The sequence below is a fragment of the Melospiza melodia genome, chromosome 2 (genome assembly GCF_035770615.1).
Source record: "Melospiza melodia melodia isolate bMelMel2 chromosome 2, bMelMel2.pri, whole genome shotgun sequence".
Classification (NCBI taxonomy): Eukaryota; Metazoa; Chordata; class Aves; order Passeriformes; family Passerellidae; genus Melospiza; species Melospiza melodia.
This window is the reverse complement of record NC_086195.1, coordinates 28,697,448-28,810,097: the sequence shown is the minus strand read 5'-3', so window position 1 is coordinate 28,810,097 and position 112,650 is coordinate 28,697,448. Positions and strand designations below refer to the sequence as shown.

The window sequence follows — 112,650 nt, the reverse complement described above, 5'->3', positions numbered from 1 at the left end:
ACTGCAGGATCCAGTAGGAATCTTTGAATTGGTGGAACTTATTGGCAATGGTGCCTATTGGTAGCAGTGTTTCTTCCAGTCAGAGAAGAGGAGGAAGTGAGGACATGTGAGAGAAAAAAACATGGCAGCACTAAGGTCAGTGGAAAAAAGATGGGGAGGAAGCCGAGATTCTTCTACAGGATGTGGCGAGGACTATGGTGAAACAAACTGTCCCCCTGCAGCCCGTGGGGTCCACCATGGATGCAGAGATCCACTCGCAGCCCGTGGGAGGAGTGCTCACGCTGGAGCGGTTGGATGCTAGAGGAAGCTGTGATCCAGTGGGAACCTGAATGGAGAGAGAGAGCACTTGTTTCCAGAGATAGAGAAAGAGGGCTCTTGTTGCCAAACTAGAGCAGCCTATCCTTAGAGTACGGCGTCCTGTGGGTGAGTGATTCACACCACAGCAGTTTTGGGAGGACTGTCCAGTGGAAAACACCAATCACTTGTTTTTAAAATTTTAAAAGTTTAATAGTAATAAAATGGTTATAAAAATAGTAATATAATTAGAGTAATAAAAATTTGGACAATTAGGATTTACGACAATATGAGACAATAAAAACAAAGAGTTACAGACAGTCTGGGTACCTCTTTCTGGGCAAAATAAAACCGAAAAAAGACACACATTAACAGAGGATTAACCCTTAAAGGCAATCGCCTGTTGCATATTCATACATCTCATACAGGATGCATAAATTCCATTCAAATAAAGGATTCTGTTTGGTCAGTGTCAGCTTCTTCCTCTGAATCCTAACAGCATCTTCAGGGCTGAGCAAGGCAGGAAGAACTTGATAAGAACTCGATAAATTCTTTTTCTCTGAAAGATTTAGGTGTCCTGTGGCTGCTATCTTGGTGTGAGTACTCTCTTTAAAAAGTATCTTACATAGCATAGTTTCTATTTTAACATTATGTTATAACCTAAAACTATATTTAACACACTACTTAAGAAAATTACAGCATTACTTTCTAACATAACACATATAATACTCATTTTAGTATTTGCAAAAAGCCAATCATAAAATAGACATTTTTCACAGTCCTTCCTGTGGGAAGGACTCACATTGCAGCAGTTTTGGCTGGGCTTCTGCTTGTGAGATTGCAGCCATGATGGAGAAATTCCCAGAGAACTGTCCCCCATGGGAGAGATTCCATGGGATAGATCTCCCTGAGCAAACAGAAAAAGAGCTTAGATGACAAACCAAAACTCCCATGACCCTGTTTCCCTGTGCTGTCAGTGGGAAAGAGGGAGGGGCTGGAGGGGAAAAAGGTAGGCTTTTACAAAGGCTTATTTTACTTCTCATTATCCTTCTCTGACTCTGTTAATAATAAATTTACCTTATACTTTTTAACTTGAACCTGTTTTCTCCCAGTCCTTATCTTGACTCATGGGACCTTTGTTAATTTTTTTCCCTCACCTTTGCCCAATTGTAGCATGAGATGATAAGCCTGGCATTTGGCAAGTGTCAAACCACAACAGGTTCCCAGTTACAGCACGGGAGCACCACAAGCTTACACGGAAAACAGGGAACATACGGGAGGTCAGAGCAGAGTGTCTAGTGGGAGAGATTCCTCTTTGTGACCAATTACTTGTTTTGTCTGTGGATGCCAGCAGCCCTCTGAAGCACCTTTGAGTCTGCACCAGGAGGAGGGCAGGGCAGACCCTTGTGAGGAAACTTCTGTGTGAAGCTGCTCTTTACAGCACCTGAGCTCTGTAGGGCTCCCTGGCCTTGTCCAGAAGGGACATCTCAACTGTCCTCCTGGACATTTCCAGTGCCTCTTCCATGCCTTTGCACCTAAATAACTTTGACTAACTTTTCTGCTGCACCCTCCAGGACAGCAGTGCAAAACATTAGGCAGTTTTTCCTGATCGTTGCTAGAGGGACACATGGGACACATGTTGTGTCATCCACCCAGTGTGGCTGTCCCATGCAGCAAAAACACGACAGGACAGAGACCCCTAATGGAGGATGTGAATAATCACTAGAAGCCTTGGGTGTTTGTGTTACCTCCTTTGGGTAAGGAATGTGTGGGTCTTTTGATGTGTGCAGGCTCAGAGAGGCTCTCTCACCTAGGTCTTGCTGTAAGCCTGTCTTTCCAGGAGTTCTGGGTGTACCGTGTGTCTTCTGCCTGGGAAAAAAAAAAACCACACCATCAATTAGTCACAGGATGCCTAGTATACCCCTTGTCATTTAGAGTGAATTGTGCTATTTTAAAGATGCTGTTACTAGTTGGGTGGGTTTCCAGAAGAGATATATAAAAATACCAAGAAGAAAGAGAAAGGCAAATTGCAAGGTGAACAGAGGCAAGGCACTTCATTTGCAAGAAAAGGGAAACTATTATTACTTGTTCCTTCTGCAGTTATTTAGTCTCGTGACACAATATATCAAGATCGGTAAGAACAACACAGCTGTTAATATCAATGTGATGATGACTGTTCTTCTGAACATCTACAAAAAGAAATCAGTAAGTTCACACAGAACATGAAGTGATGCCAGTATGGACATGAAGTGGTCCTCTTCCAGGATCTTGGACCAAGACTGCAGCATTCAGAATTTTGTGCTCATTTATTCTTTGAAGGAGAGAAAGGAACGGTGTAGCAGTATAACTGTACCAAAGATGAAGGATTATTTAATGATTTTAAATAAATACTGATAATGTCTCATGCTTCTCTGGTATCAGGTTGTGTCAAAACGCAGAACTTTTGATCTATTTGTGTTTCTTTTTCTGAAATATGGTTTATCACAAGAGAGGTGTCCCAATCTTCCTGACACATATGCTCCAGTGAGATATTCTATGTGAAACGTTTTTCTGCAGCATTTGTCTGCCAGGAGCCTGCTCTGTTTGGTATCCCCCAGATGTGTGTACTGCTGCTCTACATAAATTGTTCTGTAGAAGTGTAGACATACTGTGTATGCACAAATGTAGATATTTATTCCATCTATATATGCACGCATATTCCATCTATATATCCCCCCCATACACACAAAGGCACCACAGGGAAGAATCTTCTGGAAGGTTTCAAATCCTGAAATCTTCATCCAGCATGAGATCTGACCTCACAGAATGTTGTCTAGCAAGACCTGTGTAAGTACAAACTGCCCTCTCACAATTTTACATGCTTCCCTAAGAGCTCCTCACATGTTACACATCTCCACACAACTGCAGCCCACCCTCCCTTCCTTTTTACAGGTGGAGTGCCTTTGTTTTTCTTCTTGTGGGTGGTCGAGGAGGCAGAACAAGGCATGGAGGTGGCTGGCAGAGAAGGTAAGTCTGCTCGCCACTGTTACTGTTCCGTTGATGTTCTGGATGTGGTGTATTTGAGGCCTCTCCTCCAGGGCTCTGTCATCCAGCCATGTGATGCTGGGGGCAGGCTTTCCTGTTGCTGAGCACACTGCTGTGAGGAGACTTTCAACGGGCAAGAGGGAACAAAATTCCACTCTGAGCTCAGAGATTGCTGGTAGCAAAAAGAGAAGATGCTTTTTGTACTCTGGTGAGTTTACAGTCAAAGCTGGGTGGGTTTCTCTCTCTGTACAAGGCTTTCACTTCCCCCGAGGAAAGTGATGCCTAGAAAATAGAAAGGATCTTCCAAAAAAAAGTTGAAGTGAATATAAAAGCCAATCTTTATTTGAAAGCCTTCAGGTACACAATATGGTGAAAACCACACACAGTACAGTAATTCTACAGTTTTTATAAGGTCAATTGATAAATATTCCTATTATATACTGTTCAATCAAAAGGACGGTTAGGTAAAAATTCTGGTATGGCAATCTGGACACTATCTACCAAGGAGATGCTGCTGCATTGAAAATCTCCGTATGGCAATCTGGACACTATCTACCAAGGAGATGCTGCTGCATTGAAAATCTCCGTGTGGTGGATAGTGTGGTGATGTACCTTCTGAGTACATCAGACCCAAACTGAGTGCCCGAAAGAGAGAAGGTGTTAGTGGAAAACTTACTTTGGATGTTGAGGCGTATGTCTTTGCTGAGGGAGCCATGACGGAGCACATTGAAAATGCATCTGTAATAAGAGTCATCCTCAAGTGTGAGATTTTGGAGGATGATAGCTGAGGCCTTTGGGGTTGCTCTAGTGAAAGACACCTTCTTCTGAAATGACCTTATCAGCCTCAGCCTGTGTATTGGGCTGTAGGTGGCCATGTTATGGAAGGAAGCCCCATTTCTCTTCTGCCAAGTAGCTTGCAAAACATCCATTGAGGGCAAGAAGTTACAATGAAAATTTGCCTCTCCCCCAAGGGCAGCTACAATGATGATATCAGATTGGATGGGTTCCTTCAAAGCTAGGAACAAAGCAAACCCCCAAATCAAGGCAGGAGAAAAAGCAATTGACTTAGGGAAGGCCATAGTGCCTTGAAACATCCAGTCACATTGTTCTCATCTTGTGGAGCACTGGAATAAGGAACTTCACCATGGGGTCATGTGGCACACCAGCAGACCTCAGACACCCTGTTGTCACAGGTGTGTCACATCATTATCCTTTGCTGTACAATTCCATGGAGAAGAGGAAGGCAGTATGGGAACAGAGGGCAGGCAGGCTCTGTAGCAAGCACAGCAACCACCCAGCAAAAACAGCTCTCAGCCCCGAGAGCACCCCTGCTTCCCTCTTGCCAGCACCTGCTGGGCTGTGGGGAGGCAGAGCAGCCTAGGGCTCCCTGCAGCCAGGAGGCAGCACAAAGGGCTGCAGAGGGATATGCCCTGCTCCAGCCTCTCCCCAAAGAAGTGTGTGCTACCTGGACATGTACACTGGGAATGCAAACCTGCTCCATCCCCTGTGTTGAGGAGTTCAGTAAGACAACAAAGAAAGGGAATATACAGGTAGATCATATGGCTTGCGAGCAAAGTGCCCTGTGCTCTTTGTGACCAAATCTTACCCAATTTGGCTGCTGCTGACTCATGCCCAGCTCACTAGGTACTCTTCCAGTCACCAAGTTGTGTATTTCAGTGAACATAATATCCGTGTCTCTCAGTTTGCTAGGAAAGGTGGTGGTGCTCCAGAGTTAAGCTGGGGTGAAGAAAGGGTGCTCCACTCACCCATTGCTGGTTCCACTCGCTGGCAGCCTCCACAGAGCAGAAGGTGGCAGATTTCAGCCCAGAAGAGCAGGGGGAAGATCACTGTGGGGCAAAGCAATTGCCCAGGAAAGCTCATCCCTTTCCCCGCTTCCCTCAGAGGGCAGCTGGGATGCCTAAGGGGACTACAGAAAATTTTGTCTTCTTTTTTCAGTGCTCTTCAGTGGCCAGTCAGCAGCACCATTGTCAGTCATTCATCAACACTGGTTGCCAGAGGTGAAACAGAACAAGGGCCACTTTGTACTTTCTTTGATTTTCTTTCTCTCCATCAGCAAAGCCTGGTGATGTCCCTTGTTCATCCCATCCCACCAGTCTCTGCTACGAGCTATTGAAAGTATTTGCAACTCTCAAGGTGTGAATTTGCAATCTTCTTGGTATGTATGGAGGTGTCTAATGGAGAGGAAAGAAACAAGGGGACACAGGCCCCGACAGACCCTGCTCCCTTTCTCTTTGGCAGGAAAGGGATGGTGGGCAGGGAAGTGCAGCCTGTGGGTCACTGCCTCTGAGGCTTACCAGACACCATGCTGGGTGACAACACTGGGGCCCTCTTTCCTCCCTTGGATCTGACACAGAGGAGTCGCAAACAAGAGTATATGATTCTCCATCAGGCGAGCAGTGTGGAGATACCAGCAGGTGTCAGTGCTTTGCCACAACTCACAAGCAATCTCCTTTATGAAAGTAGCTACATTCCTGTAAACAAGGAAGGCTCAAGGCAAATTGATTTATTTAAACTGAAATATAAGCCTGGGTGTTTAGGATGAGACGCAGGCCTTCTGTAAGTTACCTAAAGGATAATATCAACTAGAATATTCTGATGGGGGAAAAAAAATTGGGGTTTTTTTTTTGCCCTTTTTTTTTTTTTTAAGAAGTAGGGCTTTTTTTTCTGCAAGGATTTCATCCTAGTCTGTCATGTACAATTTCATGTGCTCTTTTACTAGGCAAAGCTGCTGTTTCCTTAGGGTGTTTAAGGACCACAGCTTCTGACACATTAGGGAATTTAAAACTCTGTACTGTATAGGGATCCTAGACTGAGGATCCTCTCAGGCTTTCCAGAAATTTCAGGTAGCTTTTCTCAAAGTTGAACAGACTACAACAGAGCCCATCCACAAAGAGTTGGACTAGTATTCAGTGCTCCTTTCACCATAGCTTTATATGTCCAAAGATGAAGGCAGCAGAGCTATGAGAAGGCCATTTGTATGGCTTCCAAAAACATGAGCAATTTCTGGTGTACTGAGAGTGAAAACAAAAATACACTTGATTTGTATCTATCTGCCTGGCTTGATAGTCTCATTTATAAAAGAGAAAAATGCAATCAATTAGTGCAATTCTTTTGTTTCAGCTGATTTCCAGGGGCTCAGTGCTGAAAACTGAATGAAAAACAATGGGTTATATTTTCTTCCAGGTCTGATTTAATAAGAAAGTTTACTGGTGTGGTGATTAGATGAATCATTCCCCCACAGTCACACAACAGAGAATTGATGAGTGATGCTTTCAAAGGTCTATAACCAAAACAAAATTTCTTTTCACTGAACAAATTTAGTCCCATACCTCTGCCAGCACTGGTTTCAGAAGAAGAATATTCTTCCTATTTCAGCCAGTGCCTATAAAATATCTAAGAAAAACATTTCAGCTATTTTTCAAAGTCACATCTTCAGCCAGAGCTGTTGGGGAAAATTTGCTTGCATCTCACTGCTCTGTTAGAACCTGGAACCCAGTGTCTAGGCAGAGAAAAATACCAACACAATATACCCCTGAAATAGCCTGGCATACCAAAACAGAAGCATGGACATTTATGCAGCCTGAAAAACCTTTATTTATCTATCTCAACTGTTTAAAAGTACGCTTACATGAGTTAAAATCTTAACCCAAACTGGCTAATGTCAGGGTCAAAGGATCCCAAAGCTGAGAGATGCAGGCTACATTTGCTTTATAAAGGGAGACACATAACCTAGAACCAGTTTTATCTAAGTGAGAGGCAAGCAGGAAGGTGGCATTCCCTCTTGCCCTTTTTCCATCAGTTAGGAGAAATTATACCCTGCATCAACACTACTTGTCCTGAGACTGGACAAAATGCAGTAGCACATAGTGGTCACAGGTGAGTTGGGTGAGACTAACAACTGCCCAGCATCCAAGCAGGCAAAAATCCTGGGCTTTTTTGTTTGTTTCTTTTTTATTTTTATGTTTTTGTGGTGGTGGTAATAGCTCAGAACATTCCTGTAGAATTTATTTTAAAAGTGTGATCTGCTGCCATTTACTTACAAAGTTAATCTCTTCATATCACTTGTATTGGAGCAGAAAAATAAAGTAATCCATTTCACTTAAATTTGCTTGCATCCTACCAGTTTTATTTCTATTTCTTATTTCAAGCTCCACACCAATTTCACCTACCACCTCCACCTACAGCCATGCAGGGCCACAGCAAGCAAAAGGTGTTGGGCATCAAACCCACCCATTTATTAAACAAATACTAGGTATCTGTGTAAACTGATTTGAAATATAACCTCCAAAGAATTCTTACAAGTTGTTAACAGAAGTAACAGGACAGACAAGCACAAACTAATTACAAAGAAATCTCATAACAGCAGTTAGGATGTTCATCATTCATAGCCAAAACTTCTGATTCCATCAGTCATACCTTTGTTTATTCCACAAAATACGGTTTGTATCTATTTAATATTCTTGTTTTTTCCCCATACCTATCAGCCACTTAATTTTCCATAGTCTGTATTCTTGCATTAATTTCATTGCTACGCGAAACCAAACACCACAGCAGTAGCACACAGAATTTTATGGTACTGCATCTTAGTAGGTGGCTTTGGAGAGCATGAAGGTATGTACACCTATTGGTTTTAAGTGTTCTGTGACTGGATATCATGTTCTCATTCTAATATGAATGAAAAATAAATCTTGTATAGAAATTTACTTGTAAACCATTGCATCCCTCACCCAGCTGCTGGACCTATCATGCTCATAATCAGAAAATTCTAAAAGCTCATAAAATTTCTACATTCAGCTAAAATTAAAAGAAACTACAAACTCACATATAAACAGATACTTTCATGGCTCCAAGTCCTGCTTTCCCACACTCCAGGAGATCAGCTTGTATAAAACAATAATTGATAATCACTACCATTTTCCTGGGTTTGAATAGATTTATCACTGGCATTGTCTCTTTCTCTCTTTCCTCAGGAAATCCTTTTCTTTACCCATATCTAAACTCCCTGTTTCTGCAAGAGATTTTTTTTAATTAAAAAAACAAAAAAAACCAAAAAAAAACCAAAACCTTAGTCTAAACTCTAGCAGAAACCTCATGTTAAAACTCAAGGTACTCTAAATTGTAAGTGCAGACTGTACAGAATGGCAAGGGCTAAGGCCACACAGCCTGCTCAAGAAGGATGCCAGGGGCTTTCTACCCCATTCCAGCCCTCCACAAACCAAGGGGAAACCCTTCTCTCCTGGCCTCTTCCCTCATCAATGAAGAAATGAAGCAGCAATGGTAGAAAAGTTTGGACAAACCATTACTTCCTCCTTTGACAATTAGGGGGCTATGGAGAAAAAAACCCAATTGTAACAGCTGCAGCCAGTTCCTCTTTCCCCTCACTCACCAACTGTGCTATTTCTAGGTATTAGGGGGGTTTAAAAGAAGTATTTTATAGCAAAACCCATGTTTATTCATTCTCAACTTGCTTTCATTTTAGTTCACTTGGGTTTTTGACTACAACTTAGTGATTCATGTGGGATGCCCATTTGAAGTACATGTATGAGGAAAAAACAGATGACCCACATTTGCTCTGGGAAGCCAGAAGGAGAGGAAGCAGCCTGTGCTGGTGGCTTCCCACAAGACCAGCATGAGCCAGGTGGGCTCATTACTCCTTCCCTAAGTCAACAAGACTTCATGAGCATATGATACAATTCAGGGATTACAGCTCAGATCTGACCCACTGCTTAGAAGCAAAGCGTGGTCAGAATTGGGAACACTCCTTACCCTGCACTAGTACTTATCTGCCCACGTGGAAATAAATAAAGCACCCACCTCCTCAGACCTATCAGCCTCTTACTTCCCATCGCACTCACCTGCCACTACACTAGGACACAAACAAAGTGCACTAGACAACCTACTAACCCTGTAACTGCCCTTTTATTGCCCTACTTCCTCCTGCAGGTGAGTGGGATGCCAGGAAACACAAGGCAGCTGTGATAAATCAGGTACATGAAGAAGGGGGCTGTGAAAAGCTCTGAGAAAAAGGGAAGAAGGAAACATCTCTGTGCCTTTTACATTGCTTTCCAGGAGAGGTTACTGGAAATTTGACTTGGCACTTCTTCATGACTCTTGGCTTGAAGCCTGTTACTCTTGGCACCTGGGTTATAAGTTTAGGCTGGCTGCAGTCTTGGCCTGATCTCTTGTGCCCTTTAGGGAACAAGTTCGACACCCGAAGTTCAGAGCAGTGTGGTGGGCTGTTCCGCAGGTTTTCTGCAGCCCAGCTCCTGGTAAGGGGCTACTTTGGTCCATCAGCAACACTTTCCAAGCCAGCAGCCTTACAAAATGTTGCCTTATTTCAGACAATCCCCCTTCCACTTTTGAGTTTGCAATGTTAAAATATCAGAGAGTAATAAACAATGTTAAAACCCCCAAAAATACATGAGTTCCATTAAATGGATCCACAAAGCCAGCCTGAGTTTCAATAAATACTTTACATTTTTTTCTTATGAAACAGAATATTATAGTATAATAAAATAAATAAATATATATTATAAATTGCCCCTTTTTATATTTCTCTTGGAGAAAGTCACATGAGGTTTCCTTGGAAGCTTGAGGTGCCATTTTAAGAGTTTATCTCTTACACGTGTAGGTGTGGCAGCTTCTCAGGTGTTCAGTGGCACACCAAGGCTGTGGGATATTGCAGGAGCCCACCTGCTTGCAGCTCTGTACTGCCTGCACTTCTTGGCCTTGGTGCAGGCAGGAAGTACCTGATGAAAGGGAAGTTGTTGTGTTTATTTCTTCAAAATATATGGATATTTTAGGTGTGAGGGTAAAGATCCTGGATATTTGTATTGCCAATGAGTCCTTGCATCTCTTTGTGAGGGGAAACTAAAGTTCTCCCCTTGCAGTCCCATCAGCAGTCTTCAGCTTGGACCTAGAGGTATAACACCTAAGACATGTGTTGCATTTCCTCCACTGCTTCTTTTTTTCCAAAATGTTCACCAGAATCCAGGGTGCACATGCTAGACATGTACTGCAAGGAGGATGAGGAGACTTCACAAAACTGGACTATGATTTTCTGAAATGATTGCACTTCACCTCAGTTTATCCCCACCTCAAACTTGTATCCTGCACCCCCTGCACCAGGATAGCCTTGGAGTACAATCAGCAGTGCCTCAGCCCATGCCCCAGTGTGGTACCCTGGGCTTCCCTCACAGAGGCATGGTTTTCCTCTAAGACCACATTTTGTTTGAGGCCCATCCTCAAAGTTGCTGCCTTCGTGAGCTGCGTTGGTTGTGCTGAGGAAGATTATTTTAGGAGCTGTAGAAGACCCACTGCTTACACAACTATTTTGTGTGTAAATATAATAGTAGAGTGATGCTCCCACTTGAGCGTGCCTTGTCATTGGCATAATGAAAGTTTTCTAGCTGCCAGCACTCTTGAGCACCTGTAGGCTGGCTATATGTAGATTTTCAGTGTTTCTTTTTTCTGATTTAGGTTGATTTATGCTTGTTGGTTTTCTGTTTCTCCTGCGTGCTGATGTATGTCCGGAGATAGCTCAGGGATGCCACTTGCTCGGTTTCTCGGCTGTTTCAAAGACCTGGAAAGGCCCAGAGTGGCCTTGGGCAGCCCGCGCTTCAACGGATGAGGAGAGACTTCTGATCTTGTTTCGGTCTCAGTGTTTATTAATAGTTTATCTAAAAGATTTTCTTTCAGCCCAACAGAGGTCTGCACAGCAAGTCAGCCATGGGCACACTCCCCAGCCTCTGGGGCGGTCACTTATCTTTATACCCAAAGTTACGTGTACAATATTTATGATTTTTCTCCAATACCTTCTACTCTTATTAACCGGTGCACTTCTAGTAAAGACCAATCCCAAAGTGCCACCATCACCACAGAAGATGGAGGCCAAGAAGAAGAAGAAGAAGGACAGGACACGCCCCAATTCCTCCATCTTACTTCTCTAGACCCCCCTGTACAGAAATCCTAAACCCTGTGTTCTACACCTTAATTAACTTATCCCTTCACCATTCACCCCAGTGAAATCCTCCCAGTCCTCATACAGGTGTCATCTCCTGTGTAGGATCAAAATCCTGCCACCAGACACTTCTGGCAACATTCCAGGACTGCTGAGCCCCCCAAGGGTGGTCTCGGTCACTCTGCACCTCAGTCCTGAGGTGCTGAGATCCCACAGCTATACACAATCAGGTTTCCCCTTCCCAGCTGTCTGACTGGGGGCTCATTCCTGTGTCCCTCTCCAGCCCAGTTTCAGCCTGGCTTGGGCAGTGTGCAGGCAGCCCTTGTGTGGCTGGGCAAAGCCAGGTCATGGTATTGAACCTCAAGACCTGTGGGAGTGAATTTTGCAGCACCCTGAGGAAAGGCAGACCTACCCAGCAGGGCCAGGTTGGGTTTCTCTCTGCATCACGTAGGTGCCTGAGGCAGTGGAAGAAGAGGCAGGTGAGAATGAGAAGGGAGGTCAGGGGGACCAGGACCCCCAGTGCAATGGCAATGGCCGATGCCATGCTGCTGTCTGGACCTGTGGGGAAAGTAACAAGTACTCAGTTTGTGCATGAAGTAAAAAAAACAACCTGAAACCCATTTCAAGCATCCCTTGGCCATTTCCTGGGGTGAAATGAGATGGACAAGAGCACTGGGAGCACATTCCAGCATGATGCACAGAAGTGGCATTGTCAGCACCTGTGCTTGGTCTGATGTTAGGATCAGGCATGTACAACCCAGCCCCTCTGAGCTACCCAACACTGACATGTTTCGGTTTGTCACATTACGTGACAGGGAACCCTGTCACAAATAGTCCTTCACAGAGACAGGGAGGTTGGGGTACATCATGGTGGGTAAGAGGACCTGAGAAGCAGTAAGTAAGACATTATGTGCCATTGGTCAGGGCATCTGGATGTTTCATGGCACCTCCTCCATCCCTCCCAAGCCCAACCACAGCTGCTCTTCCAGGTGCCTTTCCCACCTTCCAACCCTCTGAGGAGTTTTCTGATTCTACCCCAGGAGGTGCTTCCCAATTTCTGCCCTACCCCAGAGCAGGAGCAGAGTTACATACTGACCCTGCTCCAGGCTGTCTGTGGGCAGCACCAGGGTCACATTTAGAAAAGGATGTTGGATCATGCAGGTGATGGGGTACTCCCGAAGGATTTTGGAGTGGGTATGGGTAAAATTGCTGATGACAGTCACGGTCTGGTTGCTGAACTTTATGTGGTACTCCTTTGGTTTCTGCTGCAGTATGCTGGGGAGGTGCCAGGTTATTTTTGGAGCTGGTTTCCCTGTTGCTGAGCAGCTCATCCCCACCATTTTCTCAGAATCCTCAGCTTTGTCTGGACTGGATATAAGTTTAGTTTCCACTCTGGGGTCTGAGATGGCTGTAAAGAACAAAGTGATAAAGTCCATTAGTTTCTGCCTATGTTTGAGCAAAGAGCATCTGTATTTACAGTTATCTTGGAGGAAAAGCTTACTATCTAATCTTAGCTCCCCCTTCCCAAAGCCCCAGCAGTGACAGATGAATATGAAGGTGATCAGACAGTAGTCTGGAAGTGAAGAGCTGGACAACAGAAAGGGCAAAAGGGTAGAAGCATCATGTTTCAGTTCTGTTACTAGCAGCGGCCACCCAGCTGAAAAGTGGTGATTATGGCTGAGTTAAAAGCAGAAGGCGGTGAACTGCGAAGTCATATGTCATGTCCTTTTCTCTTTGAAAGAGCTGAACTGCTTAAATGAGTTAGAATTATTTTCCTTTAAAATTACCTGCAGGATTAGTTTTGCCGCTGTTTAGCATTTTTGCTGTTGAGGTGTGTAGAGTTGCAAATCAAAGGACTAAATGGATCTATTTATGCAAGACAGTAATAGTGAATTTGTATGTGGTTACACCATGGGATTTCATGGTTTGTGCTTTGTCGGTTTCAATGTTTTTCTCTTTTCTGATTTAAGCTGATTTATTTTAGGTTGATTTATGTTTGTCGGTTTTCTGTTTCTCCCGGCTGGCTGATGTATGTCCGGAGATAGCTCAGGGATGCTACTTGCTCGGTTTCTCGGCTGTTTCAAAGACCTGGAAAGGCCCAGAATGGCCTTGGGCAGCCCGGCGCTTCAAAGGACGAGGAGAAACTTCTGATCTTGTTTCGGTCTCGGTGTTTATTAATTGTTTATCTAAAAGATTTTCTTTCAGCCCGACAGAGGTCTGCACAGCAAGTCAGCCATGGGCACACTCCCCAGCCTCCGGGGCGGTCACCTATCTTTATACTCGAAGTTACGTGTACAATATTTACAATTTTTCTCCAATACCTTCTATTCTTATTAACCGGTGCACTTCTAGTAAAGACCAATCCCAAAGTGCCACCATCACCACAGAAGATGGAGGCCAAGAAGAAGAAGAAGAAGGACAGGACACGCCCCAATTCCTCCATCTTACTTCTCTAGACCCCCCTGTACAGAAATCCTAAACCCTGTGTTCTACACCTTAATTAACTTATCCCTTCACCATTCACCCCAGTGAAATCCTCCCAGTCCTCATACAGGTGTCATCTCCTGTGTAGGATCAAAATCCTGCCACCAGACACTTCTGGCAACATTCCAGGACTCCTGAGCCCCCCAAGGGTGGTCTCAGTCTCTCTGCACCACAGTCCTGAGGTGCTGAGATCCCACATCTCCCCCTTCTGTTTGCACCAGGAAAGCTTCTTTTGCTATCTGATTCATAGCGTGTTTTAAACATGCAAATATTCATGGGATAACAAGTATGAGGACTAGTAGAATTATTAAAACATAGAACTCTACCCTTAAAATTCCTCTCCAAATGGGAGAGATGTCAAAGAACTCTACCCTTAAAATTCCTCTCCAAATGGGAGAGATGTCAAAGAATTCTACCATACATTTTGCTTTTGCTGACTAATAGGTATATTACCCCCATTGCTTACTGCAATGAATGAAAGAATGATGCAGATAAGCATCATGAAACTCATGGCTTCGCTTCTATGTGAAATCATTGTTCGCTTTTCATTCAGGACTTTAACAGAGAATTCCCCCAAAGTCCTTAGTTTCTTTTTATTTCTCTTCCGAGTTGTCTTGTGCAGTCTGAGTCTCGACTCCTGTCTGAGTACTCGTCTCTTTGTTTCTTGGATCTTGTTTCTCGGATCCGCGTTTTCATGTTCTCGCACTCGAAATGGTTTCACGTGTCGTACCGACACCCACGTCAGATCTCGATCTGCGGAGACACAAGCGAAAGCCTTGCCCCCCACTAGGTGGCGCTGTCACCGGCCTCCCCAGGTCGGACGACAGCATGGGCTCGACTGCCCCTCGTCCTGTCAACTGCCGTGTTCGTGATCTCGTTTGAGACCGTGTCTGCCTGGCTTTTAATTCAGCTGGAAATGGAGCTTGAACACCAGAACGTCTCCCTTGAAGGGAAGGGACTGGGACTCCGAGGGTTTTCATCCAGAGGTACCAAGTCTGAAGAGGATGTGGAGCCGCTGGGACAGGAACCCGAGCACGGCCCCTCCTCGCCCGAGACGTCATGGGCCCGCCCCCGCCCGCGCTCTACTCTCTGCGCATGCGTGCTCTCCGAGCCTCTCCCCGTCTCTCCTGGGCTGACGTCACTCTCTCCCTTGTTCCACCTCCCAGGTCTCCTCCCTTGGTCTGCCCCTGACTCTGTCTCTTGTGTCCATTCCTCCCGCCGGTGTGTACGGCCCGCCCCCCGCCGGCACCCGGGCCCGCCCCGCCCCGCAATTCGAGCCGAATTTGTCCGCGGGTTTTTGCGAGTTCTGCCCGCCGCGCGCGTCTCTGGGACGGCCGCCACCCCCCGGCGCTGTGCTGACAAAAGCCACACCGGGACTCGTGTCTCCCGGTATCTCTTCTCCCACGCTCCCCGCCGGCTCCGCCGCTGGCGCACCGTGCCCCCGCGAGGAAGCGTTCCCCCCCCCCGATCCCTTCTCTCCCCCCTGCACCCCCCCCCTCCGATCCTGACTCCCCTGTACTCTCCGGAGTTTCAGGACGCTTTAGGAGTTTCCTGGGGTTTCTGGGTTTTGGGACCGGGGCTTTAATATTTTTTCCTGCTCTCTTTTCTCGAGAGCCCTTTCCCCCTGGCTTCTTAAGGCCAGAAATAATTTAATTTTTTTTTTTTTTCTTTGGAGCCTTGCTCCCCCACCCTTCTGCTGAGGGTGCAGCAACTTTTCGTTGCTCTCCCAGTCTTTTCGACTGAACCGATATGCTTTTCCAGCATTACCCTTGCCGGCAAGAGCAGCTTTAACGCTGTCTCATCTTTTTTTTTTTTTTTCATTAAGAAATATCAGTGCCTATTGATTTCCTGCCAAAACCCCACTTCGAATAGCAGGCATGTTTTGGCAAGTGGGTAATTAAGCCTTGCCCACAACAATAGCTGTTTTAATTCTTTCTTTGGGATCCCTTCTGTGTGTGCTTGAGCCACGCCTTGTAAGGCGGACAAAATTTCCCGTTGTTGTTGGGAGAGTGTGCAATTATGTTCTTATATTTTGACCTTCTCACCGAATCTGTCGTCAGAGCTGTCCGAAGGCTCCCGTCTCTGTCCAGCAGGTCACAGGAGAAGAATCCAGAGGCGCCTTCCGGTTCCGATCCGGGCTGCTCTGCTACGAACTGTCTTCGGTAGAAGCTGAGAGATGTAATTCTCAGTGACTGCTGTTTTTTGCAGACTCTTCTGGCTGGTTTTTTTTTCCTTCTTCTTTTTCTTTTTTCTTCAGGCTTCTCTCCTCAGGAGCTATCAGTGCTCTCCTGAGAACTCGTCCTAGATTGGAGCTGCCCTCTTTGCTCTTCAGCTCTTGAGCTTCAGCTCTTCAGGGCTGATCCCCCACCGAAAGCGTTGGTGGGGAGTAGCCCACGCAGTGAACGCCACTTGTAGATTTTCAATGTTTTTCTCTTTTCTGATTTAAGCTGATTTATTTTAGGTTGATTTATGTTTGTCGGTTTTCTGTTTCTCCCGGCTGGCTGATGTATGTCCGGAGATAGCTCAGGGATGCCACTTGCTCGGTTTCTCGGCTGTTTCAAAGACCTGGAAAGGCCCAGAGTGGTCTTGGGCAGCCCGGCGCTTCAAAGGACGAGGAGAAACTTCTGATCTTGTTTCGGTCTCGGTGTTTATTAATTGTTTATCTAAAAGATTTTCTTTCAGCCCGACAGAGGTCTGCACAGCAAGTCAGCCATGGGCACACTCCCCAGCCTCCGGGGCGGTCACCTATCTTTATACTCGAAGTTACGTGTACAATATTTACAATTTTTCTCCAATACCTTCTGTTCTTATTAACCGGTGCACTTCTAGTAAAGACCAATCCCAAAGTGCCACCATCACCACAGAAGATGGAGGCCAAGAAGAAGAAGAAGAAGGACAGGACACGCCCCAATTCCTCCATCTTACTTCTCTAGACCCCCCTGTACAGAAATCCTAAACCCTGTGTTCTACACCTTAATTAACTTATCCCTTCACCATTCACCCCAGTGAAATCCTCCCAGTCCTCATACAGGTGTCATCTCCTGTGTAGGATCAAAGTCCTGCCACCAGACACTTCTGGCAACATTCCAGGACTCCTGAGCCCCCCAAGGGTGGTCTCAGTCTCTCTGCACCTCAGTCCTGAGGTGCTGAGATCCCACAGTGCTTGTTTAACTTTGTTTCCTCTTGTAAATGGGTTTTCGGTGCATCATAGTATCCCTCGAAACTATCATGAAAGATCGCTTCTTTCAACACTCTCACTCCAGAGATTTGTGGATGCTGTCACATTTAATTTTAGTCTGGAAGAAGGATGAACTACAGGCATCATTCATGCTTAATCACTCACATGAAGCCTACTTGTTGATCCCTATTTATACAAACTGTATTTGCAAGAAATAGATAAAGGGGAGAAGTTCTGGAAGTTGGTTTCAACCTGGATAGAACTCCAGATGAGATCTGAGCACATAAGCCGTGTCCCATGTGAAAAATCACCTATTTATCCCTTGGCATAAAATCATGCCATAATTTAGGTCAGAAGAGACTTCAGGAGAATGTCTAGTTCAAGCCTCTGCTCAGTTTGATAAGGTCAGTTTGCACAGGCACAATATCTCTAAAGGTGTGTAATTTGGGAGTGCAATCCATGGGTTTCTGCCTGGCAGCTCACCAGCCTGCCTTCTTCTTCAGTGCATGTGCTGAGGAAATAGGGTCTACTTCTAGGTCTTGGTTTCTGAAAATATTGCTTTTTTTAAGCATTTAAGTTCAATGGCAATTCTAGTTTCAATCAAGTCTGAATTACCATGAATGCCTTCTGTTTAAAAAAGTATCCACTGCTGTAATTAGTAGAACTCCATGTGTATATTACTACTTACATAAGAAAAATAACAGTGTTAAGTGCAATATTTATGGTAAAATTAATTTTTATCCCAACACTGGAACATACCTCTATCATTTAGCAATTCTGCTTTTAAATGAGCAAACAAAAGATCTTTTAATTCTTCTTAGGAAAAACAACGATTTTTGCTTTTGAGAGGTAAACAAAGATTTGCCTGTGAGGGGTAGCAGACACTGCAAAAAGGGGAAAAAGAACACGCCAGATGTGTAATGGCACCTATAAGCTCCTGGTACAATTCCAGATGCACCTCGAAAGGTTGTCTGTCTCTTCCAAGCCATAACTCCCAGAGGGTGGAAGCAAGACTTTGTATACCAATTTTGTTGCTTTTTGTTTGTTGTTTAATTTTTTTACAAGCCTGACCTTATTTACTTACTATGGCTGTGTGAGCATAGAAAAAATAAACTTGTATTTCTCACTTTTTGCATCAACCATAGACAAAAACTCAACACCCACAGAGTTGCTGAAACCTCTGACAAAAAAAGGAAAGTGTTTAGGGGGATTTCAGTTGGGACATCTCAAAATCTCCCAGATATGAAAAGACTAGTGTTGCAAACAATTTATGTTTCGTTTAGAAAATTATCTCTGAACTTCTTTCACTCACGAGATGCATAAAATTAACACATCCACCCACAGCATTAACTTCAAATATTAGGTTTCAAAATTCACAAGCAATCACATGGAGAAGTCACAGATGTTGCCACAGATGATGAGAAAAACTTGTCAGTGTCTTGCCAGAAACACATGCACTCTGCACCTGCTCTTCTTCTGACTAAGCAGTTCTGTCTCTTCTCACAGTGGACCCCAATGAATGATCCTGCAGGGCTGAGCTTCTCTCTAGCAAATGTCTGTAATAGATGCACTGTCAAAACATGTAAGTGCTTGCTTTTGCAGGAAAGTCCTGCTGTGCTGTTTGCTAGTATGTGCTGGCTGTTCATGTTTGATGCATACAGTTAACTGCTTCTTTTGCCTTTCATCAAAATATTTGTTTCCAGTGAAAAAGTCTTCACCTGAGATGTTGTGTGCCAGTACTTGCTTTAGTCTTTCTTGCAGATCAGTATTGCAGATGTTCCCAAATTTGAGCTCTGTCAGCATTCCCAAATATCTGAAAATGGCTTAATCTGTAATAGCTTTCTGTAATTAGAGGGAATTAGGCACTGCTAAGCCTTTAAACATAAAAAGCATATAATGACCTGATTCATTATATGTTTTTTATGTTTAAAGGCTTAGCAGTGCTGTTACAGAAAATGATAACAGATTGTAGGAATCACAATATGCCTCGTGATGACAGAAAGCTTTTTGAAACCATATGAGTGTTCACGAGCAGTACTGTGCCTTGGTTTCCCTGTCTCAGAAATTGCGATGGCATTTTTCCAGCTGGGCTCAAGGCTTCCAGACAAATGTTGCCGTCTACAGTGAAGGCAGGCAGTCTCCAGAGTCAGCACAGCAAATGTCCAGGGAATTTTGTGGCTCAGCAAGTCTTGCCCATCCTCATGTGGCACATCCCCCTCTCTCCAATTTCTGCCTCTCATAGTCCCCTCTCCCTCAATCCTTATTCTGGATTTCATTCTCATTCTCTTTGACAATGAAGTTTGGCAAATATTTCCAAAGTAAAATGAAGGGGGAATGCAGCAGACTGCTCAAAAGAGACCCACTAAGCTTGCTTGAAACTATTCTGTTCTGAAATGGATTTTGCTACAGGGTAGGACATTTCTGCTTCTTCCTGAGTTTGCTCTTTTCAGCCAGGCAGGTCTGATATCCTTCCAGTCATACTTGTTTCTGTTTTTACAGTGTTGTAGCCAGTTCTTATGTGGTTTCACTTCCCCTCATTGTGAGGTGATGGTGCCCATCCCGTCCCGTCCCAAAACAGCTGTGTTAGCTAAGGCTGCAGTAATCAGACAATTACCAGCTTGTAAATTCCCTGTTAGTCCCCTCTTGAGGGCAAAGACATCGCAGTGTTTAATTTTCAACTGGTGAAAATTAAACTTACCCTGCCCTGAACCTCTGAGCCTTGGGAGATTCCTGCTAGCTTCACTTTTCCCTCATGGGGCAACTTCTGGGCTTGTTCAGACAAGTTGTTCCCATCATGAGGATTTGGGGTGTAACGAGCAAGATTATGGCTTTTAAGTAGTATCATATAAATTGGCTTCAATGAGACAATCATATATGAACTAAAACCTGCTTTCAAAGTGCCAAATGTTTAGTTTGTTCATGGTGACTCTCCAGGGCTGGTTTGATACAGCACATTACAGGAAGGCTATCATGACTTTGGTGAGGCAGCCTCTAGCAGTCGCCTATGAGAGAACTTAAATCCTTCTCAGTTGATGCATTTTCATCTGAGGCAGGAGAAAAACATCCCTTTTCTTTTTTTAGAATTAGTGCTCTCGTGAAGGATGAACCATAGCCTCACAGCTGGTGAGTTTGGGAGGGAATTCCCCCACTTGGATAGAAAAAAAACCAAACCAAAACCCAAACCCAAAAGAAATCTCTGTGTTTATGTGATTAAAAAGAATGAGATCCCTCTGCATATCAGGCACAGGGCCTGCAAGGCCTCCCTGGCATTCAGAAGCCTAAGATAAGAAATGCCTAGTCATGATGACTGGACCTAAGAAGCCCCTCTTCTGCCTTCGGACTCTAGTTATCTCTCTTTAAGACTATAGGTCATGTTCACCTCGATCCTTACCATTGGACAATTTCCACAACTCCTAAACCCTATATAAACACCCTCATCTGCCCAGCTCAGCAGTAGAGCTGTCACTGAGACCCTTTGCAGAAGCTGCCAAAAAAGACATCTCTGTGTAACCTCACACAGCACTTCTCCTCTCTTTCCCTGCATCTGCCAAAGGCACTTAGCAAGGAAAAGAGCTGAAAATCATTAGTGAGCTGAGAATCTCTAAAGAGCTGATCTCATTTAAGACCTGAGCTTGCTAAGATTTCCTGCAGCCCTGGAGCCTGCCTGAGGGGCCCAGACAGGTTGTGCTTAACTGGACTTCTCTGTTTGGGACACCTAAAAATGGCAGCTATTTTTGGGGAGACCCCGAAAACCCCACAGCCACCTCATACCTCTGCAAGGCACTTCCATGTTTTTCCTGTAGTCTATAATCAGTGCTTACCCTCTGAATGACTCAGAACTGGCTTTCTTTAGGAACTTTCCTCTTCATATATGAAATACCGCATGAATTTCTCCTCATTTCTCTTTTCTGCCCTAGTTTTCCCAAAACATGGGAAAAAGAACTTTAGTTCCAGGCTTGGTTTTCCCTTGTATTTTTCACCACCACCTCCTTTCCCCTCTAGGTTAGGAGCTTTCTTTCTCCACACAGAGGACTCCAGAGACATGTGTGTGGACATATGTGTCCATGTCTTTGTCAGCAGAAGGTACTAGGGGGGTCATATCAGCAGTGACAGGGCACAGACACTGATACTCTTCAGATGGGATATGATCTTTGGCCAGTTTCCCCACAGCAGTCTCATCTCTGAGAAAGCTAGGAGTCAACTGGGTGTCCTCAGAGCATGTTTAATGTCTCAGCTCTCTCAGCTGGACAAAACCCAGCAGCTTTCCTCAAAAGATAAGCAGCTTGTTACTCTTAGTTCTTTTGAGTTCATCTATTAGTCTTTATTTCAGGTTGCACTTGCAAGTTGATGATTTCATATGGAGGTGACAAATATTGCCATCTTGACTCATGATTTTTTTCAACTCTCTTCTTTAAGCTAGTTGATGCTGACATGCTCAAGATATTAATGTGTCAAATCCCATGAGCTGTACAGTATTTTAGCCTTCCTTTTCTTTTTTTTTTTTTTTTAATCCTGTTCCTGACCCCAACCCAACTGCTATTATTTTTACTCTAGCTTCAAAATGAGCTCCCAGCTATTCTGGTCATGCATGTCCCTCTTTGCATTTTGAATACTTTGCAATTTTTTTATAACCAAATGCAGAGCAAGTCAAAATTAGCCTGATTTCCAGGATTAAGAGGTGAGAAGAGCAGTGAAAGGAAGCAGAGGAGCACAGGGTACATGGCTGTGGCCAGGCAGCTGTCAGCACAGCACACGTCTAGGGAAACTTGGAGGAAGTCATGAGTTACATGTCAGTTTTGAATCTTGCTGTTGCTGACTTGAAATGTAAGAAAATTAAAGAACTGTTGAATGCTGATTTACCATCAGAGGTAAAACCAGAGAGGGAGAGAGAGGCAGGGAGAACCATTTTTTCCGCATCAATGTTGCAATGTTAGGCAAGGTTTTTCAAAGGAAAAATGACTTGGTCCTCAGATGAGCACCCGTACACAATTATAGTACCTTACCATAAACCTTGAGACACATCCTGCCAGTGACAGCCCCCGAGGGAAATGTGTTGAAGATGCATTTGTAGCATCCTTCATCTTGGAGGGTGACTCCATCAAGGGAGATGGCTGAGGCTTGTAACTTGCTGTGGGCAAAGCTCACATGGCTTACATAGGCCTTGGCTATTTTTTGGCCATTAATCGTACTGTAAGTTGCTATGTTGTCTTCAGTCCCATCCGTCTCTTTCTGCCATGTCACCTGTATCACATCTTCTTTTGTGACTGACCGGCATGATAAAGTAACATTTCCTCCTGCCTGGACTGACTGGACCTTTCTGTTCATCACCTGCACAGAGGCTGGGGGAGAAGCAGGTGCCATACTCAGCATTTCTCACGCTCTTCTGCAGCCCAACCCCACCAAAGGCCCCCACAGCCCCTCACCCTCATTTCCAAGCAGAGCAACTCCGGAGGATTTCTCTATCCCTCCATCTAGGGAAAAGTTGAAAATGAACTTGAAAGAACTACCCAGAGAGTTTCACTGAACCTGCCACCTCTCACACCTAGCATTTTGCCAGCCTAATATCTGTGCTGCAGAGAGCACTGAGAAAGGCAGTTCTGGTGTTGGGAGCCACTGATTTGTCTGCTAGGACTGCTATCCCATGGGCACCCATGAAGAGATTCCCTAAACTTTTAGCCATGCTGATAAACAGCTGTTGGCCCAATACCACCCTCTTAGCCCTCCTGTGGCATGGGGTGTAGCAAATCAGTAAAAATGCTAAAAATGTTTATGTGTCTCACTATACATACATCATGTATTCACACTTGTCAGAAACTGGTAAGGATCAGAAAAGTAGAAGAAAAAAGCAAGAAGAGTTCTCAGGAAGAACCTGAGGCAAACTACATCTGTCCTCTTATCTCAGCATTGAAGTCATGCTGCTGAGAAACAGCTGCAGAAGAGCATCAAAAATACTGATGGCCTGCAGGGAGAAAACTTGCACAGCAGAAATGACATGGTATTAAAAGTCTCCAGGGAAAAGAAGAAAACAATCAGTCTCCTCTTCCAATTCGTAGACATGCAAAAATTGTTAAGGGTACCAACAAAGTGAAGCTGACAGCTCAGCTCAACAGTTCTTATGGCATAATAGTTTTCAAAGTTTATTTGTGCATGTCAGCATGGGAAGGGAGGTATCAGCAGTAACAGTTGCAGCACTGAGAACATAATTCAATTTACAAGAAAGGGAAATATCTTTGCAGAGAAGGTGAGGCTGTCTGCAGTGTCCAGAAGTGCACTAGGCTGACCTACTCAAGAAGGTGCTCTGAGATTCTGGCTGTGACCATGGCCAGGCAAATCTGCCATCAAAGACCAAGAAGCCAGTTGTCAAGCTGTGCCAGTCACTTTGCTTTCTAGATCTCAGCAGTGCCATAGGCAGACTACAAACCATGATCATGGAAGCTACTTTGAAACTAATTCAGCCTTTTCTACATGATTTTAAAATACAAAACCACTGTAATACATCCATGCTTTTGATGGCCTGAGCAGATACCTAAAAACACAGTCTGCCTGCTTTATAATTTGTCCATTGCAATACCTTTATACATCTCTCTGGAATTTATGGTGCACTGGTGCTAAATTAAGAACTGGATGCTGTCAGTGCAACAGCAGTGACATGCCTGATCCCAAGGTAAGTAGTACAGTACAAGTGCCCTGTAATCACTAGGTTTGCCCCAGGAGGGTGCAAAGTGGGGACTGCAGCACCCAGCAGCACAGAAGGAGGCTGGCACAGCCACTGAGGTCCCTAATGCTGTTAGGAAAATTACACAGACACCCACCCAGACTGATAAGGGAGTTACCTGGAACAGCGGTCCAGACACTGGAGAGGAGCAGGCAAGTAACCATCATCATCTCAGCTGTGTGCTCAGAGAGATGAACGAATGATCCACTGAGTGCCACTTCCCCTTTTTTAAATGCTTCGCTTTTACTCTAGGGACATTCCCCACCAGGAAACTACAACAAATGCCACCTTGTGAAAACCTCCTGCTTCTATGACGCAACTGAATTTTAGGGGACATGACAACAAATGTCAGAGCCAGAAACTCAGGTTTTCCCAGCTGTGCTGATAAGCAGACAGGGGTACTGGGTTTTTCACAAGCACTTTGTCCATAAGGTTTGTTTTTCGTAAGCACCTACCTGGCTCAGCACCCAGTGTCTGTGGGCTGCAAGAGGAAAGGCCACACTGGCCTTGACCTGAGCTCCAGGAAAGGCTATGCTGCAACGAGTAGCACAAATGTAACACAAAGCACATATGTAACTCAGAGTTAGGAATCTGCACCCATCGTGTAATTCAATGATGAGGTGATGAAAGACCCAGGAGGTGCTGATGCTTCTGTAAAACAACTCATTCTCTAGGTTAAGGAGACCAAAGCAAGCCAAGAGGTGGACTCAGGGCCTAAGTCATATGTTGTCTCAGGGAAAGAGCAGGGCCTTGGTCTCACCTCTCCTCCATTGAGGTTGCCTCCATTTCCACAGGTCCATGATCCTTCCCCAGCCCTGTCCCTTGGAAAGACTCCACAAGCACACACTTCCTCCTCCACTATCACCTGAGATGACTATAAAAATAGGTCACACAACTTGTCTGAGTCATTGTTTTTGTGCCTTTTTGCTTTGTCATTGTTATGCCTGTGTTCCCTTTTCTGGTGTGCATTGTGATCACTGCTGAAACCAGCCAAGCCCTTTGCCCACGGGTGGCTCTCCTATGGCACAGTGGGCAGCATACTATGAGACCTGATTTGTTTATCAGACTTCTACTGGTAAATTGTGTTTCACGTTTCTGATTTCTGATGAGGCGGCTTACATTTTTTGCAATTTCTTACTACTACAAATGACTATGATTGCAAATAAAATGTTTTCCCTCAGTTGAATGGCCACACAGATTAGCCTCAAATTATGCAAATCAGTTGCAAGCCAGCAGGCCTAAACCATAAAGTGATACAAAAAATTCTCAAACATGCTTTCACATTTATGATTCCTTTTCTCCTTAGAGGCAACTAATCTGAAAACAGAAACAGCTCAAGTATCAGTATTCTTCTAAAGACACATTTTGGATGTGCTTTTGAGTAGGTTCAAAAATTCATTCCCATAAGTCTGAAAAATGCATTTGCTTCATACCATTGTCTTTTTCCTTTGAGATATCTTATTTTCCTTTCCTTGAATTACTTGCATAGTTGCACTTTCCTTCAAAATTTCTGGAAGGGCATTCTGGCCTGATCAAAATGTGAGATCACTAATTAGCAATCACAGAAGGAACTGCACTTGATTTTAAAAATAATTGCAAGCCTAACTGGTATGCAGGAAATATTCTTGTCAGCTTTAACCAACTTATTTTCTCTTAGAAACACTCTGATCTTCCAGAACCAAAACTGTGTGCTGCTAGAGGAAACACTTTTCAATGAAGAGCAAACTTTCAGTCTTAGCAAAGGACAGAGGTATCTCTGCCAGTGGGAAAAAAGTGTTTGCTTTAATTTGTTATGGCATCCCTGGTGAGAAAGAGCTGTGTATGCTGGCTGCTCCTTCCAAGCTCTGCTTCTCCTCTGACAGCTCCTGGTGTCACAGGGTACCTGAGGCTGCAGGGACCTCCCTAACAGTCTTCATGAGTCAGTGTTTGCATGCGCATCCAACTGCTGCAGCATCTCTGTCAAACCACTCTCGTTTCTCCAGGGACCAGACAACATCAGCACGTGATTAATTGCTTTAAACACAACATTTTACTCATGATGTGAGATCCATTAACCCAACCACTTATTTTAAATTTGTGAATGTATTTTTAAATGCATGAATGGCTGCTCTGTTCATCTTTGCATAGTCTTTTGATGGATTACCAACCTTCTCCTTTCTTGCCAGTAAGATGGCAGTAAGTCTACAGCTCCAGTTGCACAATGTCCTCATTTCTGAGAACTGCATGCCATGCCTGAGCTTCAGTTACATTCCAAAGACAGCAAAAGCTTGGGATAAATTTGGCAGAAGTAGTTCTGCAACTACTGCTTGAAAAGCACAATGATTTGTATTACTTTCTTCCTTTCAGTTTCACCAGAATGTTCTATTTAGTTCTGAGTAAATTAAAAAAAGAACATACAGGAATTGCACAGTCACGAAATGCCAGCATTTCCCCACAGACCAAGTGACTAATGTAATTTATAATTCACATAGCTGAACTTCCAGAAAATATTGCCAAGGGAAATCACTCAGGCACAATTATAGTCTAAAACATTGATTTGTCAACTACCAGGCTAAACCACTGTTTTTTCAGCCATCCAAGCCCTGGTTAACAACTGGATGTCTGCCTACCTTATCAGAAGAATCCAGTGCCACCTCTCAAGACGTTGCCTGTAAAGAGTACAAAACAGGTGGAGAGGGTTTCATTGACTTCTGAATTGCAGTGACTTTTGGAGATTGGTTTCTCAGCTCTAGTTATAGGTAGCACTGTTGGGAAGCAGCTTGTTGAATGCAATTTAACAGGTCTGGAACTTTATAACATATTTCAGTAGTGCCTCCATATGGCAAATAACACTACATCTCAGTTGAGTTTGGAGAGCTGCAGTACACTGAGGTAAGGACAGTAGCTGCATCTACCAATATTTGCTCCAGGCCTCTGGCTTAGCATCAGAGCAGGCTGTGGCAGTTCAAATCCAAGGGATGCTGCAGGACCTGTGGTGCTCATTTGGGCAGGGTTACAGATTAATTGTTGTGTTTGCACACATGTTCCAGTTCAGAGCACACAAGGGTAGTTTATACACAGACATAGCTGTTTATCCTTGTCATATTTGTATTGGAGGTATGTGATCTCTCCCCAAACTGGACTCCCTCCCTCTGCTAATACCCTGCTCTCAGCTGCAAGTTACAGCTTCTGTTGCTGAAATCTGGTGTTGGACTCCTTAGCGAAGTGCAAAATAGAAACAAAGGAGGGGGCTACTTAGCAGAGACCTGACCCATAGTGGTGTACCTCTATCTGCAAAACCGTTCCATGTTCCTAGGGGACAGCACTTGTTCTTAGAGTGTTTTCTTAACTGCCTGACACTTCTTATCTCTGAGGTTTGATGAAATGGCTGCAGACATCTGAAGTCCTAAAGAGATTTTTTTTTTCCTGGCAATGTACAACAATTACAACGAGTCAACTAAAACTTTGTTCCTCCCCAGCCAACAAGACCTGCAAAATACATTCTGGTTCTTCTGTTTTTTCTTCCTTGTAGCTTGGGAGAAAGAAAAATGAATAAATTATAATAATTTTTTTAAAGGACAAAAAGGAGCACAAAAAGACTGCACTCAGAAGCTTCAGTAGCAAAGGCTATACTTCTCTGTGGTTTGAAGTGTTTCGTTTTACCATTCAGTTTGTCACAGCATTTCTCAGAAGATCAAGATGGCTAGGCATGTGGTTTCCTGTTGTCAAAACCATGATAAATTGCTATTTCAGACTACAGAACCTAGAGGGAGTTCATTCTGCAGCACTTTAGTCACTCTATGGAGGCCACCAGCTCTTCCCAGCACCCCAGGAAGCTACATCACTCATCTATTCCACCTCTCTTCCTCTCCCACCCCCACTTGCTAATGTTTGCCTGCAGTGGAGGCTTTGGGGTGGGTTTTGGTTTTTTTAGGTGCACAACATCTGACTGCTGCATCCACTTACAGTGAGATAATGTACTGCTTTGGTCACTGAGTTTCATTCTGTTAAACAGCCAGTACAGAAAACAAGTCAGTTAGCAAGGAAACCACACCAAAACTGGCTACCAAAGGGTGCAGAGATCCAGGCGAAGGATGGGAAACTGTCTACCAAAAATAAGGTAGGCCCAATACCATTTTACATTAAACTAAACAATAGGACTAAGAGAGTGATTCCAAAACAAATGATACCTGCATTGAATCAGCTTCAAGGTGTCCTGCAAGGTACCATGAGGAGCTTCTAGATTAACAAAGCAAATTAGGATAAACAATATAGTTCTTAGTATGTCAAAGACTATTGCCTCAGGATCATGTTTACAGAGGTGACATCTGTAAGCTCCCAGCACAGAGAGTTTGCTGAAGGCAGGAAGGGAATCCATCCTGGTGAGGAACAAAAGGAACAGAGAATACTTGTCATCTACTCCAAGTTTCCAGGCAGGAAAACTACACTTAGAGGAGATTATCCTTGCTATCTCTTACCTGTTGGTATCATGTCTCATAAAGACAAGCTTTTATATACACTATATAGAAATAGACTAAATTGTACAATATATTTAAATGCTATACAGAAGCTCTGTGAGTGTACTATAGTTACGTGCAACAGTGGTCAGGAATAGATTGTCTTCTAAGGAATTATAAAGACAGGAGGATGCTCAACAAGAACAACCTAGGACAGGTGGAAAATTCCCTTTCTTTTCCATTGTAGTCTTGATAGATGAAAGAAAAGGTCATGGAGCCTCTGAGTACTGCACCCTGACTGCTTACTTGGTCTTAAGGAGCTCAGATGAGCACTCCATTACCAAAATTCAATGTTCCTCTTATTTGCAAAGAGAATGCATCTCTCACATCTCTGCAGGTCTGTGGCCAGATGTCTAAGTTGTCACATTTCCTGGCCTTGAGGAAAAGGGCAGAAGTCACCAAAGCATGAAGCCCTGTTCTTCAGTAGCAGTTTGAGTCAAGGCAAAAGAAATCCGTGTGAAACTGGATTCTGTTTGAAACCTGTGGCAGCAAGGAGCAGTGATGAGCTGGTGTGCCTAAAGGGTCCCAGGTACAGGCTCTCAGCTCCCAAGTTTGCTGAAACCCCACTGCTTTGAGTGGTCCTGTCACCCTTATATGTGGGACTTGTGTCACTTTTGAGTGCTTTTTAGGAGTGGGAATAAGAACAGAATTCTTTATAAGAACCTTGCAAGCAAGGATTTTTAAGGCAGATTTTTTTCTGCTAACTTGATGGGGCCGAGAAACCTATATCCCCCATCAGAGGGGAGGGGCCACTGCAGTAAAAGACATCACTGGCATGGTGCTGTGCCCCAGTCTGTGCAGCTCCACACCCTGTTTTGTTCACTTTCAAAACTTCCAACAAACCTCTGCCAGGAGAAGTCATTCAAGGAGAGCATTGACCAGCTACCTTGCATGGCTGAGAGATACTGCAAATCACCTCACTCCAGCTGCTGCCAACAAGCCGTGCCAGCTTGTTGATTTCTGTGATTTCTGTGTAGCACATCTCTCCTCAGTCACAGCTGCCCCATTGCTGACAAAGCTGCAATTTTTGGTCTTTCAGAAAAATCATAGACCTCACAGAAGTTCAGAGGGATGGAGAAATTATGAGGGTAGGTCTTTTTTTTTGTTTGGGTGGGTTATTTTTTTTTTGTGGGGTTTTTGGTTTTGTTTGTTTGCTTTTTCAGAGAAACAGTCATTCCTCTGCAGTGACTCAGGATCCTTGCAAAACCCTGGTGCTGCAGAGGTCAAGTCCTGGACACTGCTGCTCTCCAGGCAGTGTGAGAGGCAGAGACTGAGGGTCAGCTAGGAAAGACTCCTCTGCTTCACAGACAGGGCCAACTCAGAGTCAGGTGAAAAGGAAAGCTCAGGTCACAACACAAAGTTTTTATGTATCTTGTAGCAGGCAACCCATCCACATAAAATTTCTAAGGAATGAGGTTCATGCATTTACATCATCCAGCTGTCAGCACATCTCCTGAGTAACTTTAACGAGATGCGGGAAAAAAAATCAAAGTAGATTGGCACCTACAGGTGAGGGAGTGTCTATGAATCTTGGGAAAATTGGCAGCCAGTTTGAAGAAATATCCCAAAACTATCACTCCAGTGAGACAGGCAGGCAAAGTTCATCAGATTAATTAGTCCATATGTAGGCAAGGACCAGCCGTGGCTTGTGGGGTACAAGGGAGGAGGCCCCAGAGTCAGTTACAGGGGTGGCAGGAATTAAAATGCACTGAAGACATAGAGCATTGGACTTTCTTTGCCAAGCAGCCAGCCACAGAGCATGGATGGAGCTTTTATTTGGTTGCATACAGTGAGTTTTGAGTGTTTGGCAGTTTTGTGTTAGAGGTGGTGAGTTTAAGGAATTAGGTAAGAATTGGATATTTGTGGAGGAAGGTCCTCTTTCTGGACCAGCAACTTCTTGTTGTGGGACACCAAATTAGACAGAGACAACAGCTGCAGCAGGTCCCCCCTGAAGCCCTGCCTCCTGAAGGCTGATGATGTCCTGCCCTACAGCAGGAGGAGCTTCATATTTCTGGAATCAGCATAAGCCCTTATTAAAGTGGTTCTGTGGATGTCTGTATGACGTTACCAGCAGCATCCCACTACCTCTGCCCAAGATGTGCCCCTTCAGGGACAGAAACAAGTATCCACTGTCCCATCTCTCAGCCCTTTGTTTTGAAGTAAATTCAGACTAAAGGCAATCTTAGTTTCAGGTGTGCAAACCAGGCAACACAAACTTGAGCTCTTAACAGCAGCTGCTGGGAGAAAATATTGCAGACCCTACCATTTATCTGTGACTCTGCTGATTCCTCTGTAATTAATTTCTTGACTCTTTCTTTCTTCCTATAAATCCCCATGTCTGCCATTTCATCCCTTCTGTTTGAAGTGTTTGCTTTTTAGAGGCATTTCTGTATTTGGTTTGACCATTTCCCAAGCATGACACCCCTGTAACATAGTTCATGCAGCTTCTCTGCAAAGAGCTAAGTGAAATTATGGAAAGAGAGGAAGGGGCGGGAGAGAAAGAAAGGAAAGGAAAGGAAAGGAAGGAAGGAAGGAAGTGTCGGAAGGAAGGAAGGAAGTGTCGGAAGGAAGTGTCGGAAGGAAGGAAGAAAAAGAAAGAAAGAAAGAAAGAAAGAAAGAAAGAAAGAAAGAAAGAAAGAAAGAAAGAAAGAAAGAAAGAAAGAAAGAAAGAAAGAAAGAAAGAAAGAAAGAAAGAAAGAAAGAAAGAAAGAAAGAAAGAAAGAAAGAAAGAAAGAAAGAAAGAAAGAAAGAAAGAAAGAAAGAAAGAAAGAAAGAAAGAAAGAAAGAAAGAAAGAAAGAAAGAAAGAAAGAAAGAAAGAAAGAAAGAAAGAGAAAGAAATGGAAATCTGCCTTTGTTCTCATTTTAATGACAGTCACATTTGTCCTCTCTCATGACTGCTGGTGAAAACTATTTCCCAGCATTTTTACTAATGAAGCTATACTTATAATTGTGAAAAAAACCTCAGGCAAATAAGACCCAACCCTTCAGAACCCCTCTCCACCCACAAACAAGCTGGGCTCCCTTTCTCTAACTGCTGGGGACCTGTCTCAAAGAGTCAGCATGTCTGTAGCATGAATGCAGATGCTGAGAAAGGTTTGCAATTCTCAGACCATACAATGTATACTCCCTGCAGGATTACCCATGACTGACTAAATAAGAATTTATCTAAGAATTATACATCAATTTACAGATCTAATTTACTATAGGAACATATGGTATTTATCTTTTGACAAGCCAAGGGAAGAGCTAGCCAAACCCAACAGCTTTTTCATGTGAGCAAGGGACTAAAAAATCAGAATCCAACTGAATATAAACAAGAATAAGTCAAATAAATAAACAGCAGAAACAAAAATACTTATATCAAACTCACAATATCTGACTGCTACAAAAGGCTCCTAATGTGAGTTATGTATATTATAAATATACACATACATATTTTATTTTAAATGGAGCTCATAGGACTTCTATTGAATTGTATGAAATAGTCACAGTGGCACCTCCAACTTATATAGTATAGGCAAAACTATAATTCAAAGAAAACCAGGCAAGTAACCTGGAATGAGGTAGTATTACAGCTTTGTTTTGAATGTAATGAAATGTAACGAAAGCTATCTAAGTTCTCCAACTAAACAGAAAATTGGGAAGTTCACTAATATCTGAAAAACTTTTTGCTGCTCTTGTAAGACCTCTAGGGACATCTGCAGAAATAAATTATTCCAGGCGAGTTGCGGAACTTAGGTAATTTATAAAAGAAATGAGACTTAAGACCATACATTGAGCAAGGAAAGTAACAATAGCAAAAAAGGATAGTGGCATTGCATGTTTTCTTCAGTCCTGGGAAAGAAAAAAAATGCAAATAAGCAATTAGAGACTGATTCATAATGTACCTCCAACAGCATGCTGTTTGTAATCCCTAAATTCATACGACTTGGCAGCTTTGCATCCCTTAGCACATTCTTGTTATATATATAAATCTAGCATATAAATATTAACTCTGCATTGCAAAACGTTTGTTAATTACTGGCCTTTTACAAGGGCAAAATTGTCAACTATAAGCAACAGTGCACCCCTCAGAAAGGCTAGCTCTTATTACCAAGAAACTTGCTAACAGCAACCTGAACATAGTGTAGAGGCTCCTAACTTTGCCAAATAATTTCAATACTTAAACCTGCAAGTAAAGTCTTTTGCTTGAAGCAGCAAGGATTATTTCAACTGCTAGAGATCAGTTCTGCTAGCCTTGCACTTACCCCATGTGTTTGCCATTTCTGTCATGCCATCATTGTGTTTTTCTTCATTTTGCTTTTTCCCAAGACATGCTAGAGGTCAGATTGATGTAGATAATTTGTGGGAGCATGAGACTGGTTCTTTCCTATCTCTTCACAGTATTTGCTGCTGATTCACCCACCTAGAGCTATTTAATATGTACAAGCCCAGTGTAGTGGTTTTGGTTAGTTAATTTGAGTTTTCTCACTTAATGCACTAAGGAGTGTGGTGGGTTTAGCGCTGGCTAATCACCAGTGCACTCACTTACTGTTGTGAGGTAGGATTAGGAGAAAGGCAAAGTAGGCTCAAAACTTTAAAAGGGTATAAAGAAAGATTTATTAACATAACTAAAGAAAGAGTAATAGGAATCAGAACAAAACTTTCAGAATGCTTCTCTTCCTCCCACAACCTTTTCTTTCCCACAATGTAAATGAAACAAATGACAATGTAAAGAAACAAAACCTAAAATTTTAGCCAGATTAGTACTTCTAGAATAGTCTTTCTTCAGTTCACTTAGGGAGAGAAGTCCTTCTTGTTAATGTTGAGGAGACTTCTCCACAAGAAAAAAAAAACAGTTCTCTTGTGGCTCTCAATTTCCTCACAAATAGCAGCCGCCTAGGGAAGTCTGCAATTGTGAAGTCCTTCCTTTTTTCTACAAGCTTTTCCCACAGCTGTGTTTATGGGCCATGTCAGTTTATGGGGTACTGTTTTAAAGATGAGCTATTCAAAGGCAAAAGTTCTCATTATCTATCTCTAAAATCATCTTTATCTCTGGGAACAGAGATTTTCTTCTTTTTCTTCTCCTGGGGGCACAGGACCGCTCTTGTCTCCTTCTCTGTTCAAATTTCTCACAGGATTATAGCTAATCTAACATCTGCTTACTTTAGCATGGAGGCCTTTCCTTGATAACAAATTGAACCCTTTATCTCCTCATGGTTTTCATGTGTTACAAGGAAACAGAATCTTTTCTCTACAGCTCTACAAGAGGATTTTAGCTTATTACCTTATTACCTATCCCCAGACCAGAAAGAAAAGAAAGTATTCCTGGAATTTTTCATCTTTAACATATGTTTTTCACAGAATTGTATGCAGCTTCCCAGTAGTTCTACAGACTATCAATTACACAGAAGTTTTTACATGATAAAACTTCTATAAATGCCTCTGATACAAAACGACCACACCCAGAAAGGCTGGTTGCTCCTCCAATCCACAAACTTTGGTGCTGTACTGCACCAAAGGGTTCCCAGGGAACAAAGGCTGTCCTACCCAGGAACAGCTAAATGCTGTAACACCTGCCACCAGCTACCATCCTCCATCCCTGGACCTATGATTTGTGCCTCTTGTACCCTGTGGGAGCCCCAGCTTCTGCAACCCCCAGAGCAGGGCTGGGTGCCTGCCAGGGGCTGCCTCCTGGGGAGAAAAGCAGTACAGAAGCTGCATAAAGTGCCTTGTCCAAACAGCTGGAGAAGGAATCTACCTACAGGTTTATGTGTTCTCCTGGCTGGCAATGGGAAGTGAGGACCATGAAGCCCCAGATCTGCCTGCTCACCTTTATTTCCATGCCATAGGTGGAAAGTGCCTGTCTCCATCCAGAGAAAAAGATACTCCCACAAGCAAAGTAAGTAAAGAACCTGCTTGAGCCCCTCAGGGGTGGTGTGGCGTGGCATGAATGGGACATGAGGAAGCTCTCTGTATCACCAAAGACGCAGCTGGCCGGCAGAGCCTTGGGCGGCAGCCATAGCAAGACATTTTGCATCCCAGTGGAGGGAAACCTCCTTACATCCAGTGAGGAATATACCTGCCCTCTAATGTCCTGCTGTGCTGGATTACTCAGGGGCTCTTTGGTCTTTTTCGTTTCCAGAGAAGGCAGCAGGAGTGGGCAGCCATCCCCGCCAGCTACTGAGCCCCAGGTGCCTCAGCCACTGCCTTGCAGCTGCCTCCTGCATTGTAGGCCCTTGTCAGTCACTGCCAGACCCACAGGCCTGCAAGCGCAGTGGGAGAACTTCTGCTGTGCCCCTGCTTCTTCCCCTGCAAAGGAGGTGGAGGCTGCTGAAGCTAGTGGGCTGCCAGTACAGCACAGCATAGCCTACATCTGCTCACACACCAGAGCCCATTCCCCATACACAAGCGCCACCTAGGACTTTCTCTGAACAGAAGTCAGTATGAGGTGTTCTCCTAACAAAATAGTTTCTTCATATTGAATATACAAATAGGAAAGACTCTATGATAGCCAGGATCACATGTGCTCGTGTGAAGCAGGAGGTCTTGGTTTAGATTCAGGCTGCTGCCTTTTCCCTCTTGTGGGTAAAACCATTCATGTAGTAAAGGTAAAATACTTTTACCAGTTTCACAAGTTGCCGTATTAGCAAAAGTCCTCTTCTTGTTAATCATCCACATTGGCAATTTCATAGTAGTAGCAGTTAAGTAGTAGTAGTAGTTAAGGCAGCACAATAATGTTTGAAAACACATAAATTCTCTAAGATGGCAGCTTTAATGTAATGTTAAGAGTCTGACGTCTTTCAGGTTGCAAAAAAGTAGGCTTAAAAAGCCCTGTTATCTTAAGCAAAAGTGAAAGTTCAGCTCTGGAATTTTACAGGAGTAACATGTTCAATCCGCCTCATATTATGAATCAGCCAGACTGACAAAGACAAGGCTAGGAGAAAGCAGGATGTAAAATGATAGACCTCTGCCTCTTAGATTTTTATGGGACAGAGAGACAAATTTCCAAAAAAGCTGCAAACTTCCAAACCTGTGCACACAGACACAGTGCATGTGGCACATCAGACAGTGCCTCTGTGCCTCTGTGCCCCAGTACGCAGCCAGTGATCCCAGGCAGAATTAAGGCTGCATGGATCATAAAGCTAAAACACAGTCAGAAAGCAAGCTTTCATTTCTAAGACAGACACGTAAAACTGATTTCAGTTAATCAAATGAAACAAAAACAAAACAAAAAGAAAAACCCAAGAAGATTGTACATCTAGGTTTAATTCAGCCAGTGAGCAGTGTTGTGTGACACAACTGTGTATAAACTAGAAACAAGATAAATCTCAAAAAGCCATCAAATTTATTTAGCTCTCAGAGGTTCAACCCTTTTGCCTACTACAGTCACACAAGTCTTTTGCAGTCACACAGGCTTTTGCACAGCCTGTGTTCAGTCTGTGACTGAGTAAATTCTGTGCTGATGAAAATCCTTGTCTAGTGTTGCTACACCAGAGAAGGACAATCACATGTGTTTTCTTCCTCTTTCCTCAGCACAGACCTGCAGCTATCCACCAGAGACCATCAAGGTAAAGAATAAAACTGATTTTCCCTCCCTCCACCCTCACTCTCTGGGGCAACTGAGTCCAAAACATCCACATATTAGAAATACAAAGTGTCCATCATGTTCCTGCAGAAGCAAAAAAACCCATAATCAGACAGTTTGCTTAGGATGCAGAAAAACACCAGTTTAAGCCTAGGTACAAAATAAGTGTATGCACAAAAAACTGAGATGCAGCCCCACTCTTGGGCAGCCAGTGGCCAAACAGACTGCAGTACACACTCATAATTTCTGAGGCTGAGTGTAATGTTGTCTGGCCCAAATCAGACAATTCAGGAGCCTGAACCTTGTGATGTTGTCTCAGTGAATGTCCTAAGCCACTGCACAACTTACGGCTGTAGGGGTGCTTCTCTCTCCTTCTCCTTCCCTTCTCTACTCAGCTTTTTGGTAGCCAGTCTCTTGACTACTGGCATGTTTCCCAAAACAGTTTCAGTTTCGTCATGACATTTTCTAAAAGTCATTTAAATGAACTATTGCCAATCAGGTTCAGTAATAAAGAAATCTTCGGCTGAAAAACAAAGGGAGAATTAATACTTTGAGGCTTAAAAGATTTTGGTTAATATTTGCACTATAAAAAATGGAAGATGTATCAACAAATGGCTAAGCCTCTGTTGGAAAAGAATAAGGCTTCCCCTTCCAGTGTCTCACTGCATCTAGAAGGAAGAAAAAAAACCAAAAAAAACAACTCCACAAAACCAAACATGCCCTTTCAGGCTGCACATTTAGTTTCTGATAAATAACAATGGAGCAAATGTTTGCATTGCAATGCAGGAAGGACTGGTAATATAAACATGCTGACTGTTCATTTTACCTCCCTGTTTTGGGGTTAGATTTAGGAGTTCTGGCATGCACCTCAGAGTAATTTAAGAGGTAACTCTATAACTTGGTGTCTGCCCTGCTTCTCTACCCAAATTAATCATCCTGGAAGGCAGGGTTGGGGAATAGCTATTTCTCATCTGTTGCACTTCACAGTCCAGTGTGTTGTTTGTGGCTATTTGTGTGTATTAATATGCTGAGCTTGGAGAGGCAGGAGCTGAGTATCTGTTGTTTGCTGCCTCTGCTTTATAAACAGTGCATTTTAGCAGAGGGTAAATGAAGTTGCCTCTTGAGTCCCTGATGACAATCAATCACCAGAAACCCTATGTACTGCAGAATGAAATGCTGCCATTTAGCAGCCTGAGTTGGTTTGGTTTTGTTTCGTTTTTGTTTTTTGGGGTTTTTTTTCTAACAAAGATGACATCAGTAAAGCAAAAGTTGGTGCCCAGCAGATAAGTGGGTGTTTAGCAGAAAATTTTGAAGATAGTGGGCAAGATGACAGAAAAGGGTGTGATGAAGTGTGCTCATCATTTGTACCTGTGAGTGTGGGATTGACTGCGGGGGAAGAGGAGGGGGTGGAACTTTAATGGGGAACCTGCCAAGTAACTGTCTCGTTTTGAGAGTTTTTGGTGTTCCAAGGAAAACCACTGAGTGTGGTTTGAAAACAGTGCTTGCAGGGATGTTAGTGCAATACAAAAGATGTCCCTTCTGAGTGTTAAACTTGGCCTGTGAATAATGAAAGTTTTCACATTTGCTCCATTGGTGGGTGGGATAAATCACTCCACCTCTGCACTTCAGCCTCCCTACTGATAAGAGAAGGCTGCTGATAACAGCCTTTCAAAACATGATGACTGGAAGACTCAGAGCAAGTCTTGGTTAGGCCTATGTGTTTGAAGGGACAAGAGATGCTCCAGACTTCACTCAATGGATTGAAAGCTGCTCACTCATGAAAATTAAGAGCCTACCTGTTCTCATTTCACAGGTAGATTAAGAGAAATACTGCTGTCCTTCCATCTTTGCAATCATGACCTGGGGAGGAGACAGCCATGCACTCAATGATAAGCAAGTATATGCTGATGGTTCTGCTCCTTAAAATTTCTGGAATTTTTACATCTCGAAACTTTATAAAGCCTCAAATCAGAATTTATTTTCACTGAAGTGTTCTCATGGTCAGGAGATCTTCCACGCAAAGCAGAATCTAAAGAGACAATACAATTTGCATAAACTTGGAAAATTCAAGGAAAATTCTGCAGGAATTTTGTTTTAACATTGTCCTTCTTCTAGGCTTGAAAAAAAAAAGCTGACCCTTTGGAGTTTTTAACCCATGAAACAGAGACCTTTGTTTCACTTACAGAGTGTGGAAGGTAACTACAAATGTCACCACAAACCCAGCAACACTCACTCAAAATACTGCAGACAACAGAGGATAGCACTATAAAGCCAGTAGTTAATCACTGGCTTCAGTACCTAGTGCACTCAAATCAAGAAAATAAGGGCAAACAAATTTTTAACTTCTGGCTCCAAGTACCTAATCAGTGCACATTGGCCCTTTAGATTTAATGATTCATCCTGCTAACTATTTAATGCTCAATCACCCACAACCCATTAGCAAACACCTTCAGGAGGCAAAAGGAGGGACAAGTCTAAACAGAGTTGGGAAGGCATTTGCCCACACAATCTTACCTCCTCCTTCACTAATGGCTTTTCTTTCTCTTCCCTCTGTTCTCAAGGACAACATCAGGTGAGGGCTGCTGGGGAAGGGATTAGTCCTCACTTCATCTCTGGAGAGGCCAGGGCCCCTTCCAGGACAGTGCATCTCCTGGACAGCCACACACACACATGCACTTGGGGTCTTAATTGCCTCCCAAACCCTACAGTCTCTCTGGCAGCTTGCTGTAACTCCTGTCCCTCCCTTTCTTCCTCTGTTCTCTTATGCTTTTTATTCTGCAAGTCACCCTAACTTACCTTCCTTCAGTTCCTTCCCTAAACACCCCATATTAAGTCTTTTTCGAATCCCAAATGCTCTCCCTTCACATGCATTAATAAAATGTTCCATGAAACTCTCCCTTCTTGCCCATCAGCTCCCATTCCCTGCTTGGGTAGATGTCACAGAGATGATATGCCACAGGGATGATTTCTCCCGGGACAGCCCTGGGGGGATCCAGAGCTCAGGCTGATGCAGGCTACCTGGCTCCATTGGCGCTGCTCTGCTCCCTCATGTGGTGATGAGCTTCCACCGTGTCAGCACCAGGGCCGTGGGTTGTTGAGCTCTCCAGGTATGCAGCCACAGCCCGGACAGCTGGGAAATGACTGTAGATTTACAAACCTAACACTGAGTGTATTAGTCAACAGGCTATACTAGACTTGCTCACGTCAACAAACTTCTTCAGGTTATAACCATACTGAAGCCTTGCTCTTTCTATCTTACCTCTTTTCCCCCTCAGGAGCACATTGCCAAAAAAGATTCTACAAATTCCAGTGAACTGTGGTACTCGACTGTCAGCCATGATATAAAACACAAAATCTCTGTGATTGACAGCAATTACCAGACAGAATATGCACTTACCAGTGTGCCCGAGGGGAAGGCAAATGTCACCGACCCTGAAGAGCATAGTGAATATGATGATGTCCTGGTAACTTAAAAGGTATTCTTTTGCCTGAGTGTGTGCAGACATAATGACCATCCCTCTGCTGTTGGGTCTTCAAACAAATACCTCTCGTTACCAAGCTTACTCATTAGGCTACATCTACCAGTCACTAACTATGAGACAAACCTGTCCATGAACAGCTGATCAGAGAAAGAAACATGGACTGGGTACAGGACTTGACAATTAAACCAGGAGGAATCAGTAGCAACTGCTGGAATTCATAAAGTTATAGGGTTTTAGGAAATGGTTAAAAAAGAATAGGCCTCAGACAGAAGTTCTGTTAGCATTGCAGATACAGCAAAAAAGTTTTCTAAGCAGTAGAGCATACGTGACAAATAACAATAGGCCTCTGTAGGACTGGCTTATGGATTGCAACAAGGTTATTTAATGTATATCTTTAGAAGGTTAGCATGAATAGAGCTCTGTTCTTTGTCTCTTATAAACCAGTCTTTGTTTTAACCACCATTACGTGTGTTTTACATGATTAGATAGAATGCTTGTCAATGTGTTGCTCTATGTATGATTAGCTGAACTCTAGGCTGAGACAATTTTATGCTATGCTGTAATGCTACACCTCCTCAGCATTCCCTGTAGATCAGCGAGCTGTTAACATCCTGTCTCCATTGTCTAACAATGTGCCGAGACTGATGTGCTGAAATAAAAAAAAAAAAAAGCTCATGTCACTAGTCCAGATGTCCCGTCCTGTCCGTAGTTGTATATAGTTGCCAGTGGCAAGTGAGTTCCTCTATAAGCGTGGCATTGACAGCAACTGCCATCATAGGAAAATGTTCCTCCGTAGAAAATTAGGAGCTACAATATTTTAAGCAACCAAGGCTGTACATTTTTCTGGACTTTTAGAATACTTATTTTTTTAAAGGGGCTTTAAAGAACTACTGCTATAAATCTCAAAAATGCAATAATAACAGGGTCTTTCTGTTTGGAGAATGTTTCATGTTTTAAATGAAAGCATAAACCTTGTGTTAGATGCACTTACTCTTGTCCAAAATTTCTCTGACATGCTTGATTTGTACCATTATACAATGCATAATTTTTATTTTAAAATAACTTATTTCTCAAATTCCCCCCTTCCCTTATAATGTAGTACTACGTAGCACGAAGTATTAAAGTTGGAATTAAATAAAAAGCGCGAAAATAATAAAATCCATGCAAAACAAATATTACACCCATGAGAAAACTGTTGATACTGATGCTGATAATTACCTCTCAGTGGCAGAAGTCCAGGTGCTGCTTCCGTGACACAATGCTTCCACAGCTCGCTCCTGCTGGAGTCTCCAGTTTGGCCTTCTGCAATGCTAGAGTACCACGTCCTCACAGCCCAGCCCCCCCTCTGCAAGCAGTCTGGACATATGCAAAGGACTAAAGCCAGGTATTCAGCCATTTACCAGAGCTCACAAAGTGATTATGTCCCTGTATTCTTGCTTAAGCATATTTTTCCGCTCCCTCCATTTTTGTAACAAAACAGTATGGAAGAAAATGTCGAACAGTTTTAAATCTTCCTTTGTATGTGATTGCTGGCTGCAGCCCTGGCTTTATGGTGCAGTGCCTTTGTGACTTCCACCTGCCATACATTACATTATTAAATTTCCACCTGCCATACTGGGGATGGTCCCATGGGCAAGCGCACGGAGCACTGGATGGACACACTACAGCATGTGCAGGTATCACTGCTGTGGCAGGCAGCTGAGTCTGCCCAAAACTCATACTGGCTGCTGTAGGCACACAAACAACACCTGACATAGGATTTTAAAGGGCTGATTGTACACTACACAAGCTGCTTTTTAACAATATCTCAGTTGTCCAAGTCATTAAAGTGCTATCCTCATTCCTTCTATTAAAATTAATATTGATCATTCATACAATATATTGTGGTGTAATAATGTGCTTTTAAATTATTTTTTAATTATTACTTGATGTAATAATGTGTTTTCACACTGCTGTGTCTCTAATGACCAGAAACTACTTTTTTTTTGACACTTCCTTCAATGAGAGTTCAAAACCTGACTGGATGCAGTCTGTAAAGTCAGACATTTTCTGTTGAATATCATATCTTACTACAGCTCCACCTTCTTCTTTCTTGTGAGGTTCTGGGGTAAAAGTACTGACATAGAAGAGGATGGCTGGGAAAAAAAATGAATGCTTGACTCATTTGTCAACTCTTAATGCCTATATAGGTATGACCATAAAGAAGTTTAATCATTACATTATTTCTCAGTTCCTAGAATCAAGATACAGAAGTGTTCAAGGAAAGGATCAGGTGTCTTGGTGAGAGCAATAAGATTGAGCAGCATCTCAACAGTAATTTATTTCTTTGCTGCTGGTACTTTCATAGCCTGCTGCTTTTGGGACAAGCCATATAAACCATGATGTTTATCCTTCCCCAGCATAAGAATCAAAAGGCATCTCTCTTCTACCTGTAGGCTGCATAGATTATTACAGCAAGAGAAATTATAGTTCCTATCTTTTACAAAGCAAGAGAGAATCAGAATGAGCTGCAAATATAAGAGTCGTGCAAACTACTAATTTGGTCCAGAATGTTTCCCAAGCTCAGTTTAAATGCATGCAACAACAACAACTATGAGTTTGAGCATATACCTCTGTCAGACATGGTTCATAGAGCACAGCATTTAGAATTCTGATGACTATTTTCCAACTCACACAGTTGAAAGACTAGAGCTGCTACAGAATGAAAACAGTCACTTTGAGAGTAAAAAATAAATAATTTAATGCACAATAATATAATCAGATTACTCCTAAATAAACTAGTAATATTAGAAAGAGAAGAAAATTTTTTCATTACATTTCTAACAGTACAAAATGCTTTTAAAATAAAAGTTCTGTCCAGCAGTACTAACATTTATAAGACTATAAATAAATGACAAGATGTAGTTCACTCACATGGTAGTGAATATGTTCCATTCTGTATAAAGGTAATGCTTAATTTTTATGTTATAGCCAGTCACCGCCTGTAACTTTTGTGCCACTCTGGCCTATGCCTTCTGCTCCAGCACCATCTTCTTGGCACTGATTCATCTCCTCTGGTCTCTCATCAACAAGAACTACTATTTACTGCCTTATTAAGGCAAATACCTTACATCTGTGCATTTTTATCCCAGTGCTAGGCAGGAACTATAATTAAGGATATAGACTAGTCTGCAGATTTACAAAAACAGGTCAAATATCTGTCTATTCACTAGTAGCAATAACTAACTGTAAAAGCACACTGCTAATTTGACCCTTAAAATATTCCTGTGACATTCAGCTGCATTAGTGAACAAGACATGTCTCTTCATGCTGTTGCTTTCTTCTTTTGTATTTCACATTGAAGAAGAGAAAAATAGAGCAAAGAGCACCTTATCCAAGGAGGCTGTAGGAAGAATAAGAAAATTATGAGAGCTAAAGCATTCTTAAGAAGCTAGTGCAAAGGCCTAGCAGGTAATTGCAGGTAATTAAAGAATACAAATACATACACACACACACACACACACACACACACACATATATATATATATATATATATATAGGTTTTTACAAGGAAAAACCAACAAATAAATGTGCCATATGAAGTTCAAGAGAAAAAGAAAGGAGCCATGTGCAAGACTGCTTTCAAAGCTCATGCAGAACATTAAGATTTAATCATAAGGCAAGAGAAGGCAGAGCTTTCAAAGTCAACAGAGCATGAATCAAATACATGATTTTCTCAAGGGTGAAATGGATTACTGAGATATAGAAGAAGGAGGTAGTGGTTCTATAGCAATACAACACTGTCATATATATATACCACATTTTCCATTTACAGTATTGCACCACAGGCAGTATTTACAGGACAACAATTTTAGAAGCATTTCTACCTAATGAATAGTTCCCTGCCCTGGGATTACTTGTAGATAGGGAATCGCATCTCCTCTAGGTAGTGATGAAGATGAAGAATCTTTCCATAATTTCTCTGAAAGTTAAAGAGAAATACTTTAACTTAAACGAAATTTTAAACAGTTATTTCAACATATTCTTTCCTGTCCTCTTTTACACTCTTTTCCTAAGAATCCTGTCAATATATAAGGAATAAAATTCTTCTAAAAATTGGAACTGATGACCTGTTGATCTCTTGTCCCTTGGTAAGAATCCCAAGAAAAACCAATACGAGTTTATTGCAAACCTTACTTACCTACACTGCAATGCCGAATTGTTAGCCTAGGAATATTCTAAAAGCACACAGGTGTGACTCAGTAAATTGGCACTGGGGGGAGGCAGTTCCATGCATTTAGCATTGCTTCAAAGCTCATGGGACTTTTATATGGGCATTTCTATCAGGACAAATATAAATGCATTGGAATCCCTATCTAGTCGCTGGTAGTCATCATCTAGAAAACCTGGAAGAATGAACATTTGTTTCCTTTAAAGGTATTTCTGTACATAATAAATTTTCAAAAAAACTACACAAAGACAAAAATCAGGATTCTTTTTCATCCCTTGGATTAAATTTGTTTTGTTAGCATTCAAAACCAAATGTACAATAAGGAGAAATATTTTTAATTGTTTGTCTCCCCATTATGGTACACATACATACAAGGAGAATTTTTCTGTACAGATAAAATGCAATATTAGATCAGAAAAGTTTGGTTGGAGTCCACAGCTAACAAGTCTCATCACTATTCCCTTTCTCATCAGAGGACCAAACAGTGAGTCCCAGGTTTTAAGTTAAGCATATCAAGACTTTCTATTGAAAGCTATTTTAAAATATCCTTAATACTGTTATGCAAATCATATATACTAATGAATCTCAATATCTTTCTAGAAATATTTCCCTCCTTTCACATAAATACTTCTGCTCTCTGTAAAGAAACAGTTTCTCTAAGGTACAGCACTTACATGTGAGAGAAGTCAGGTTGAGCTTTAACCTGTCACATTCAGATGTCCCAGGATTAAGAGTATCTTCATCATAAATATACTGACGTAAAATGTTCCTTATAAAATCTGGGTTCATACGGTTTTCCATAAATCCCTCTGTTGATGGTGGTACAGAAAACACTAGCTGATAAATTACGGTGGAGCTTTCATTACTGAAAAACAAAGCCAAGGATGAATGTCTTCAAGTGTCAACAGCATCTTTTCTTTTTTTTGAAAGACTGACTTTTCGTATCAATGTTGGGATGGATTTTTATTAAAAAAACATTTCCCCAAGAAAGAAAACTGCCAAAGATGCCAGTTTCTGTCTCCCTTCTCAGAACAGCTCTTGAAACTGGGTACGTACTCGAAGCCAGCCAGAGACATGTTTTCAAAACCATGAGGGGCAAATGGACTCGTGTTCTGATGGGATGCAGTTTTCAGTACTGGTGCTTCACAAGAAGCACTTATAAGAAGTGTTGCAATATCCTGTGCATAGTTTCACTAGAAACCTGTAGGAATGTTTATTTTCGTGCTAGCAGTATCTGGGACCACGCAGCTGTGCTCCTGACTCAGCTCTGGAGTGGATTACACAAACCAGTGAACTGGAGACCATCTGTGGAGATTTCATTTTTTGTGGTCTACCAAAACTGACTACAATTCAACAGCTATCTTCTATACTTACAGAATTCAAAACATTTTCAAAAAGTATTTGAATGGGGGAAAATAAAAGGAAAGAAAGAGAGGGAGAGAGCAAGAGAGAGGCATCAAAGAGGCAGAGAGAGTTATTATCTAATCAATATATGTGTAGAACTACAGCTTTGTACTTGATGGTCTAAATCATAGTTAGTACCCATAAGGCTAAGGAGCTACAGTTCACTGTTGAACAAAGCTGGCATGCCCAAGGCAGGCAGGGCAAGGGAGCATATTCCTCAAGGGAGCAAAGTGCCTTTGCAACTGCCACTTGCCACATTGCAACGTGGCTATTCCTTTGTCATTGCTATCTCAAAAGAACTGTGACTTTGCAAAACTACTTCCCTTGATTTTGTCCCATCTTTCTGATTTCTTTTGTAAGAGTTCTTTTTCAGAAGTCCTTGGGAAAGCTCTCTGTCTTCCCTTGCCTTCCTGCTATTCTCACCATGACAGGAGACATGTATATTCCTCTTGCCTTTATATCTTTTGGGAACAAAATTATTCTCTCCTCTCTATGAACCCTATTTTATATATTTAAGATTATTTAAACTACATCAATCTTAAGCGTTTCCAGCAATTAATTTTTCTTTTAATAAATATCCTTAAACATGTTTATTAAGGGCTGCAAATGGAACCAAAGATAACAGAGATTGTGGAGAGCCTGGTTCAAGCATGGCTTAAAGAAAGAGGCCATGAAGGTATACAGCTGATGGGAAAATAAAAGGCAGCTGTAAAGCAGCAGTTTCCAGGCTTGATTTTGTAAATAACTAGGTTCTCAGGCACCTTTTTTATAAACAGCAGGATTCTCAGACAGTCTTCTCAGTCCTTGGCTGTTCTGGGAACAGATATGAAGGTTTTGAGAACTTTTCATATCACAGTGACAACACTAATTTTGGTTTCAATAAACAACCACGGGTATTGTAAACAAAAGGAGGGGTTAGAGTTTTCTCTGTAACCTATTGCGAGCTCGGATTTTGCAATATGCATGAAGTTAATTAACACTATTATAAAAGATGACTGATTTGATCAATAAATTGGAGTCGATGCTGATCAACAAAGATGGGTCGTCTCCCTTCGCTTTCAACAAGAGATGATACTACACAGCAGCAATATGTTCCTGTTGTTATGTAATTTTAGCAGCATTTACCACTTACACCAGATGATCCTTTGACCAGTTTTCACTGCCTATACACATAATTTTCCCCAAACAACCCTATTTTTCAGAGATTTAAATATTGTACATTAGCACATGTAAAGTCTCATCAGAAGCCTGTAATTTTCAGATAACTTTGGGGACAGAAATTGCTTACCTGAAAGAAATCACCTGAGCTGACCTAAAGTAACGTCCTAAAGCTGGAGATGAGCTGTACACCTCTGTTAGCTGACAGAGAGAGAAAAAACAATGTTTCTTCTATTCAATCTCTTTTTTGCCCTCACAAAGAAAAAAAAACCACAGCAAATCATTCTTACAAAGTGCTTTAAGGAGCATAAAAACAGGTGCTGAAGATCAAATAGCAGCAAATATCTGCCCTGGAAAAGGTAGAGAGTTATGTAAATTTGACAGACAAATTAATTGTACATTTGAGTGATTGCTATGTCACCGTAACACAATGGGGGCACTCAAGGTGAACTAAAAGTGTGTGCTCATGTTGCTATGTGCAACTAATGCTGTTAGGTTTGGGGTCTAATTAGTACCAAAAGGCCCTTCTAACTCTTACTTTGTGGGGGAGAGGGTCTCTGTCTTGAGACTGCCTTCCCACCATGTCCAAATGATAACTGCCATGTATGCTGAGCATATTTCAGCTGTAACTCAGAGCTGTGCTGGCTCAGCAGAAATGACAGCTATAAACTCAGACTGTAATCATGTACTCATAAGAGAATGCAGCATGTAGGATGTTTAGCCCATATTATGCTTAGATGACTTTCCCAGGCCTCTCCTAAATTATTCAATGATTCTATGAAAAAGGTGAAGACAATGTCTTTACAAATGGTCAAATTTATGGGGAAAAAGTCCATCATTTATTGTGCTTAAAAGCAGACAATATTTTTTTTCTAGATTGTGACTTTAAAAAGTACAACACAATTTATTTGTGGACTTGCAAATGACTGAGTTGCTATGCAGGGAAACAGAAACTTAAAAGGCAAAACGCTGAAGCAGAATCAACTTTGCCAAGAATTACATAAACACTTACCCTCTTAGTAATGTCCTCGGAGGAGAAGTGTGGGAGACCACACATTAACTCCAGTGTTCCTGAAAAATTGTGAAAATTTCCATTGCTTAGTAATTCATCAGGATCCCAGTAGTCATCCTCATCTGTGTAAACATCTAATAATTAAAAGGAGATAGAAAGGGGAGAAAAAAGTTTCAGATAGCTGAAGTATTGAGCAACAACCCTCTTGGCTTTCTCATAGATTTCTTAGGTAAGGACTGACTGGGAAAAGACAGAAAGAAAGTGCAAGTCACCTGAAAAAAGTGACAGCACCTGGAAGTCAACCACCAACCTCCATTAGCAAAAGTCATCTGCTCTGGGAGTCTGACAGGCAATGACTCCATGGGACCTAAGTCATCCATGGCACTTGTTCCAACATTACAAACACAATTTCTATCCTCATAACCAAATCTCTGGTTGTGATATTTCCTCACTTAGCTACAAACTTGAATTTCCACCAGATCAGGATACCATTTGCTTGCTGCCTGCTAAGACAAAAGCATTCACAAGAACTACTGAACTACAATACCACCCTCTGCAGTCAGTATCCCAGTTCCTTCAGCAGTTTACTAAAGGACATTAAAGGATGTTATTGTTGCATTTGTGTTCTATTAGAGTGTACATATTGCATGTTTGTATTACTGTAGCCAAGAGCGAGATACTTACTAGAATAAAGAATTAGGCTGATGAGAATGACCAGGAAGATCACTAGAAATATTGTAAATATAACCGTCCATAGTTTACACTTCCAGAAAACTACATTCCTGCATGATTTCCAGCCATCTCTCTCCTAGGTATAAAAGAGAAGGGCATATTGATTAATCAAATAAGGCAGGAAAAAAAATATTGAAAAATGTCTTGACTGTCACACTTAGAAACAAAACCCCCACATAGATGGGAGAACCTCATTGGTAAGCAATGCCCTGCATCAGGGGTTCCAAGCCTTGACTACTGCTGCAGGAGAAAATGAGACCTAGAGAAGGTAAAGGACATTCACTTGAGAGAGATCATTCCCCTTTGTGCAGAAGTTCCAACTCCTGAATGGCCCATAAAGTTAAAGTACTGCAAAGGTGATTTCTTGGCTCCACATTTGGTTTTTTTAACTACGTGAATTAAATTTGCATATTCCACAAGCTCTCTTTTTAATGTTTTTCATCTCTCCCAACTAAAAAGTGTCTCTGGAGGTACTTCCAAAATCATTCACCTCTGCAGCATTGATGATGTCAACCTGCATATCTTCTGGATGCCAGCATCCAATGCAAAGGCAGTGCTATTCAATAGATACTATTGCGTTAAACCCTCTGTAAAATAATTGAGAATTTTATAGTTGACTTATTTTTTTTTCAGAAGATTGGAAACTTGAAGGCTATTGAGTGTATTTAACAGAGAGTTTAATGCAAATCTCACCTGCTCTATGAGGTCAAAAGAAAACTTCACTCAAAGCAATTGTGCAGGTATGTACATTCATATGGGAGAGAAAGGACAATACCTTGCCTGTTATTTAATTTTTATAAGACTGAAAACCACGACAGAAATTAGTCTTTTAATGAGTTAATTCAACAGGACAAGTATTAAAAAAAAAAAAAAAAAAAGGCGGGGGGGGAAGGAGTAAGCTTAGGTGATGGATGGCAAAACAGATAACTTCATCTGTTTTGTTCCACAGCCAGAAGAATCAGAGGACTGAAGCAAGGCTTGAATTCATAAGCAGACCATGCTGTCTTTTTAATTACTCCTCTCTCTTCCTCTCCATCCACCATAATGGTAGTAATAAACTCTATGTCTTTTCTGTCATCAGTACCAGGTAAGGAAAAGCAAGTGCTGTAAGTTGTCTGGGACACACACATGCAGATTGGCAGAAACCAGCTGCTGCTGGAGGCAATAATCCAGGTTTCCTTCCTTTACTTTTTGAACTTTCTAAGAACACAGAATAACAGGAAGGCTTTCACTGAATTTAACTGAATTGAGCAGCTGGCTAAAAGCTTCTATGTGGTGGCAAGGGAACAGGGAGAGAAAACAGACACACAGAGAAAACGCTTACAAGAGCGTTCCTTCAGGAACAGAGGCAGAAAAAGGAAAACACTCTCTGTAGACACCTCTGCACACAGAACTTTGCTCTGCTGGAGCATGAAAAGCAAACACTGAGTATGGTTTTGTTGACAGCACACTTTCAACTGTCATCTCATTTACTTTTTTTGTTATTCAATTTTTAAAATATTTTATAGAAACATATATATATATTTTATAGAGGTATGAATTTCAATTTAATAGTTAACATTAGCATATAGTTTTGTATTTTAAAAAATTTTAAAAGCCAGTAACTACTGCCTAGAGTGCAAGTATGAAATCAGCCATAGCCTCATCAGTTGAGACAGGCTGCTGTCAAGTCCAAGTTTTGACTGAGCTACCATATAGTAAAATCAGGACCCCTGACAAAGAGTATTTGCATCTGCTTTCCGAAGCATTCCAAAACTTCGGAATGCTGAACACTTGCTTTATTAAAATTATATTATATTATATTATATTATATTATATTATATTATATTATATTATATTATATTATATTATATTATATTATATTATATTATAACTATACTACAAAGAATACTAAAGAATACTTACCACTAACTAACAACTCATGACTGTCTGCAGACTGACAGTCCACACAGCTTGGATCCGATAAGCTAATTAACATAAACAATCTCCGCCAGAATCCAGTTACCAAATTCCTTCAAGTAAACAACCTTCCCAACACATTCCACATGTGCAAAACACCAGGAGCAGCAAGCAGAGATAAAAATTGTTTTCCCTCTGTGCTTCTCCAGGAAAAAACCTGAGAGAGAGAATTATGTCTCCCTCTGTTCAGAGGGCATGTTAATACCACACCACCGCATGTTTAGGCTGTCACAAAACACAACTCTTAATCATACATAGCAAACTGGCTTGATCCCAAGAAAACATTCAGTTCCACAACTAGTCCAACATCTTCCGAACTTTGCCAATAGGCCAGGGGGAAGCAACAACAGCCGAGAAATTCTCTCCCTGGTGGGCAGGACAGCTCTGATTAACCTGCCAGCTGAGCAGAAAGCAGAGCATTGTAACTTCCAGTAATCTGTATAGGGCAGGAAGCCACTGGCTATAATCAGCATAAAGAGAGCTCAAATGAAAACTCAGCTTTGGAAAGGGAAAGGATAAGCCCAAGGGTTAGCTGATCTCTGGCTCTCCTCCCCCCTCTGCTGCTCCTCTTTGCACCTCCTGGAATGTGTCTAGCCCTGCAGCGAGCTGATTCAGCTTTCCAGACCACGGGAGAAGTAACTTGACCCCTGACACAAGAGAACAGAGCGGGATTTTGCCTAGTCAGCGGAATAAATGAGGCCCAGAGGTGTGAGCAGCGGGGCTCCCCGAAGGCAGCAGTGAAGTCACAGGAGCGGGAAGGGACGGGCGGTGCCTCAGGCAGACAGCTCCCGGCAGTCAGCCGTGCCCACAGAAAAGCAGGAAACATCTTCCCACCACCACAAATGCTCCTGCAGTATGTAGTGTAATTCACTACATACTACAGCAGTCACGTGTGAATATGTTATTCTTCTGCCAGAATTAGTCTATTCCGTAGCTTTAAAATAGGGACTAGGAGCTACGTCCCTTAGGATTCATGTGCTGATCTTAGCTGAGGGTTTGGAGCATTCTGTTAATACAAATTCATAATGGTTAGCAACTGAAAATTACTCAGACATAATCCAGCATGCTCTGTTCGAGGACATCTTATTTTTGTTTGGTAGCACTGTTTCCTGGTTGATTTCTACTGAAAGAAAGCCTGGCTTTAAAACTTACTTCATCTTTTCTCTTTTCTGGTTTTGAGCCCAGTCCCATGGATAGCACATTAGAAGAGAAAGCAAAAGGAGAACCAATTACAGTTTCACTTCCTAAATTAATGCTTAAAATCCCACTCTCAGAACACTTCATTGATAAGGAAAAATAATTACCTTTAACATTTTTTTAGCCTCTTTCCCTCTACTTCAAACAGGAAATTAAATAATTTCTACAAAATGTTCCTTCAAGTATCATTTCTCTTGCTGTGTACTATTTCCCCCACAGGAAGGATTAAATGACCAAATGAAATTCCTACCTTTCTCGTTTGAGCATTTAGAGGCTTGTCACGATCAGTCTCACTTTCCTCCACATTATGTTCCCGTAATTCAATAATCTCTTGCTCGTGAGCAGAACTCTGCCTTTTCATTGCTTCTGTCTCAGAAGAGGGTCCTCTGCGAGAACCTCTGTCTCTGAAGTGAGCATGGAGCCAGCCCATTTCCTTCTTGTTTCAGCTGCTATTATGGTCAGTGGTAGCTCAGACACGAGGCTGGAAACAGGAAGAGTGGGGATAGTGTTCACAGGAGAGGTCTCAAAATGCTGTTAAATTAGGGGAATTCCTTGGAAGAACAAATAAAGTCGGCTGCCCTAGCTGCAGAGAAAGGGAAGGCAGAGGAAGTAGTGATTTGCATAGCTATGAGAGCTCTGACTCTCAGCTGTGCAATACTAGGTTTTCCAGTTTGCCTACCTGCCTGTACCAGCCCTTGACAAGCAAGTGACTAAACCTTCAGCAATGCGGGGATGATTTTGAAAGGAACCAGTATTTTCTCTGCTGCTGTCAGCCAAAACAATAAAATGTTATTACTGTTATCCATGCAGCTAAACAGATGCGGTGCTGAACAGCACAAACAGATTAAAAGTTCATAGAGCATGTTGTTTGCTTAGGGTGGGACTCTGTCAACACTTGTGATTCTAGTCTCCCTTTATAGTCAATAAAGAAATGGACACTAACGACCTTTGTGCTATAAATTGTTCTTCCTCTAGCTATTATACTGCCTAAAATCATATCTAGTGTTAAAGAACCATTTATGTCCTTTAACATACTATCCAACCTAAACCTGAGAAGCTGCTTTCTGGTAAAAAAAACCCAGAGGACATAGATAAAGAGAAGAGAAAGATGGGCTTCAATTTAATTCTGTGCTCTACAGGACATGCTTTTATGAAACAACTGTGGTGATTTGGTCTGCACTAGCTTTCCACATGCCCTCTCATGTGCACTAGGAGTCTCTCATAACAGCTTATTGTAGCCAGGGGCTGATTTCGAACTCAGCCTCCTAAATATCCTTGATCCTACCTCATCTTATTTCTCCTGTTCACAAGCCATCCCCATGTTTCTCCTTCCTTTCCACAGACCATCTCTCTCGCCTCTTACTCAAAAAGCCTGGGCAGACAGCTGGTACTCACACCCTTCCTTACTCTTTTGTCCCAGCACAGGGAGTATCATGCATTGAGAACCAAACACAGCCTCTCTCCCCAATGCCCTTTCCACTCACAGCACCAATCCTTTTTCCTGCCAAAAGCTCAGGGTGTTCTCCCCTTGTCCCACCACTCCAATTTTTTCTTTGTGCAACTCACCTTGGTTCTGCTCTCTGAAGCACACCCAGGGTTTGCATTCCTGATGTCATGTCACACTCATCCAGGCAAAGGCACTCCATGAAAGTGAGCATGTCTTAGGTTTATTCCACAAGTAAAAAGAAATAAAAATTGCATACCCCACACATTTTGGTTCTGAGAATCTTTAAAGCTCTGGAGGACTGAAGGTGAAACTGAGCAGTCATCAAGATCATAACATGTATCTGGATCTACAAAATCTTACTTGGGACATCTGACACTAGAAAAGCCTTTATCTGGTTCTCACTACTCCTGCTGGATATTGGGCTCAATTATTTAATTTCTGCTCACAGTAGACCTTCCTACTGGATTGTCTGAAATCAAAACTGCTCCTCTGAGACAAAGAGTTAATGATTATACAGATCTCACCATGCAAAGGCCAAAGTCCTTATTTTATTTTATGTATTTATGAAGAAACTGCTTGAAGTCTTTCTTGCATCTGGGGGATCTAACTTCCACACTTTGTGCATTTCTTCCATGTGAAATTCTGACCCTTCAGCTTTGCAAAAACAGGAAAGTCCAAGTCACCAATGTAGTTCTGATTACACATGGGGTTTATAGTTTCAGAGGCACATCCAAACAAACAAAACATAGTCCCTTGCAGTTTTAGCACATGTTTATTAAAAAGGAAGATGTGAATAATTGAGTAGCTGCTAAAGAAACAACCCTCCTAATATGCAGGCTTTGAATATAGCTTATGCTGTAAGTTTGACACAAGCTGGGGCAAGATGCCCAACAGGAGAAAGGAGGGAAAAGCAATAACAGTGTTAAAAAGAGCAGTCTCACTGCATGCAGATTACAGTGCTAGCCCTTTTCAACATTTACCCCACATGCTGCCAAGGTACGTCTGACACTAAACAAAGATCACATACTTATGTACTGCAGAGTGAGTGTGCTGTGTGGACTGCAATAAAAGGTGTTCAAACTGCCAGTTTCATCTTTTAAATATATATATTAAAGGTGAAAGCTAAACACTTCCAAATATTGAGCACAGCTTAAAGACCATCTAAATGGTCTTAAGGCCATCTAGACAATTCTTTTATTAAGCTAAGTACTGGTATTCTGAAGTCCCATAAACAGCTTTGGAAACCTTAAATTGGCTAGATTTGGAGTGATAAGCTCATCAGGAGAATAAAATTTAAAAACTTAGATCTACTACCAGGGTTAAAGGAATGTTGCTATCATTTCTTATGTTACTTTCTTTGAGCCCAAGGATGAATCCAACCACATACATCCATTCTCCTTCTATGTCCATTTCAATTTAGTGTGGCCTTGTGGGCACAGCCCAGAAAGATACACACAAAAAAAAAAATTCCTGAGCCTGCAACTCTGCTTTCTGTGGACCAAGGACAGGACAAAAAACAATCCTAACCTACCAGGAGCATGCTAAAAATTCACAATGGATGCCAGAGCTGGAGAACTACACATGTAACATATTGCAAATATTAAACCCCTACAGTTAGTTCAAATTCTGAAGAGAATTTAAGAAGGCAGTATAGTTTCTTTTTGTTCAATGGATTACAACTCGTTCATTCCTTCCTTTTACTTAGACACCATCCCAAAGAACCTAAACAATACTCTTCCAGTTACTTAATGAAAATTTATTGCATCCTAGCATTTTTGAGCTATATATCTGGTATTTTTAGGAAAACACAGTAGAGACCCCAAAAAGTTACAGCCCAGAAAGTAAAAATCATGCCGTTGCTCATAACTGGAAAGAATTAATCTCAGCTTTAGACACAATACACTATTTATATTTTTGAGAACGATGAAATAATTATTTGTGTTTAGGATCCTGTAACATACCTAAAGACTTGAATATATATGGCATGTGGCCATTTTTATCCAGATAAAATGTGGAAATAAATATAGATAACAAGGGACAAGGAAGGAGAGAAGGGTTATGAATGAGGTATGGCTGGATTTTTGTTACAGGTTATGAACCATTTTATTTTGTTTCTAAGGCAGTGCTGTTTCTGCAAATAGCCATAAGGAAGATGAATTCATAAGGAGCCCAGAGTTCCTCTGAGGCTGAACAGTTATTTCTAGATGAACCACAAATGATAGTTTCTTCATTTAAAAATGTATTCTTTCACCGAGGAACGGTCAATGGCATTTTCATGTTGTATCATCAAATTGACTACAGCAGGAAGCAGCTTTCACACAGAGGTGATCTGCATTTTGTCCTTGGCTCACCAGTTTGTATTCCAACAAATCCAGTCATAAAGTCCTGTCACCTTGGTGTACACACCAGGACAATTGCACCGAGCACACCCTTCACCCTAGCTCACGATGCCAGCAAGGTACCATCTATTGCCCTTCCCTGTCCAGGCCAAGGGACCTCCAGAATCTCCCCAAAATGAAGGAATCCAGCCATTAGTGCACACACAGAGAGCAGTGTAACAAAAAATAGGTTATTTAGGAACTGTAAATACCTGCCCCTCTTTGTCTCAAATATTAATTAAAACTTACTTCTAGATATAATGTACTCAGCCAGATGCCATATTTATTCAATTGTTTTAAATTATGGATGCAGCACACTTACCAATATAAAGCAACGGCGAGAAGCAGTTTATAAAATTACTCCTTGATAATGTCTCATTACAGGATTCATAGAATAACTCACCACAGCTCAGATAGGGAGAGAAGAAGACAGGGATGGAAATAGGGAATTCTACTACAACTTGAAATAGGGAATTCTACTGCAATTTGAAATCTACTATAAATTGTTCACAGGTTGAAGGCAGATCTCTTATACTGTGTGTTAAATAGGAACAGAAAGATACCACACACCCAAATCAAAAAAGCCAACTAACCAAAGCAAACCCAAACCCGACAAACAAACCAGGCACAATTGAGTATTATCAGTAGTTTTATAATCAAGACTGACTCAACAGTAGACTACTTTGTAGAGACAGAAGAAGGAACAAAGACTAAGGAATGTGCAAATAAGAACAGGCTTCTCAAATGGAACATGCAGGTTTGCATAGCAGTATAGAAAAATAAAAAGTTCTATTTAATTCAGTACCCAGGATCAAAGTGCATTTGGGCTCATCAATGGTTTTTTTTGCCTTCCATTATTTTAACCTTCTCTGACCTAGTCTGTTGACAGAACTCTGGGCAACTACAGTGCAGCTCCTCTCTGCAGCTGTTCCTAATGCACACAGGGCTGTCAGCAGCCTCCAAATTCACCCTCGGGCTTGTTTGAGCCCCCAGGTGGAACCAAAACATGTAAGAGGTCAGGAGAAAGCCACGTGCTGAGAAAAGAGTAATAACACAAAGCTTTCATCACCCAACCAACCAAATTTATCTATTATGATGGTACAAAATTATCTAGAGATAAGAAAAGAAGTCGGAGTTCCTCCTTTCTCTCAGGCTGCTGTCATACTAGAAATGTTGCTAATCCAAGAGACTGATGTCAAAGTGACTTGAGAAAGGAGGCTCAGCCAATTACTCAGCCAGTTCTGAAAGACCAAAGGGGTTGTATATCTCTAGGGAAAGGAAGGATCCTAAGCAGAAGAATCAAGATCAAAGAACATTCTAGAGTGATAAGAAAACAGAATGAAAGGGTAATTTTTTTATTTCTTGTGTATCAGGTCCTCTAAAGATGAAAGGTATTTGGAAGCTTCACATAACTTGTGCAACATATGCACAGCTTACATGTCCAGGAAGGAGTAAAACAGAACAAGGCCCTCACAAGTCTGAAAGCATAGTAAAGCAGGTTTAGGGTGTTATGGGACTTTCCTGAGTTCCCAGTGTCATTCCTCTCTAGCACTGTACAGGAAACACTTACAATATATTACAGTGATATAATATACTGTGACAGAAAGTATATATAATATATATACTAGTGGCAGAAAGAAAGGGAAAAAAAGAAAAAACCAACCCCCAAAAAAGTAAAGATGCTACCCAGACTAAGAACTTAAAGGGCCAACATGCCAGAACTCAGACCAACATGCTAAAACTCAGACATAGCATATCATGCTGGAAAATGTCTAGTATGATATACAGCTGAATAGGTTAAAAATGCCCATCTGAAAATTCAAGGGCATTTCTTAAGCAACACATTTTTTGGAGGAATACCACCCCTCTGACATATTTTAGCAAAATAATTCCAAGGTCAAAGTTTGCAGATAAACTCTATGAAATGTTAATAAAAATAATAATTAATTTAATTAAGTCTTTGACACTATAAAAAATTCTACAAATAGTCTATCATGTTAAATAAGTTTCACCCATCATGAGCTACAATCTTGCAAAAGTTATCCTATTGCATTAAAATAATAAAATTTATATATTACACAAAATTTGTACCAAATTGCCTCAGCCTAATATTCAGTAACAAATTTCTATCCCTTTTGCATGCTAACTGGTATAAAAAACACGTTTGTAAAGCTGATACTCATCATCAGAAATTTAAACACCAATGAAGTACACAAGTAGTGTACTAGGAGAAAAAAGGCAGAGTCAGGACAGGGAAGTATAACCAAAAAGCAGTTTCTGGTTGTGTGTGTAAACAAGCTGGGGTTTATAACTTACACTACTGTGATGTAGTTACAACTTGTAATTATACACATAAATGAATGTTTGAAATTAAAAAGCACCATTGCAGCTGCAGTTCCAAAACTTAGCTTAGCTTTTCCTTTTGTATTTCTTTTTAACTGTAACAATAAATTACTCATCATACTTTTACAGTATTTTAGCAATTCCACATCCAGATATTAAAAAAGATAAAAAGAAATTAATACAAATAGCGCAATTCACAGGTGAACCTTTTAGTGCAGACGATTCCTTTTATCTTTATATTTTTGTTGTCTGGTATGAAATATAACTGTTGAAGAAGAAAAAGAACTCTTCTCGATACATTTTACCCCTTGCATTTGCAAAATGACATTTCTCAAGAGAGTCAGAGATTATCCATTATGAATTTTCTTCCTTATTTTGGAGGGCTTTTAGTTGCCATGTTAAATTAACCATAAATTCGCACTCAATAAAAAAGAAAAACCAAAACCCAAACAACAACAACAACAAAAACCCAAAAAAACCCTCACCACACAAACAACCTAAAACTGAAGAGTTTTCCAAAGAAAGCAAACATTCCTTTGTAGTTTTCCTACCAGTTCCATATTACTGGCATGCATGAACACCACCATTAAGGTTCCCAACACACAGCATACGTGAAGTAGTAAGATCATCATAGAGCTTGTTGCAAACACTTTGGTTAATCATTCTCACTCAAGCTTCCTGCAGTGTTTTGGCAAGATGACCTAGAAAAAAATACAAAGGGTATTGCAGAGGTTACGATGGCACAAATTTCTTACAGAGATACCAATTATCAAAACAAAAGAGAATTGCTTCTAACTCAAAATCTACCCAGCTAATGACAGCAGAGTAATTCCCTCACCTTCAAATGGTGCCTGCCCTTATTTTTGAAAGCTAGGTTGTTCACACTACCCAATAGCCATAGATGTTCCAATGCACCATGCACCACCTTTCCATTTCCCTAGCCTTTATCCTTATGACCTTATTCTATCAGAAAGTAGTAAAAGTGCCATGCAAATTGTAGATAAGACTGCACACAGGGTGACTAAATTTGAATGCTGTTTCAAATTATGCCTGAAGCTTTTTGTTATTATTTAAACCATGGCCATGCTCCAAACAACATCCTAGTCCTACAAAATGCAATTTCTATATAGTTTTCCATTCTCTCAGTTCTAGGGAAGAAACTGAGGAATAAAGCTGAGCATGGAAAAACAAATAATTTTAAAGAAACACCAAAGAACAGTCTGTAACTCACAAATGATGCTAAGACTTTAATTCTGAACTATGGTATTGACATGAGGTGCCATTGTGAGCTAAATATCCTGATCCTTCTGATGTGCTGAGATGCTGCCCAAGCCTAGGTTTCAAGCTGTTTAATGCTGAGACAGGGCAAGGATCCCTCAGGCTCCCTTGCTACCCCTCTCTACCTCAGTGTGCTTTTTTCTGCCTCCCCACTGCAGCTGGCTGCTCCAAGCTACACAGAGGCAGAACTTCATGAGGCCTTTGATTAAGACAGAGAAAATGAAAGATCCTCCACATTTTTTTGCAATTGCAATTATTGCTGCTTATGGCTCTATGTTGTCAATCAGAAACAAATTCTTTCTCTGCAATAGTTGCAAATTACGGATCTCTTTACTTGCAAGGTTCTATTCATCCGATTAAATGAGTCATGATCATTTGCTTTTCAATGATCTATGACACCTGAGTATGCATTTTGTCACTTATCACTTGCTATCCAAGCAACCATTCAGAATTCACAGACTGTAGCTAAGGAGATCTTTTCTGGCTTTTTATAGACACACTAAGTAAATGTCATGGGTTTGGGGTTTTTTTTGTTTGTTTTGGTTTTTTTTTTTTGTGCTTACAAGTATAAATATTCCATTGTTAGAGTTTAAAACTAAGCCAAACTTGCAAAAAGCGTATCCAGGAAAGGAACATACTATTTTCTTTTATGGCTCCCCAGCCAGTTACATAGCAGACAGTTCCATAAAGAAACACTCTAGAGGTGCTAGGTAAACAAATGGGCTCTACCAGCTCACTGAAGAGTACAGGTGTCTCCATTTCCAACAGAGCAATGTCATAGTCTGAGATAGCTTTGTCATGCTGTGGGTAGACAATAATCCTTATGATTGATCTCATAGCTACATGATTGTTCTTTTCATTTATAGTATGTGAGCCCATATACACTCTCTATCCCATTGGAACAGAGTATCTGTAAAAAAAAGTATTTTTAGAACATCCCATTGGAAAGCAACACAATGTTAGTTCACTCTGTTTTAACTACTTTTCAGTATTTGAGGACATTCATCAAAACCATGGTGCATTTTCAATTTCCACTACCTAAACTGAACATCAATGAGGTTTTCACTCATTGATCAATATATAGGACATGTATTGGGATAAAAGGCCATAGTTCTACTCAGAAAACTCCTGCCTTTTGAAAGAAGGGGGAAGAAAACAATGGTGTTTGCCCTACATCTAACAGGACAGTGTTCTGTCATCCAGGTTTTACTGGTAATGGAAGCAAAAGAATAACTTCAAAAATTGAAGACTTTTGAAGCCAGCAGACAACACCAAGTGTTCGTGTAGGGATGTCATATCACCAAGTTATTACCTGGATCAACTTATCTAGATAAGGAATAGCTTCTACAAACTATTGAAAGCATCTTTGTAAGGTTATTAAACTGCAAGTACTCTAGAACAGTATAATTTCCTCACGCCTTGCAGAATCAGGATCCAGGAAGCAATGGGTAACAGATATGAGCCACCTGTTGGAGATCACAAATGCACCACACACGTGGCCATGTGCCCCCATCTGTAAACTTGCTTGCCAAGGCCACTTCTCATATCTCGCATCTTCACCTTCAACGATTCTGTTTTTTCTAAGCTGGTGTCTTCCACAAGCTAACAGAAATAATTTAATAAATTAGTAAAAAGCCCACCAGTTAATTCACTTTGCCATGCTTGACACAAACTTTTACCCTTAGACCTTACTGTGCAATTGGTAAAAAGGTGAGTACTTGCCCATTTTCACTCAATGGGTAGGTCAGATATAAAGCATTATCTGTCTTCCTGTGTAGCTTTCTAAAGAGTTGAATAACTCAAAAAAAGGTTAAGCACAATTTAAAAGTTCACTTGAATAATTCTTGTCTCTATTCCCTCCTTACAAACACAGCTTGACTACATTTCATTCAGCTTAAAAAAGCAGCAAGACCTACCAGCTTATCCAGGAAGTGCATTACTTGAAATAAGTCATCATAGACAGAAGGGATGAGCTGATTTAAAAGAAACAGTGCAAAATTCAAGACAGACATTTGCATACCAGGAAATAAATTTTTTTAAAATTCATATTTGATTAACAAATTCTTAATCCAATAATGCTTAAGAATAACACGAATTGATGATTTAGTTTTCCAAGTAACTAACAAATTTTAAAATGAATGTTACCACACCAAAATGTGATCTATCTGCACAGTCTCTTTTCCCATCTCACTCAGGATTTGGTTTCAGCAAGCATGTTCCATTGAGGCATTTGTATGCATAAGGGGAGCAACTTTGGTGTGCTGAAATAAGAGAGAGAAGATAGTGTCACATGTTTGGAGTCATGCTTTCAAATTATTAACAACACCCTGCACATCCAGCAAGTTGTTCAAAGCTACGCATTCTAGTCTGCTTAAAGTAGTAATCCTATACTAGTGTAAACTGGTCCCACTGTGGAGAGCGAACAGGGGAATGACCCACCCTAATTAATGATCACACTAATTTCAGTCTCTACTGTCCCTGACAAAAAAGAAGACCCTTCAACTGTCCACACTCCCATTTTACATAACTCTAACCTGAGTAAGTGAGGCTTCTCAGACCTGTTCTTTTGCCTTCACCAGAACCACGGGCATTACAAATAATAAAAATTCACAGCATCTTTTAATTTTCAAGTGAAATTGAGAAAACCGCAGAAGAGCTTTATACCTCCCTCCAATAAATTTCTGACTAAGGACTATCACAGTTTACTATGTGAGAAGCCTGATAGATCTCATCAATTGGCTTCCATAACTATTATTTTTATTACCAGTTGTTTACAAGGACCTCTAAACAGTGGGAGGTAGGTTTTTTTTGAAAAAGGATTTGCTCCTGGTTACCCCAAGACTGAAAGCACGACAAAAAGTACATAAGCAAAATGAAGCAATTCACTAGGGAGCCATTGGTAGTATCAGCAATGTCCACAACCATTGAGGACCAACAGCCACATGCTACACTCCCTACTAGAGGTCATCTGGATGTTTCTCTGCTGTTTCTGTCAGACATTTATCTACCTTGGTTTTGGTAGTACACAGTGACAGAGAGACTTGTGCTGTACTATCTGACCTTGGGTTACCTTCTGGTCACTGTTTCTGGTATCTTTTGAATGTTCCCTATGTTCTTTGACATGCAATGCCTAGTTTACGTACAGTACACTAGCTGAAGCCTTCCCACTGGTGATCAGGAAGGTATTTTCAATTTCCTGTTTTATATCCTAGTGTGACACTTAAAAACCCCAGAACAAAGACAACCAACCACGAAATACAAACAAAACTCACAGAGTATTTTGTGACTCTGACTAACAAGTCAGCTTTTGAGCAACAATCATCCCCTCTGCCATTTTTTCATCAAAAGCAACTTAGGCGATCCTAAGGCATGTCAGTTTAATTATCTCCATTCAGATCTTCACAGAATCACAGAATATTCTGAGTTGAAAGGGACCCACAAGGATCAACTTTACAGTTCAACTCGTGGCTCTGCACAGCATCACCCACAAGAGTTACACCCTGTGCCTGAGAGCATTGTCCAAATGCTTCTTGAGCCCTGGCAGCCTTGGGGCTGTGACCACTGCCCTGGGGAGTCTGTTCCAGTGACCAATCACCCTCTGGGTGAAGAACCTTTTCCTAATATTGAACCTAGTCTTCCCCTGATACCACATCAGACCATTCCCTCGGAAGTGTCACTGGTCACCAGAGAGCAGAAATCAGACAGCTGCCCCTCCTGTTCCCCTCACAAGGAAGCTGTAACTGCAATGAGGTCTCCCCTCAGTCTCCTCCAGGCTGAACAGACCAAGTAACTTCAGCTGTTCCTCATACAGTTTTCCCTCAAGGCCCTTCACCATCTTTGTTACCCTCTCTTGGACATTCTCTTAAAGATTATTATTTTTTATATTGTGGTGCCCAAAACTACCCCCATCACTCGAGGTGAGGCTGCCCCAGTGCACAGCAGAGCAGGACAATCCCCTCCCTCACCTGGCTGGCGATGCTGTGCCTGATGCACCTCAGGACAAGGATGTCCCTCCTGGCTGCCAGGGCACTGCTGACTCATATTCTTGTTTTTATTTTTCTCCATACATATTCTACAGCCTTTCAGGACCCCTTACAAATGCATCCCTCTTAAATACATCCATATTTCTATTGTGTAACACTTTTCTATTTCAGAAGCACCTACTCTAATCCATAATTTAGATCACGAACAAAATTATGTGACAATCCATAACAATATTGGCAGAATGATATTAAAAATATTCTTCCTCTTTGGCAATCAGTCTTGACCAATCATTCTGTGGAAACAGTTTCCTGTATTTTTTTCTCCCCACATTTTCTTTACTTATTGATAAGCTTGTCACATAAAACAGTGTCAAAATACAATTTATCTATTTATCCTCTCACAGCAGGGAACTAAAACAAAATTTTAAATTTCTATGCTGGCTTTAATATTATTTTCACTATTTACAAATAGCTTACTTTGGCTATTTCTTGTGCATTTTTTCCCCTTTGGAAAGTTAACTTATAAAGACTGGTGTGAAATTCCCTCTTGATTTTTCTGTTCTCCCACTCTTTAAAGAGACACATTACACAGCCTCTTTTCCACACTTTTACATCTTCACCCACGTGCTTCATGTGATCCTTAAGATTGCCAGCAGTAGTTTAGAGATAATTTCAACTCATGTCTCAACTTTGTGGAAAAAACTCTTTACAGAAAACAACAAACAAGAAATGATTTCTCTACCCCAATCCAATTCAGCAGTACCATCTGGGCAGCCTTTCCAACATTCAAACTAATTTCTTGAAGGAATGCACATTCTGTCTGCATATCTAAGGACAAGCTAGAAAAATAAGAAATCAATGACACTGGAAATATTGAGAAAGTCTCAATGCAGTAATGCAGGACTCTACCATGAAGAAATAGTAAAATTATTATTAAAAATTGAAGTTTGTGTCATTTGTAAAATAAAATGAATATTTAAAAAAATCTCACTTGGCACAATCTGTCAAAGATTTTTATCAAGCAGTCTGAATTAAATGAGTCACCTAAATATAGTTAGCAAATTGAATTTACATTAATTGCCTCTAAGGGTTGAAAGTCATTCACCACAGATACATAACTACTGATAGGAAGCATTTCTTTAATTTGTTAAGGAATGTATTTAATACAGGAAAAAGAAAATAAAATCAAAAATAATTTTCCTAAGGAAAAGGAAAATAAAATCAAAGCTAGGCTTCTCTTTAGTATTACAAATACATATTTCCTCCTATTAAAATTCTGTACAAATTAATCTCTATGTTACTACACTCAGTGTCTGATGTGAATAAGTACTTTATCAAACAATTCCCAAAACTCACAGTCTTGTATGCAACAGCCCTTGACCAAGAATTTCTTTCACATTCACATTAACTAACTACTAGTTAGTTTAGATGGTAAGTTGTTTCTTTACAATATGTAAAAATGTTTGTTCTCTTTGACTCTTTCAACTGTGCAAGAAAAAAAAAAGTCTCTGAAAGAGTAAGTAGCTCAAACCACTCCTCTTTCTGCCCAAGTGAAGTAAAATGAAATTTTCTCCCATTTAGCACCATAGGCAAATTAAGAGCTACATCAGATTGAAGGACCAAATCCACTTGTCCCACAGTAGTCTAATCAGTTCCAATCTGGATTAAATTAGTCTTCTTCACTGCCTTGCATGTGATGTCAGTGGGAGGAAAGCACACACCACCCAGCCAGCACAAGCTCAAAGCAGGAGTGTCTGCATTTTCTTGTCACTTCTCCCTGAAGTTATGCAGCTGATGGCTGGCATTTACTTTCCAGGTCAGCTCAGAGCAGAGCATGCAATTTTTAGTAACTGTGCTTTGATAGGCACCCAACAATGGGGAAAAAACTAACCTCAGGTGGGTGATTGCAGGTACTTAAGATATGGGAAAACATGACTTTATTTTTTTCCTTCTCCTGTTACTACTGCTGCAGGGAAGGCTGATATAGGCCAGCGCTCTCCATCCATGCTGGTGTCTGAGATAGCATTCCCCAAACTACTGCATCTACTTGATACTGACACATGACAGCCATTCCACTCCTCCTGAGTCTTTAAACAGAGCCTCCTGACTGTGACTAAGAACTGATTAAATAACTTTGAGCCATCTGCTTCCTGCCTCAGTGCTAGGAGCAGAGCACACAGATACACACAATAAAGGCAGTTGATTTTGTTAAAAAAGGTATTCCTAGGCTTGGAATATTAACCATTTTTGAGGCAAAAACCAGAGTAACCACAGAACTAAGAATAGTTAGTAACTTTTTCTGGTAGAAAGAGGACCCACATTGTTGGAAGAAGAAATCCCTGAAAATTTGTGTCTTATAGAATGACTTATTGGATTCAGGGCACCCCTGATGAAGGAAAAAATGATGAGGAGGACTCCATCTTATCACAAGGCTAATTAATTACTTTATTATACTATATTACACTATGTTACATTACATCTAAGCTGAATCTGCCAAGCACTCAACTGCACTGACTCGTGACTGCCCACTAACAGTCCCGACACACACATGGATTCAATTGGCCAGTGAATCAAAACACTCACACCAGAATCCAATTACCAATTCCCTTCAAGTAAACAACATTCCACAATGCGTTCTACTTGTCAACAACACAGGCGCAGCAAATGAGATAACAATGGTTTTGATCATACTTTTCTCTGCTTCTCTCAGGTTCAGAGAATGTGAATCCCACAATGACTGACCACAAAACGTGCCATTTATTTAGAGTGAAAGGCCGTGAAACAAGAATCTTTACCAGAAACCTTAAAATTTAAATGCTTCTATGTCAACAATGAACAGAACTACATTCTGACAAGCAAGCTGAGGATTTGAAGAGTCTTCTCAAAATGAACAGATCTCATGAAATCACAGAGAACTTTAGCTACCTAGACATTAATTGGGTAAAAAAACCCCTGGCATTTAAAAAATCTGAAATTGCATCTTTTCTAAGAAATGTCACAAATAAATATACTCATATCTCCTGAAAATTCATGTTCCACCATCTGGAAGACCCCCAAAATCTAATATTGATCCAGAACATTTTCTGTTTCAGGGGAGGGTCCTGCCTTCCTTAGCAGACACCTGTCTGTCAAAACCAAGACAGATTTTGGTGCCCAACATGAGGCTTAAGGGCATAGAAACAAAAAGGGAATAACAGTTCTTGAGTAATCTAATTTTTGTGTGCTGCTAGAGAAACCTCGTTAAGTGACACCATGTGGTCCAGCTTACCCTAGTTTGGGTGGCATGTGATCGTAGCTATATTTCTCCCATTTGCAGACCCTTATCTAAACATGGCTCCTATAACCAAGGCTACTGTGGCTATTATCCACTTTGTTTTATGGGTGAATAAGATGAGGAATTTATGGATTTTTAATTTCCTCTGGAAAGCAGGCACATGGATTCAGAGCTATCACACACTAACTGTATGTTTTTGGGGTTACTTTAATAATGGCACCTACCATAACGGAATGACACTGGGGAAAATTTTCTCCCAACCCTTTAACCATCTCTTTGGGTCTGCCCCACCATTTTTTGAAGTGTTTAGATCCACTCTAAATACTAATAATATCATACAGTGGCTGGTGTTGCTGATAGGCCTGTTCTGTTTAGCATTTAGAGATAAGGAAAGTTAACCTGGATAACCACCCTGACACCTACTCCAGAACCTGACATGGCACCAGAGACTAGGGATGCTGATGCCCCAGAGCCTGACCGTGCCCCACAGCCTACCCCAGATATGAACTACCCAGATTGGGTGGGGGGTCTGGTGAAGGAGATACATTAGATGGGCCAGATGCTGAAGGAGTACATATCCCCAGCTGGTGAGAAGCGCTCCCCCTGCCTCAAATAGGAGGAGTCTAACAGTGCAGCAGTGGAACCTACAGATGTTACAACTGTCCAGGTTCCAGCTGAACTGCAAAGGCAAGGCATAGCTAGCAACAGTTGCCCCTATAGAAACAAGGAGATCTGTCGGTTTCTCTGCTGTTTAGGTGGCCTGGAAAGGCCCAGAGTGGCCTTGGGCAGCCCGGCGCTTCAAAGGACGAGGAGAGACTTCTGATCTTGTCTCGGTCTCGGTGTTTATTAATTGTTTATCTAAAAGATTTTCTTTCAGCCTGACAGAGGTCTGCACAGCAAGTCAGCCATGGGCACACTGAGAGCCCCCGGGGCGGTCACTTATCTTTATATCCGAAGTTACGTATACAATATTTATAATTTTTCCCCAATACCTTCTACCCTTATTAACCGGTGCACTTCTAGTAAAGACCAATCCAAAAGTGCCACCATCACCACAGAAGATGGAGGCCAAGAAGAAGAAGAAGAAGGACAGGACACGCCCCAATTCCTCCATCTTACTTCTCTAGACTCCCCTGTACAGAAATCCTAAACCCTGTGTTTTATACTCTAACTAATTTATCCCTTCACCATTCACCCAGTAAAATCCTCCCAGTCCTCATACAGGTGTCATCTCCTGTGTAGGATCAAAGTCCAGCCACCAGACACTTCTGGCAACATTCCAGGACTCCCGAGCCCCCCAAGGGTGGTCTCGGTCACTCTGCACCTTCATCCTGAGGTGCTGAGATCCCACAGAGATCTAAGATGAAATCAGAGCACCCAGATAGGGGAGGGCCCTCACAACCCACAGGGGAGCCAGAGGTTGCAATCATCACCGAGTCCCTGACATATGAAAGTCTCCGTAATCTGCACAAAGACATTGTATGACGGGGATGTGAGGCTTATACTTTGGGTCTGGGACCTTATGGGTATAGGTGTCCAGCTGGATGGTGGTGAGGCAAGGAATCTGGGACCCTTGACCCAGGACTCAGGTATGAATCAGATTTTTGTAAGGGAGCCAGGGTCCCTTTTCCTCTGGGAGTGGTTTTTAATAAGTGTCAGAGAGAGGTTTGTCGACAGGGAGAGAATGCAAGACCACCACCATAGAATGCACTGGAAGACCCTTGAGGAAGGGATCCAACACCTGAGAGAAATGGCAGTATGGGAGGTAGTCTTTGGGAGGGATGGACATCATGATAATGACCCAAACAAGGTCAGGTGCACAGGGCAAATGTTGTGGAGTCTGGCAAATTGAGGGCCATCTCAATACACCACCTTCTTTGCAACGATTGATGCTGATAACAACCGAGAGACAGTGGGTTCTGTTGCCAGCAAGCTTAGAAATTATGAAAGTACGTTCAGTGGCCCAATGCAGGATCATGTCTCAGCTGTGGTCAAGGAACTCAAAGAGGAGATGAGGGAGATGAGGGAGGAAGTGAGGAGGAACATTCCCACATTGCAGCAGTGTGAGTCACAGGCCCCAAAGTCAGAGCCCAACGTTCCCCAGCTAGAGAGAGAGGGTACACCCCACGGGCTGACCTGTGGTTCTTTCTGCGTGACCATAGGGAAGACATGGGAAGGTGGGATGGGAAACCCACTTCTGTCCTGGCAGCAGGAGTGCGTCAACTCAAGGAGGGAAACCCTAACTAAGGGAATTCCAGTAAAGTGAAGGTACCCTCAAACTCCCATGATGAAGCTGCTGAGTATGATCTGTCAGATCCTCTTGAAGGTATCTCTATCATGAATGTGCAGGAAAGCAATTATAACCAGGTTAAAGGGGCCCTGCCTCTATCCAGGGAGCAGCATCAGAAAACTGGATCTTCTGGATGGTGTGGATCTGATGGTCTGGCACATTACAACCACAAAATACAATGCCTTAGTTGATACTGATACTGATCAGGGTACTGCAGTGTACCCTGATACCATCGGGACATGTGGGGGCAGAACCTGTTTCCATTGCCGGGGTGACGGGGGGATCACAGCAATTGATCCTGTTGGAAGCCAAGGTGAACCTGACTGGGAAAGAGTGGAAGAAACATCCTATTGTGACTGGCCCAGAGGTCCTGTGTATTCTGGGCATAGACTTCCTCCAGAATGGCTATTACAGAGATCTAAAGGGACTCAGATGGGCTTTTGGCATAGCTGCTGTAGAGGCAGAGAACATTAAGCAGTTGAACACTTTGCCTGGACTATCAGAAAACCCATCCGCGGTAGGACTCCTGAAGGTAGAAGAGCAACTAGTGCCAATTGCCACTTCAACAGTGCACCGCCGACAGTACCAAACAAATCGAGATGCTGTGATTCCCATCCACAAAATGATCCGTGAGCTGGAGAGCCAAAGGGTGGTCAGCAAAACCCACTCACCCTTCAACAGCCCCACTTGGCCTGTGCACAAGTCTGACAGAGAATGGAGATTGACTGTGGACTATCGTGGCTTTAATGAAGTGCCTCCACCGCTGAGTGCTGCTGTGCATGCTGGAACTCCAGTACAAGCTGGAGTCCAAGGCAGCGATGTGGTATGCCACTATAGACATTGCTGACACGTTTTTCTCCATTCCTCTGACAACAGAATGCAGGCCTCAGTTGGCTTTCACCTGGAGGGGAGTGCAGTACACCTGGAACCGACTGCCCTAGGGGTAGAAACACAGTCCTACCTTCTGCCATGGACTGTTCCAGAGCACACTGGAAAAGGGTGCAGAAGCTTCAGAACACCTGCAGTACATCAATGACATCATTGTATGGGGGAACATGTCAATGGAAGTATTTGAGAAAGGAGAGAGGATCATCCAGATTCTGCTAGAAGCCAGCTTCCCCATCAAGAAGAGTGAAGTCAAGGGACCTGCCTGAGAGATCCAGTTCCTGGGAGTAAAGTGGCAAGATGGACAGTGTCAGATTCCAACTGAGGTCATCAACAAGATCATCCACAATATCTCCACCAACCAGCAAGAAGGAAAACAAGCTTTCCTAGGCGTCATAGGTTTTTGGAGAATATACATTCCCAAGTACAGTCAGATGGTGAGCCCTCTTTACCTAGTGACCCTCAAGAAGAACACTTTCCACTGGGGCCCCAAGCAGCAACAGGCTTTTGCCCAGATTAAGCAGGAGATCGCTCATGCGGTAGCCCTTGGCCCAGTCAGGACAGGACCAGAGGTGAAGAATGTGCTCTGCTCTGCAGCCAGGAACAATGGCTTGTCCTGGAGCCTTTGGCAGAAGGTGCCTAGGGAGACTTGAGGCCAACCACTAGGATTTTGGAGTCGACGCTACAGAGGGTCCAAAGCCAACTACACTCCCACAGAGAAGGAAATCTTTACTGCCTATGAAGGAGTTCAAGGCACCTCAGAGGAGATTGGCATGGAAGCAGAACTCCTCCTGGCATCCCGACTACTGGTGCTGGGGTAGATGTTTAAAGGAAAGGTTCCCTCTACCCACCATGCCACTGACACTATATGGAGCAAGTGGATTGCTCTCATCACACAGCGTGCCTGTATTGGAAACCTGAATTGCCCTGGGATTTTGGAGAAAATTATAAACTGGCCAGGAAGTGAAAACTTCGGTCTCACTGATGAAGAGGAACAAGAGCAAGTGACATGTGCTGAAGAAGTTCCACCGTATAACCATCTATGATCAGAGAAAACGCGCTACGCTTTTTTCACTGATGGTTCCTGTCGCATCATAGGGATGAACCGGAAGTAGAAAGCAGCCGTATGGAGCCCCACACGACAGGTTGCACAAGCTACCAAAGGAAAAGGTGGATCAAGTCAACTTGCTGAACTCAAAGCTGTTCAGCTGGCCCTGGACATTGCTGAGAGAGAGAAGTGGCCAAAGCTCTACCTTTATATTGATTCTTGGATGGTAGCCAATGCTCTGTGGGGCTGGCTGGAAAGGTGGATAAAGGCCAACTGGCAGCGGAGAGGAAAGCCAGTCTGTGCTGCTGATGAATGGAAAGACATTGCTACTTGCGTGGGGAAGCTACCTGTGAAAATCCCTCGTGTAGATGCCTGTGTCCCCAAGAGTCGGGCTAATGAGGAACATTGAAACAATGAGCAGGTAGATCAGGCAGCAAAAATAGAGGTGTCAAAGACAGACTTAGATTGGCAACGTACGGGGGAATTGTTCCCCCTTAGCTCAATGGGCCCATGATGCCTTAGGCCATCAGAGTTGAGATACCACCTATAAGTGACCACGAGACCAAGGGGTGGATCTAACCATGGACAGTATTTCACAGGTTGAAATGAGTGTGAGACATGTGCTGGCATCAAGCAGGCCAAGCGAGTGAAGCCCCTGTGGTATGGTGGGCGGTGGTCCAAGTACGAGTATGGGGAGGCCTGGCAGATTGACTACATCACACCGCCCCAGACATACCAAGGCAAGCACTAGGTGCTCACAATGGCAGAAGCCACCACAGGATGGTTGGAAACCTACCCTGTGTCTCACACTACTGCCTGGAACACCATCCTGGGCCTGGAAAAGCAAGTCCTGTGGACACATGGCACCCCTGAAAGAATTGAGTCAGACAACGAGACCCATTTCAAGAATTGCCTTATCAACATCTGGGCCAGAGAACGTGGTATTGAATGGATATATCATATTCCTTATCATGCACCAGCTGCCGGGAAAGTTGAACAGTGCAATGGACTACTTAAGACTACCCTGAAAGCACTTGGCAGGGGAACTTTTATAAATTGGGAAATGAACTTAACAAAAGCTACCTGGATGGTCGACACCTGAGGGTCTATCAATCAAGCTGGTCTTGCCCAGTCTGAACCCTTGCACACAATGGATGGAGATAAAGTCCCTGTGGTACATATGAAAGATATTTTGGGAAATGTTGTTTGGATTAATTCCACCTCAGGCAAAGATAAACCCATCTGTGAAATTGTTTTTTCTCAAGGACCTGGTTACACTTGGTGGGTAATGCAGAAAGATGAGGAAAGCCGTTGTGTACCACAGGGAAACCTAGTCATAGGTGAGAACTGTGTAAGGTTTCTTTGCGATGCAGATGGAAAATAGAATAAGGGGTGGATCATGTTCTGGATTGCCAAGCAAATAGTATTCTATTTGCCATCTGTATGGCAGTTGTCTTCTGTTAAGTGGGCAGTTTTTCTTATCTCTTCCACAACCAATCCTCTCTCAGGGGAGATATCTGCCGATAATAAGCCTATTGAGCATCCTTGCATGACTGATAAGAACTATAGCATCCTATTGTGAGATGCTCCGCCCAGAGGGAGGAGCCAAGCATTTCTACCTGGATATCATCTTGAGTTTCTGGAACACCAGCATGGCTCCTCCACTGGATTTTCCAGAGGAACAGCTGCCTCTTCCACTTGAGCTTCAGAGGAAGACTACACCCTTTCTACAGGATCCCTGCTCCAACAGAACCACACCTCACACTCCAGGAGGACTGCAGCCACATCTCCAATTGGACTGCTACCAACACCCTGACCAACAGGGTGTCAGGTTGTGCTCTGACTCTGTCAACGTTGTTCTGATTTTCTGCATTGTTTATTTTATCTTTTTATTTTCTTCCCTAATAAAGAACTGTTATCCCTGCTCCCATATTTTTGCCTGAGAGTCTCTTAATTTAAAATTTATAGCAATTTGGAGGGAGGGGGTTTTTGCTTTCCATTTCAGGGGAGGCTCCTGCCTTCCTTAGCAGACACCTGTCTGTCGAAACCAAGACAAGAAAAGATTCGGTATTCATGGTTAACTTTGGTTGGGAGAAGAGTCATGCTTAGAGGCCCTCTGCCATTCTATTTTCATATTGCAGCTTGGCTATTTTAAAGTGTCAGTGAAGTGCCATACAGTAGATCTACAGAAACTGAGAAATTTTACTCCCCATTTTACAGAATAGTTGATAGAAGTTAGAAAATAAGTACTAGCTTATAAATGCATCTTATATCTAAATTTGTAGCTCTATTCAGTCAACCAAAGACATAACATTTTACACATTTGTCTCCTGCAATAGGGTTAAGAAAATAGGCAGGTTGAGTTGTATGCAACTGATCTGTCAAGCAGGGTTTCTGAAAGGTTTCTCCTTAAAAATTAAATTGTGTGCTTATTAACTTATGTTCTGTGGGACTGAAAGCTTTGTATTCAACATAAAATGCTCTGTGGGTGACCAGCTCATCAGAGTGGAAGTTGATTGCAACAGAATAACCATATTCTCAGTTTCTGTTGTTTTCTGAAAGAGTTTTACAGCATCGAGCAAGGCAAAAGTGAGAAATACTAATTTCTAACCAAAGGCTGCTGGGCAGCCTTTTTCTCGGCTTGAAACTGCAGTAATTCATTGTGAACGACCCTCCATAATTTACCTAACTTCTTGGCAGTTTTATCGTCCTCTAAAGTAGCCTCCCATAATAAATCACCAAATTTACGCTACTCCATTAACTTGTGAACCGTATGGGGGTTAATAAAAACTCCCCTAGCATAGCCATAAGTCAAAAGCCCTGGTAAATCCTTTTGCAAATCCATCCCCTTAACCTGTCTTTTTTGTAAAAAGGCAGTAAATAATTCATATGCTGCTTGCCTTTCCATACCTAAATCGTCAGCGCTGATTGCAGCTCTTCAAGGTCCGGCAGCAATATCGGCCAGGCTCGTCTATATGACACCCAGAGCACGACGCATCTCAGCTTCTTTTTTATCCGCTTTTTTTTTTTTTTTCTCTGCTGTCCTGGCTGCTTCAGGACCCGATCCGTGTCTTCACTCCTCTGTGGTGTGTTGCCATATCACGTCGGGGTCACCATTTGAGGAAAGTGAAGGGAGACGACCATCCGATTGATGAGCATCAAACTCCGATTTATTGATCCAGCTTACACCCCTTTATAGTAGTGTTTATTAAGCTCATACATATTGCAAAACCTGAGCTCATCATTGGTTACAGATTACACACCAATCCCTCCTTTGTTGCTAATACCTGTGGTTTCTTGTTGAGGCTAATACTTGTTTTCCTCATCCTGTTGTTGACTTGTTATTGACCATTCTCAAGGCCTCCATGTTTTCCACCATGTTTTTCTCATCACTTTACTCGAGGACATGGTGTTTATTGTTTTTAAGGAAAAAGCCTGAGAACCTGCTGCTTACAGCTGCCTTTTACTTTTTAACCAGCTGCATGTAATCATGGCCTCTTCCTATAAGCCATGTCTGAACAAAACTCTGCAACAATTAGGTAGTTCGTAGAAATCATGAGCAGATTTTAAGTCTTGCCAAAGGACTTGCTTGAAATTCAGAGGTGAATTTCTGAACCAGAGACTGTCCTGGCTCTGCAGAATTCAGAATTCAGGGAAATACACTGTGGTATCCATCATGTGAGGCATGATTTACATGACCATTTTTTCTTTTTGACATAGAAGAAAAGCTCTGATTATTATTAATTTTCTCTGGCTGCTGGGATTTGTCATCTTACAAATTAATTTGTTGCAGTCCAAAAAATTCTCAAACTTCTGGAAGTTGGCAATATTTCCATCCCATAGCTGGCACCTGTACATAGGACAGGAAACAAATGCATGCCTGAGAAGAAGTCAGGTTCAGTGGTTTCACTAGGTTTTCTCTGTTTCATCTACATCAAAAGCCATTTCTCCCAATTTTGTGTCTACATAAGATAAAGAAAAGTCATCAATACTCAGAAGAGTTCCCAGCACTTACCTTGATGATCCAGGTGCAGTCAATGTTTGGTGGGTAGTAACTTGGATAATAAGGAGAAGTCAGTGTCCCATTCCAGGAAATATATTGACCACCACATACTAGGAGAGAAATGCATCATCAAGGAGCACAGTTATCTCAGCTGTATGAAAGTGCAGAGTCTTCTCTACATACAGAGTTCAAGGAATGCATTGTGGCAGTATTCAACTCACATTTTTCCTGTATTAACTGAAAATCACTTAACTTCCACCTCCACATAAAACTGAATTTCTCTTTTTTTGGATCAAATTACAACTAAGGGTAAGTACAAAAAAACCTCTGACTGAAGTTTTTCTTTTTTAAAAAGGCATTCTTTCATGGTAAGTGGAAGAAGCAGCCAGATGTGGATGCAACACACCTCCCCCTTCCAATCTACTTCTGACTTTTCTGTAGGTATTTTCAAAATTAAAAAGCAATTAACCCAGTGAAGGGATAACTGATTAATTTCATGTAAACAAGGAAGCTTGTGTATCACTTCTCAGTTTGAAAATGCCATATTGAGGTTTTATTTTCTACCAAGGACTATATTAGATATCCAGTCCTTAGTGCTTTTGGTTCCCTTTAGGTAATATTAGGTGAATGCAAATATGAACATAACAGAAAATAAGATAATTCTGAAATTAAAAAAATATTGTAGCAAAACCTGGGCTAAATGTAATTTGAAATGCCCATCCTCAGAACAATAAAGCCATTTTAGTTAGTAATGTGCATGGGATAAGTATTTGGATAAGCAGCGTGCAGAGAGACATAAGCTGAAATGTGGCAGTTTTGGAGGAGTTTGTCCTCAGTGACTTGTTCCACACATTGAAAGGAAAGTCACTTGCTTCATTGTCAAAACTCTTTCACTTATACCTTACCAAACAACTGTGGCTAAACTTGATCCTGTGGAGCCCCTTTATCTCTTCTAAAATTAGTACTACAGTTTGGCATTACTTAAAATATTTCACCCCACAGGACTCATGTAAAATCCACAGTACCTCATAGATTTGGAATATAGGTTTTAGGTTTGGAACACATTTTTCTTATTCAGTTAACTACACTCAACAATGCATTCAGAAAAAGAACAAAGAGAAACTAGAAGTGTTTGCTCTTTTCCATTTTCTTTAAATACACATTCTATGATCTGTGGATACGTTGCCAAAACTGACAAAAGTAGCTGCTCTGTCACTGGGGCTATCTAGCTTTGCCCAGATAGTGCCTGTAGCTGTCTGTCTGCTTCCCTGCCGCTGCTCGGTGTTACCCATGCAATGACTGGCAAGTAAGGCTTGAGTAGCTATCAGGAAGACAAAGTCTCCCAGACCAAAGGATGTTCTCTCTTTGTTCAATTCTCAGTCTTTCGTAAAGTGGATCTCAATGATAATTCTCTACTTTATATGCCAACATTCCCTCTCCCAGATATGGTCAAGGCAATATCAACTTTTTTAGAGGCAAAATCAGTAATAAGTGTGCTTTCATCAGATGCTTGTTTCTATTAATTACTTACTGATTTTAGGAACAGCTTGAAAGTGAGCTTTTAATATGTTGCTTTCTCCTCTTTGGTCCAGTGAGAAGGTAAGCAACATCACATTACTTGATGAAGTTAAACACACAACCAAAGGAGTCCAGGCCCCAGGCCCACACCATCTGGAAGGTTACAAAAAAAAAGCATTAAAAAAAATAATCCCAAAACATTTCCCATATTCCTGTTGTCTTTGCTGGGAAACTGGGCAGAAGTAACACTGATCTGGTCATCTGTGTTCAAGAATATTTCCCTGGCTACCACTTCCCTTTGATTGTTCCATCCAGCTGATAGTACACAGGATGCTTGGGCATCCCAGCATTGATGACTAGTCACTCTGCGTGTATGTCACCATTTTATTGCTTAACAAGTGTCCTGGAGTTTCTGTACCTATAGAAGCATCAGAAAGGCAATGCCAGATTATGTTACTTCAGTGGTGATAGTGGCACTGAGAAGCAGAGGTTAGGAATAAAAAGGCAACAAGTGCCCGTGTAGCAGTGTTAAGCAGAATCTGTGCAACAAATGAACCCAAAGCATTTTCAATCGATCCATGTTCAGCCTGGTTTTGTGTCACAAAAACTATCACACAAAATGTGAAGCACCATGCTTAGCAACTATTACTTTCTGCTGTTCTTTTACTTGTAATGTGAGATGCTATTTCTTGCATCTGTAATTCACTCTTATGCTTATTCCATTTTGCAACCTGCATCATATTTTGGAATTTTTCATTTATTTATAACTCTATGATCCTTGCGGGTCACTTCCAACTCAGAATATTTTGTGAGTGAATCTATACATTAAAAATTTCTAACAGGTTTCTCTTTTTCTATGCGCAGCAAATGAAAGCAATTAAGATTAGACCTCACAGTAACAGATTATTTCCATCACAGCCCTGCATCAAGTTCTTTGATGTAACTGAAGCCCAGATTGGCAGCATTAAAATAAAATTTTTTAACCTTAAATTGAAAGTACTTTTCTTCTGCTTTAGCAGCCTATTCCTTTCGTGCGTTTGAAGTGAGGTGCTAGTGAATGAATCTCTGCTTTGCCTCTCCTGCAGACATTATTAAATCCTTTCTATCATAACAGCTGACAAAACATTTATAAAATAACAATTTAAGTACCTCCACATTGCCATATGGAAATATTTCAGCATCTTCATCAACCCAGTTGACAGCCTGGTTTATCTTCTATCTGTACCTTCTGTCACAGTATCATCAGGAAAGCAAGGCAAGCTATGAGAAGAATTGTCCACATTAGATACTTACTCTCACAGCACACCTCCCCATCTCAGCTTGAGCATGCTTTAGGATTTGTCACTGAACAGATTTATTACTGCAGTTTACTGAAACTGGAAAGAATCAGTTCAGTCACCATGTGTGACCCTGGACCTCAACATTGGGGAATAATGGCTATCATAGTTACTGGCTGTCACGGATGGACATCCTGTTATTATTAGTTCTACTGCATGTGTAATAAGTATGTCACTAGGCTGCTTTTGATCCAAGAGCAAAACTAATAGACATATGCAAAACAATGCATTTTTTAGGGCGGCAGTAAAAGCAACCAAAAAAATAAATTTTTCTGAAGTACCTTCAGTCTTATAACATCATTTCAGTCACCAAATTCTGTTTTGGTTCTTTAATAGACAGACATCAATGCACATTCTTGAATTTTATCTTACAGCTTACTGCATCAATGTTCTCTGAATGTCAGAGAACCTGTCAGACACCTGTGTTGGTCTTGCTGTCTTCCAGGTGTTTTCATGCTCATGGCCAGCTCTACATTTGTGGCTCCTAAAAAGCTAAGCCAGTGTTAATAATACACAATGGAGTAACAGTAGCAGCAATAATCCATAATAAGTAGCAGAACAAATGCAGGCCTACATCAGGAACAGGATTCCCCTTTGAAGTTTGAGAGTAACTCCTTACAAAAACCTTCTGTCCATTCCATGCCAACAATGGCAATCTGTTATGTCTTGTAGCATAGAGAGCAGTTAATTTTAGTATATTAATAGAGCTGAAGAGGACTACTCAATTGCGTTAAACCACTCCTAAACAAGTGCATTTCAGATTCCTAGCTGAATCTTCATGCCCAGCTAACCTCTTCCTGAAAGTTCCAAGAATTTAAGTAAAGTTCTCCTCTTGAAACCATCCATCCTCAGATCCTACAATTTGTTTATTCATTTGGTTGAGGAAGACAGATTCCTTGTGCTCATACATGAAATTTAACTCTGAAAAGTAGAAGTGTAGCCTCTCAAATTTAAATATCATCTGAACCCACTTATGCAAATACACTACAGTGACTCTGAGGATGTAGCCTTCCAACCCCCTATTACGAGGAGGAATTCAGCTGTGACTGGACTGCCATAAAACATACATTTTCTGAAAGTAATAGAATATAATACTCTAAAATAAATTCTGTATGTTTTTGAGTTGTAAAAGTAATTTTATTGAAAGGAACCCATTAGAATTAGTCATAGTGTAGAATAAACCCCACAGAAATTTGAATTGGGTTCCCCAGGGAAGAAGGGGTGATGGCACCAAGCTTGTTAAAGTTTAAGGAACATCTGGACAATGCTCTTAATCAGATGGTTTGGTTTTAGGTAGTCCTCTGAGGAGAAGGGAGTTGGACTTGGAAACCCTTATCAGTGCCTTTGAACTTTATTAGGAGATCTTTTGATTACGCTATCCAAGATTTTAATTAGGTTGTATTTCAAATCTCAAATTCAAATTTTATCCATCTAGTACAGTTTCAGAGAGCTTCTGTACAGCTCAGTAAAGCATTTTTGCTCTGTATCTTACCTCGTAATGATCTTGTTCTGCAGTGGAAGAAGGAAATCATATGCTGACAAGTGGTATGATGCACAGCTCTCTGGAGTGACACCATGCAGAGTGATAACTACCATGTAATTAGGAGGAACTTACAGTCTCCATTGATAAAAAGACTTTTTGGGATTCATCAGAGTTGTTACCTGGCTTGGAATACAGATCAAAGGATACTGCTACAAAGTAGAGTGTAGATCAGTATGGAGAAACTGTTAGACTGAAAGATAGGTTCTTGGGTAAGATTTCTGACAAAGTAGAAAAAAATCTCGTACTCATATTTCTTGATTCCTCTATTCCTTTTTTGCTCTTACGTTTACAATTCTGTTGCCCTTTTCCTATCAGACTGCATCACTTTCTCCAGCTCTGGCCAAGGGAGTACAAAGCCTCACCATCATAAGCAGGAACTGATTCAGCTGCAATTGCTACAATATCTGCCTAATTGATCACTAACAATATAAAACCAAAATTGTCTAGTCACAAGCCAAATTATGTACAATTTCTTAGAGGTTTTGTTGGGTGTTTTTTTGTTTGCTTGTTTGTTTTGTTTTTGGGGATTTTTTTAGAAATGGCAAAAATCAGAGCCACAGCTCACTGCAATAGAGGGAGCTATTAAATTTCAGCCATTCTAGTCGGAACCTCAGAATAAAAGCTGTAAGGTATTTCCATCCAGCCTTCATTTGAAACACAAGACATGAAGATTCCATAACCTAGTTTAGTTCATAAGCCCTATGAAAAAATGCCATTTTTCTATCACAAGTTTCCACTCCCCCTCAAAGTGGCATCACTTGCGATTGAAGCATAATTTCCTGATCTTATCATCACATCATATTCTGTGGAATTGGAAACTGCAATGTAATAATTATGAGCTACACAAGCCAAAGACACAAAGCGGAGAAAGAAAAATAGACAGAATAAGTATTAAATGACAGGTACATTGATACCAAAAAGCTCCATTGTAACAAGACCAAAATCTTCCTCCCCAGAACTGAACAAGGTAACTGTTTGTTTACTACAGATTTCTTTTTGTTTCACTGGGGTTAATTTTTCAAGAAAAGTAACCATATCTTGTGGTGCCCAGAATGTATTCCAGAAGTGATCTTGAAGCCCAGATTCTCCTTCACTGTGAAAGGAAAAGAAATTCACTGTAAATACAGTCTAATTACTATTTTGGACATGGTTTTCACTGGTCTGCATTTTTGACTGGCACAGTTTCATAGTCAGCTGAACTTCTGTGCCCAATAGTTGCTGCTAAACATGGTGACAAAAGGCTCTTTTGCTTAACAATTAGTTTTGTTGCATTTTTATACAGTAGGACTATTTTTGACATATACAGATTAAACAGCTACACACTGAGACAGAAAACCACACCTTGAAATCTTTCAATAGTTTTTATGAAATTGGATATTACCATCCCTGCTGTAAAATTTTACACTTTTAAGATCAGAGAAAAGCTCCAGACACATTGCAATTAAATTTTTAATGGAAGCTATGATTTTATGCTCGAAATTTCTTTGCTCACATAATTTTTGTTGAAATAAAGAATCCTTGAGCATACACATACAAGTTATTACTTCAGTGATTCCACCACAATCCTTTGAAATCACCTGTGCACTGACTATTCAGGATTTTCAGAAACTACCAGGATTGTAATAACTTGCTGCTCAGTGGATTTACATTTCTTACCAGGAGCTCAAATAGTGTTTTGCCCCAAATTACACATATAAGGATTTGTTTTCAGAGGTTGAAAGATAACTTTATTTGAATGGATAAAATAAGATCTTGCAAGAGCTGAATTATTATTTCAAAAATTAAAAGTAGATTAACAGACAAAAAAACAACCCATAGACTCAGGAACGATTAATCAGACTTCATTTCTCACAAATTCTACAGGGCAGGACAGAAGTCACACTATAAGCTTAAATCATATACTTAAATCCATTTCTGCATTTTTAATTCTCTTACAGAGATGTGCATTTTCTTCTAGATAGCAAATTTAAAATGCATTAAAGAAAAACAGGAAAACACAGCTGAATATATCAAATTTCCACCAAACCTTCTTGGTAAGATGGGCAGTAGCAAACATGCAGACTTTCCTAGAGAAAGACCATGGATGGCATTAGTGTTAAAAAAGAAGAGCTATTGTAACATATTTTCGTGTATTTACTCTCATAGTTTTAAAGAGATAAAAATATTGCAAATTGAGATAAGATCTTTCATGTTATCAGCTACATCACACCTGAAACCCTTATCTCTCTGGGCTATTTCCTTTTTGTATGCATCTCAGTCTGGGAAAGTGGTGGGGGGGGGAATTTTTATAATTTTAGTTAAGAGCAATTTATGAAGAATGGGGGTCAGTGGACACAGGAGTAGACAGAGATAATTTTTTTACTGTGTTCCTACTGCAAAGCTTAGCTGGTGGCTCTTACCTGCCCTGCGACCTGGTACTGGAATGCTGTACACAGAAATCTGGCTGGAGGGAAAAGCCTGCAGCATGATGCCATGACAAATGCCTTTTGACAAAGCTAGCAGCAACCCCATAAATGAACCCCGTTTCTTAAACAGAATAGCTGCTCTCCCCACTGCACATCCCGAGCTTCTCTTTTTTCACCTTTGCTGTACTGCTTCAATTGGGAGCCAGCTGATTTGCAATCATAGAAGGTGGGCAGGAAAAGTTACCATCACTGTAACTCTTTGTTTACCTGACAGGCTAAGTAGGATATGGATCCCATAATTTGAAAATAGATCACTTCTTTCTGAAACATGGGAGTAAGGAAATAATTTACGACACAATGCAAAGGACATGCAGACATGCAATTTACAGATAAAAGGTCCCAGGGCAATATGAATGAGGCAACTTCTAATAAACACCCTGGGGAATTCATAGAAATATCTGTAAGAGAGGAGACATTCTCAGTTCCACATGTCACCTTAGTTTTCCAGTTTCAAGACAGTACCACAGAATAAATACGGTAAATAAATTGCAAACCAATTTATGTTCACATTTCCTGTTTGAAAGGAAAAGAAGCTTTAAGTCAGCAAACCATCAAGCTCAGCATGATGCTGCTTATAAAATAAGAAAATCAAGGATGTGTGTGGGGAAAGAACATATTTGATACATGTTGAAAGAGAGAGAGAGCACAAAGAACAGAATCTAGAAAAGCAAAAGGAGATGGAGAAATCTCAGCCCCAGAAAAATAATACAAAGGAACAAAGGGAATAAAACAAATCTGAACAGTTCATACAGAGATTGTACAGAGATTCAAAAGGGGTTAATTCGAAGGCAATCCTCACAGCTCAGAAATTCAAACTACAACTGCAGACAGATGGCTTTAAGTCCTCTGCTTTTCAACAGCCTGTCTCTGCTATACATACAGAACCTGCTGACTGATCCTTCCTTCCTTCCTTCCTTCCTTCCTTCCTTCCTTCCTTCCTTCCTTCCTTCCTTCCTTCCTTCCTTCCTTCCTTCCTTCCTTCCTTCCTTCCTTCCTTCCTTCCTTCCTTCCTTCCTTCCTTCCTTCCTTCCTTCCTTCCTTCCTTCCTTCCTTCCTTCCTTCCTTCCTTCCTTCCTTCCTTCCTTCCTTCCTTCCTTCCTTCCTTCCTTCCTTCCTTCCTTCCTTCCTTCCTTCCTTCCTTCCTTCCTTCCTTCCTTCCTTCCTTCCTCCCTCCCTCCCTCCCTCCCTCCCTCCCTCCCTCCCTTCCTCCCTTCCTTCCGCAAAAAAAACCACCCAGACAAAGGCTTAGAGGAAACAAACCACTTTTACATAAATATTATACCAGGACCTTTTAGAAACAATGGTTTTATTTCATCAAGGACAAGATCATTGCAATAACACACATCATCATGTTTATTCATCTTGATAAGGTTGCCTGAAGCTTGAGAATTCAAATTCTTAGGTGGATGAACTTGAAAATAAAGAAATGAAAGCACGAAAGAAAAGTTAGTAGCTCCAAATCATGCAGTTAATTAAAAAGAAAGCAGAAGGAGTAAGCATGCGACAAATCACTTATAGCAGCAGAATTTGTGATCTTCAAAAATTTGGGCCCTATGGATTTGAAAGGATCGAGTTCACTTTTTACAGTGTCTCCTCTCTCTTTCATCATCTGTCCTTGCTGGAAGAGGTAGTGGAAGTAGTATTTGCCAGAGTGCAAACAGTTCACTGCTGCTTCACTGTTACTTCTGTATTAGCTGCACACATCTCAGAGGAAATTATGAGTAAGCCTCAAGCTCTCTGTTTACACAATCAATTGTATCTTCAGCTTCCTGACAGGTGAATGCACCTACATTTAGTTGGTGCCCTGAAAACAAAGTTTATTGTTGCACCTCCCACCATGTCTTCAGACATCTGCGTGGAAGGAACAAGCACCACAAGGAACAGCCTCCTCCTTTTTCACCAGAGCTCAAATTCCTGGTGTTTATTAGCCCCATATGTGAGCCAGAATCAGCAAGAGACATGCAAAGAAATTCCACCTGTGAACAGTTCCTCCAAATATGGTTTTAATGAAGATATCCAGGACATGTTTTATTCCATGGAAACAGTTTTCAAGCTACAAGACTGAAGGCACATATTTGTGTATCCATGGTGCAAAATTTGACACTCTTGTGTAGACACCTGGAAAATTTGGTCTTCCACATCCATAACCCCAGCTCACAATGCCAGTCAAAAACCATTTTCCATCTCCATTGCTTTGACATGACAGTGGTCCACCAGAATCACCCTAAAAATAACGTATCAAGTTATATGTGTTTACAACATGAATTATGAAATCTGAGGAAAAATCCATAGGAGAGGTTTTGCATAATTCCAGTGATTATATTTTCAAATTCAGATAGTTCAAAGTTGATAGGGTTTTTTTTCAAGTAGATGGCGTTGCACAGTTTTACCAAAGTTTGCTCTTTCACAAGAGAGAAGGTAATTCTCACTCTTTAAAGACACTAATAAAGATATGACTTCGCATGGACTACATTTGAAATTCACATTTTTCCCCTAACCTTATACTTAACCATAAACCCCAAATCTGCTACTTAACATATATGCACTTTCATAGGTTAGACATTAAAACTCAAAAATAGTAGGCTTTAAAAAATATTTTTAAATAAGATAAATACAATAAAGTATTTAATAATTGTATTTTTTAGTTCAAATTAAAGGTAAATGGAAACAGATGGAATCCCTAAATTGTTTTGTGTTGGGTTTTTTCTTTATTTTTTTTTTTTTTAAAGAAGGAAAAAGAGCCTAAGGATTGTCCTCTGGTAGATACCAGTCAGCATATAATGTTTAGAGGCCCGTAATGTCTTTGTAATTAGAGCAGTTAAAATTAAGTCTGTTCTAGACTTCAAAATTTATTACAGGATCTCATCATGCTGTAATACAGGACAAAGCAACTAGGACTCTTCCTTTACAGCATGTTCTTTTAGAAATACATTGGCAGAGCAATCATTTGCCATCATTTGGGGAAAATTCCTTGGACCAAACTGATACTTCCCTGTAAGGCTCTGCCATACACATAACATGTCTGAAAGACACTCGATGGCAAAGTAAGGTTTACCAAAATATTGGGTGCAAGAAACAACTTCTAAAAGCAAAAGGTGCATTTGGCAAAATTCAGATGTTTTGCAAGACAAATATTCTTGCTAAACAAATATTTTGTTAGATCTAGAAAACTATTTTGCCTTCACTCTACAGGTTGTTGGATTATGCAGGTTGGAGGGGACCCTTCCAAGGTGCTAAGGTGCCACTCACTCCTCTAAAGCAGGATTAGATTGAATTGCCTCAAAAAAGGTCAAGAATTTAGATGATTTTTTTCCTTCCATGACAAAAAAGATTTCACATTTAGAGAGTAAAATTTGTGAGTTTTCTCCTTCATTCCTAGGGCAAAAGTAGAACACCAGCACTTTTCACAAAACAGGAATACCACAATTTGATTAGCTCTAACAACTGCCAGACACAGACACAAGTCATTTGCCTCTACAAAAATGCAGCCAAAATGATGTCTTTCCCTGGCTATATCTTGAGTGGCCATAAATAAACAAATTCTCCAGTTTCTGAAAACAATACTTAATATCAATGGCCTCACTAACCTCTAAAAAACAGCTGGAGCATTATACTCCCTCAGCCATTGTAGGCTTATTCATTTTTATGTAGATCAGTGAAAGTTAGAACATCTTGAAGATTCTAGATCTCCATCATAAAAAAATGGTTTTATTATTATTTCAGCAGTAAATGTACTACTATGTTAGCAGTAAATATGTATGGTTTATATAAGTAGAGTATAATACAAAATGGCATATAAGATCTGTAATATTAAGTGTCTTATAGATATATACAGCGTATCTATGGGGTTTTACTACTTTTCACTAGAAGGAAATTCAGCGCTTTACATTTATCATCTTTCAGTTTTTCCAGATCAGAAATATCTTACATTTGCAAATGTATGCCTAATTGTCTGCATCTCATCATACAGTCTTGTAGTTCCAAGTTGGAGGGGAGGGATTCTGAAAAGACACAAGCTACTTTCTCAGTTTGCATTTTTTTCAGCTGAGAGCCTATTATGCTGAAAATTGCCTGATTTCAACTTGTTATTGGGACTTACAGTTTGATTGGCTTTTGACCTGCAACTGAAATTTAGTGATGTTACTCATGCACATAAAGCAGCAGAACTCTGAAATCACCCATAGAAGAGATTTGCTGACAGACAATACTTATATTCCTCTTTTTCAGAACTGAAACATATTGACCACAAAGTGGTCTGCTAGTTAACTTTACACCTCCTCATGCAGCAATGAAAGACCAGATAAGTTCCTTGCAGAATTTGCTGAGGTACATACTTTACACCCGTCTCTTTTCCCAGATGATAGCCCAGCACAAAACATCCTAGCTGTGATAATCCCGTATGTGGAATGACATAATGTCTGGTCAATAATTTCTATCTCTGCTTTCTGAAGAACTGCTGAACCTTCATTATCTGGAAAACAAATTCAACAGCATTTTACTCATCTATTGAAATATAAAACAAGAAGTCTTTAGAAAATATCCATAGATACTTTTGACTATTGATTTATGCCAGATTCCAAACAACTAACTGCAACAGAGCAGAAAGCCTCTTCAAACTATCAGGCAATTTTTTAATGTGATCTGAGTCCTTCAGACACACCAAATACAATGGCATAATCCCTAGGATTGGCCAAAATGTTTTTCTTTGTTTTTTGTTTTTCCCCATAACATCTCAAGACTTCTTCATTTGCTCTCTTTTCATTTCAAAAAGGAAACTGAATTTTACAAAGATATTTAGACCATCACATGATACATTTGCAGTGAGGGCAGCATAATATGAAGGAGCCAAATTCAAGATTAAGATTATGAGTCAGTTTCAGGATGCAAATTCTCGCAGCATGAAGAATCAATTTCCACATTTGCTTCCTTCTATCTGAAAGATTTGGTGAAACACCTCTTTTTTGTAAGGTATATAACTTAATAATAACAGAATTAACTTAAAGTTTCCCCTCCTTTCCATGCAGCAGGCCCAATCTCATCGCCAGGTGATCCTTTCAAAATCTGGTTATAGCAAAAAAGCCCTCACCTGCCCACTCAGATATGCAAGCACTGGTTTACATAATAAAACTTTATTTTAGGATTTGATAAAGCTAGTATGTAATAAGGTATACTTTGAAATTAAAAGATTGATTTGGCACTTGTATTATAGAAGTTGACAAAGGGAATAGAGGGAAACAGGAAAAAATATACCCCCCTTTTTTTTTTTTTGAGACATTACATGCATTTTCAAATAACCAGATTCTTAATTTTACATATGATTAACCAGCAGCCCAAAGAGAAACCACACCATGTGTCCCACACCTCTGAGGGAAAAAGAAGGGAAAGACAACCCTGTGATATTTTTGTGTAAGTGTAGCTCCCTACATTAACAACACAATATGGAAGACATTCAGATCCATGGGACCAGCAGCCAAGTTTCCTGAGCATACAAAGGTACATGCACACTGCCCCAGCTGTGAAGGCTCCTGGAACAAAATCATATCAATGGAAGGGATAAAACTCACCTGCTTCCTGCTTTTGGCCCCAACCTGTTATCCAGCACTTGTCCCCGCTGCGGGCTTTGTGGGAATAGGGAGGTAGGCAGATGGGCTGGATGAGGTGGCCCATGGTGTCCGGCCAGGGCGTACTCAGCTGCAGCAGCGCAATGTCGTAGTCGTAGTTCCTGCTGTTGTAGTACTCGTGCACTACAATCCGCCGCACCGCAGACACAAACTTGGCACGGCCCTGCATCTGCATGCCCAGGTGGGCACGCCATGCTCTGGGGTCAGCCAGCCTGGGTGGGAGCAAACAAAGATGTTTTGTCTTTAAAAAGTACCTCAAAACAGTCACTCTCAGCAGGACTGGGAAAAGCAGAACATAGCACCTCCATGCAGTTCAAACTACAGAACCTAAAGGCACTTGTGGATTCTGGACATGTTTGGGACAGATATAGAGGGAAGACTGCTTACTTGCTCCCTTGAAAGCAGTGGGCTGCAGACACAAGCCATTCTTTCGATATCACTGATGCTCCACAGTAAGCAGCTCCCACAAAATGAAGGCTGACCTGCCAGGGCCATTCACCTTCCTCAGTGTTTGAGCCACCCACAATCCGAGGGATGAGGTTGCTGATCTTGCTATTGCCACAATCTGCAAGAGATATTTCAGGTCATAATCCCCATTTCCAGTATTTTCCTTTAATGAGGGGGCTTCCCACACATGGCGTGAAAGAATATTACACTTTGAAATATTTTGAAATCCATTTCATTCCCCTTTTATAATAATAAAACTTCTCTCTTTGGTTATTCTATCAGTTAAATCAGAGATGACTCCATAAAAAGGCACCAGTCTGGAAATTTTACTGAGTCCCTTTTCTATCTCTGCTACAGAAATTAACCCAAAATATTTCTTGTGTCAAAAATGTCAAGGGATCCATTGATTTAATAAGCATCACAGCGAATATATACAAATAGGCAAACCCTCATCTCTTTTTGATACTGCCAACCTTGACCTGAAAAGAGACCAACCAGAAAGAAAATCAACGTCATCAAAACACTTGCCAAAACAGTGGGAACGATACAAGAAAAATGTATGTAGAGACTGGATATTTATTTGACAAACAAGGTGGTACAATCATTATTTTGTATGGAAATGACTGACTGACAATGTATAATACTAACAGGTGAAGAAGTCATGTCTCATCAGCTGAGGAAAGTGAAGGGAGACGATCATCGGATTGATGAGCATCGAACTCCGATTTATTGATCCAGCTTACACACTTTTATAGTAGTGTTAATTAAGCTCATACATATTGCAAAACCTGAGCTCATCATTGGTCACAGATTACACACCAACCCCTCCTTTGTTGTCAATACCTGTGGTTTCTTGTTGAGGCTAATACTTGTTTTCCTCATCCTGCTGTTGACTTGTTATTGACCATTCTCAAGGCCTCCATGTTTTCCACCATGTTTTTCTCATCACTTTACTTGAGGACATGGTGTTTATTGTTTTTAAGGAAAAAGCCTGAGAACTTGCTGCTTACAGCTGCCTTTTACTTTTTAACCAGCGGTATGTAATCATGGCCTTTTCCTATAAGCCATGTCTGAACAAACTCTGCAACAATTAGCACAAAAATCTGAACTCTTAATTGGAAAAGCAAGGAAAAAAGACCCTTCTGTAAAGTCTCTGTCCATCCCTAGTGCTTGCACATCTGCTCAGGAGTTTTAGTCCCACGCTCCCACACACAGGTTTCTGGATCCTTTCCTGAACACATCCAGAAAGTCAAATGTAGCTTTAATGTTTCCAAATAAAAATATGCATGTGGCTAGTCTCCTAAGACATCCTACTGGATCCAAGGCAAGTGCTGACAGATTTGTCATACACGCAGCAAGCCAGAGACAGCTGAGGGTCAGGCAAAATCCTAACATGGTTTGGTTTGGAAAGGGAGTTTAAAGATAGTCTAGTTGCAACCCTCCCTCCCATGGGCAGGGACACCTTCCCGCTAAACCAGCTTACTCAGAGTTCTATCCAGCCTGGCCTTGAACAATTTTGGGGATGAGGCATCGATAGCTTCTCTGGGCAACCTCTGCCAGGGCCTCACCACCCTCACAGTGTAAAATTTCTTCCTTATATCTAAATCTACCCATTTTTATTATAAAGCCATTCCTCCTTGTTCTATAATTACATGTCCTTGTGAAAAGTCCCTCTCCAGCTCTCTTGTAGGCTCTTTTAGGTACTGGAAGGTGCTAAAAGCCTTCTTCCTAAAGCTGTCTCTTCTCTAGGCTAAACAACCCCAGCTGTCTCAGCCTGTCTTCATAGGAGAGGTGCTCCAGCCCACAGATATCTTCACAAACCTCCTTTGGACTTGTTTCAACACATCCATGTTATGTAATATACTTGAGACCATTCAGTTTAAGCAACTAATCCTAACCCTACTTTTATTGCTACTGCAATGACAATCATCTGTTTGCTTTACATCAAAACAAACTTAAAAGGTTGCACAGAGGTTACTTTAGGAAGATTTAAGAGTAGAACCTGACTTGATGCTATGAAGTATTGGGGTCTTCACCATCTGGAAGAATCAGAGAAGTGAAAAGTTTGTGGTTTTTTTTCCCATTGCAGCCGTATCACTCTGGAAGTCCAAATACAGTTCAGCTTCAATGAAATGCCTGGCATTGCTGCAGACAACAAAAGCTGCTGCCTCCCCAACTAACCAAGTTCATTCTGTAATTAACCCTGCTGCCCTAATCCTCAGCACAGCTGCAATAAGCAGTACAGCTTGTTAAGGCTCCCCATAACTGTCAGTCCATCCTCCCACAGGAACTTGGCAAGTTCTGAAACTATATCTGTGGTCAACTGATAGCTGATCATTACCCAACCATTGCAGAGAGAATGCAATAAAAATTTAGTACCTGCAGCCCGACTTGTACCCACTCCAAAACAGGAAGAAATAAAGGTACTTACTGTGTGAAATGTTTAAAGTTCAAAAAGATGAATATTTGAAAGGAACTTACTGCAGCTGCTTTCATCACTTCCGTCAACACAGTCCACAGTCCCATCACACCTTGCATATTGTTTCCTAATGCAAATGTTATTCCTGCACTTGAATGTGTAGTTGGTGCAGGGAATACCTGAAATAGTTGTGAGGGAAAAAAACCCAAAACAACCATTAGCTCAGCTTAATACACAAAGACATGTCTACACAGATAGAAGATGTGCATATATTAGTAGGTAGGAAGTAATATGACAAAAAAAGCCCTTTGGTGGGGATGGCTTAACTTCTAAACAGAATAAACTATTCAAATAGAACTGCATCTGTACTTGGGTGGGCATTTACTTGGCCAAGTCCAAACAAAGATTTCTTCCCATCTTTTCCCACAGCACTAACACATACAGATATAATAGTGAAAATTAGATGTAGAGTGTAAGGATAGCAAGAGAAAACATCCAGTACTCTGGAAAGGAGCTCTCCTTTGTATTTCAGTATTAAATGTGAAATGAAAGACTGCAGTGAAAGCAGCCTTTTAAACTAGTATTATTAACTAGCCTTATTAACTACTGTATCCAGTAAAACAGCAACCCCTAAACTCAGCATTTTCCTATTTCCCTGTGACTTCCAATAAATGCACTCAAACCCAATCCATTTTTCTTGTCAATGGACAGAAGTATCCTGTAATCATTTAAACAGATTGTCTTGTGGGAGTAGTAAAAAAGTTTTCTTTTAAAAAGTTACTTGCAGAACTTTTCAGTTGTGCTCCCTTTCATAAGTCCCTTTCATAGCTCACAGCATCCATTTACTCTAAAAAGTTCAAGAAATTTCTGATTCAAAATTTTTGTCTAACGCCAAATTTACAGCTTCTGCTAGCCTTATAACCCTGAGAACTATGACAGAGAAACCATCATTTTAATAGCTATTTTACAGATGGTAAAATGGATCCAGGAATTAATTTGCACAGATTATGCAGTAAAGAGATAAAATCTCAGCTTCCATTTTAAATCCTTAGATCCCCATCATGCACCTGAAGTACTTAACTCTTCTGCCAGTATTTTGCAGAAACAGATGTTCATGGGCTTATTAAAAAGAAATAGTTTAAAATCTGTAACGGCTTGTTTATAAGTGTATCAGAAGAATTAAACAGAATTATATAGCCCAAGTGAGATTTGACAGTGCCTCTTAACCTTTTGAATGCAGCATCCAGAATTCAAGTCAGGAATCAACAGATGACAAAAGAGAGGAAAAAGTTATTCAGGAGAACAGCCTTACTGTGGGTGCAGTTCTGCTCATCTCTTCCATTCTCACAATCACTTACTCCATTGCAGGCAAGCAAGTTGTCCTGTATTGCAAAGCTGGAGTTACAGTTCCACTCAGGGACAACTTTAAAAATATAAACCAAATTAGGTACAGAAGCATTCCTGTAAGTGCTAACACATCTCCTTCTGACTATGTCTGGGTACAACATTCATTCCTTCAAGGATGGGCAATACAAGGCAATACATTCCAATACAAGGATGGGCATCAGTGCCACGTTATGCATGGAGAAAATAGAGCACAAAGGAGTTGAGTGAGTGCCCCAGGTAGTGATGCTTAGTATCACTCTCATCTACTCTGTGAACCCCTCTTTGTTGTTCCCCCACAAAAATAACTCACATCAAAATGGCACAGAACTTCATTAATAATTGCCAGCTTTTATCACAAATGGAAATACATCCTACTACAGCTATTACTGCACATCTAAATTTCTTCCTTGTGCTCTCCAGTGCATATCTTCTTTATTCTTGGTTTTGTCCCTTGCCAATTAATTATGAATTTAGAATTCAAGAGACTGACAGATAGTCTGTACCCAGATGTACAAAAGAATAACATCTTTTGTTATTCTCATTAAAAAATTTCACCTTGTTTCAGTTGCCTTCTAAGATTAGAGAATACATTCACTGTTTTCCAGTCAAGATCTCTAATAAGTGAATACAAACCACAAGATAGTTCATCACTTTCATCAAAGCAGTTGTTTATGCCGTCACAGCGCTGCATCTGCTGAATGCATAAGCCAGTAGAACACTTGAAATGTCCAGGTGGACATGCTGGAGGTTAAAAAGGAAAAAAAATAATAAAAACAAAACAACAAAAAAACCAAGCAACCAAACCTCATGACTTATTTTTCACAAATATTGCCAGCTTGTTTCAATTTACAGTCACTAAGCTGCTCCAAGGAACAATAAAATTGATCTAAATTTAACAGTCTGTATATATTTCCAGCACTTAAATTGAATTCAAATGTTGAAAACTGGGATTTGAAGAAGAGGAAAAAAATATCTTTAAAGTTCCAGTTCAGCTGTTCCTGGAATACATACCAAGGCTCTCTAGGGCTGGAACAAATAAGCCAGTGTTTTGTGGTACAACACAAGACTACTTAGAAGGCCATCTTTGTTTTAAAGGACATCTTACTTCCAATAACTAAAATTTGCAGCACTTCGCAACTTTGGTAAATAACCTGTGTTGAGGAGGTGTATGAGCTACATAATTCTGCCTTATAAACTAAAATCAAATTTCTCGTCTTTTTAAATACTCTACATATACATATTGAATAGAGTTCCTCTAATGCGACAAGTAACTATGTCTAGAAAATACTGCTTCTCTCCCACCTTAAAAAGAATATGTAAGAGTAACACAGGTGAGAAAGTACCAGTAAACAGGTTGTATTTTACAGGACTGAAAAAATCTCAGTCTCAGAGTTTATCAATTTTTTGAGCTGTTTTTTCAGCTCAGATTTCTGATTTGCACGCATTGTATATAAATACATGGAAACACTGATATAAGCAGATGGTTATTTGGTACTCTTTTCATTACCTATAAGCCTTATAGCAACAGAAAAATTGCAAACAAAATGTTGGGGATTAAAACAAACAGGAATAGACTTCAACTGACTGCACCATGATTATAGTCATGCAGGAAGCTTTGAGGACTGTGCGGAAGAGAACAGTGTGCATGCAGGAAAGTAGAGCATGCTGCACATGCTCACAAACCTTAGATGCACAGCCTAGAAAGGTTATTTGTTTGCTAGTCATCTGACTTAGTGAGATTAGAAAAGAAAATGAACTGAAACCCAACAGGTAATTTCCTGCATAAACTTAATTAGGTTCTACTGGACCCAAAAAATGCTACTTCACAGATCTGAATTGCAAAGAAGGGTTGAAAGAGATAAAATCCATCTTACGCTGGCTGATGTTATAGCTGCCATATTCCACCAGCAGGGGCCTCTCAGAGACCTTCGAACTGCACTGCAACTCCACGCTGACAGCAGAACTTGTGACGTGGAACACTGTTTGGTGATCAACATAGTAACCACAGTACCTGAAAGTGTCCAGGCGAGTTCTAGAGCAGCCTTCATGGGAAAACTGCCTTACATACAATTTAAATGTCAACACCATTGAAATTCAGAAATACAGTCAGCTCCCATACTTTAATTAAGAACCAAAACCAAAACTATTTCTCAGTAGTTACCCAGTCTTCATCCACCATTAACGTTGTGGAAATTTACTTCTCAATGTCCCACCTTCAAATAAATAGTCCTAAAAAGAATGCCTTGAGTGCACATATACTTTAAATTGCTATTTTGGCAAAGAAATTCCTTGGACTTCTGCCTAGGTGCCACTTGACTCAGAGAAAGCAAAATACTTTCTGATGCCAGCAAATATTTAATCCATCCATTTTAAATTAATTTCTAATGTTCCTTTCATCAAATATGCCATTCTCTACCAGGGGATTGGGGCTGGGCCAACAAAAAACTAGATTTAAAAAAAGCAAAGAAGAAAAAACAAACCCCACAACAAAACAAAGCTGCTTTGACAAGGGAAAGGTTGTTGAATCATTATTTTAAAAATGGAGACTGTTTTAGAGTTACTAAATCAGTGAACATCAACAGTACAGGATGTTCTAGAAGTGGAAATAAAGATTCCCTCCTCTGCTCAACTAAAATGCCTCAAAAATGCAACACTTAAAAGAGAAACATCTGGCTTTAATATTCCTGCCAAAATCAAAGTACATACGAATCTTAAGTAGATTTAAGAGCACAGGCAGCTGCATTGATTTTTAGCAGACTTGGCACACACACTTGTTTGACAGCAGTACAAGGTCGCTCACTGACAACAAAACGCACACAAAAACAAAAGAAAAAAATTGATTTTTGTATTGTTAAATGGAGCAGTGGACTATTAGCCAGAAGTAAATATTCCTCTTGTGTATTTTTCCACATCAAACATTGCACCAGGACTAATCTTCATGTCACCGAATGGAGAAAAATTGGTCAGTGATTTCCATGTGAACAGATGTTGCCTCAGTGTCCTGAGCATCCCAGTGAGGTCTGCCAAAGGGAATGGACACATTCATATGTTTTCATGTACGCCCTATTTCACTGTACTAAAATCAAACATCTTGTCAACAGATCTAGGGGTATCTGTTCCAGCAATATGAAAACTAAAGGAAGAAAACAATTTAGAAAAAAAGACTTCTTTTTGACATCCTGGAAGCAGATACAAAAATCTGAGTTAATTTTACAGCTTCTTACTATAGCAAAATTAATTGTAAAAGAAGCCCCAAACAAAGAAGCAAGCAAACAAACCCTCAAAACCCAAAAAAAAAAACCCCAAAAAACCCCAAAACCCAAAACAAAACCCACCAAAAACAAACAACAAAAAAAACCCAACACCACCAAACAACAACAAAAACCACAAAAAATCCTAAACTGCCCAACCAACCAACAAAACAAAAACAACAACAAAAAAAAAACAAAAAAACACCCAAAAAAACCCCAAAAAACCCCCAAACCAAACCAAACCAAACCAAAACAAAAACAACCAAAAAACCCTCAAACCTCAAAAAACCCCACTAACTACAGTCTTGGGTTACAATGTAAGGTGTAATCTAAAGTACATATTTCTACTACCATATATGTGAGCCGCTAAAATGAGAGAACCCTGATAACTCCCTCTGGGGAGGCAGTCACCACTCTGAGGGGGCCAACTCTGCTAAGTCAAGTACTCCCCAGAATGATTCACAGAGTTACGTTACCCCATTGTGGAATTCCCTGCCCTGGGGGATGTACCAAACAGTCCTGCCTGTAAAAAATTTGGGGCTTGGGACACCACAATACCACCACTTGATACCCAGAGGACTCTTGACAGCCACCACTGGATCTCCAGAGAAAGAGGAGACCTTTTCACAGGATCACTGCTTCAACAAGGCTGTATCCATCCTCCAATGGCATTGCAGCCACCATTTAGTTGGACTGCTACCCCCACCCTGACCAACAGGGTGTCAGGTCGTCTTCTGACTTCTTCTGTTTAGGCCAGTGTTTCTGTACTATTGCCTTTATTGCAATTTTCCTATTAAATTGTAGCTCTGACCTGCAAGCTCTTGCAAAATATTCATCTGAAGCTAATTCCTCCTGCTGGTTTGCCTTCAAGCCAGTACACCCACCCGCCAAATGTATCAGTGTTGAGTGCAGACTTCCCTACAACAGGAAGTCTAATTGTCACCAAGTTTAGCGTTTGTCACCAATGCTTCCAACCTAAAACAGCCTGTCAAAGTGCACAGCAAAATGCTGTTTACCAGTCTGATTCCCTTCAAGTAGCTCACAGACATTTTCTACATTTCTTCTTCTGCCAATGACTGACACAGTCTTCCTTCCAACAAACCCTAGCAATATAAAAAACCCCAAACAAACAAAAAGCCACAAACAAACAAACAAACAAGCAAACAAACAAAAGTTAAAGTCTGCATTGAGCCCTTCTCAGACAAATAAAACAAATTCATCTCCCCAAAAGCAGAAGAAATTACTGCCCATCTGTGGAAAAGCTGAAACAGGTACATCTCCTTTACACACTGTGAAAGGCCATATGCTCATGGGATTGGTAAAAGAAAGCTACAGGCCCTCAGGAGCCTTTTGCTGGTGTTTTGCTGGTGTTTTATCCAGGTCCAGGGCAAATGGACCATCTGTAACTCTGTGTCATTGCTCCAGAGAGAAACTGATTAAGAGGATTCTGCCCATATGTTGGAGAAGCGAGTAGGATAATTTTTCAGGGGATGAGCAGATTCATGCATGCTGTAGCAGAAACAAGGGCATATTGCACTAACAGTTTTAAGACAAATAAAGCACCTTTGTGTTCACATAAAGCTCTGGTAGTCTCCTCATAAGACACTCATTGGTATTCCTGCCTCTGAGAATTTTAAGTAAGAAGTTCATCAGCTGTAACTTCTTTGACAAGGCAGTGAAGCATTGTATGTCAACTGGAAGAAAGACAAGGAAGAACTGCATGGTCATGTTCAGTGTCTCTGGTTAGAGAAAGCTGTCCCTAGAGGTCTGATGGAACCTTATCTGCACCACCTGCTTGTTCACAGGGTTTACTAATATCAGTATCCCAAAGGTTCTTAACTATTTTTATCTAAGATAGCAGAATAAACATCCCATAGGCTGCAACGGCAAGGGGCTGAAAAATTGGGGTCCCCTGCCTGCACCCTCCCACCCCATTTCATTAACAGTTAAAATTTGGAAAACAAAAACAAAAAAAACACATATCACCACGTTTCATGCTTGAAGTCATATTTTTCCCCTTCAAAAGTTAATATAGGACAGAAAATGAAAGGTTCAAAAGCCTTATTTTCAATGAAAAACACAGTCTTTCAAAGGAAAGCTTGTCTTGATCTATAACTATAGCCAGCAACTTGCAACAGAAAGCAGGAGCATGTGTTCTTGTGCACTACTTCAAAAGTAACCCTGAGTGGACTTCTAAAAATCATACCATGGACATTTGATTCTGTGGAACGCATAATTGGCAGGTTTGTCAAAAAGCTGCTCATATTCTTTCAGGATTCGGTGTCAGAGAATTCCTCACTATGATCCTATTATAATATTTTCCTCCAGATTTTGCTTTTGTTTTTTATCTCAAACATCCCAAATATCAGAAATCTTTCAATTTATTTCATAAAAAGACCCCCAAAAATCACACAAACATACTACATGTAGTGTGTTATGACTGGTATTTTTATGTACTCATCTAGTCCAGCAACCAATTCCCATCAAGGCACAGTTGTAGGAGATTCAAATTGAATTTTCACTCTATAAATACAACATGCTATTCAAGAACAAATGAAGCTTTTTATTCTCTCTGTAATTCTTTCAGTTGTACTCTTAAGGGCCTAATTCACTTAGTTTCAGTAGTGAGTTCAGAAACTTAAGTTTCAAGACTAATCTTACTGAGATTCCCATTTGAATGAAGTTTAAGAAAAAAAAAAAAAGGATGTTTTAAATCTAGCCTTGCCTCATCATCCAGTATTCTAAAGATACTGACTTTGAAACTGAGAAAAGCATGGATGGACAATATGCTGGGAAAGCAGTGGTATCTTAATTAAAAACCAGCAGCAATATTTGAATAAAAAATACTTCTAAAACAGTGGTTTCTTGAAAGCCACTTTGTGCAGTTTCTCTTTCAATAGTCAGTGACTGGAATGAGGAAGCAGTTACAGTTCTATTCCAAATCACCAAGAAGTTAATTAGATTTGTTGTTCTCTTGAGCAATCATAGAATTAAATTACACTTAAAAGGGCTTTAACCAGACCTTGTTTAGTGGCCCCAGAAAACACAGATTTATTTTAGAGTTCACAGGACACCAATCTTCATCCAACTCTTTCCATTTCTCTCTCTCCAGAGAGTACCACAGACTCTTGTCTTCATCTTTCTGGTACTTTTCAGTAGAGAATATATATATATATATATATACATACATACACACACACACACACACGCACACACACGCACACTCTTATTTTATAAGGATTGTTACATCATCAGCTAAAATGAAAGAATGGTAGGACACCCCAGTGAATTACTTCTGTCCTTGTGGAAGCTTTCTGAGTGAGCTGCAGTAGTGATGGGATGGCTTATTTGGTACCATTACATTAATAATCCATGCAGAGTACTTACATGTGTTCATTAATTTTCCACCATCCTCGCTCACAGCCTTTAATATTCTTCTCACTAATGGTATAGTTATGGAACTTCAGAGCTATACCAAGGCTCTTCCGTGGGGTCTGTTGTGAGCAAGAAAGATAGTGCAAGCAGTCTTCCTTTTCCTTTTGTGGGCATAGAACATAAAAGTGTATAAATGTATTTCAGGAATTACGGAGCTTGGCATTGCCACACCCTGGGAGCTGTGCTGGCTTCACCAGTTCAACATCCAGCACTTTACACTCTTGCCAGCTATTCAGTCCTGAGTCTAGGGTTGGCACAGGCCCACCACATCTGCAGGCTTTCTCCCCCTCTAGCCAATAGTCTTCTCATCTTTAGAGAGCCAGTGGCCATAGAAAGCAGCTTTTGTATCAAGATCAAAGTACTCAAATACATCCAAATGTACTCGTGTAAGGACACAGAGCCTCAGAGGATTTTTAGAGTTAAGATACTGCCTGGAATGCTTGTGTCACATTTGTAATGCTAGGAGTTACTTCTACCACATTATTATAGTCTTCTGCTAGCACCTGCGCAGCCATGCATTCTTTTGTATTTTACAAAACATTTCTAAACCCAGCAAAATCACAAGTGTTCATACTTAATTGGAAATTCCTTTCATAAAAAGAACCTTTTTTGCACGGCAAAGCAGTGTTCATTTAAAAACAAGGACTGATTCAGGGCAAAAAACCAGAAATGAAAATTTTTCTCCCTCTCTCTTATCGAAAATATAACTTGGGAAATGAGCAAATTTTCAATATTGCACGAAAATACAGCACTGAAAATGAAACTTGTTTGAGCAATAAACCTTTCTATCAGAAGTCCAGGGTGAACTGAAGACTGTAAATTTAGCCCCCCAAAAATCACCTCATCATTTTAGAAGAGGAAGAGGCTGTAAGCTAGCTTGACTTCATTTATATTGCTGTTATTCATTGTAGTCAGTTACTAGATTAACAAGACATGAGTACCATAAGCAGAAAGATGGGTAGAAAGTGGATCTTATCATATCCATTGCTACATTCCATAGAGAGGAAAACACTAAAGAGCAAAGCCTAAGTTGGAGACTTTATTTCAGCAGCGCTTATAAGGAAACACTCATGTCAGAGAAAACAGAAGTACTTTAAAACAACATCAACTTTCAGCAATTTACTTTCAGGAGAGTGCATGAAATGATGCAGGAAAAGGATACCAAATTAAACAAACACCACAGGATTGTGCTGATAGGACAGACCATTCTGAAGACAAATTAAATGTATTAGGCATATGAAAAGATACCAGAGAAGTGGCAGTAATAACTAGGTTAGGTTTTTTGTCCATATTTTTCATTCAGTTTTCTGGGGGTGGGAAGAGAGGAGTTAAAAACAGTCAAGTTTTGCATTGCCTGCCATGAAGTAATACTGCGGGCTTAATATCAAAACTCTTAACTCTTCACCTTTGTAATAGGACAGCTTAGGTACTATGTTCTCTTCCTTAAAAACAAGTGCACAGAAAGAGAAAAAGCTGAGCACAGCCATCTATTCAGCAATACCATTTCTTTAAACTACTGCATCTGTGAGGATGCAGGTTACTGCCAATTCAATAACATCTGCTTTACTTAAGCTCTATGTGCCCAAATCACACAGTAGTGCCTAAGAGAGAAAGAATAACGCTACCTGGAAGTTCCATGCACACAGGCATTTTGGAGGATAATAGCTTGGGTAATATGGACTTGTGATTCTCCCTTCATAGCCTGTTTCCTCTTTTGTCACTATTGCTCTCCCACACCCTAGGGAAAAAAAATAAAAGGAGGCAAAATTGGGCAAACCTTGATATATTTTCAGTAAAGCTATTCAGTGGGCTAAAGCATCCAAATTTATCAGAAGTCTGTCACTGCAAAGCTTGGCAGGTCAGGAGTTATATTTAGCTGGATTCGAGTTGTAAAAAGAGACCCTTCCCAATAATGCACACAGAAGACAAAGGCTGTAAAGAGCCAGGATAAGTGTTGGTCTCTGCAGGACCAGAAGAACACCCTGTAAAATCTACGTTATCTCACTGAAGACAGTTTTGCAAACAAGAATACCAATACATCCACACTGCAGTACTACACAGGGACATCTTGTCTTAGAAAGCAGCCAGTTAGAAATGAAATGGACAACATACTCAACTAATCAGCCTCCTGGAAACCAAACTTTTTTGGATGACAGCTCAATGGATTTACAGAATTCATTAAAGACAAACTTGCACACACAGAGAAACAAAGAAAACTTCGACTTAAAGAAAACCAACAAACGAACCCACAGCCCATGCAGAATAGAACTTGAAGTTTATTATGAGGGATTTATCACATGTTTTTATGATGATATTTTAAGGCTTAATTACTGTCAACATTAAAAGTATGCAGCATCTTTTTGAGCAGTTTGAATTTCCTTGCACTGAGTTGTGTGAGATTTTTCTTGGGTCACTAGCATGATATTCCTGGCACTATTTGTGATTATGATCTCAGCATTTCTTAAAGATTAAAGCAATAAAGACATGAGCTTGATGCACAAACGTTACAGACTCTTTTGTGTTCCTGAGGAGGCAGGGACTGATAGCAGATTCAGACAAAGCAACTGAAGTTTTGTTTTCTGAAAGCAGTTTTTAGTGCTGTCATCCTTCCGCTTTTAACATGATCCCCGAGTCCCAAGGCAAAGGGCGACCACTGCTACACCTGAAATAACAGCCCCATCTACTGGCACACTGCAGTCCTCGCCAACTGAATTCAGGGCTGCTTTCAGCCTCTTGTGTTCATACTTCACAGCCAGTCTGTTCGGATTACATTACTCAATAGCAGTAATGCAGAGAAGGTGAAGGGGAGACAGGCACTTGTAAAAAGGAGAAACTCAAATACAGGAATCATTTTTCCATAGTCAGAAACATGACAGAGACTTCAGAAGAAGAAACAATATAATAAACACACTTCCAAACACAAAACAAACCTACTTTCTTGTGTAATGACCTCAAAATAGCCATGGAATTCCTTTTGCTCCTTTACTTGTGCTGCCTTAAATATTACCAGCATGAGATTATTTGTGGACACAAGTGACACCAATGAATCAGCTGATTCACAGGCTCTGAGGGGAAAGAAAGAAGAGCAAATACATAATTAACACATTATTCTCACTCTACATAAATTTTCCACTGGTTCAGATCTTACCTCCTTCAAAGTCCAGTCAAATCTCCATGCTCTTGAACAAAAATATACCTGTTACAAGGGCAATTTAAAACTCAATACTCAAAATTCTTCTTACAAAAATGAAGGAAATTGCATGAAAACTAATATGGAATATTTCACTCTATGAGATGATGACTTCCAGCCTTCACTCCCAGTAAAAATGAATGAAGGAAAAATTAACAAAAAGCTTGAATAAAAATCTTATTTTATTAGACCAACAGTTTTATCTTCATATTGGGGAGTAGAAAAGACAACAAAGTTATTCTTCAAGTCAGAAATTAAGAACCTAAGCAAATCAAGTAGTCTCATTTAAAAAAAAAATTACTTTCCATATGCCTTACTTAGCAGACATCTTCAGTCCTCTACAGATACTAACATGTAAGTGAGCACCATCCAAGTCAATTGGAGATACAGATTAGTACAGGACAGCTCTCAAAAAGGACTGAAAAGTCAATGCTCTGGTTTTGAGGCTTATCCACAGACTGAAATGCCAGAGAAAAGGTTTCAGAGGTGAAAATGCTGAGCATTTGTCTACTTCATGGAGATGGTGTTGTTTCCTTTTGACTTACAGAGTCCTATGGAATTAATTATCAGGGATTTTAAAGAAAAAGTTCCTAAACAAACATAATGGATCATTAAAGACAGAGAAGACCAAGAAAAAAAGTGGTAGTCCGCATCCCTCAACCCATCACAGCTTCAAGTCAAGATTTTCATAACCCTCTAAACAAGTAGAGCAGATAAAAAAAGCACTGAACTAGTGAGTGCCAGTTAGTGAAAATCACAAGACTTAGTTTCAGAACTTCAGTCTTTATCTGAAAAGCACTAATCTTAATAAAGAATAGCTTACTTAAGGGAGGAAATTTTGACATTCTCTTTCAGTCAGCATCTGTTTCCTGATAAGAAACAGAAACTTTTGCCCAGTAGTGCGCAAATTTTTCATAGTTCTGTAGCTAGGTGAAGATGCAGTTAAAAAAAAAAGAGAAAAAACTGAAGAAAATTTTCCCTTTTATTAGCAAGATAACTTATCCAAGAAATTTTAATTTGTCAGGTGTTATGTGAGTAATACAAGAAGATCAGAACAATTTTAACAAAACCAAACTAACCAAAACATGAAGATGATAGGTCTTCAGAAAAAAACCCAAAAGTTGTCAATTAATTCTTAATAGAAATTTATACTCACCGGTAGAGTATCTTATCTTTGATTGGCATCAGAGAATCATAAATGGTGAGTGAGTCAGTGATGCAGTTATCTGCTTCAATCTGAAGGGATACTATGGAAAGGCGGACAAGGTGGCCCACAGAGGCAATAAGCTTAAAATAGCAGATTGTTCTCTCTGAGGTAGCTTGGGTATCCAGAGGAAAGTGCTCATGTAGTTGGTCAGCATAGAGATCATACATGCAATTTGTTCCTGTGAAAATGTCACATTTTCAACACTGGACACAATCACTCCAAAACTTCTAAATCCACATGGCATTAAAACAAAAAACCCTAAAACTTGTGTGTTAAACCAAAGCAAATTATGAAGGCATATCTAACTTGGAAAGCAAAGTAATAATAGAATTATAGAGTGGTTTGGGTTGTAAGAGATCATTTAGTTCCAAACTCTCTGCCATGACAGGGGTACCTTCCACTCCACCAGATTGTCCAGACCCCCAGCCAACCTAGCCTCAGACACGTCCAAAGGGCATCTACAGCTTTTCTGGGCAACCACCCTTACAGTAAAGAATTTTTTCTTACCCTAAACCCAAACTTATCCTTTTTCAGGTTAAAACCATTCCCCCTTTCACCTTGTGAAGCCTCCCTTTCTGGCAGTTTGTGTCATTCATCTTAGATAAAACTCTGTGGTTCAAGAACAGTCTATTTATAACAAGTACAGAGCATGGCCAACAGTGATGTTGCCAGGGTATTTTCTTGCAGGGTATTTGCGCTAAAGCAGTGCCATTTTGTACAATTTGCAGTTAAAGTTCTGCAGAGTCTCTAGAGGATAAATTACTTAATTCTTCACTGGGACATACTCATCTACTTTCAAAGCATAAATGTACTGCTTGCCCCTACGGACATTAGGATATTTAAAATACATAAAACAAAATCAAAGGTAAATACAGTTGCATGTCTGTATGCCCCCAGCTTTTTTATTGATCAAATGTCAAGGTTCTCAATGTTTTATCATGACATGAACTAGAAGTGCTAGCAACAAATTCAGATTCACCAAGTCCTTTAGTTTGGAAAGGATGCTCGGAGTTTTCTTGCTCAACATTCTGCTCAAAGCAGAATCAAAATGAATTCAGACCAGGATTTTGTTCTGCCCAGTCCTGAAAATTTCTGCAGTGTTAGAAATCACCATTAGAAATGGAAACACTGGAAACAAATGGAAACAATGGAAATAAAAATTATGCAACTTACCCTACACAACATTCATTTTAAGAAGGGTAAAAATTTGTGTCATAATTTAGACAAGGATAAGAAAAATATTACCCTATTTGCATCCAATTTTCCAATTAAGCTGGAACAACTGCAATTCCAAATAAAATATATCGAGGTCTTTATTTCAATTCAATATTGCAGTTAGCAGTCAGCAAAAAGCTTAGGGAATTTTTGTTTGGTCATGTCTAAAACTCTTAACATAGCTCTTTAAAAGGTGAGAAGGAAGAAAAATGCAAATTAGGGAGAATAAGATCAAAAGTGAGTATTTGCCCTAATTTCTGCCTATTACAAACATAAGTCGCTCAAATAGTTACCATCATGGAACACCAATTAAGAGCACTGTGAAATTTTACTACCAATTGTTGACTCAAATTAAATGTTGACCTTTTAACCAGTAGCTAATCAAGACAGGAAGTGGCAGGCTTTATCCAACTTCCCCTTCCAAATTACAATCTTGAAACTATGATTGAATGTAACATGAAACTAATGCTATGAATGTTTACGAACAATCTGTAAGGGTCACATTCCATTTAAATGAATTAAAAAGTTAAAAGCTTTGTTTAAGTAATTGTTCTTCCTTGTTCTTATCTCTTCACAACAAAATTATTTTTATAATAGTTATTTGTGCTTATCTAGTCACCCTTAGCAGAGCCAATCTTGATCATAATCTCTAAAATTATATGTAACTACCATTATTTCTACTAAGTAATTAAGAATGGGAAGAGGTCGCTGCTGCTATAGGGCACAGTCAAATTCAGACTGACTCTAGAACTACAAGTAGTTGAAGCATGCTGGTTTGAAACCAAAGCTGGATAAAGTCTTCAGCCAAGGAAAACCAGCATAATCAGATATTATGGCAATGCAAGAACCTCACATCAGCTGGATGTCCACAAGTCCCTTCTCCAGCACCACTCTTCAATGAATCTGCACTCCATTCTGTGCCTGAACCAAACACTGGGTTCATCTCCATACCCAAAGTTAACTCCATTGCTCTCAAAATACAGCCTGCCAATGCTCATTCATTTTGTGCTGCTGCATGTTCACTTTTACCTCTGCATCATTTCCATAGTCCTAAACAGACACAGTCAAAGAACCCCAGCAAATAAAATTGTATCAGTATAAGATTCTCATGTACTGTGGCCATCCACGCTCTTTGTCCCCAGGAACTTCATTATATACCCACTCCACACTTCCCACAGATATCATGTGAAACCTGTGGGTACCTATACAAAGTCTGTGAAAGATATCTAAAATATGGCAGGTCATCCTTCTCCCTTTGTGTAAAAGACACCACGTAAGTCCTACAAAGCCTTAGCAACAATATTTGTGTTGCGTTCTTCTTAATTTCTTCTGTTTTAAGGGCTGCATTCTGGAATAAATTGGAACCACGTTCCAAGTGGGCTAACTTCACCACCCTGGAACATGGAAGTGGGAAATGAAATTGCTATGCAAGTAAACACCAATACGTAAAACTCTTGATAGAAATAAAATGCACATTAATGAGATGTGATAGAAGCCAATATTGTTTTGCTTTGCAGTTTAAATTGGGAGGCTTATACAAATGAATGCTATAGCAAAGTTGACTTGAGTTTTGAGAAATTATGGGCTGTTAGCAATATAAACATTGGACCATGCTCTGTGACCTGATGTCTGCCTGTGGACCTCAGAACTAGCAGAGCTTGACTTGGCTGCATGGCAAAAGTAGTTGGATTCCAAAAAAAATATGCAAACTAAAACCTTTACAAGGTAACAGAAGTGAAAAATCACAGGTAGAAGTGCAACAAAATGTTTCAGGAAAGAAAAACACAAACATGGAAAGCTATAAAGCCCTTTAAAAAACAAAAAATTGAGATTTCTCAAGAGGAAGAGTCAGTCTGTGTCAAGTAGCAAGGGAGGCCAACACATCCCCAGCTGATTGATAACAGTTGGCCCAACAGAGTCTTAGCAGGTGTCCCCATCAGAGGTGTGGTACTATTGCTCAGCCTAGTAGCACCTTTTTTCTAGATACCTACTCCATGTACTATTGAAGGTAGATGTACTGTACTTTTGACCTGCTTATTCAGTGCTTTGCACACTGAAAAAGAACTCTTCTGGAGGTTTACAAAATGAAACCAAGCAGGTGTACAAACAGTGTCTCCCACAACCCTGGCAAAACTCAACTGCCAAAAGTAATTACTGTTAGGGAATTCATTCAAAAGAATAACTCACCATTAACCTTAGAGAAAAGGGAGTTAAGGTGGATAAAGAATGGACAAAAGCATGGACAACACATGCTCTTTTTCAGCATATTAAATTCATTACTGTCCAGTTAAGAAAAGGTTAATCTGCTGGTCAACACAATGAATAGCAAACACCTGATTTAGTTAGTTTCCTACTATGTCACCAGGTACATCTAAAAATTTACCAGGCAGATTAAAGGTAGAGAGTTCCTGTGTTTGTTACATGCAAGACTCTTGGTCATCCTTTTAGTAAGTCAGGACTTAAATGCCAAGGCTGAATTTAGCCCTCTTAAATTAACACTGAACAGTATCTAAACTAAAAGCTTTGTTCTCCACCTCTCCTCTACAGGAAGCTGCCAAAAGGGTGAATTACCTGTTCCCGTTGTTGACCAATAATCTGACCGAAGACCTGCTGCATAGAAAAAAAGTTGTGTGAGTCCTCTTGTTTGCCTGAAATCCAGAATTCAGGGTTTAATTCAATCACACCTCAGTCCTAACACTGAACACACAGGACAAAACACTTTTCTCAGTGAGAGGGTTTGCCCTAGCCCCCTTTATTTCTGAAAATTCTGCAAGCAGCTTTGGAGGTGAGGCAAGAAGATACTACATGGCAATTAAGCAATCAAAGTCAGTTGAAGGACTGAGATAGAGGTACCCTGAACGTCATTTTCTGGCTGATGCCCTTAGAATGGAAAGTCATTAAAGATTTTGTAGCTTAGTACATTAAATGTGCTTGAATCACAGGTTGTGAGTTTGTTCCCCAGACAGGAATGGCACGAAAGTTATTTAGCAAATGGGCACCTTTTATAATCTCTTCTTTAATCTTTAATAAAGGAGTGATCTGTCTCATTTTCAATGAAGTGATCCACGTTAACCCTTCATGTTTTTATGCTTTTAAAATCACAGACAAACCCAAATCTGCCTACAAAGGACTCCATTTTACCTCCTGACTATGAACATAACCACATACAGGAAGTTTTGCAATCACTGCTTACAAGGACAATTTGCACCTTGATTTGACCTCAAATCTCATTTTTCTTCACAGTTTTTTTCCTCTATTACAATTTTAATAATAGAAGCTAGAGATGTAGGATCAAGATTTTAATTTATTTATAGAATTTTCTACTCCAAAATAAAAATATTTGCTTAATGAAGTATTTTGTCAAGGATATGGATGTGTTCTACTACTAACCACTTAGGACAATGGAATCCATGTCGACTGCAAGGCCCTGAAGACTTCCCACCGAAGTCCGGTTGATGATACTTGTCTGAATGGAATCCTTTAAAATGGCAGCCACACAATCCTCACACAGCACTTGCCCCTTCGCCTGTGGTACCACAAATACGATCCAGAAATGAATAAGAAGGCCTCCATTGTTGTTGTTACTGAAATAAAGAGCTCAGGTTATCACACTTCTGGAAGTTCTCTGAAGACTAGACTCTTAGCCCAAGCTTCTGAAGCATAAATTCAGAAGTGCGTGGCTCATTTCCATATTTTCCACTTTAACCCAGTGAATGTATATTTTACACTAAAGAAACAAATAAATAAACACAACAAATCTCAAAACACAAAAACACACTCTTCACATCCAGTTGGCAATATTCAGTAGGCTGATTTCCTGAGGGCCCCTAACTATGGAGATTCTATGGAAATCACATTGTCTCCACATGAATTAGAACTAGACTATTTCCTAAAGATCAAAACATAAATAGTAGAACACAAACAGTAGAATTATCATCTCCAGAAATGCAGAGCTCTGCAGTGGTATGTATTTCACCCTGCACAGTGTGTTGCAGTATATAGGAAATGATTCCTAGACTATTTAGGTAACACATTAGAGGCCATGTATGATCACACTAATCTCTCCCTCCTTGGTGGGGAGAAAGACCTTTAAATCAAACACAGCCCAAAAACCTCCAGTTTCTGAAGCAAAAATGTATTTGGTTCTGGATGCTTGAAACTAACTAAACTTCTAACATTTGCTGCAAACATGAATATTAGAGTAAGAATACTTTAGTGCATAGATTTCCTTCATCTTAAGTAGAAAATGCTTTTACTCCAGTAACATTACTCACAAAATATGTGCAATTTAATCAATAACACAGAGTTGTGCTCCAACAGCATGTTTAAGTGGTTAAACTTCTACATGAGCCAAAGGATTACCAAACCTCTTAATTGACATTGTTTCTGTTCATCTTGCATTGTATTTCTTGCAGACAAGGAACTGTTTATATGACTTTAGTTTGGCCTTACTTTTGTTAAGTGAATTGGTATAGGTTATAAACCCATTTTGCTATCAGTTCAAGTACATAGCAAAGACATTGAATTATAACTATTAAAAATAAGCTTGTTTTGTGGGCTTATTACATTATCTACCGCCCAGCAGAAATGCAATTACTTTAACCACAGTTTTACCTGACTTCTGAGACAGTGGACTGCTTGTAAAATTTGGAGAAAGAAGAAGTTGTGTAAACCAAGTTCATCTGAAAGACAAAGTATAAAGATTTAGCATTCTGAAAACCAGTTACCCCTAGAGAGGCTAAATGCCTAGGCTTTTCTAGGAGCAACCTATTTTCCACCAAGGTTATGCAACATGCACACACTTCCAGACATACATCAGCCAAGCTAGGCAGAAGAGAAGATGAACAGACCGGCTCTTCAATGCATCTGTAATAAATCCAGTATTCCTAGGAAACATCAAATCTTCTGCCTATGGCCAGTTGATATATACAATAATGCTCTTTCCATATAAAAGAATTTTGACAACAATGCATATCCTTCACCCAGAAAATCCCAAACACAGAGAGCATCCCTATCCTGATGCTAAAACTTAAGGCCAAACTTCAAAAAATGTGCACACATTCACAACACTTTTTTTGGTGTTGTTACTAAGGTGCAGTGAACAGCACATACCAGAGCTTTTCCCACAGAATCATAGAAAGACTGAGATAGGAAAGGGCCTCTGGAGAGCATCTAGTACAATCCCACTGCTCAAAGCAGGGTTGACTATACCACATTGCTCAGGGCCATTTCCAGTTTTACCTTTAAGAATGGAGACTCCACACCTTCCCTGGATGAGAACCCTAGTGCTTGATTCCACTCACAGCTAAGGAATTAGTCTTTTTTTAATGTGTCCATGGAATTTTTTGCACTTTGATTCCTTTGTGTCTATTTTCTTCATCAACAGCTTAGTATTAATATATTTCTTTCCAATAACACAGTGTAAAACGTGGAGAAGCAAAATCTCTTCCTGTTCCCTGCCAAAGGACTGTCTTTGGGCAAAGCAAGCTCCTGATTCTCCCTGTTGCTGGGCTGTGATAATACTGGTGTGACAACAACTTTCCTCTCCCCGTCCTGTTCAAAGCCACAAGGTGGCATGTACCTCAAGCTGTTTGGACATCACTCTGCTGCTTTATTGCTGCTTTATGATTAAAACTAATGTGCAAAGGACTATGACACAGAATATTGCAAACACTGTAAAAATCACATCCATATTAACCCCTAACCTTCATCATTTGAAACAGGAAGTTTAAACAATAATTTTAAGGGCCTAAAAAAGGTGGGTAGAGCTCAATTTTGCTCTAGATTAAGGTACAAGAGATTTTATGTATTACTGCTACTATCAAATGGAAAGAACCTATCTTGAGAGGTTTTTTTACCACCACTTGGGGTCTCTGGGTCAGAAGCCAGTAACAAAAGGGTTTTGAGGACAACAAACAAAATCCCAAAATCCATTGATAAGTTCAGGCAAAGCTCACAGATAAAAAATAAATTCTGAGTAATGTTAAAGTAGGAGGTGGTGACACTGGCAGCTCAACACCTTCTCTCTGGTGCCTCTCTCCACTATGTATGACATGGGCAGGACAAGAGCAAGACACAAGAAATACAGGACATTAGAGCTGCTCCATGGATAGCAGGGAAAGGTGATGCCCTGTACTGGTTATCTGAAAGAACTTCAACAATTAATATGCAGGACTTGGAAAGAGCTGAAAAACAGGAACATTAGTTCACATTATAAGGTGACAAAAACTTAGTAATTATTGAAAAATTTCTTGGTTTCATCTAACATTTTTTGTTGTTGTTGTTGTTGGTTTTGTTTAGTAGTTTTCATACAGTCGCTTGAATCCTTATGTGGATAGCATTCCTGGCAAAAATGTATTTTTGCTGCCTACACCAAATGTATTTAAAGTCAAATTCCCTTTTAACCAAGATTGCCCCCCACCCCTTTCTTCCCACTGTAGAGCAGCTATTGATCCAGAGTTCTATTTTTGCTTTGACTGATGCAAGGTATTTGGGAAGTATAACGGTCTTTAGAATACCTACTACTAGAAGGAAATGGAAATTTCTGTCTGAAATATGTTTGTGATCCCTAGGGTAAATATGGATGCTTTAAGGCAGAAGATACCAGTGTAAATGCAAAAAATTTTGAGATTTTGTCTGTTTGATGTTTCAAAGGTGGCCATTGAGTTTAAGGACTTTTGTAGAATTTTAGTCCCAGATCATAAAGTATGGAAAATTTTAAGTCAAATATAAAAACCAGATCCATTCAGAACTGTTTGTGATTAACAAGCTGAAAGCAGTCAGTTCCTTCATACCTCCAGACAGCCACCACTTGCACATAATCCTCTGAGAGGGAAGGGGTAGAAGAACACCACAGCAGCCTCAATGGTATCTAAACATCCCTTGTCCACAGCTCTGATCTTTTTTGCTAACCAAGCAGCCCACCCATCTTACCACATGCTGTACAGTCTGTGCCATAGAGAGGAATTCCTTTGATTCTTTCTGCCTATATTCTGGAAGAAACTCTATATTGGCAACACGAAACAGTCCAACAAAATACAATGCATCTTTGTTTTCTGCCTGAACTGAAAGAAACAAAGAAGACAGTTAGCCTTTTTTTAATAACAATGAAGGTTTTTTTATTAAATTCTAAACCAAATTAATCTATTTGGCCTAATCAACTTTGTAGTTTGAAACAACTACCCAAAGAACGCTACACTTTTATAGCCAAACAGTTCTAGATGTGTACCAAATTATGGTTAATGAGCTCCTGTTACCTACACAAAAGATAAGACACCACCATACAAACAAGCCAGCACAACTGAAGGCAGTATCAACATCCAGATTCTGGAGCATCTCTAAGGTATTTTAGATAGTATTAGTATCAGGGGCCTAAAGAGGAAAACATAGCTTTTAATGCTTAATTACACACAAATTTAATTTACTCCCCTTTTACTTCCTTAAATCCATTCTGAAAAAGAATGTACTTATCTGAACTTCAGAAGGCCAAGAAACACAACGGAAGGCAAAATTTCTGAGGAATCAAGCTCATAAAAACCTGTCATGTCTGTGCAAATCAGCTTGCACATTAAAATGTTTTTCATACCCCTGAAATAAAATCACGCTCCCTAAAGCCAGTTTTTCTTATTACTTGTTAAGTCTTAGCAAAGACAAAAGATTTTCAGACCCCATTTTAAAATTTCCATGTTTACTTTAGAAACAGCCCTCAGGACAACTGAGATCCTAAAGTCATCTGAAAGTACTATTGGCGATAATGATATATGGAGTTGCATGAACTTTCAGCAACTCACCAATAAAGAGCCACAGTAATGTCCATGTTACAACTCCTAAAATGAATAGAATGAGGGTAAATAGAATTATTTTGTTTTGAAAATTCCATAGCAACTTATCTTTTTTCTTCAATTTGTCATGCTTTTTCCTTGCCAGAATCCTCTTTGCCAACTTGTCTTCTGCAGATACCATTTGGACTGAAATGTTGGCTGCCTAAAATAAGGTGAAAGACAACAGAAATCATGGAATGTTTCTAGCAGGAATTAACTGATCAACAAGTCTCAACCAATTTATTCCTCAGAGAAAAGTCTCTACTTCCTTCAGGCTGTGGAGCAGTGGCTATGGAGAGGCTCTTCCTGCATATCTGGCTCCCTCTGAGAAGTTAACTCCAGTGAACAGGAGAGCACAGCACAGTCTTGCTGAGATGGGACCTGCACAAAATCATCACCTGGATATCCAAATGCTTGACAGTTTATTTTGAACTACAGTCTCAAATTTTCTAAGCTGGATCCAAAATATGTCCTGATCATCTCATCTAGATACAAAAGATTACATGACCATTTCTATATTTGCAGGAGTAGTTTCCACTTCCTATAAGGTATCTACATCTTGTCTGTTCTGGAAAGCCCATTTGTATCAGACACCACCACCATGCCTCAGGCATTTTCCTCTGCAAATCAACACATTTAAGCAGATAAAAAATGTTTCTCAGTTGCTGTAGGCACAGCAAGAGCTGCCTGAAAAGTCTCTTGCACTTCATAAAAGTCTGTCTTTAAGGTATCTCCTGTCACAGTCAAATGCTTTGTTGTGAGATCAGCTAGAGGTTCAATCACATTTCTCAAGTCAATTCATTGTCTTATCTCTTCAGAGTTTAGCTGGCAAATTCCTGGACCACTCAGAGCATTACTGACTATGTGTACTAGATATGAATGCTGTTTTAGCTGTTACACTCAGCTGCACAAGAATAAAATTACAAGAAAAATAAAAACCAAAACTCCCACAACAAAACCCCAACAAACCAAAACCCACCACGCATTTCCTCCTTACATAAAAATTATAGCATAAGTTAGATAATATTGCTACATAAACAAGGAGCATTCACGAAAAATACTCTGAAAACATGTTGATGCCAGTGAGAGGGAAGCTCTGAAGGAGTGGCTTTAGGTAGCTGTGGCTTGTCCATGACTGGAGGTGTTGACAAATACCAGTCAGAAATCAGCAGCAAGGGTTTCAGTGCACAGTCTTTTATAAAGCACAAAACAGTCTTAGACAAAATGACGTGGCTCAGGAGCTCATATGAAGATAATCTTCATATTTAATATGAAGATTAAACTGAACTTCTTCAAGATGAAGACCAAAACAAATAGGTTTTTTCCCTTGGTTTTTGAACAGCAAGATTAATTTAAACAGCATCTTCAAAGAGTGTCTCCTTTGTATCACAGCTGATTTATGCCACTCAGAGGCCTCTCTAAGTGGCACATCATTTTTAAGCAGTGCAAATCAAAAAGCTCTGACAATGTCCTGGTCTATGACCATAACTGGTCTATGATTTGCTCAAGATGCTGACAGCCTCACTCTGAGGGACAAATTGCTGTCCAATCACCTATCTCCTTCTGTGCTCACACAAAAACACACCAAGGAATTCACACTCACTCTAGAAGACACACACTGCCCCTGTCTTGGGGAGATCTACCTGTGCTCAATCCCTGTGCTCAATAGGCCTCTGCAGAGCTACAGCAGGTAGATGATGAGGAGAAAGTGTGCAACAAGGTGCTCACATATTTACCAGCATTGCATTGTTTGAAGCCTCTCAGAAAGTACCCTGCAAAGACTGAGTGATCTGTTGTTGACTAAAATGTGTGGACACAACTGTAATTTTTCATCCATACAAATTATATTACACTTGATGAGAAAGAAGACCATGAAAGTCAGGAAACAACCAGCTGAGAATTTCACTCTTCAGTTTTCAGTGTGGGATGCCAAATTTAATACAGTGGCTACAAAAACTCTGTGCTGATGCAGC

The 112,650-nt window shown here is 40.7% G+C and overlaps 3 protein-coding genes and 1 pseudogene across 5 annotated transcripts; all 4 read right to left on the bottom strand.

The window, feature by feature from the left end:
- Positions 1 to 11,176: 11,176 nt before the first annotated feature.
- On the bottom strand, positions 11,177 to 22,331 carry LOC134415099 (OX-2 membrane glycoprotein-like). The gene is made up of 3 exons (XM_063150405.1): positions 21,965 to 22,331; positions 12,396 to 12,707; positions 11,177 to 11,857 (listed from the first exon to the last, which is right to left on the bottom strand). Exons 1-3 carry the CDS (start codon positions 22,329 to 22,331, stop codon positions 11,526 to 11,528), a joined length of 1,011 nt encoding a protein of 336 aa, XP_063006475.1. The 3' UTR covers positions 11,177 to 11,525.
- A 19,606-nt stretch (positions 22,332 to 41,937) lies between these two features.
- Positions 41,938 to 52,837, bottom strand: C2H3orf52 (chromosome 2 C3orf52 homolog). Of its 3 annotated transcripts, XR_010026659.1 has the most exons (8): positions 52,461 to 52,832; positions 51,145 to 51,375; positions 47,691 to 47,814; positions 47,007 to 47,140; positions 46,125 to 46,195; positions 44,107 to 44,297; positions 43,089 to 43,183; positions 41,938 to 42,604 (listed from the first exon to the last, which is right to left on the bottom strand). XR_010026659.1 is itself a non-coding variant. In XM_063148232.1 (7 exons), coding segments are annotated over exons 2-7 (627 nt in total). In that variant the 5' UTR covers positions 51,325 to 51,375; positions 52,461 to 52,837; the 3' UTR covers positions 41,938 to 43,181. The 3 variants fall into 3 exon arrangements, 2 of the variants coding, with proteins under 2 accessions (XP_063004302.1, XP_063004301.1); XM_063148232.1 differs by having other exon boundaries at positions 41,938 to 43,183; positions 47,007 to 47,065; positions 52,461 to 52,837; XM_063148231.1 differs by having other exon boundaries at positions 41,938 to 43,183.
- Positions 52,838 to 73,115: 20,278 nt separating this feature from the next.
- LOC134414972 (transmembrane protease serine 7-like) lies at positions 73,116 to 80,687 on the bottom strand (annotated as a pseudogene).
- Positions 80,688 to 81,995: 1,308 nt separating this feature from the next.
- Positions 81,996 to 110,830, bottom strand: TMPRSS7 (transmembrane serine protease 7). The gene is made up of 17 exons (XM_063148230.1): positions 110,648 to 110,830; positions 109,791 to 109,921; positions 107,472 to 107,539; positions 106,248 to 106,441; positions 105,429 to 105,467; positions 101,592 to 101,820; positions 100,180 to 100,310; positions 98,871 to 98,983; positions 97,198 to 97,304; positions 92,434 to 92,570; positions 91,193 to 91,300; positions 90,486 to 90,596; positions 89,236 to 89,352; positions 86,695 to 86,872; positions 86,251 to 86,519; positions 85,021 to 85,157; positions 81,996 to 82,910 (listed from the first exon to the last, which is right to left on the bottom strand). Exons 1-17 carry the CDS (start codon positions 110,817 to 110,819, stop codon positions 82,740 to 82,742), a joined length of 2,412 nt encoding a protein of 803 aa, XP_063004300.1. The 5' UTR covers positions 110,820 to 110,830; the 3' UTR covers positions 81,996 to 82,739.
- Positions 110,831 to 112,650: the final 1,820 nt, after the last annotated feature.

Bases quoted from the DNA above. Each gene is read 5' to 3' on its own strand.
- LOC134415099 (XM_063150405.1), bottom strand. From the start codon at position 22,331: ATGCTGAGTATGGCACCTGCTTCTCCCCCAGCCTCTGTGCAGGTGATG. The intron at 12,708-21,964 runs GTAAGGTACTAT...TGTTCTTTACAG, and splicing joins GATGTGTCTCAAGGTTTATG to CCATCTCAGACCCCAGAGTG. The intron at 11,858-12,395 runs GTCAGTATGTAA...CTTTCCCCACAG, and splicing joins CACAGACAGCCTGGAGCAGG to GTCCAGACAGCAGCATGGCA.
- C2H3orf52 (XM_063148231.1), bottom strand. From the start codon at position 51,324: ATGGGCTGGCTCCATGCTCACTTCAGAGACAGAGGTTCTCGCAGAGGA. The intron at 47,141-47,690 runs GTAAGTATCTCG...TTTAATTATTAG, and splicing joins CAGCCTAATTCTTTATTCTA to ATGTTTACACAGATGAGGAT. The intron at 44,298-46,124 runs GTAAGCAATTTC...TTTGTTTTTCAG, and splicing joins GCTCAGGTGATTTCTTTCAG to TAATGAAAGCTCCACCGTAA.
- TMPRSS7 (XM_063148230.1), bottom strand. From the start codon at position 110,819: ATGGTATCTGCAGAAGACAAGTTGGCAAAGAGGATTCTGGCAAGGAAA. The intron at 100,311-101,591 runs GTGAGTATAAAT...CTTTCCCCTCAG, and splicing joins AAAGATAAGATACTCTACCG to AGCCTGTGAATCAGCTGATT. The intron at 90,597-91,192 runs GTTTGTATTCAC...ATATTTTTAAAG, and splicing joins AAGTGATGAACTATCTTGTG to TTGTCCCTGAGTGGAACTGT.